The sequence below is a fragment of the Hemitrygon akajei genome, chromosome 12 (genome assembly GCF_048418815.1).
Source record: "Hemitrygon akajei chromosome 12, sHemAka1.3, whole genome shotgun sequence".
NCBI lineage: Eukaryota > Metazoa > Chordata > Chondrichthyes > Myliobatiformes > Dasyatidae > Hemitrygon > Hemitrygon akajei.
This window is the reverse complement of record NC_133135.1, coordinates 68,331,160-68,467,504: the sequence shown is the minus strand read 5'-3', so window position 1 is coordinate 68,467,504 and position 136,345 is coordinate 68,331,160. Positions and strand designations below refer to the sequence as shown.

The 136,345-nt window shown below is 41.7% G+C and overlaps 2 protein-coding genes across 2 annotated transcripts; one reads left to right on the top strand and one right to left on the bottom strand.

Annotated features, from left to right (window-relative positions):
• Positions 1–39,556: 39,556 nt before the first annotated feature.
• extl2 (exostosin-like glycosyltransferase 2) lies at positions 39,557–46,044 on the bottom strand. Its single transcript, XM_073063388.1, has 4 exons — positions 45,875–46,044; positions 43,870–44,282; positions 41,982–42,052; positions 39,557–40,667 (listed from the first exon to the last, which is right to left on the bottom strand). The coding sequence occupies exons 1-4, from the start codon at positions 45,895–45,897 to the stop codon at positions 40,176–40,178; spliced, it is 999 nt and encodes a 332-aa protein (XP_072919489.1). The 5' UTR covers positions 45,898–46,044; the 3' UTR covers positions 39,557–40,175.
• A 13,005-nt stretch (positions 46,045–59,049) lies between these two features.
• On the top strand, positions 59,050–134,884 carry slc30a7 (solute carrier family 30 member 7). The gene is made up of 11 exons (XM_073063387.1): positions 59,050–59,217; positions 59,416–59,517; positions 82,201–82,314; positions 84,500–84,587; positions 100,032–100,158; positions 102,582–102,752; positions 104,983–105,039; positions 105,542–105,677; positions 129,729–129,819; positions 129,909–130,058; positions 132,273–134,884. Exons 1-11 carry the CDS (start codon positions 59,138–59,140, stop codon positions 132,318–132,320), a joined length of 1,164 nt encoding a protein of 387 aa, XP_072919488.1. The 5' UTR covers positions 59,050–59,137; the 3' UTR covers positions 132,321–134,884.
• Positions 134,885–136,345: the final 1,461 nt, after the last annotated feature.

Genomic DNA, 136,345 nt, shown 5'->3' with positions numbered 1-136,345 from the left:
GGAGAAATGCTAGAAATCCCGTGACAGCGTTTAATAGCGAAAGCCGGTGGAGGCTCGTGTGCGTCCTCCCTTTGCCTGGGGTGGCGAGCTCACCACGGAAGACCGGTTTAGCTAAAGGAGAGGCCACAAGTGAACAGCCAAGACAACGAGACTCCTGACGGATCGAAATCATAAAGGAAAGCCGGCAAGTTTTTCTCCAAATCTCTCTCTCTCTCCAACAATTGCAACACAGTGGTCCCCAACGGCTGCAGCCTGCATGCACTGAGTGAACTTTATATTTCCATCGGACAATACATTATCCCCTAGACAACGATAGAGCTTATTTCTTATTGATTATTATTATACCCGCACTTTTAGATTTAGTATTGATGACGTATATTATCTGTATATTTGCATTGATTTTTGTGTATTTTTACTAATAAATACTGTTAAAAATAGTATCATCAGACTTCAACGGACATCTCCATCTTTGCTGGTAAGTGATCCAGTAACAGGGTTCGTAACAACACACACATTTTTTCTATATTATCATGTATTGCATTGTACTGCTGCTGCTAAGTCAACAAATTTCAAATTTCACTGCATATACCAGTGGTATTAAAACTGATTTTGACTCTGCGTAGTCCAGTTCCAGTATATTTTATTTATAATGTTTTCAATCCAAAAAGGATTGTTCTAGAATTCTGGTTGCTTGTTTTTAAAAGTGAGTAGCTGAAAACCTGTGAGTATGCATGTACTACTGATTGTCTGATTTTGCTTGTTTTAATAAACTGCATAACCTTCTTAAGAGCTCTTTCTCATGACATTCTTTGAGATTTGATGGTCTACGATTGACCTAAAATCACGGTAGTGTTAATCTATTGTTTCAGTCAAAGCACTTACCATAAATGTGATTCAACCTTTTGTTTTGAGTTGAGATTTGCATTTTCTATTATTAAATTTAATATTTGTAGAGCAAATAACAGGCACTTTGGAGCTACAGCTAAAAATAAACTATACTGGCTCCATAATTTCTGTGGAAATTGACATCTTGAAGAAACTGGTCATTAACAAATAGACAGAAATGACTGGCTTTAAAACTGTCATCACCTAAAACAAGTTACTATCACATCTAGGTCAAACACCACTGAAGATGGGGAACTACTAATAATAAAGAGTAAAATGAAAAAAATAATAGAAGTGGCGATTCCAGAATGTAATTTGTTCTTTAAATTTGAAATATAATAGAATGGAAACATTTGAGGATAGTTTCAAGCATGGTATGTTTATTTAGGCTTGTTACATCATTTTAATTTCAATACTGAAGCTTCTTCCCAAGATCACCAGACTGAATAATACAAAATTAGGGGTCAGGGTGCTTAGGATGGAGATCAGAAGGAACTTATAGCTGTTTTCTCAATCTTTGTAATTTCTACTTTAGCTAGTTTTGTGGAGGTTGATTCTTTGAATATATTCAAGGTTGAGTTAGGTGCATTTTGTACTATACAAGAGTGCAATGTTCATGGGGGATGGTCAGTAAAGTGCTTTTGAGGCCACCATTAAATCTTATTGATAATGGAGCCAAGAGACATGGGGTCAACTTGTATTTCTTACATTCTTAGAAAAAAGAAAAAGGTTGTGATTTAGTAGTTTTTTAAGTGAGACAAAGACTGCAATACATTGAATCAAAATGTGTCCATCTCCACTATAGAGGAAGTTCTGCCTCTACTACTGTGAGTGGAATGTGACTCCTATTGTTAGGTTGGTTCAATGTAATGACCATGGATATGTGATATATTGATAAGACCTGTCAGTTCTCGAGATGAGGCTTGGAGAGGCGAGTAAATGCAGAAGATTGTAACAGCGGAACAGTGAGTTGCTGGTCTCTGCTCTCGTTGTTGCAAGAGTGACCCATGCTGGAGAGAAAGTCTGTCTGAGATACCAAAGTGCTGGTTTGTGGAGTGTAGTTTGATGGAGTCTTGGTCTTTCTGCTGTTGCTTGCATATGTTAGTGGGGGGGGGGGGGGGGAGGAGAATGTCGGTGCTTCTTCTCGTGTGAGTGGGGAGGGATGCTTTTTTTCTGCTGCTTCTTATGTGAGGGGAGGAGGGTCTTTAGAGTTTCAATATTTCTATTGCTCTATGGGGTTACTTTGTTTTCATGGCTGTCTGTGAGAGGATGAATTTCAGGTTGTGTACTGGATACATACACTCAGATATTAAATGTACTTTGAAACATCACTTAAGAGTATAATAAATAGGAGAGGAGTAGGCCATCTGGCCTGTTGAGCCTGCTCCACCATTCAATAAGATCATGGTTGATCTGGTAATGGACTCATCTCCACCTCCCTGCCTTTTCCCCATAACCCTTTCTTCCTGTACTATGCAAAAATCTATCCAATCTTGCCTTAAATATATTTACTGAGGTAGCCTCCGCTGCTTCATTGGACAGAGAATTCCACAGATTCACCACTCTCTGAGAAAAGCAGTTTCTCCTCATCTCCGTCCTAAATCTACTCCCCAAATCTTGAGGCTATGTTGCCTAGTTCTAGTCTCACCTACCAGTGGAAATAACTTTCCTGCCTTTAGCTTAGCTATCCCTTTCATAATTTTATGTTTCTATAAGATCTCCTCTCATTCTTCTGAATTCCAGCGAGTACAGTCCCAGGCAACTCAATCTCTCCTCATAGCCTAACCCATATATGTCAAACTCAAGGCCCGCAGGCCAAATCCGGCCCGCGGTGGAATTATCTTTGGCCCGCGAGATAATATCTAATTACTATTAAAGCTGGCCCCAGTAATCGAAGCGCCTATGGCGTATGATATGGCTAATGCTGAGTTTATTCAGGTACCAGGTTTTCAGGGTTTTTAGTGTTTATTCGGCAGTCTTCTTCATAAGAAATGGAATTTGTAAAGTGAAACACTTTGTAGTTATAGCAGAAACTGAGACACATGAGAGCAGGCTGAAAAAACGGAGGCAACGAAAGCTGCGTTCGCACGCGTCCGACTGATCCGGCCCGCATGAAGCTGCATTTTGCTCAATCCGGCCCGTGACCTAAAATGAGTTTGACACCCCTGGCCTAACCCCTCATCTCCGGAATCAACCTGGTGAACCTCCTCTGCACTGCCTCCAAAGCCAGTATATCCTTCCAGAGCTGCACGCAGTACTCCAGATGTGGCCTCACCTGTACAGTTGCAGCATAATCTCCCTGCTCTTAAATTCAATCTATCTAGCAATGAAGACCAACTTTCCATTTGCCTTCTTGATAGCCTGCTGCATCTGCAAACCAACCTTTTCTGATTCATGCACAAGCACTCCCAAGATCCTCTGCACAGCAGCATGCTGCAATTTTTTACCATTTAAATAATAATCTGCTCTTCCATTTTTTTCTTCAACAATGTGGATGACCTCATATTTGCCAACATTGTCTTCCATCTGCCAGACCCTTGCCCACTCACTTAACCTATCTATATCTCTCTGGAGCTCTCCTTATCTTCTGAACAATTTGTTTTTCCACTCAATTTAGTATCATCAGCAAACTTGGATACACTATACTCAGCCCTTCTTCCAGATTGTTAATGTATATCATGAACAGTTGCAGGCCCAGCACTGATCCCTGCGGCACACCATTCACCACTGATTGCCAACCAGAGTAACACCTATATATCCCAACTTTCTGCTTTTTATTATTTAACCAATCCTCTATCCATGCTAATATATCACCCTGACTCTATGCATCCTGATCTGATGAATAAAGCTTTTATGTGGCACCTTATCAAACGCCTTCTGAAAATCCAAGTAACATCCATCTGTTCCCCTCTATCCACTGCGCTCGTTATATCCATAAAGAACTTCAGTACATTTGTCAAACAGGTCCTGCGTTGGCTGAATTTGTGCTGTGATGGATCTATTTCTTTCCAGATACCTTGCTATTTCTTCTTTAATGATAGCTTCAAGCATTTTTCCAACCACAGGTGTTAATTTAACAGCCTATAGTTACCTGCCATTTGCCTATATCTTTTTTGAATAGTGGCCTGACGTTTGCCATCTTCCAATCTGCCAGGACTGCCCAGAGTCCAGAGAATTTTGGTAAATCATTAACAAAGCCTCTACTATAACTTCTGCCATTTCTTTCAGTACCCTGGGATGCATTCCATCAGGACCAGGGGACTTGTCTATCTTCAGGCCCACAAGTTTGCTCAGCACTACCTCTTCAGTAATAGCTATTGTATCCAGGACCTCACCTCCCATCGCATCCATATCATCTCTCTTTGGCATGTTAGATGTATCCTCCACCACAAGGACTGACACAAAATTGTCATTCAATATCGCTGCCATTTCCTCATTACCCAATATCAATTCCCCCTTCTTGTCCTCCAAGGGATCTATTTTCACTTTAGCCACCTTTTTCCACTTTATATAATTATAAAAACTTCTACTATCCATTTTTATATTTTGTGCTAGTTTAGTTTCACAATCTATCTTCACTTTCTTTATTACTCACTTAGTGGTTCTTTGTTGCTTTTTAAAGTTTTCCCAATCTTCCAGTTTCCCACTACTCTTGGTGACTTTGTATGCATGAGCTTTTAGTTTGATGCTTTCTTTTATTTTATTAGTTATCCAAGGCCAACTCTCCCCACCCTTACTGTCCTTGCTAATTTCATTGAAAAATCTCTTTGAAAGTCTTCCACTGTTCCTCAACCGTCCCACCATATAGCCGGTGTTCCCAGTCTGCACCAACCAAACTTCCCTCATCTCATTAAAGTCTCCATTGTTTAGGCATGATACACTAGTTTTAGATCGAACTATTGCGTCCTCCATTTGTATGAGAAACTCAATCATACAGTGATCACTCTTTCCAAGAGGATCCCGAACTACAAGATCACTAATTTTACCTGTTTCGTTGCACAGGACCAGATCTAAAATAGCACATTTCCTTGTAGGTTCAGTAACATGCTGTTCAAGTATGTCATCACAGATGCATTCTATGAAGTCCTCCTCAAGACTGTCTCAAACCGGCTTAATTAACCCAATCTATGTGCAAGTTAAAATCCCCCATGATAACTGCTGTTCCATTCTTACGTGCCTCAGATATTTCTCGGTTTATTGCCTGTGCCACTGTAATGTTATTATTCAGTGGGCAAGAAACAACTTCCACTTGTGATTTATTTTTCCCCTTTACTATTCCTAATCTCTACCCAGATGGATTAAACATTCTGCTCCTTGGATCTTATATCATCCCTTACTATCACCCTGATCTCATTTTTAATTAAGAACACTACCCCACCTCCCTTACCTCCCTGCCTATCCTTCCGTATTACCTGATATCCTTGGATATTTAATTTCCAATGCTCTCCACTCTGCAACCACGTCTCTGTAATGGCCTCTAAATTATACCCCCTTGTACTGATTTGTGCCACGAGTCACTGACCTTGTTTAGAAAACTATGGACATTCATTTCAAGTGCCCTTCCACTCATTGTGCTTTTAAAATCTTGTGATAATTTACTCTTTTGCAATTGACTTTTCTTCACTCCAGTCTTACTTTTCTTTTTTTCAGCTTTTGCTTTTACTTTATCTTTATCCACACTTCTCTTTTTTACTTTATCCATACTTCTCCAATCTGTTGAACCCAACCCCCTACTATTTAGTTTAAAGCCCTATCCACAGCCCTAGTTATGCAATTCATTAGGATCCAGGTGCCCTCACGGTTCAGTGGAGCCCGTCCCATTGGTACAGCTCCTTCCTTCCCCAATACTAGTGCCAATTTCCCATGAATTCAAACCCACTTCTTCCACACCAATCCTTGAGCCACGCATTTAACTCTCTAATCTTCCTGACCCTATGCCAATTTGCACTTAGCTCAGTTAGTAATCCAGAGATTACCGGTACTTCCTTTTTAGTTTTGCTTTTTGATTTAGTCCCTAGCTGTTCAAATTCCCTCAGCAGAACCTCTTTCCTTATTCTACCTATGTCATTGGTTCGCACATGGACCACAACAACTGGAACTTTCTCCTCCCACAGCAAATTCCTCTGCAGGTTAGATAAGATGTCCTGAACCCAGGCAACATGGCCTTCGGGACACTCTATCCTCACGACAGAGAACTCTGTCTATACTCCTGACTATACTATCCCAATTACCACTACATTTTTCTTCTTTCCCCCCTCTTGATTGGCTCCCTGAACTACGGTGCCACAGTTAAGTTGCTCATCCTTCCTACGGCCCCCACTCTCATCCACACAGGCAGCAAGAATCTCAGACCTGTTGGACAAACTCAAGGCCAGAGGCTCCTCCAGCACCGTCTCTTGGATCCCACTACCCACCTCACTCGCCTGGACCACAGACCGGATTTGAGGCTGCTGATCTAATGGGTGTGACTGCCTCCTGAAACAGAGAATCTGGGTAACTCTCCCCCCCACCCCGATGTGCCGCAGTGTTTGAATCTCAGATTCCAGGTCATCAACCTTGAGCTTGAGTCCCTCGAGTGGCAAACACTTGCTGCTGATGTGGTCACCAGGAACCACAATGGGGTCCACCAGCTCCCACATCATGCAGCTACATCACCTGCTCCTGTATCATCCCTACTTAATTTGATTAGCTATAATTTAGCAACTTTTTATTCAACCACTACAACAGCCTTGCCTACTTATGTGTACCTCCTCACCAAATCCTCAAGTTCCCACTCCTACACTGGTCCTCTCACACAATGGCCACTCCACTTTGAGTCTGCTTTACTTTTACTTGCTCCTGCTAATGAATTGCGAATCGAATGGTCTGCAGCTAACGTGTCAAGCCCCGCAACATGCTCCTTTTTAAAAATTTCTTCTCCCCACCTTGTGCGAGGCTGTTTCTGTCTCTGTGAATCAATTGGTCCGCTGCTAATGCGCTGAGCCCCGTGAAATGCTCCTTTTTTAAACTCTTCTCCCCGACCTGTGCAAGACTCACTCTCTCTCTCTCTGCAAATTGATTGGTCAGCCATTCATGCGAAACTTTGAAGAATAGAATGTTAATCTGGAAAGGTGGATGTAAATGTAATCATGTGTTTACTTGTATGTAAAGAGACCAATTACTAGCCTGGTGCTGAGCAGATTGGTACTTAAAGGACATCAATTGTGTTTGAGACATCAAGACTATAATTACTCATTTAGCAGGCCCCCGCCATTGAGGTTGGGGATCTGTATTTCCTCAGCACGGAGGCTGACGATACTTCATAGCATGGTGGGTATTGTTTGGGATGCCAGAAGGAACTGTATACTTATTTAGTAATCCTTCAAAGATAGTATCTTTGTTAATGCAGTTGTCCTCGTAATTTCAAATTGATCACTTTTTGTTGCAAACCACACCGAGTCCAGCATTTTTTGATGTAATAGATGTTTGCTCAAAACAAGCAGAGGACACAAGGAAGACCTGTGAGAGAATTTCTGGACTCTATTTGCCTTTTGTAAAGTCACAACACTAGAGTGTTACCTTCAAAAAGTTTTATATTGCATGCTACGTTCAGCCCACACAGGGAAATTGAAGATGTTGCATTTTTAAGATTTATAAGTTTGTACAGAAACCAGAATTACAAAACTTCGCAGTATTTACTGTAAAATTTGAGGCAGTTAGAAAGGTGAATTGTGCAACCAATAGGTAAATAACAAGAAATTTTAATCCCCAAAGATATTGTATTCCATATACCGGTAACTTGCCATAGAATCCAGTATTCCATAACCTTTTACAGATGCCGCCTCATGCTGGCGCCTACAGACAATGCTCCCGAAGTCGACATCTTCTGGATCGACCATGAAACCATATATTTCACTTCTTTCTGTCTTTTACATTTGTTTTTCATCTTGAATGTGATTCTGGAACTGCGGAAGCCTGTGATTTGCTGTTTAGAGATAGTTAGAGTGTTTCACTGCTCTACAGTCTCCGAGAGGATTCTGGGAGGCAGAGGCAGCATGCATGAACCTTGTGGTGAGAAGGTCATGAACTAGGCACAAGCTGATGTTCAACCCCATTTTGCTGATTAAAGCTTCCATTGTTTGCTGATTTAAAACAACAAGGGAGATTGAAACAACAAGGCAAGTGTGGAAGGTGAGCACTGGCTGCCTGCCTTTTGATCGCTGGTCGGATCACCCTGCTGCCAGAGAGGAGAAACCATCTTTTGATTGCTGGTGGGATCGCCCTGCTGCCAGAGAGGAGAAACAGCCTTTTACTCGCTGGTGGGAATCGCTCTGCTACCAGAGAGGGGAGAAACCGCCTTTTGATCGCTGGTGGGATTGTTCTGCTACCAGAGGGGAGAAACCACCTTTTGATCACTGGTGGATCACTCTGCTGCCGGAGAGGAGAAACCGCCTTTTGATCGCTGGTGGGATCACTCTGCTGCCGGACAGGATAAACCACCTTTTACTCACTGGTGGGAATCGCTCTGCTACCAGAGAGGGGAGAAACCGCCTTTTGATCGCTGGTGGGATTGTTCTGCTACCAGAGAGGGGAGAAACCACCTTTTGATCGCTGGTGGATCACTCTGCTGCCAGACAGGATAAACCACCTTTTGCTCACTGGTGGGATTGCATGGCTGCTAGAGAGAGAAGCTACCACTGCACCTGGTGAACGTTACCCAGATTTTTTACATTTTGGATATGGATTTGGACCATGGGCTTTCTTGGGTCTTATAGTTATTATATTTTGTGCTTTTTGTCAGATCTTTCTCATTTCTTTGTGTGGGGAGGGAATTTGGTGGTTGATGTGCAAGTTCTGTTTCTGCTCATTTCTTGTGCAGGAAGGAAGGATTTGGAGGTTGATGATCACGCTGCTGTTCTTTTCTTTCTTGGTTTCATGGCTATCTGGAGAAGAAGAATTTCAGAGTTGTATGCTTTGATAATAAATGAACTTTTGGATCTACTTCAGCATCTTACAGAGGTAGACTACTGAGTGGGATCATTGCTGCCGAGATGACTAAGACCTTTGTGCTGACTTTGGGCTTCAAACACTTTTCTTCCGATGAGCAGAGGCTGTGTTTGTTCCTAAAAGGCAATGAAGTACTTCACCACGGAGTTTTTGCCTTCAGTGAGAGCTGGTTCCTGAGATATGTGCTTTATCCATGCTTTCTACATTTGCTATCTGGACTGTTATGAACGTACCACAGCTCTGAGGGGCCAAAGGGTGCGGGACCAGCCCCCTCCTTCCAGAGAATCGCAAGATCGCTATTAATTCGGGTCTTGGACCCAGGAAATGAGAGACAATGCAACGGATTTGACCATTGTTCTTAGAGGCACCTGTGTGAATTGCAACTCTATAGTACGTGCCAGCTATCAGGGACATGGACACCCTCGGGCAATGTGGGGTGGGGATTGTATCACCCTACCTTGATTGACATTTTCAAATCTGCCAGACATGATAAAAAGGAGACTGCAGGAGGCAGTACTCCAGCGATGCACCAGACGGAGACACCATCGCTCATCGCTCCCATAAGGACGGGAAGCTGTTCGGGAGCCACGTGTGATTCGGTTCCCCCAGCTTGGGACACGCGTGGCTGATAACCCCGAAAAGGATTCCGAACTGACAACGGGGAACTCACATTTCCGATTCAACGCTTTGAGTCCAAAAGGCTGGCAAGTTTATTTTCTCTCTCCAATCCGTGAACACCCAGCGGTCCCTCAAATGGCTAAAAGCCTTCATGAACTGGCAAGACTTTTATATTTCCACCGGACAATAGTTTTACCCCTAGACAAATGATAGAGCTACTTCTTATTGTTGATTACTACTATACCCGCGCTTTAGATTGAGTATTGACAACGTATATTATCTGAATGTTTGTATTAACCTTACTTTTGTGCCCCTTTATAAATAAAAACGTTTAAAAATAGTACCATCAGACTTCAGCGGACCTCTCTATCTTTGCTGGTAAGTGACCCAGTTACGGGGTTCGTAACAGGACTTTTATTGCTAGAGGGGAGTGTTGTTTACAGATGATCTTTGTTTTACAGATGTTGAATTCATGGCACTTCCACTTATGGGGTTCAGTAAATGATTATTTTTTAAAATTTGTATTTGCACATTGTCTGATTGTCTTGTGCACATTGGTTGTTTGTTGATATTGTGCTGGCCTTTCATTGATTGTATTGTGTTTCTTTGTACTTACTGTGAATACCCACAAGAAAATTTATTCTCATGGTTGTATATGGTGACGTGTGTACTTTGATAATAAATTTCTTTTGACCATTTAAACTTTAAGTGGATAGTGACACATACTGAATTGTATTTAATATTCTCAGAGTCCATTACACAAAATCGCCACTTCTGAAATGCCCATATTGTGTGAGGGATGACATGTAAGGTTCTTCTGTTGGTGAACAACTTACTGGAAGATGCAAGATAAATTATTGTTAGAACTTCTGCCTTCTCTGAGTTCTACAATGAAAATAATGAAGTAAAACAATGGCTTATGGTTGATGAGTGTTGTACCTGCTCCAATGAATAATCACCCCCTATATGCCGCAGGAACAGAAGCTGGATTTGTTACATGTGTTGAGTAACATGCACGCAATACAAAATCAGTGAAACTGTAATGCAGTTACTACGTGCAAATTGTTATCTTTGTGCAGTTGGATGGAACACCAGATGAAAGCTGAACATAATGGTAAGAAAGTAGTTCTTAGCAAATTTCTTAACAAATGTAGATCATTAGATAAGAAGAGAGGCTCATGGTAACGTATTAAAACTAATTTGTTCCATTTTGATTGCAATTTCCCTTTCCTGCCCATTTTAAAAAAATTATTTGCTGCTTTCTGGTTGGCTCTGAAATGCCTTATCTCCTTTCACATCCTTTCAGCAATATGATCATTGGAAGATATTTTTTTCTGATACTTCCATCAAAGAAGAACATTCATAATTAAAGAACTAGTTTAAGATCATACTATGGTTCAATGAATCAAATAGCAAAGGGACCATTACAGCAACAGGGAACCAAATTCTAATTGGAAGTTGCTTAATCAACAAAAAACAGTGAGGCAGACATCCTGTTCTTTCGGAAACTATTTTGTTCTGTAAACCGGGGAAGGCAGAGTTACTGCCAACCCGAAACTTTGTCCACTGAAATCAATCAACTGTATTTCAATATCAAAACAGGAACAGGATTCTGTTCCAGAAAACTGTCAGCTTTACAACAATCATTTTCCATCATTACAAGATAACTGTAGACAATAAGGTTAATTTAATAAAATTTCAGCTGTCCTCAATGTTAAGTACCCAGTATAGATTTTTACAACAGATTGTGGTCCAAATGTTAACTATGTAGTATCTAAGAAGGTCTCAACCTTACAGAAACTGTTAAGTGATTTCAAGTGATTGATTGTGGCAGTTCAATATGGCTATTTTGTTTATTTTTAACTTTCAGATTTGGTGCTACTGTGCAGCCACAAGCATGGTACATATATGCATTTCTGGAACTTATCTCCAGCATTTAAAAGGTCTACCTGTATATCGTGGAGGAGGTGGGGTTGGTACAGAGTTAGTACACTTCAATGATGGTTTCAAAGGTTGTGCTTTGATCTAATGACACTTCCTAGGAGGAGCCAGTAAAAGTAGGAAATTGCATTTCATCCAGGTTTGGTTGTTCCTCACAATAATTATAAATTTGGTTAAATGCTATTTCAAATAGTGTTATGGCTGCTCTTCTCCTGAACAATATATTAAGCAAGAATAGATACAATTCCCAGTGCCAGCTGTAATAAATGTTACTGACTGCTATACTTTTTTTGGGATTGATCACTGGAAGAGAGTTAGACCTTAAAATAACTTTCTCCGTGAAGGCCACAAAAACTTGTCATGGGAAAGAGGGCAAGTGTGGGGGGAGTGATACAAAGCAAACATCTGCATTGTCACTCTCACACTCAGCTGTTTGCCTGATGGCTTCCCCTATCATCAAGGAGGTGCTGGATGATCAATGCAGCAACAGAGAGTGATGTCCAATTTGTATAACAGGACTGCAACAACTTGGTGGGACAAGCAGCAATGAAGTTTAATATATTTTCAGTATTGGAATATCAAGCTAACAGATGCTACATGCAAAATATTAGGTTCATAATGGAGGATGTTTTAACTTGTATCTTTTTGCCAATCTCACCTGGCTTTGCTCATTTTAAAGAATGTTTCACTAAGCTGAAAATAATTTGTACTGAAGACAATTGTATATTAGGCCCCCTAGTACAGGATACAAAATGTAGGAATGGTTTTAATGGCCGATTTTATCTTTCATATAGGTTAGTGAAAACACATCAGTCTGCTGATAAAACACACCAAATTTCTTGCACGTGTTTCGGATAGTCTTCCCTCAAAAGCATTTCTGGGAACCAACTAAAGGATGGGCCACATCAGTTTTAAGAATGATTAATGTGTCAGATTTAGTTCATTGCTTAAGATTTATTATTATGTTAAATAGTGGCCATGATATGACTGAGTTCGATGCTGCGTTTGAAAGGAAGAAATCTGAAACAGTTAAATATCTACTGTTGCGATAGATTTGGTTAGAGTCAATATTTCTAACTCAATTCCAAATAAAAGTGATCAACTTAAGCCACTGACTCTTGCTTCTCACTTCATTGATGCTAATTTTGAATCAAGGATGGGGACTAACCATATAATCAACATAAATTAACAATGATGAACAAACTATTGGCACAAAATATCAAATTCCCAAATCTAGGTGTTTTCCATTTCAATGTTTTAAAGGAGTAGCAGAGATTATTGTACGTATTTTATTGAAAGGACAGGCAAAGCGGGTGACGTGGCTCTGCTGGTAATAAATGAAATCAAAACCTTAGAAAGATGTGACAGGATCAAAAGATGTAGACTTATTGTGAGTAAAGTTTAAAAAGCTGCAAGAGTAAAAGGACCCTGATGGGAGTTATATACAGGCCTCTGAACAAGAGCCAGGATATGGGCTACAAATTACAATGACAGATAGAAAATGTTATGACAGTCATGAGGGACTTCAATATGCAGGTAGATTAAAGAAAAGCAGATTGGTGTTGATCTTGGATCCCAAGAGGGAGAATTTGTACAATGCCTATGAGATGGCTTTTAGAGCAGCTCATGGTTGAGCCCACTAAGAGAACAGCTATTCTGAATTGGGTGCTGTGTAATGAGTCGGATTTGTTTAGTGAACTTAAGGTATAGGAACCCATAGGAGGGAGTGATCATAATATGATAGAATCCACCCTGCAATTTAAGAGTGAGAAGCTGAAGTCTAATGTATCAGTGCAATATTACAGTGGAATAAAGGGAATTAGAGGCAAGAGAGGATTTGGTCAAAGTTGATTGGAAGGCACAGGATAGATACATACTAAAGAAGTATTCTAAAGGCAGGATTACACAACCATTGCTGACAAGGGAAGTCAAAGCCAACATAAAAGCAAAAGAGAAGGCATATAATAGAGCAAAAATAGTTGGAAGTTAGAGGATTGGGAAGCTTTTTAAAAACCAACAGTAGGCAACTAAAAAGCTGTAAGGAGAGAAAGATTAAATATTATGATAAGCTAGCCAATAATATCAAAGAAGATACCAACATTTTTTTCCAGCTATATAAAGAGTAAAAGAGAGCTGAGAGATATTGGACCACTGGAAATGATGCTGAAGTAGTAGTTATGGAGGACAAGGAAATGTCAGGCAAACTGAATAAGTATTTTGTATCAGTCTTCACTGTGGAAGACACTAGCAATATGCTGGAAGTTTGAAGGCATCAGTGGGGAGAAGATTGTGCAATTACTATTACTGAGAGAAGGTGCTTGGGAAGCTGAAAGATCTGAAGGTAAATAAATCACCTGGACCAGATTGACTACAACCCAAAGTTCTGAAAATGGTAAATGAAGAGATTGTGAATGCATTAGTAATGATCTTTCAAGAATCACTAGATTTTGGCATTGTTCCAGAGAACTGGAAAATTCCAAAGGTCACTCCACTCTTCAAAAAGGGAGGCAGAAGAAAGGAAATTATAGGCCAGTTAGTCTGTCCTCAGTGGTTCGGAAGATGTTAAAGTTGATTGTTAAGGATGAAGTTTCAAGATACTTGGAAGCACATGATTAAAATAGCCAAAGCCAGTATGGTTTCCTTAAGGGGAAATCTTGCCCAACAAATCTGTGGGAATTCTTTGTGGAAATAACAAGAAGGCGAGAAAAGGGATGTTGTGTACTTGGATTTTCAGAAAGCCTTTGACAAGGTGCCACACATGAGGCTGCTTAATAAGTTATGAGCCTATGCTATTACAGGAAAGATAGCATGGATAGAGCTTTGGCTGATTGGCAGGAGTCAAAGAGTAGAAACTTAGGGAGCTTTTTCTGATTGGCTACCAGTGGTCAATGTTGGGACCACTTTTTATGCTATACATCAATGATTTGGATGATGGAATTCAATTTTTTTTGGCTAAGCTAGTGAGTGATACAAAGAAAGCTGGATGGGGCAGGTAGAAGCAAAGGAGGGAATTAGATTTGGAGAATGAGCAAAGAAGTGGCTGATGTAATATATTGTCAGAAAGTGTATGGTCATGCATTTTGATAGAAAGAATAAAATGTAGACTATTTTCTAAATGGAGAAAATTCAAAAATCTGAGGTGCAAAGGAACTTGGGAGTCCTTGTTCCAGTTTCCCTAAAGGTTAACTCACAGGATGGGTCCTCACTTGAAGTATTGTGAGCAGTTTTGAGCCTTTTATCTAAGAAAGGATGCGCTGACATTGGAGAGGGTTCAAAGGAGATTCACAAAAATGATTCCGGGGATGAAAGGCTTATCATATGAGGAGTATTTGATTTGACAGAGGAATGGGGTACAGAGTGGATGCATGGTGAGGGGCAATGGGGGGGGGGTGTGGTGGGGGAAAAGTCAAACATATAAGAAAAATTAAGTCAATCCACTAGGCAGAGCAGACATGCATATGGGAAAAAAATCAAGTATAAATCTGCTAAGGAATGTTGTATTTTTTTAAAAGTCAAATCCAGGTAGGATTTTTGCAGTAAAAGATAAGGCCCTGGGAGTGCTGTAGTACAGAGGGATCTTGGAGTACGAGCACATAGTTCACTGACAGTAGTCACTGGTAAACAGTGTGGTGAAGAAGGCTTCTGGCACGTTGGCCTTCATAAGACAAGGCATTGAGTATAAAAGTGTGGATGTACCGGATGCTGGCGAGGCCGCACTTGGAATATCACATTCTGTTTTAATCACTCTGCTATAGGACTTGGGTGATTGAGTTATAGGAAGTGTTTGGACAGGCTATGACTTACTTTGTTCATCTAGGAGAATGAGAGGTGACCTTATGGAAGAGTATAAAATCATGCAGGGAAAAGAGAAGGTGAATGCACTTGATCACTTTCTCAGAGTTTGTGAATCAAGAACAAGCGAGCACTGGTTTAAGATAACACACACAAAATGCTGGTGGAACACAGCAGGCCAGGCAGCATCTGTAAGGAGAAGCACTGTCAACATTTTGGGCCGAGACCATTCATCAGGACTAACTGAAAGGAAAAAGAGGGGGCGAGGGAAAGATGTGCTTGGCTCCCCTTCTTCCATCAACTCTGCTCTCAAATGCATCTCTCCCATTTCCCGCACATCTGCCCTCACCCCATCCACCCGCCACCCCACTCGGGATAGGGTTCCCCTTGTCCTCACCTACCACCCCACCAGCCTCCAGGTCCAAAGTATAATTCTCCGTAACTTCCGCCACCTCCAACGGGATCCCACCACCAAGCACATCTTTCCCTCCCCCCCTTCAGCTTTCCGCAGGGATTGCTCCCTATGCGACTCCCTTGTCCACTCGTCCCCCCCATCCCTTCCCACCGATCTCCCTCCTGGCACTTATCCTTGTAAGTGGAACAAGTGCTACACCTGCCCTTACACTTCCTCCCTCACCACCATTCAGGGCCCCAGACAGTCCTTCCAGGTGAGGCGGCACTTCACCTGTGAGTCGGCTGGTGTGGTATACTGCGTTCAGTGCTCCCGGTGTGGCCTTTTATATATTGGTGAGACCCGACGCAGACTGGGAAACCGTTTTACTGAACACCTACGCTCGGTCCGCCAGAGAAAGCAGGATCTCCCAGTGGCCACACATTTTAATTCCACATCCCATTCCCTTTCTGATATGTCTATCCATGGCCTCCTCTACTGTCAAGATGAAGCCACACTCAGGTTGGAGGAACAACATCTTATATACCGGCTGGGTAGCCTCCAACTTGATGGCATGAACATTGACTTCTCTAACTTCCGTTAATGCCCCTCTTCTCCTTCTTACCCCATCCCTGACATATTTAGTTGTTTGTTTTTTTTTCCTCTCTCTGCCCATCACTCTGCCTTGTATCTATCTCCCTCTGGTGCTCCCCTCCCCCTTTCTTTCTCCCGAGGCCTCCTGTCCCATGATCCTTTCCCTTCTCCGGCTCTGTATCACTTTCACCAATCACCTTTCCAGCTCTTAGCTTCATCCCACCCCCTCCGGTCTTCTCCTATCATTTCGCATTTCCCCCTCCCCCCACTACATTCAAATCTCTTATTATCTTTCCTTTCAGTTAGTCCTGACGAAGGGTCTCAGCCCAAAACGTTGACAGTGCTTCTCCTTATAGATGCTGCCTGGCCTGCTGTGTTCCACCAGCACTTTGTGTGTGTTGTTTGAATTTCCAGCATCTGCAGATTTCCTCGTGTTTATTGGTTTAAGATGAAAGGAAAGAGATTTAATAAAAATTTCAGGGGCAACTTTTTTGTGTATAAAAAGGGTGATATCATTGTGCAGCAAACTGCCAAAGGAAGTGGTTGAGAAGTACAATAACAAATTTAAAAGACAGTTGGACAGGTATATGGATTGGAAATGCTTAGAAGATTATGGCCAAATACTGGGAAGATAGACCATCTTGGTTGGGGCATTTTGATCAGTTTGGAGCAACTGGCCAGCAGGGCCTAGTTCCATTTCCTTCACTATATGACTCTAAATCAGTGGTTCCCAAAGTGGGCAATATCGTTCCATTGGGGGTAGTGGGAGCGACAAAATTAAAGAGAGTGGTAGGAGGACTACATGGTAACAAGGACGACAGCTGAGGGATTACAGGCTTAATTTAAGAAATTGATTACTTATTAAAATCCTTTGATCGTTGGTGCCTAATAATTTATTACAATCATCACATAATGACCTCATCACTTGCTAACCCACCATTCTTTTAGACTTTGCTCAAAGCACATTATATTTGTTGAAAAGCAATGTGACATTTTGTATCTGTCATATCTTGAGAAATCTGAAGTAAGAAATAATGTTATTTCTGGGCCTGGTTGTGCATTACTGCCATTCACTATTGTAGTACATTGTTAGCTGGCATGATTCCCATCCTCTAATCATGCAGTTACACAATTCTTGTGAATTAAGTTATGGCTTTCAATGGGTAGAGCTCAGAATTGAATAGTCTTGACCGCATTTCTCTAGCTCATGGCCCAACCGAGATATCGCTCTGGTCTTTATGTACCTTCAAGCAGAGGGTCAGGTTTTGCCTGAGCTATGATGATGCCATAACCATCCCCTTTATTGATTGCAGCATGAGGTTTGACTTAAGCAATAGATGATTGACAGATTGACATAATGACAAAAGTAGAAGCAGACCATATGAAAAATAAGTGTAGACTGTACAGTGTGACATATGTGAAAGATGGATTTATACCAGCACCAAGCAACCAAGAGCAGCCAATGTGTCTGTTGTGTGTGTGTGTGTGTGTTTTCTCCAATTGAGGCAATGAAACCATCCAGGCTCCTTGAACATTTGAAGAGAATACAATCTGATAAAGCAAACAGGAACTTGGCTTATTTTCAGTCACTTTGTGAAAACTGTTAGAATTGAAAAACACTTTAAAATGTGTGTCAGCACTTCACAACAAAACAGTGATAGTTTGCATGCTTCATACAACATTTCATTGTTCATTGCTAAATCTGGAGAGCCCCACACAATTGGAGCAGAACTGATTCTGCCAGCAGTAAGGGAGGTTCTGAGTACAGTTTTACATAAGTCACCAGACCAAATCATTAAAGCGACTGCACTCAGCCACAATTCTGTTCAAAGATGAATCAATGAAATGTCTGAGAATGTGGAAGACACATTGCGCAACATACTTAGGACATCCTTCATGAGGCTGAACCCACAGAGACTGGCTGGAGTGTTCACTGATATCTTTAACCTCTCGCTTTGACAGTCTAAGGTACTCACCTGCTTCAAGCAGACTTCAATTATACCAGTGCCTAAGAAAAACGTTGGAGCCTGTCTCAATGACTATCAACCCGAAGCACTTGCATCCAGTGTAATGAAGTGCTTTGAGAGGTTGGTGACGAAGCATATCAACTCTCCTGCCTGTGAAGCGACTTGGATCTGTTCCAATTTGCTTACCATCACAACAAGGCAACAGCATGCAACCCTAGAACATCTGGATAGCAAACATGCATATAGCAGCATGTTCTTCATTGATCATAGCTCGGCATTCAATGCTATCATCCCCTAAAAACTAATCTATAACTTCAACACCTTGGCCTCAATATCTCCTTGTGCAACATATTCTCAATTTCCTCACTTGCAGACCTCAATCAGTTCGGATTGGCAAATAACATCTCCTCCAAAATCTCCATCAGTGCAGATGCACCACAAGGCTCCATGCTTAGCCCCCCACTCTACTCACTTTATACTTATGACTGCGAGGCTAAACACAGCTCTACTGCCACATTTAAATTTGCTTACAACACCTCTGTCGTTGGCCAAGTCTAAGATGGTGACGAATTAGCATGTAGGGGGGAGACTGAAAATCTGGCTAAGTGGTACCACAGCAACAACCTCTCACTCAATGTCAGCAATAACAAAGTGATGATTATTGACTTCAGGAGAAGGAAATTGAAAGTTCTATGAGACAGTCCTTATCGGGGAATCAGAAGTGGAGAGGGTCAGCAACTCTAAATTCCTCAGTGTTATCATTTCAGAAGATCTGTCCTGGGCCCAGCATGTAAGTTCAATTACGAAGAAAACACATTAGCACCTTAGAAGCATGTTTACTTCCTTAGAAGTTTGCGAAGATTTAGCATACCACCTAAAACTCTGACTAACTTTCTATAGATGTGTGGTGGAGAGTATATTAATTGGTTGCATCACGGCCTGGAATGGAAACGCTTCAGGTTGGGACCTGTCATCTGGACTGAAAGATAGGGGGAAGTGACCGGAATACAAACAGAGAGAAGGGTTGGAGAAGGAAGAGGTGGAAGTGGGAATCATGCCAGATATGGGAAGGTGATGTGAAAGTGACAAAGGGCTGAAGGTGATGGAATAAAGGGAAGGTGAGGCCAGGGCAGTCTGGAGTAATCAGTCTAGTTGTGAATCTTGGGCAAGTTTCTGTGATATTACATAACTTAATGGTGGTTGTAAATTATTCTAGCTGTCTGTTCTTGGCTGTAGAAGATCTGCATGTTTTAGAATTTCAGTGAAGCAGTATTCATTGTAAAGAACTGGGATTTTTTTTCCTGCATGATATTGGTGATTCCATGAGTGTAATAAAATACAACAGAGATTTAAAACCTGCTGTTAATTTCTGTTAGCACAGTTACGATTCTTCTAGTCACTTTGAGTCAATTCATTATCACTCACTCACTCAGCGAGGTTGAAGCAGCTACTACTGCAGAATCTGCCACTTTCACCAGAGGAAGAGAGACCTGAAACTACTTAGGACGCAAGAGTTGCCTACATGGCTCCTCCCCACATCATCACTCAGGCAGATCAACACCTAACCCTCTGTGTTGCCAACACCTGTGGAGATCCCTGGCAAATCCAAGTTGGTGGGTGTATGGAACCTCTCTGACAACTCATTGTCCCTGCTAAGTTTTACACATTTCAACGAGTCAAACCTAATTTGCACTAGTAACTAGTGAGTTGAGGAGATGGAACATTTTGTTTAAGTTCTGTCCAGGGTTTCTCAAAAGTACTGCTGATTTTATTTCTAGTATTGAAATATTTGTACTTTCTATACAAGTTCTATACCTTCAGATATGTAAGTCAGATGTGCTTAACAATAGGAATTTGCAGGGTGTTAGGTAAAAGAGGTCTTGCAGACTTTGATGTCGGCAACTCCAGGGTTCTGCTTCATGAAAACGTTTTCATTGGAGATCCCTTGTGGCTCTACACCAGGACCCAGGCATGCTGTTTACAGTAAAAGTTTTCCTTACTAGTATTTCTCAGGGTGTGTCACTTCAAATGTTCAGGGTAAGTTTGTGGACAGCAGGATGACTGCATGTCTATTTTATGTTTGGTTATGTCTATTTGTTAAACGGATCTGCCATAATTCAATCCAATTTCTGTTCTTTCTTCATATGTGGCCAGTTCAAATTCATTAGAAGGTCCAAAAGTTCAAGTTTCAGAGCCTTCTACGGAGGTTTGTGCTACTCCTTGGAACTTGCTGTTTCTTCACTGTAACCTGCGGTACAATGCTTCCCTCTAGTGGACTTCTCCAATTTGTACCTAAGGGAATTTGCAGATGCTGGAGGAACTCAATGAGTCAGGCAGCATTTATGAAAAGGAATAAACAGTTGACAGTTTGGCGGGGAGGAGTCTCAGCCTGAAATGTCAAAATGTTTATTTTTTTCCCCCAATGGGTATTGCATGACCTGACGAGTTCCTCCATAGATCAGTTGGAAAGCTGGGCAGAGCAATGCCAAATAGAATATAATCCTGATAAACATGAGGTGATACATTTTACAAAGGCAAACAAGGTTAGGACAAACTCAGACTGACAGGACCCAAGGAGCTTTTGATAACAATAATACTGGGGTACAAGTCAGTAGATCCCTTAAAGTGGTAACACAGTTGGGTAAACTGTTGAGTAAGGCATGTGGGCTGCCTGCCTTCATTGGCCTTGACATAGAAAACAAGAACTGACTGTGGACTTCAGAAAGGGTAAGACGAGGGAACGCACACCAGTTCTTAACCTGCAGAGTGTTGTAAAGTTAGTCAGCTCCGTCATGGGCATTAGCCTCCATAGAAGCCAAGGCATCTTCAAGGAGCGATGCCTCAAAAAGGCAGTGTCCATCATTAAGGACCCACATCACCCAGGGCATGCCTTGTCCTCATCAGGAAGGAGGTACAGAAGAAGTCAGTAGCACACAAACAGCGATTCAGGGACAGCTTCTTCCCCTCTGCCATCTGATTTCTGAATGGACAATGAACATATGAACACTCCTTCACTACTTTTTTATTTCTATTTTTGCACTAATTTATCTATGTAATATACTTACTGCATTTAAAATCTATCATGTATTGCATTGTACTGATGTCACAAAGACAACAAATTTCATGACATATGCCGGTGATATTAAACCTGATTCTGAGAGCTGGGGCATCATATTACACCGGGTTAGGCTATATTTGAATTATATAGTCCTGATATAGAAAGGATGTGATTGCTGGAGCGGGTGCAGAGGATACAAATCAGAATTACAGTTTTAAGGAGAGATGGAATGGAGTGGGCGGAGATGGCTCCCTTGGAACCTCTGATCATAACCATACATATTTCTCAAAGGTTTGTTGAATTACTGCTGCTGCCTTACTGTAAATACCTGTACAGGTAAATCTGACCTCCCTTGTACTGTTTGCTCACCTGCTACAACTCCACCTCATAGCATCTACTTGTCCAGTCTGATCTCCACTGTGTAGTTCACACTCATTCTCTAACATCACTGACTTCAGTGTCCTGATCGAGCACTGGCTTCTTGCGTTGATATTGCAAGATGAGCAAATTTATTAACTATCTTAATTCTTCCACAAACTCCCGCTCAACAAGAACTGATGTCCAGCTCATGATTCAAAGTCATGCAATTTTCTACTTCACTCATTGAATTTAAGCAAATAATAAATTTAAATGTAGTGAAGGATGTTGTGTCTCTGCTCATTGTGCTCTAATCACTGACCTCAATTTTTAGAATTGTACAACACAGATACAGACCCTTACAACACCCCCCATCCATGTTGACCATGATGTCTACACTAATCCCATTTGTCTGCATTAGGCTTATATCCCTCTACCTTTTTTTCTTCCAAACACCTGTTCAAATGCTTTTAACATTGTAATAGTCCAGCAGCCTGTTCTGTGTGGAAAAACTTACCCTCAGATCTCCTTTAAAATTCTCCCCTCTCACCTTAATATTCTGCCCTCTGGTTCTCGACTCTCTTGCCCTGGGATAAGGGCTATCTACACTGTCTATACCTCTCATAATGTTGTAAATCAGAATCAGATTTAATATCACCAGCATATGTCATGAAATTTGTTTACGGCAGCAGAACAATGAAATACATAATAAATATAGAGAAAAAAACTGAGTTACATTAAGTATATACTGTACATGTCTATTAAATACTTATGTTAAAACAAAAGTAGTGAAGTAGTGTTCATGACTTCATTGTCCATTTAGGAATCGGATGTCAGAGGGAAAGAAGTTGTTCCCGACTCGCTGAGTATGTGCTTTCAGGCTTCTGCACTTCCTTCCCAACATGAAGGGGGCATGTTCTGGGTGGTGGGGATCCTTAATGATGAACACCGCCTTCCTAAGAAGGTGTCTTGGATACTATGGAGGCTGCTACCCATGATAAAACTGACTCATTTAGCAAGCTTCTGCAACTTATTCCTATCTTGTGCATTTGCCCCTCCCCCCATACCAGGCGGTGATGCAACCAGTCAGAATGCTCTCCACGGTACATTGTGTTTTATTTGACAAACCAAATCTCCTCAAGCTCCTAAGGTCACTCTCAGCCTCCGAGGCTTCAATGGGAATAATTCCAGCCTATCCTATCTCTCCTTGTAATCACAGGTCTTCACTCTAGACAACATCCTACTGAAGCACTTCTGCAGTTTAATGCTTACCTTTAATTGCTGCCATGTTGTAGCCATAAATGTACACAATACTTCCAATGTAGTCTAACCAATGCTTTCTACAGCTGTAACATAGCATTGCAGCTCCTGTATTCAGTACCTCACACCATGAAGGCAAGCATACCAAATGCCCTTTTCACCACCCTACCCACCTGTGGCACTACTTGCAATCAGCTACTGATATACACTCAAGGTACCTTTGTACGTCAAAAGGTGCCTTCTATTTACTCTACATCTCTAATCAGAATTTCACTTCCTAATTCGCATTTCCTCACACTTGTCTTGACTTAAATCCAATTATCTCTTGTTGTCACATTGGAACAACCTTTTTTGTTCTCTACAAAGTTTTGTGTTGCCTGAAAACCTACCAATCAGACCACAGTGTGCTGATTGAGCACTGGCCGTGTGTTGATGTTGAAAGATGTAAAAGTAATTTATAACAATAAAAAAGTACACACCATTTGATTTAGATTTCTAGTCAGAAAAGAACCCATTCATCATTGCCCTTTGCCCTCCATCTCCAAGCAAGCCAATTTTGGATCCAGTTTGCCAGATTCAATGCTTGTTTTCATTGGCTGAGACTTCAATATCTTTATCAGCCGCAGCTGAGGAACTAGAAAACTGGAAGATAGCCGATGTTATTAACCTTAAAAAGGTCCACGTGGAAAAGCCTGAAAACTATGGCTGCATTATGCCATAATTTTCTGAACCAACCTACCATGTTTGACTGTCCCAAAAGCTTTACAGAAATTCAGGGAAACAGTGTCTACTGCACCACTTTTATTAATTATTTTAGTCATTTCCTAAAAAGATGATCACATTTTAGATATGATCTTTCCCACACAAAAACGTACCTACCACTGATGCAAGGCCCACCACTCTATAGTGTCCAGGCTTAACCCTGCAACCCTTTTTGAGTAAGGAAACAATAGCAATCCTCCAGTCTTTTGGTTTCTCACCCATGGCTAACAAGAACCTGCAAGAGCCTCATTATCTTCTCCCTTATTTCCGTTAGTATCCCAGGACAGATTTAGTCAGGGTAGGACATTTATCCACTGTAACATACTCCAATATTTCCAACACTTACTCCTTCCAGACACAGACAACTGAATGATAAGTATTTTTCGAGGTACATTCAGATCGGAGATCAGATTTTCTTAGATATCATCTGCCTACGTTGAGAATACCTGCGGTGACATTTGTTATCCTACTGAATTACTGAACCCATGAGCATTGTAACTCTGTCCTCAGCTACTTCATTGTGCGCCCCAATATGAAAACTGAAAATGCTGGAAATATTTCAGCCTGTCAGGCATCAACTATAGAGAAGCCATTAATGCTGAATCTTTCTAGCAGTTTTTATTTCAGATTCCCAATATCTGCAGCTTTTTTAAAAATTCACAGAGTTTGATAAATCATCATGTCATGACACGGACTTGTACCATAAACATCCAGCTGAATCTGTTTTCAGTACAGTAATTGTTAGCCCCTACTTCACCAGTGCAGGTCAACCACCTTGAATATGGCAATTACGGTAGTCATTCAGTTCCACTAATAGCTTGCTCATAACTTTCACCAGCCTAATTTCCTGTGTTGCTGCACCAACCTGTCGTCACTGTTTTGGCAGTGCTATTAGCTGTTGGCACAGTCTTCAAAAGAAGCAAGTTGTTTCTCTGTTATTCAGCATTTATTTTTATAATCTGATCTCATCTAGCCCAAGTCATGTTTTCATTGAATAAAGGAAGTGCTTCTCATGGTGTAAAGTCCAAGCACTAGACATTATTTTTACAAGATAAGGTGGAAATTCTGAAAAAACTCAACTACGGTGTGTCTGTGAGAAGTATACGCAACTTGCATAACATTGGCTCTTCCACAGTTCATGATATAAAAAAACAATTAGAAAAGTTGCTCTTGTTCTTTGCCGTCAGCGAATCAAAAACACCAGATGTGCGTAAGGTAAACAATGAAAGGTGGGAGATGTTCACAACGAGATAAAGTGGTTTAAATACACATCAGCGAAGCTGTAGAACTGGTGAAAGAACAAGCGAAATTATTTCATGAAGAATTAGGGCTGGATTATGAGTATGATTACAGTGAAGGGTGGCTTCAGCGTTTCAAACAGTGACGTGGCATAAAATTTCCTGCAGCGTGTGGTGGAAAAACTGGCAGTAGACAAGGAAGCAGATGCTGGGTTTGTTGATGAGTTCAACAAGTTAATTTCTGATGAAAATTTAACTTCCGATGAAAATTTAACTTCCGAGCAGGTCAACCGTGTGGACAAAATTGCTTTATGTTAACCACCTGTGATTCAACAAAATCACTAATCTGGCACTGCACAGGTCCCAATTGTTCCAGATTTGTGGTGGTCAGCCTGTACTCAAATACTTTAGACACATCACTGAGCTCCCCAGAGATATCACCACAAGATATGGCTCAGCTTTGCAGACTGATCCCAGGGATTTTCAGTTCACTGTATGGACCAGATAGCAGTATCCAGAAAAGGAAGAAGTGATGATGTTTGTTTCATAATAAACTCATCATGTTACTTGAATGTAATGGGCTTGTCTCATTCCTGATCCCCACCTAGAAAACCTGTCAGTGAAGTGCCAAATGTTCCATCTACTGAGTGAGTTTTCTGCCAACATCCTGACTGCATTCTACATCCCACCTCAGGCAGATGTCAATAAGGAACCAAGCACCATGATAACAACCATGAAATCAGCATAGCCCAATGCCTTCATCATCATTACTAGGGACTTAAAGTGAACAGGCTTTAAATCTCTGCCTAATAGGAATTAACATGCCATCTTCAACACAAGAGAATCAATCACACTCACTCACTGCTAGACCACCATCAGGAATATTTTCTGCCCTTTGGTACATTCAACCACCCAGCTTTGCTTCTTCCTGTGTACAGGCTGACAGAAAAGAGCACAGCACCAATGGAGTGTACATTGGTCAAGGGAGGCAGAAGTGTGAATATAGGACTGCTTTGAATTAGTGGACAGGGCCATGTTCAAAGTAGACGTAAATAATATGCCACATTTGTCACAGATTACATAAACAGCTGTGTGAACAAGTGTGCACACTCAAAGACATCGAGTCTTAACCCTATCAGAACCCCTGGGTGAACCAGGAGACTCATAATTTGTTCAAAGGCAGTTATGTGCTGTTTAGGACGGGCAATCTAGTGTTTAGGACATCCAATTCAGGATCATACCATGTCCTGGTACAACCTCTGGAAGGCCATTGTGAGCGTGAAAAGACAACCCAGACTGAACTGGAGTCGCAGATGGACACTCAATACTTCTGGCTTGGGCACCATCACTTCTTACAAATGAAAATGGATGGCATTAGTGTCAATGACACATCACTTCTAGATGAGCTCAATGCATGTACCAATGGGGAATAACAACACTCCTACACAAGCATGTTTTTCTATAATATGCGCATCAGACAAACACAAACCACAACTAGCAACACACGTAAATGATGTTAGGCAGTCAAAACAACTGACAGGCGCAAAGGTAAAGGTAAATGCTTTGACTAGATGGCGTTGGTGCTCAGTGGGCCAGCGGTTCATTAACAATGAGCTACCAACTTCCGTTCTGTTTGTTGTTACAATTTGTAACAGTGTTGTGACTTGAAACACTGACAATGCAAATATGTTGAAGCTCTAAAATGTTTCAAAGTAAAAGTTATGGTACATTTCTAATTTTAAAATTTATGCATTATAATTAATACATAATTAATTATAGAATGAATGAAACAAATTTCAACATTCTATTAGTATAATTTTAAAATTACTTTAACATTATATAAAATTCTATCGGCACAGCAACAGAAGGTATGAGCATGGGAGCATTATCAGTTACTGCGTGGCCATGCACCCTAGAGCAAACAGTGGTTCAGACCAAACATGTGGAAGAAATGCGATCTAAATGACTTTGACTGTGGAATGATTGTTAGTGTCAGACGGGATGGTTTGAGTATCTCAGAAACTGCTAACCTCCTGGGATTTTCATGAACAACAGTCTCTAGGGTTTACAGAGAATGGTGTGAAAAACAAAAAATATTCAGTGAGCAGCAGTTCTATGGATGAAAATGCCTTGTTAATCAGTGCGGTCAGAAGAATGGCCAGACTGGTTCAAGCTGACAGGAAGGCAAAAGTAACTCAAATAATCATGTGTTACAACAGTGGTGTAAGAGTAGAGCATCTCTGAATGCACAACATGTCAAACCTTGAAATAGATGGGCTACAGCAGAAGACTATGAACACTTCATCTGGCACAGAAGCTCCTAATAAAGTGTAGATGCATTAAAGATGTTTCAGCACCTCCACTTCCACTGAAGCTTAAAATCTGACGGCACCAAATGCTCTAAACTTTTACAGATGCACCATTACAAAGTACAAACTGGTTGCATCATGGCCTGGAACAACAATTCCAAAACAGAGGACTGCAAGAGTTTGCAGATGCCAACAGACATAGCCTAGTCCATCACGGTTCAACAACTGAATGGTTGAAGGGAGGTAGCTGTTCTTCATCCTGAAGGTGTGGGACTTCAGGCTTCTGTACCTCCTGCCTGATGGTAGATGAGAAAAAATGGTATGGCCCAGATATTGGGATCTTTGATGCCTTCTTGAGGCAGTGCCTCCTTTAGATACTACTAGTGGTGGGGTGGGATGTGCCCATGATGTACTGGGCAAAGTCCATTATTCTCTACAGCTTCTTACATTCCTGCACATTCAGATTGCCATGCAAGTGGATAATGGTGACTCAATTATTTCTACAAGGGCTTCTGCAAATTCTTCTCTAGCCTCCAACAAACTCCAAGGATGCATTGAGTCAGGCCCTGTTATTTATCCAACCTAATTTTCTCCAAAACATTACAACTTCTTTCCCTTATCCCTTTAGCAAGCATGAATTTCTCTTTAAAGGATTAAAAACAGCACTGTTGATCTCTAAGGGGACCTAGTCTCTCCCTAATCACCCCTTTACTCTTAGATACAGTTGCAAGAAAAGGTTAGTGAACTATTTGCAACTATCTAGTTTTCTGTATTAATTACTCATAAAATGTGGTCTGATCTTCATCTAAGTCTCAATAATAGACAAACACAATCTGCCTAAACTAATTACACATGAACAATTGTACTTTTTGTGCCTTTATTGAACATATTGCTTAATCACTCAGAGTCCAGGCTGAAAAAGCCCTTGTATTTAATAACCAGTAGGACCTCTATTAGCAATAATCTCCACAAAACGTTTCCTGTAGCTGCTGATCAGACTTGCACAATGCCAAGGAGGAATTTTAGACCATTCCTCCACACAAGACTGTTTCAGTTCATCAGTATTTCTGGGATACCTTGCATGAACAGCCCTCTTCAGATCATGCCACAGCATCTCAATTGGGTTAAGGTCTGGACTCTGTCTTGGCCATTCCAAAACATGAATTTTCTTCTTTTTACACCATTTTATTGTTGATTTACTCTGTCTTTCGGTTCATTGTCTTGTTGCATTATCCAAATACTATTAAGCTTTAGGTGGTGGACCACTACTCTGATATTCTCTCGTAAAATGTCCTGATACAATTTTGAATTCATTGTTTCCTCAATGATAGCAAGCTGTCCAGGTGCTGAGGCAGCAAAGCAGCCCCAAAGCATGATCCTCCTTCCACCATGCTTCACAGTTGGGATGACGTGTTGGTGTGCAGTACCCTTTTCCTCCAAAAGTTTCTTCTAAAAAGTTCAACTTTTGCCTTTTCTGTCCACAGAACATTGTCCCAGAAGCGTTGTGGAACATCCAGGCGGTCTTAGGCAAACCTGAAACGTGTAACAATGGTTTTTTTCTGGAGAGCAGTTGTTTCCTCCGTTGTATCCTTCCATGAACACCATTCTTGTTCCGTGTTTTTCTTATAGTGGACACATGAACAGAGACATGAACAAGTTCTAGATTTCTACAGGTCTTTTGCAGTTACCGTTGGGTTCTTTTTCACCTCCTTCAGCACTGCATGTTGTGCTCTTGCTGTGAGCTATGATGACACTCAACAGCAGCTGCTTTGAGCTCATCTGCGCAAACAGCTTAATTTCTACCTTCGATTCTCTTTTTCTTTTTCAGGGTGGGCGGGGTTCTGTTGAAAACCCTGACCTGGAGTTCAGTTCACACTCAAACTTCAGTTCTTTGTGGTGGTGGAACCCAGGGCTGGGGGCTCATGACTGGCCACTTTTTGGAATCCCAAGGATGTGGCCCAGAAGACAAGCACACCTTCAGGGTTCCGAGGTTTAGCATCCCTGCGGATGGGCTGACTCTATACCGGTGCCACTGACTGAAGTGTTGTGGGAGAAAGTGGAACATTGGGAGCAGCGGATTAGGTGTTGGAGGCTCTATATTTGTGAATTGCTCGCTCTCTCTCTCTCTCTCTCTCTCTCATGGAGTTTGTTGCTGATTCTCAGAATAAGAAAGCAATGCAACTGACTTTATCATTGCAAATCACCGAGTTGTTTTGTTATGTCTCCCTTCTCACTGAGACGGTGGATACCTCTTTTTCCCTTTGTTAAGAAGAGAGGGAGCCTGTGGTATGTCGAATTTTCAGGTGAACGATTAGCTTTTGTTGTACTGCAGATTATGGACTTTATTGGAGGCTTTGCTATTGCATACTTGTGGGGGGTAGAGGGTTTGAAGCTTTTTTGCGTAAGTGGGTGGGGTGGTGGAGGATCGTTGCTTTGCTGCTGCTTGTGTGTGTGAGGGGGAGAGTAGGGGGCTTTGGGGGTTCTATCATTCTTACTGTCACATATTCTTCGGGCACTCTTCTGTTTTCGTGGATGCCTGTGAAGAACAAACAATTTCAGGATGTATATTGCAAACATTTCTCTGATATTAAATGGAACTATTTAATTATTGATCTTTGCTGGAAGTTCACTCCTCCATTTGTAGTCAATTTCTCTTACTGTGGACTTTTGAACACTTGGGTCTTTAGAAATGCTTTTGTAGCCTTTTCCAGCTTCATGCATCTCTACAGTTCTTCTTCTAAAGTCCACTGAAAGTTGTTTTGATCAAGGTGTGGTGCACATAAATAGATCTTTCTTGAGAAGAGTAGACTCTATCAATTACCTATGTGTGTCTTTTTTTTTTAAATAGGGTAGGGCGCTTCTACAACCCACACTTCCAATCTCATCTCACTGATAGGAACACCTTTTGTCGAAGGCATTACCCCGGAGGTTCACATACTTTTTTGAACCTAGACTGTGGTTATTTAAATGGTGTACTCAGTACTGATGAGAAGTTTGTATGTTATTAGTTTAGGCAGATTGTGTTTGTCTATTATTGTGATGAAGATCAGACCACACTTCAGGAGGAATGAATGCAGAAAACCAGGTAATTGTAAATGGTTCACCAACTTTTTCTTGCAACTGTATATTAGTAGAACCACTTGGGATTTTCCCTAATCTTATCTGCTAGATCATCTCATGCCTTCCTGATTACCCTCTTAAGAAGTCTTAATCTTTGTAAAGTCACAGAAAAATTCACTTGTCCTAGACTTCCTAAACCCAATAAATACTTCATTCTTTTTCTTAAGCAGAGCCTCAATATCTCTTGCCAGCCAAGTTTCCCTAAACTTGCCAGGTTTACCTCTCACCCTAAGAAAACTATGCTACTCTTAGACTCTCGATAGCATACTCTTAAAAAGCTTCCTAATTGCCATTCCTTCCTTTCCTTTCAAATAGGCTCACACAATCAACCTGTTTGATCTTGCCTAATTCTCCCAAAATCAGCCCTGCTCCAGTCTAGGACTTATCCTTGTCCCATCTTTTTCCATCACATCTTAAATCTAGTAGAATGATGTAAAATTTATGGATGGCACAGTAACATTAGCGGTTAGTGTAACACAATTACAGCACCAACAACCGGGATTCAGTGCCACAGCTGTCTGTAAGGAGTTTGCACATTCTCCTTGTGACCATGTGGATTTCCTCCAGATGCTTGAGTTTCCTCTCACATCCCAAAGACGTACAGGTTAATAGGTTAATTGATCATGTGGGTGTAATTGGGTAGGGAATTGGGTTCATTGGGGCAGAAAGACCTGTCACTGCACTGTATCTAGAATTACTGTAAATAAGTGAAACGGTCACTTGAGCCGAAGTGCTCTCTGTCTGCCATTGCTTTGTTCCCCAAGAGGAGGTTCAGTATTGCACTCTCCTGAACAGGGCCTTCTATATACTGACTCAGGAATCCTTTCGTAAACACATTTCACAAATTCCATCTCATCCATGCTCTTACCACTCTGGGGAGATTAAAATATCCAATTAAATGAGAAGTAATGTTGCAGCTATATAGGACCCTGGTCAGACCCTACTTGGAGTACTGTGCTCAGTTCTGGTCACCGCACTACAGGAAGGATGTGAAAGCAATAGAAAGGGTGCAGAGGAGATTTACAAGGATGTTTCCTGGATTGGGGAGCATGCCTTATGAGAATAGGTTGATTAACTCAGCCTTTTCTTCTTGGAGTGATGGAGGATGAGAGGTGACCTGATAGAGGTGTATGAGATGATGAGAGGCAATGATCGTGTGGATAGTCAGAGGCTTTTTCTCAGGGCAGAAATGGTTGCCACAAGACGACACAGGTTTAAGGTGCTGGGGAGTACGTACAGAGGAGATATCAGGGTTAAGTTTTTTTACTCAGTGAGTGGTGAGTGCGTGGAATGGGCTGCCGGCAACAGTGGTGGAGGCAGATATGATAGGGTCTTTTAAGAGACTTTTGGATAGGTACATGGAGCTTAGAAAAATAGAAGGCTATAGGTAAGCCCAGTAATTTCTAAAGTAGGGACATGTTCAGGCACAACTTTGTGGGTGAAGGGCTTGTATTGTGCTGTAAGTTTTCTATGTTTCTAAAACAACTCTACTATTCTTACAACTATGAGGAAATTTACTGCACACCTGTTCCTCAAGTTTCCTATATTATATAACACAGCCCCACTATAGAGTGACCCTCCCCTTCTTGATTCTAAGCTCTAGCTATATGCCAATCCCCAAATAATGTCATCTCTAAGGTCTGCTATATGTTCTCTGTTATCACAAAGGCTATACCCTCTCCTCACTTACCTGGTGCCTTTGTCAAGTCTGTAGTATCTGTATCCTGGAACACTAAGCTGTCAGTCCTGCTCTTCTCCCAGCCATGTTTCTGTTATGGCTGTATCATCCTGGTCCTCAGAGCCAATTCCATGCTGAGTTTGTCCACCTTACCTGTTAAATCTTCCACATTAAATCAAATGCAGTTTAACTAAGTATTCTATTTCCTCCCTCTGCTGTGACCCTGGCTTGTTCTTGCTCACTGCTGCCTTTCTCCATCTCAGAACCACCCCCCTCCCCTGGCAATGTGGTAGCACTAGAAACCTTGATTAGCAGGAATTATGGCAGATGAACAAAGTTCAGTCAACTGAGGAAAATTAGAAAGGTGAATAGTTACAGGAGCAGAATTACACAATTTAGGAATACAGCAGATGAATAAATGGGCAGTGATAATGGAATGATTACAAAGAGGAACAATCAGAAGGCCAGGTCTGGAAGAGCACTCATATCAGAAAGGATTCTGGGGGAAGAGTACATTAGAGACAAAGGAGTAGCAAAAAAAAAAGTAGAGATCTAAAAGCCATTTGAAATCACTGCACAATAATACTTAGCCAAGATTAAATAAATTAACACATGGATGAAAGTGAAGCACAAGTGTCCAAAGACTCTACCAATGACTGGAATAAAGCAGCAACAGTTTCAAACCATTTCCTGTAACTACCAAAAGAAATTCTTAAGTTTTCCTATGCCAGGACCCAAAAACAATGGCTCAGCATCTTCCCACAACCCATCCAATGTGAAACTATATAAGGTTTGGCAATTCCGTTGCTGGAAAGATGGGAAAACAGTGGACTATGAAGGTTAAAAAAAACATGGAAAACGTGAATGTTAGGACTAAAGAATCTTTGGTATCCGGATCACAGTACAGTATTTGGAGTCTTGCACACTGATACATGCACATACACACACAATTTCCTGATCTTCCTTCTCAGTTGCTCTTCTATCCTTTCCTGGCTTTTCTGAGCCCTTCCCCAACTTCCCCACCTCAATTACACTTAATTCTCAAGTCCCCATCAAACCATGACCCACTGAAGTGTACTCTTTAAAATATGTGTGTTTTGCCATTCTCATTTTCCCAAAACTTTGCTTCTTCTCTGACCTTGCACTAAGAATTAGTCTCCTTGCCCTTAGCTGCTGTCTCTCACAGTAAACCCTTTCCCTAATAATCTCCTTTGCATTGTATCTCCGTCTCCCCCTCCACGAGTCAGTGCTTCTTTCCCTCCTGCGCTCTCTCTAGCCATGACCACAACAGTGATCATCTCAGACTCCAGATGTCGGCAGTCCCGCTGGTAATACCCCACTGTAGCATAACCTGCCCCCACAGATCCCACAGGAACTATATTGCCCAAGGCCTGATTCCCACCCAATCAGGACATGTTAGAAGCTCCAGCTACCCATCCAATACCATTGTGTATTAACACGGCAGGGCCATCCAGTATGCTTTGAGGAAGTGGTGACAGGGACAAGTAAACTGGCCACAGTGACACCTGAAGGACGAACCCACCACCCTGAGAGCCAAAAAGTGCCTAGGATACACTATGAAAGTGATTGCAATCCATTTTCAGTCACTACCCACAGTTAACAAAATACACGTCCATTTATTAACCTCTCTATTTTACTAAACAAGTCCAAACCATTCACACTCACTGTCAGTATTCTGTAAGGGTCGCTGATAAGCAGAAATTTAACTGAACTAGACACATAAATACGGTGTCCCTGTCATAAAGTTCGGGACTGGCTATTCCAAAATGATTCACATCTTGATTCCCCCAAAACTTTTGCACCTTCAGCAGGATAGAAATCATAAATAGATCGTTTGCACTTGACTGGATAAGGTTAGCTCAACAAGATGTACAATCTAAGCAAGAGTACTTTATTGTCATCTCCATCCAGTATCATAAACCTTTACTTCTTCCATCAGTTAACCGTCAGGAATGGCACCTTCAACCAGAGAAAGGTACTTTGCCCGTGGCTGGAGGTGGTGGGGGGGGGGGGGGGGGGTGGTAAGACTCCAAGCCAAATTAAAGTGCTGAGGAATGAGACACCCCTCTACCCAGCATCTTGTTAACAAATGTACAGTCACAGAACAAGACTGAAAACTTATGGGCAAGCTTCCTGTATCTGAAGGAAATGAGGAATTGCTGCATTCTGTGTTTTATGGAAACATGGCTCACTCTGAACACACTGGGATTCAGCGAAACACAAAATGGACCGGACTGCTGATTTGGAGAAAGCAAAAGGTGGGGGTCTGTGTGACATGATAAACTCTTTGTGGTGCTCAGATGTAGCGGTCTTGTCACACTCCTGGTGCCCCAATCTGGAACATCTAACAATTAAGCACTGACTGTTCTACTTACCAAGAGAGTTCTCCTCTGTGATCCTGACGGCAGCTCACATACTGCCAAAAGCCAGCATAAATCAGGCATTCAAGATATTGAATGCTGTCATCACCAAACAAATAGCCTACCCGACACAATTCAAATCATAGTCGGGGATTTCTATCAGGCTTGTTTGAAGAAATCTCCACTCAATTATCATCATCATATAACCTGTAGCACCAAGGGTCCCAACACATGAGATCGCTGCTATACTATGATAAGGAATGCCTACCATTCCATGCCCAAACTATATTTTGGGAAATCTGATCACTTGGCTGTTCTTCTGCTACCAGCATACAGGCAGAGGCTAAAGAGCAAGGCTCCAGAGATAAAGACAGGAGGCAGAGGAGCCAATACAGGATTGTTCTGATCAGTGGACTGGGCCATGTTCAAGGACTCACCAGAGGATCTGAGTGAATATACCACAGACATTATAAAAGCAGTCATATAGATAAATGTCTCCCCACAAAATAAGTGGCATTCAGGTCTGGGAACCAAGTAAGATAAAATACCATAATATATAGTGGTATAATTAGGCAATTCAACCCATCAAGTATGTTCCACCATTTCATCATGACTGATCTATTTTCCCTCAGTCCCAATCTCTTGCCTTCACTCTGCATCCCCTCGTTCCCTGACTAATCACCGCATCTCCTCGTTCCCTGACTAATCACCGCATCCCCTCGTTCCCTGACTAATCACTGCATCCCCTCGTTCCGACTAATCACCACATCCCCTCGTTCCCTGACTAATCACCGCATCCCCTCGTTCCGACTAATCACCACATCCCCTCGTTCCCTGACTAATCACCACATCCCCTCGTGCCCTGACTAATCTAGAATCTGCATGTGGCAACGAATTCCACAGATTCAACACTGTCTGGCTAAATAAATTCCTCATCTCTGTTCTAAAAGGACGCCCCTCTATTCTAATGCTATGTCCCCTTGTCTTAGACTCGATCACCATAGGAAACATCTTTTCCATGTCCTCTATCGAAGCCTTTGAACATTCAATAGATTTCAATTAGATAACCCCTCAGTCTTCTAAATTTCAGTGAATTCAGGCCCAGAGCCATCAAACTGTCTTCATATGACAAGCCTTTCAATCCTGAAATCATTTTCATGAACCACCTTCGAACCTGCTCCAATGTCAACACATCCTTTCTTATATTAGGGGACAAAAACCACTTACAATATACCGAGTGAAGCCACACCAGTGCTTTATAAAGCCTCAACATTACGTCCTGACTTTTATATTGCAGTGGTCTTGAAATTAATGCTAACATCACATTTGCCTTCCTCACCACAGACTCAACCTGCAAGTTAGCCTTTAGGGAATTCTGCACAAGGACTCCCAAGTTCCTTTTTACCTCCGATTTTTAAATTTTCTCTCCACGTAGTAAATAGTCAACCCTTTTCATTTCTTCTACCATACAATTCCCAACATTGTAATCCATCTCCCACTTCTCTGTCCATTCTCCTAATCTGTTGAAGTCCTTCTGTAGCCTCCCTACTTCCTCAAAATAACCTGCCCTTCCACATATCTTCATATTGTCCACAAACTGTACAACAAAGCCATAATTTCCATCATCCAAGTCATTGACAAAGAACCAGTCCTAACACAGATCCCTATGGAACACCAATAGTCACCAGCAGCCAACCAGAAAAAAACTCCCTTTATTTCCACTCTTTGCCTCCTGCATCAGCCACTGCTTTATTTATACTAGTATCTTCCCTGTAATACCATGGGCTCTTATATTGTTAAGCAGCCTCATGTGTGGCACCTTGTCAAAGGCTTTCTGAAAGTTCAAGCACACAACATCCGATTCTCTTTTTCTATCCTGCTTGTTAATTCTTTAAAGAATTCCAACAGATTTGTCAGGCAAGATTTTCCCTTGAAGAAACCATGCTGACTATAGCCTATTTTAACATATGCCTCCAGGCACCATCACACCAGTTCCCACTCCACTGCAAATTAGTTTAAACCCTCCCATTTAAACTAACGCAGGAGGTCCAGGTACAATCTCTGGAAAGTAATCTCATGAGCAAAGTGGCAATTGTGGACTACACTTGAATCACTGAAGGATGCTCGACAAAATGAATGCTATTACTTCTTACAAAGTGAAAACAAGTGACATAAGTGAAACAAGGCTTTGCTCCCAGATGAGTTCAACAGCTTCTACGCTTGCTTTGACAGTCAAAACATGGATGAATCACAGCCCCCGATGACCCTGTGATTTTAGTCTCTGAGGCTGACATGAGAGCATCCGTCAGGAGGGTAATCCCACGGAAAGTATCTGGCCTAAGTGGGGTACTTGGCCGAGTACTAAAGACCTGGGCTGATCAACTGGCTGCAGTGTCCACCGATATCTTCAACTTCTGGATTCAGCAATCTGAGGTATGCATTTGCTTCAAGCAGGATTCAACAATTCAGCTGCCCAAGGAGGACATGGTAACCTGCCTCAAAGACCATCACTTATACTGTTGCCCAAGGAGAAACATGGTAACCTGCCTCAATGACTATCATCCAGTAGCACCTGCATCCACTGTGATGAAGTGTTTTGAGAGGTTGGTGAGGAAACATATCAACTCTTGCCTGGGAAGTGACTGGCATCACTTCAATTTGCCTAGCAGCACAACAGGTCAACAGTAAATGCCATTTCATTGGCTCTTCACTCAACCTGAAACATCTGAACAGCAAAGATGCATATATCAGGATGCTCTTTATCGATTACAGCTCAACATTCAATACTATCATCCTCTCAAAACTAATCAACAAACGTCAAGACCTTGGCTTCAATATCTCCTTGTGCAATTGGATCTTCGATTTCCTCACTTGCAAAACCCAGTCAGTTTGGATTAGCAGCATCTCCTCCACAATCTTCATTAGCATAAGCGTAAAAGGCTGTGAGCTTAGCTCCCTGGTCTATTCACTTTATACTGATGACTGTGAGGCTCATTGCTCCAATGCCATTGCTGATGATGCCACTGTCATTGGCCGAATCAAAGATGGTGTTGAATCAGCATATAGGAGGGAGATGGAAAATCTGGCTGAGTCATGCCACCACAACCACCTCTCACTCAATGTCAGCAATGCCAAAGAGTTGATTGGTGTCTTCAAGAGGAGGAAACCAGAGGTCCACGAGCCAGTCCACATGAGGGGAACAGAGGTGAAGAGGGTCAGCAACTTTAAATTCCTCCGTGTTATTATTTCAGAGTCTGTCCTAGGCCCAGCATGCAGGTGCAATTATAAAGAAAGCAAAGCAGTGCCTCTACTGCCGTAGAAGTTTGCTAAGGTTTGTAAAGACACCTAAAACTTTGACAAAGTTCGATAGATATCTGGTGGAATGTGTATTGATTGGTTGCACTATGGCCCAGTATGGAAACACCAATGCCCTTGAATAGAAATCCTAAAAAAAAATAGTGGATACAGCCCATTGCGAAGGTAAAACCCTCCCCACCATTGAGCACATCTACACAGAGCATTATCACAGAAGACCTACCAGCCAGGTCATGCTGTCTTCTTGGTGCTGCCATCAGGAAGGAAGTACAAGAGCCTCAGGACCCACAGCACCACCAGCTTCAGAAACAGTTATTACCCCTCAACCATCAGACTCTAGAGCCAGTGAGGATAACTTCACTCAATTGCACTCCCCCATCACTGAACAGTTCCCACAACCTGTGGACTCTCTTTCAAGGTTTTTTCATCTCACCTTCTTGATACTTATTGCTTATTTATGTCTATTAAGGTAATTGTGTATCAAGCAGTAGTAAATCAAGGCAAATGGACTTGCTGTTTTGTCTAGAAGATGTTTTGCCACTCATCCAAGAGGCTTCTTCAGTTCTGATCCATGGTGGATAGTTTTCCAGTTTGTAAACTCTGAGTTGTTTAAAGGTATAACAACCACATGAGGGTTGTTAAGAGTCGTAGTGGTAATGAGAGGGTCATTAGTCTTACCTTTGCATGAACGGAGGTGTGACCTGTTGTGGAGACACCAGGGAGAGATGTCAGGACTGCACTGGTAAGTAGCTGATAGATGGTGTCATTACCCCACCCTCTTTGTTCAGGCAACACACACAAAATGCTGGAGGAACTCAGCAGGCCAGGCAGCATCGATGGAAAAAAGTACAGTTGACATTTTAGCCCGAAACCCTTCAGTCCAGCCAAAGGGTTTCGGCCTGAAATGTCGACTGTACTTTTTTCTACAGATGCTGCCTGGCCTGCTGAGTTCCTCCAGCATTTTGTGTGCGTTGCTTGGATTTCCAGCATCTGCAGATTTCTTCTTGTTTCCCTCTGTTCAGGGATGGGTTTTCCAGTTTGACAAGGATGGCTTCTTCAACCCCTCTTTCAAACCACCTGTCCTCCCTGTCCAAAATGTACACATTGTTATCAAAGGACCTCTTATTACCTCTACAACTCTTAATGACCCTCATGTGATTGCCTCTCAGATGAATGCCGAAACACCTTCTAGACAACGCAGCAAGTCCAATTGCCTTGATTTACTACTGGTTGACATTCATTTATTATTATTCCTTTTCTTTCTTTTGTATTTGCACACTTTGTTATCTATTGCACATTGTCTGTTTGTCCATTCTGTTGGGTGTGGTCTTTCATTGATTCTATTATGTTTCCTGGATTTACTGAGTATGCCTGGAAGAAAACGAACCTCAAGGTTGTGTATGGTGAACTACATGGTCTTTGATAATAAATTTACTTTGAACTTGCATACATACCATTTGAAGTATTCACTACAGATATTCACACAGTTTTTCTGTAAGAGCACCTCCCAGAACTGTGACCACTGCTATCCAGGATAAGGGCTTTATTTGCATGGGAATACTACCACCTACAGTTCTTTTCTGGGATCCCTTGGTAGATTTATCAAGGAAAAGAAATACACACTAATAGAAGGACTACATGAAGATTGTTAGATTTTACCAATAAAGTGAAATTGTTCTTAGCTTTTTCAAAGTTGCACCACAACAGCACTGACAGCCAATGACTAAGGAAAACAGTTAGAAGACTTCAGGACTGATAAAGGGGAAAAGAAATCATTGAGAATAATTTCAAAACAGAATTCCTTTTTCTAAACAATATGGAGGCAACAGATATGAGAAATGGAGCATAGGATAGGGTGAATGAGGACAGAGTGAAAGTGGAAAAATAGAAAGAGAGAAGATATATACCTGCATTATGCAAGATTTATTAATTCACTAAATGTATACTCATGATAGTGTCCTGAGAATATATAATGTTCAAATCAACAATATTACATTTTTTAAAAATTACAAGACACAAGTGAAATAAAGCAGATCCAAAGAAGCAGAGCAATTACACATATAACCATTCAAAGTATTTCAACAATGGGTAGAACAGTCCATCAATGATTGGTAAAGATGCTATTACTGTAGTAATACAAAATTGGCTGCTCCACGCGCTAACTGCAATAGCTGTTTTAAACTCCATAAGACCATGACTGCCTCAGACAGAAAGGATAAAGATAGTTGTTAAAATAGCAAAATGCTCACAATTAAAGCATCTGCAGGACAGTTACAGGTAGGCTTATAGTAGTTGTAAAATCTACAGAGTAACACAATACAGCATCTGCCCCAATAATGTCACCTGCACATTAAATGTGGAAACAAAATATTCACTCCTAGTGCATCTCTCTCCACTGGACAAGCAGAGGAAAAGCATCATTGCTTTCAAAAATCAGAGGCCAATGTTTGTGTCCTTTCTCCACCGCGCTGCATAATATTTGTAATCACAACTGATGCACTAGCAGTTGTTCAAAACTATGCTTCAGCTTTTTTCTTTGTGATTTGCATAGTTAGGAAACCCAAACTGTGAGATCATGATATTGGAATATTTCAAAGGCATGCTGCCATAGATAGCAGCCAGCTGATTCAAACACCATGATCGTTGGAGCAGATGCTCTGCACGGTGCCACATCCCACTGAAACCACTATTGGAATCTTTCTCCAGATTCCTCATGTCCACTGGCTTCACAAACACTCCGGATGGCTTCCCAGTGTACTTTGCAACTATGAAGTTCATGGCAATATCATCACAATTTTGTGTTTTGTCTATTAAATTGTGGACAGCTGGGAGCTGGACTTTAAATTTCTCAAGATAACCAGCATGGAAAAATGCAGCTCCAATTAGCACCATGGAATAGTAGTCACCAATTCTACCTGCTGCATTCTGGAGCTCAAAACTGCCATAACTATAAACTCCTGAAGAAGTTGTGACGTGCTTTCGAGGAACAAAGCCCACTATTTGATCTGGAAATTGCTGAAAAACAAAAAAAATAATGCTGAGTAAAAAAAAAATACTCCAAGAACATGCTTTTTAAAATTACTCACACAAAAAGTAACTGCCATCACAGCTAATCTGGTTTAAATTTCAATCAAATACTTCTTAATATTTTATATATATTGATGAGGTTTCTTCTTAACCACCAGCTTCCCAAAGTTAACAATTCAGTATGATCTAATCTTTCATTAATGAACCCCTCCTCTACAGCTGTTGTTGCATTTTCCCCTGTACCCAGCCATGTAGAGAATGAGGAAATTGTTGTGGAAATAAAAGTGAAGGAGTTATACAGATATTTTGCAACATTCTTTAGGTTAGACGATAGTAAAACAATAGAGAGTAATTAAATATCTTCATCTTTTGAGAAATAAATTGATGAGGTTAAGAACTGAAATACTCAGAATCTGAATGTTGCGCCTTGGCAGATGATAGACGCAGAGGTTATGATCTTACAAAAACCCTCTGATCTTACAAAAGTACCATAGGACTGGAAAACCTAGCTAAATACCTGTACTTGAAAAGTATGAAGACAAAAAGTGGATGACTTCAGGGTAGTTAGCCCAAAGGTCATAGTTTTGGACATTTTCAAGGGGCCATATAACAATCTTCTGCATTGCTAAAATTCTCTCAGAATCAGAATCAGGTATATTATCACCAGCATGAGACATGAAATTTGTTAATGTGGGCACTGGGGAGAATCATCCCTCTTGTGCTTCTTGATCTTGTCACTCGAGATTCAGTGTCATGCAACTCTGCCACTTTGATCTCTGGGATTTTAGAAGATCCTTATGGGATGTCAAAGAGTAATATTTACCTGAAAATCTCTATAAACTGAAATTGATTGTGGGAATTTTTTTAAAATCTCAGTACAATAACCTTTTAGTGATAAACTAAAGGTCCTTCGATCATTAAAATTTTTCGAGTGAATGTTCAATAATCTGATATTTAAAATTAACTCCATAAAAATGTAAGAGTTAACAGAGTTACAGTGAGAATGTAAATTATCCTTAGTTATTACACTAATGTTACTTATTGAGAGAGTGCAAATATTAAAGACTTTTGTTAGCTTATCCCAATTTATTATGAAGATATCGTTTCCTGTGTGATTGGATCTTCTATGAATGTTATCAGGTTTCAACTTTTTAACAGAAGCACAAATTGGAGATAGGTTCAGTACAATATGTTTGCAAGCTAATTCGAAAAAAAAAATTAAAAGATACTTATTTGATATCTTAACACATTCTGCACTTTAAGCAAGTTATCCTCCAAATCAGGAAATATTTAAAAACATACCTGCCACACAGAAAAGGCGAAATCAAGGTCGTAGGCACTAATTAAAATATCGTCATCAACCATCAAAACACCTGTCAGCAAGAACAAAAAGTTAGTGCTTTAGTAACATGGACATCAGAGAATTCTCAACATGCCTCAAAGATTAAACAGAAACCAAGAATTAAAAAAAACAAACAAGAGAAAATCTGCAGATACTGGAAATCCAAAAAGCTCTGGATTACTTCCCACTCCAATTTTATTCATTTTGTAGATAGTCATCCCTGTCCACTGACTACCCCTCGCCCACCCGCATTATTTTTGTATTGCTGTGTTGAACTTATTTTCACAGCCAGTTTAATGGTTTCATATGATGGCAGGTTATGCTCAGACTCCAATGGTTTTGGGTGAAGATTTTCTTTTCAGCATACTGCTAACTGCCTACTTAAATGTCAACTCAGATTTTAACACTGCATCACAATGAAGTTTTTGAATCAAGTAATTCTAATCATAATCTTGAACAATAAATTAGGAGACATTGAAACATTTCTGAAAAGAAAACAAGAAAATAGGAGCAAAAGTAGGCCACCAGATCTCTCAGGTCTGCATCATCATTCAGTATGATTTAGGCTGATCTAACATATTGTAGGTTTCAACTCCTCCTCTGTCACTGTAGCCCTCAATTTTTTGGAAAAGTATCTATCTTCACTTTAAATACTTCTATTGAGCTAGAATCCACAACTCTCGGGGGGGGGGGGTTCTACTACCTTCTTGAGAAGAAATTTCTACCTACTTTGGTTTTAAATAACTGTCTCCTTATACTGAATCTATGTCCCATCATTTGAAACTCATGCAAATATGTCAACATTCCACTCATGCCCAGAGGATCTGATGCTGCAATAGGATTACTCCTCTTTCTTCTAACCTCCTAATATGTAACCTATTTAGCGTTTTTTGTTAGGGCATTGCTCTCATACCAGGAATTAGCACGGTGAATCTGATTTTGGACTGCCTCAAGTGATGTAACATCCTTTCTTATGTTGTTCCTCTCCGAGCCTTGTGGTGCATTGGGTGGCAACCTTGCTGTTTCTTCAGCATTTTTGTTTGGTGTTTTTTTTTTTTACGAGGCCGAGTTGCTAGCTTGACGCTCAGCCCATTACGGCTGGAAAGCGTGTAAGGAGCCGGTCGGATTCCAACCCGGGACCACTCGCCTCCAAGTCCAGTGCTACAGCACCGGCCAGATTATCCTTTCTTATGCAAGGGGACAAAATGGCACGGACTCACCAACACCCTGCACAACTGCAACAAACCCGTCACTATTTTTAAACTCCAACTTCATGCAATAAAGACCAGTATGCCATTTGCATCCTTAACAACTTGTAGCACCTGCTAACATTTTGTGATTCACAAACAATATGTAGATCCCTCTGTACTTCTCTAATTTGTAATCATTTCCCTATTTAGATGAAAATCTCCCTTTTGGTTCCTATTACTAAGTACATTTCCTCAGACTTCCCCACATTAAACTTCATCTGCCAAGTTTCTGCTTACTCACTACTGAATCAGCTATCATTAAATTGTCTTCATCACAACTTGCCACTCTTCCTATCTCTAGATGAAAAACAGCACCACTCCAGAAACTAAACCACTCAAAGCAGATCTAAACTGTGACTGAGGACAAGAAACACAGCACCTTTAAATAAAAGGGAAGGACCAACTCATGCAAAATATTAGCTGGACACTTGGCGCTGAATGTTTTTCAAGGCTGTTCTTTCCCCATTGAAGGATGGTTTAATTACACAATTGCTGTAAAAATTGTATTTCAAACAATTTCAGAGATAAAACATTAAATAAAAGGTGATATAAAGATAAGTCAGATAGGAATAAGATTAACATTACAATAGTTATTTACCTTTGGTTTCCAGTTCAGGAAACGGCTCCAGTCGATTTCGCATTCTATTCACCATCTGCTCCTTAAAAATAACTGGGATAGGATGTGGCCCCAGTGAATCCCATAAATCCGTTGGAGGTTTTATTCCAACGCTGTTCCAAACGACAATGATCTTATGCAGGTTTGGAATGGCCTGATAATGATTCAGCAGTTTAAGAAGCAGGTCCGTCCTGTTGTAAGTCTGCATCACGATGGTGAATGAATTACGAGTGTCGATTCTGTGCACGTCCTGCTCTCTACGGACCACAGTAGCTCCACTTTCCACAACTTTGGGCAATAAGGTGGTCAAGACAGCTCCCACAATAAGAACGATTAGAACAGCCATCACTAAATACGAGGGTAGAGTCCCACCACCAAACAACCGTCTTGTGAATCTGTGAATGCCAAACAGTTTTTGAGTAAAATACTGAAAACAATTCTGATTCACAAAACCCCTCTTCCAGATTCCAAATGAACTTAGCTGAGACAGATCTCCTCCAATTCTATTAAAAGGTCTAATGAATAAGCTAAACATTAAAAAAAGTTTTAAAGTATTTGACTAGCAGAGTGTTGCAGCAGTTAATGCAATGCTATTACAGCGACAACCACCTGCCACTGTCTGTAAGAAGTTAGTACATTCTCCCAGTGACTGCGTGGGATTTCTCCCGGTGCTCCGGTTTCCTTCCACATTCCCGACCTACGGTTTAGTAGGTTAATCAGTCACGCGGGTCTAAATGGGCAGCCAGGGCTCACTGGGCCAGAAGGGCCTGTTACAGTGCTGTATCTCTAAATAATTTTTTTTGGTAACATCTGAAATAAGAAGGAATTTTTATTGTCTTGCAAGGCCTATAATTATACCCATCTGATTTAGGCACATACTGCATTAAGGCGAGTTTTATTTCCTATATCGACCTAGATAGTATGGCCAAAGTTGTCCAAACTGGATGGCATGAGGACATGATTGGCAAATCAAACCCATTATTATTCTCACTTTCCTTACTTGGAATGGACAATTCCTTCTTTATGCACATTCCATGTTATTTCTGTTTTTTTTTCATAAAGACACAAAGCACCTAAGTTGCTTGTCATTTTCTTTTAACAAAGCTGTTTATTTTTAAAAAACTGACAAGTATCAAGATTGCTAACATGTAATTCCAGAATTGTATCCACCTGTCAGTTTCCCATGTCTAGATAATTTAATTCTATAGCAAACACGTCAGCAATTTTTACTCATCCCACTTCCGAAGAGTTCCAGCCTTTGAAACATTAACCATGTCTTTCTGCATTTCGCTTTTTTTAAATTTCAGATTTCCATCATATTGTTTTACCCAGTAATGAAAGAGGAGCCGGGGCCAAGAACAGTATTCAAACCAAGTTCAGTTAGCTTAAGGTCGGAACATGCTATGACCTCGTTTTTCAAAATGCCCTAGCACTTTAGGAACTGCAGAAGAGCTTTCAGAGCAAGTTTCCATAGAAACGCTGCTTGGAAATCAAGGGGTAGCTAGCTTGTCTGCATTGGGATGCATTTACATCACAAGAACACTGTTCAATTTGCGAAAGCGGCGAAAACGCATAAGGATGACATATGGACTGAAAATAATAGCGTACTCATTGCAGTGAATGAATCAAAGGGAAGAGGAATGCTGTACATAGAAAATAAAGCGTCTCGTTGACCAGAAGAGTGCGTGGTAGTAACTAGTGATCCCAAAGCACCACTGCGGAGCTGCAATAAACATCCCAGATTTCGGCTTTTCCTGCCAGCCCATATATTTAGGCCTCAACATCGGAGCCCGCGTCGCTGATCTCCCAATCCGAGGAAACGGACAGTGCAGTCCCAAAACAGGGACAAGGGGGCGAGGAGCGTGGGGAAGGAAAGAGAATAGCTCGCCACCTACAACCGCACACGCCCACCTCCTTCAGACTGAACAACCAGGATAGCATATTTATAATCAGTGCAGATCCACTCCTCGCGGTCGCCAGAACCCACCTCATCACACAGCGGCTCCACATCTACAACCACTATCGTAACTCGCACCTGAGCCTGCAGAACGCATGCGCGGCCAGACGCCCGCCCCGGGCTCATTGCCTCTGTCAATCACTTTTAATCCCATTTACAGATTTCTCGCTACAAGAGAAAAGAAAAACTTCATTTCACACTTGCATCCAATTAAAGACACTATGAGGTCACCGCTGGTAACAATACTATTTCAAGTTATAGCTTTGTTTTTTTTTATTTTATGGGCAAGTTTCTGCATCCCTCTTAGTTTTGATTGATTGCTTCGGGGTACCAGCTCCTTAGTATTTCTGGTCCACAGACCTCACATAAGAAAGGAAAATTTTCTCTGCATTTGCTGCTTTAAAAGATCCCACTGATGACTGGCCTGACTGTGGTGAACTAGATATACCCGTCTGACTGCTCCTGTGGCTCCTCCCACAGACCCCTGCTGACTGCTCCTGTGGCTCCTCCCACAGACCCCCCCCCCGCTGACTGCTCCTGTGGCTCCTCCCACAGACCCCTGCTGACTGCTCCTGTGGCTCCTCCCACAGACCCCCTGCTGACTGCTCCTGTGGCTCCTCCCACAGACCCCCTGCTGACTGCTCCTGTGACTCCTCCCACAGACCCCTGCTGACTGCTCCTGTGGCTCCTCCCACAGACCCCTGCTGACTGCTCCTGTGGCTCCTCTCACAGACCCCCTGCTGACTGCTCCTGTGGCTCCTCCCACAGACCCCTGCTGACTGCTCCTGTGGCTCCTCCCACAGACGCCTGCTGACTGCTCCTGTGGCTCCTCCCACAGACCCCTGCTGACTGCTCCTGTGGCTCCTCCCACAGACCCCTGCTGACTGCTCCTGTGGCTCCTCCCACAGACCCCTGCTGACTGCTCCTGTGGCTCCTCCCACAGACCCCCTGCTGACTGCTCCTGTGGCTCCTCCCACAGACCCCCTGCTGACTGCTCCTGTGACTCCTCCCACAGACCCCTGCTGACTGCTCCTGTGGCTCCTCCCACAGACCCCTGCTGACTGCTCCTGTGGCTCCTCCCACAGACCCCTGCTGACTGCTCCTGTGGCTCCTCCCACAGACCCCCTGCTGACTGCTCCTGTGGCTCCTCCCACAGACCCCTGCTGACTGCTCCTGTGGCTCCTCCCACAGACCCCCTGCTGACTGCTCCTGTGGCTCCTCCCACAGACCCCCTGCTGACTGCTCCTGTGGCTCCTCCCACAGACCCCTGCTGACTGCTCCTGTGGCTCCTCCCACAGACCCTCACTGACTGCTCCTGTGACTCCTCCCACAGACCCTGCTGACTGCTCCTGTGGCTCCTCCCACAGACCCCTGCTGACTGCTCCTGTGGCTCCTCCCACAGACCCCTGCTGACTGCTCCTGTGGCTCCTCCCACAGACCCCCTGCTGACTGCTCCTGTGGCTCCTCCCACAGACCCCTGCCGACTGCTCCTGTGACTCCTCCCACTGACCCCTGCTGACTGCTTCTGTGGCTCCTCCCACAGACCCCTGCTGACTGCTCCTGTGGCTCCTCCCACAGACCCCTGCCGACTGCTCCTGTGACTCCTCCCACTGACCCCTGCTGACTGCTTCTGTGGCTCCTCCCACAGACCCCCGCTGACTGCTCCTGTGGCTCCTCCCACAGACCCCCCGCAGACTGCTCCTGTGGCTCCTCCCACAGACCCCTGCTGACTGCTCCTGTGGCTCCTCCCACAGACCCCTGCTGACTGCTCCTGTGGCTCCTCCCACAGACCCCCGCTGACTGCTCCTGTGGCTCCTCCCACAGACCCCTGCTGACTGCTCCTGTGGCTCCTCCCACAGACCCCTGCTGACTGCTCCTGTGGCTCCTCCCACAGACCCCTGCTGACTGCTCCTGTGGCTCCTCCCACAGACCCCTGCTGACTGCTCCTGTGGCTCCTCCCACAGACCCCTGCTGACTGCTCCTGTGGCTCCTCCCACAGACCCCCCGCTGACTGTTCCTGTGGCTCCTCCCACAGACCCCCCGCTGACTGTTCCTGTGGCTCCTCCCACAGACCCCTGCTGACTGTTCCTGTGGCTCCTCCCACAGACCCCTGCTGACTGCTCCTGTGGCTCCTCCCACAGACCCCCCCCCGCTGACTGCTCCTGTGGCTCCTCCCACAGACCCCTGCTGACTGTTCCTGTGGCTCCTCCCACAGACCCCTGCTGACTGTTCCTGTGGCTCCTCCCACAGACCCCCCCCCCGCTGACTGTTCCTGTGGCTCCTCCCACAGACCCCTGCTGACTGTTCCTGTGGCTCCTCCCACAGACCCCTGCTGACTGTTCCTGTGGCTCCTCCCACAGACCCCTGCTGACTGTTCCTGTGGCTCCTCCCACAGACCCCTGCTGACTGTTCCTGTGGCTCCTCCCACAGACCCCCCCCCCGCTGACTGTTCCTGTGGCTCCTCCCACAGACCCCTGCTGACTGTTCCTGTGGCTCCTCCCACAGACCCCTGCTGACTGTTCCTGTGGCTCCTCCCACAGACCCCTGCTGACTGCTCCTGTGGCTCCTCCCACAGACCCCTGCTGACTGCTCCTGTGGCTCCTCCCACAGACCCCCGCTGACTGCTCCTGTGGCTCCTCCCACAGACCCCCTGCTGACTGCTCCTGTGGCTCCTCCCACAGACCCCTGCTGACTGCTCCTGTGGCTCCTCCCACAGACCCCCGCTGACTGCTCCTGTGGCTCCTCCCACAGACCCCTGCTGACTGCTCCTGTGGCTCCTCCCACAGACCCCCGCTGACTGCTCCTGTGGCTCCTCCCACAGACCCCTGCTGACTGCTCCTGTGGCTCCTCCCACAGACCCCCCCCCCCCGCTGACTGCTCCTGTGGCTCCTCCCACAGACCCCCCCCCCCCCCGCTGACTGCTCCTGTGGCTCCTCCCACAGACCCCTGCTGACTGCTCCTGTGGCTCCGCCCACAGACCCTGCTGACTGCTCCTGTGGCTCCTCCCACAGACCCCTGCTGACTGCTCCTGTGGCTCCTCCCACAGACCCCCTGCTGACTGCTCCTGTGGCTCCTCCCACAGACCCCCTGCTGACTCCTCCCACAGACCCCCTGCTGACTGCTCCTGTGGCTCCTCCCACAGACCCCTGCTGACTGCTGCTGTGGCTCCTCCCACAGACCCCTGCTGACTGCTCCTGTGGCTCCTCCCACAGACCCCCCCCCCCCGCTGACTGCTCCTGTGGCTCCTCCCACAGACCCCTGCTGACTGCTCCTGTGGCTCCTCCCACAGACCCCCTGCTGACTGCTCCTGTGGCTCCTCCCACAGACCCCCGCTGACTGCTCCTGTGGCTCCTCCCACAGACCCCCGCTGACTGCTCCTGTGGCTCCTCCCACAGACCCCCCCCCCCCGCTGACTGCTCCTGTGGCTCCTCCCACAGACCCCCCGCTGACTGCTCCTGTGGCTCCTCCCACAGACCCCTGCTGACTGCTCCTGTGGCCCCCCCACAGACCCCTGCTGACTCCTCCTGTGGCTCCTCCCACAGACCCCCCGCTGACTGCTCCTGTGGCTCCTCCCACAGACCCCTGCTGACTGCTCCTGTGGCTCCTCCCACAGACCCCTGCTGACTGCTCCTGTGGCTCCTCCCACAGACCCCCTGCTGACTGCTCCTGTGGCTCCTCCCACAGACCCCTGCCGACTGCTCCTGTGACTCCTCCCACTGACCCCTGCTGACTGCTTCTGTGGCTCCTCCCACAGACCCCTGCTGACTGCTCCTGTGGCTCCTCCCACAGACCCCCGCTGACTGCTCCTGTGGCTCCTCCCACAGACCCCTGCTGACTGCTCCTGTGGCTCCTCCCACAGACCCCCCCCCCCCCCGCTGACTGCTCCTGTGGCTCCTCCCACAGACCCCCCCCCCCCGCTGACTGCTCCTGTGGCTCCTCCCACAGACCCCTGCTGACTGCTCCTGTGGCTCCTCCCACAGACCCCTGCTGACTGCTCCTGTGACTCCTCCCACAGACCCCTGCTGACTGCTCCTGTGGCTCCTCCCACAGACCCCCCGCTGACTGCTCCTGTGGCTCCTCCCACAGACCCCCCGCTGACTGCTCCTGTGGCTCCTCCCACAGACCCCCTGCTGACTGCTCCTGTGGCTCCTCCCACAGACCCCTGCTGAATGCTCCTGTGACTCCTCCCACAGACCCCTGCTGACTGCTCCTGTGGCCCCCCCACAGACCCCTGCTGACTGCTCCTGTGGCTCCTCCCACAGACCCCTGCTGACTGCTCCTGTGGCTCCTCCCACAGACCCCTGCTGACTGCTCCTGTGGCTCCTCCCACAGACCCCTGCTGACTGCTCCTGTGGCTCCTCCCACAGACCCTGCTGACTGCTCCTGTGGCTCCTCCCACAGACCCCCCGCTGACTGCTCCTGTGGCTCCTCCCACAGACCCCCGCTGACTGCTCCTGTGGCTCCTCCCACAGACCCCCCGCTGACTGCTCCTGTGGCTCCTCCCACAGACCCCCTGCTGACTGCTCCTGTGGCTCCTCCCACAGACCCCCGCTGACTGCTCCTGTGACTCCTCCCACAGACCCCCTGCTGACTGCTCCTGTGGCTCCTCCCACAGACCCCCGCTGACTGCTCCTGTGACTCCTCCCACAGACCCCCGCTGACTGCTCCTGTGGCTCCTCCCACAGACCCCCGCTGACTGCTCCTGTGACTCCTCCCACAGACCCCCGCTGACTGCTCCTGTGGCTCCTCCCACAGACCCCCTGCTGACTGCTCCTGTGGCTCCTCCCACAGACCCTGCTGACTGCTCCTGTGGCCCCTCCCACAGACCCTGCTGACTGCTCCTGTGACTCCTCCCACTGACCCCCCCCCCCGCTGACTGCTCCTGTGGCTCCTCCCACAGACCCCTGCTGACTGCTCCTGTGGCTCCTCCCACAGACCCCTGCTGACTGCTCCTGTGACTCCTCCCACAGACCCCCGCTGACTGCTCCTGTGGCTCCTCCCACAGACCCCCGCTGACTGCTCCTGTGACTCCTCCCACAGACCCCCGCTGACTGCTCCTGTGGCTCCTCCCACAGACCCCTGCTGACTCCTCCCACAGACCCCTGCTGACTGCTCCTGTGGCTCCTCCCACAGACCCCCTGCTGACTCCTCCCACAGACCCCCTGCTGACTGCTCCTGTGGCTCCTCCCACAGACCCCCTGCTGACTGCTCCTGTGGCTCCTCCCACAGACCCCCGCTGACTGCTCCTGTGGCTCCTCCCACAGACCCCTGCTGACTCCTCCCACAGACCCCTGCTGACTGCTCCTGTGGCTCCTCCCACAGACCCCCTGCTGACTCCTCCCACAGACCCCCTGCTGACTGCTCCTGTGGCTCCTCCCACAGACCCCCGCTGACTGCTCCTGTGGCTCCTCCCACAGACCCCTGCTGACTGCTCCTGTGGCTCCTCCCACAGACCCCTGCTGACTGCTCCTGTGGCTCCTCCCACAGACCCCCTGCTGACTGCTCCTGTGGCCCCTCCCACAGACCCCTGCTGACTGCTCCTGTGGCTCCTCCCACAGACCACCTGCTGACTGCTCCTGTGGCTCCTCCCACAGACCCCTGCTGACTGCTCCTGTGGCTCCTCCCACAGACACCCTGCTGACTGCTCCTGTGGTTCCTCCCACAGACCCCCTGCTGACTGCTCCTGTGGCTCCTCCCACAGACCCCCTGCTGACTGCTCCTGTGGCTCCTCCCACAGACCCCTGCTGACTGCTCCTGTGGCTCCTCCCACAGACCCCTGCTGACTGCTCCTGTGGCTCCTCCCACAGACCCCTGCTGACTGCTCCTGTGGCTCCTCCCACAGACCCCTGCTGACTGCTCCTGTGGCTCCTCCCCCCCGCTGACTGCTCCTGTGGCTCCTCCCACAGACCCCTGCTGACTGCTCCTGTGGCTCCTCCCACAGACCCCTGCTGACTGCTCCTGTGGCTCCTCCCACAGACCCCTGCTGACTGCTCCTGTGGCTCCTCCCCCCCGCTGACTGCTCCTGTGGCTCCTCCCACTGTCCCCTGCTGACTGCTCCTGTGGCTCCTCCCACAGACCCCTGCTGACTGCTCCTGTGGCTCCGCCCACAGACCCCTGCTGACTGCTCCTGTGGCTCCTCCCACAGACCCCTGCTGACTGCTCCTGTGGCTCCTCCCACAGACCCCTGCTGACTGCTCCTGTGGCTCCTCCCACAGACCCCCCGCTGACTGCTCCTGTGGCTCCTCCCACTGACCTCCCGCTGACTGCTCCTGTGGCTCCTCCCACTGACCTCCCGCTGACTGCTCCTGTGGCTCCTCCCACAGACCCCTGTATAAAGGCGACTGTGGGCTGCTGCTCTCCCTCATTTTCCCCAGGATGTAGTGTTGTTTATTCTTCCAGTCAATAAAAGCCAATATCTCACTTCCTAAGTCTCAGCGTGAGTTATTGATGGTGCATCACTCACCCAAAGTATTAACTGTTTATTTCCCTCTACAGATGCTGCCTGACCTGCTGAGTTTCTCCATCCTTTTGTATGTGCGACTGTTCCAGTTTGCATGGATGTTGCTTAGCCTGTTGAGTTTTCCCAACATTGTTTGTCATGACTTCAGATTTCCAGTAGATGCAAAAGCTTGCCATTATGGTTATCTATTTGATATCTGTCTGATCAATGAATGAGTCAAAAGTGTCAGTTGGTTAAGATGTCCATGAGAGCAAAGTTGAAACTAAATTTATTATCAAAATACCTTCATGTCACCACTTACAACCCTGAGATTTGTTTTCCTGTGGCATATACAGCAAATCCAATGCAATACAATAGAATCAATGAGAGACCACACCCAACAGGACTGACAAACAACCAATGTACAAAAGACAACAAACTATGCAAATACAAAAGAAAAATATAATAATACTCCCCAATGCCATTAGGCTTTACAATTCTACCGCCAGGACTTAAGAACTTTTAAAAAGCTATTATTAATGCTTTTTGAGATAGTGATTTAGATGCATATCATATTCTTTACTGAGTTAAGTATTGTATGTAATTAGTTTTGCTACAACAAGTGTATGGGACATTGGAAAAAAGTTGAATTTCCCCATGGGGATGAATAAAGTATCTATCTATCTATCTATCTATCTATCTATCTAATAATAATAATAATAATAAATATCTATCAAGAACATGAGATGAAGAGCCCTTGAAAGTGAGTCCAGAGGTTGTGGGAACTGTTCAGTGATGGGGTGAGTGAAGTTGCCCCCACAGGTTCAAGAGCCTGATGGTTGAGTGGTAATAACTGTTTCTGAACCTAGTTGTGTGAGTCCTGAGGCTCCTGTACCCCCTTCCGGATGGTGGTAGCAAGAAGAGAGCATGATTTTAGTGGTGGGGGTCCTTGATGCTGCTTTTCTCCAACAGTGCTACATGTAGGTGTACTCAATGGTGGGGAGAGTTTTACCCATATTGGACTAGACTGAATCCACTACTTTTTGTAGGATTTTCTGTTCAAGGGCATTGGTGTTTCCATACCAGGCTGTGATGCAGTCAGTCAATATAGATGGGGTGAAGTTTGTTAGGTGTGTTCAGGAAGGCTTCCTGATGCAATATGTAGATAAGCCAACAAGAGGAGTGGCTGTACTTGATCTGGTATTGGGAAATGAACCGGGTCAGGTGTCAGATCTCTCGGTGGGAGAGCATTTTGGAGGTAGTGACCACAACTCTATCTCCTGCACCTTTGCGCTGGAGAGGGATAGGAGCAGACAATTTGAGAAAACATTCGATTGGGGTAGGAGGAAATATGATACTATTAGGCCAGAACTTGGGAGCAGATGTTCTGAGGGAAATGTACAGAAGAAATGTGGCAAATGTTCAGAGGGTATCTGCGTGGAGTTTTGCATAGGTATGTTCCATTGAGGCAGGGAAAGGATGGTAGAGTTAAAGAACCATGGTGTACAAAGTATGCAGAAAATCTAGTTAAGAACAAAAGAAAAGCTTACAAAAGGTTCAAGAAACTAGGTACTGTTAGAGCTCTAGAAATTACAAGGTTGCTAGGAAGGAGCTTAAGAATGGAATTAGAAGAGCCAGAAAGGGCCATGAGAAGGCCTTGGTGAGAAGGATTAAGGAAAACCCCAAGGAATTCTACATGTATGTGAAGAGCAAGAGGATGAGCCATGTGAGAATAGGACCAATCAGGTGCGATAGTGGAAATGCATGCATGGAGTCAGACGAGGTAGCAGAAGTACTTAATGAATACTTTGCTTCAGTATTCACCAGGACAAAAGACCTTTGCAATTGTGGGAGTGACTTACAGTGGACTGAAATCGTTGAGCATATAGACATTAAGAAAGAGGATGTGCTGGAGCTTTTGAAAAACATTAAGTTAGATAAGTCACGGGGACCGGATGAGATATACCCCAGGCTACTGTGGGAAGCAAGGGAGGTTTTTGCTGAGCCTTTTGTGATGATCCTTGCATCATCAATAGGGATGGGAGAAGTGCCAGAGGATTGGAGGGTTGCAAATATTTTTCCCTTGTTCAAGAAAGGGAGTAGAGATAACCCAGGAAATAATAGACCAGTGAGTCAGTGGTGGGCAAGTTGTTGGAGAAGACCTTGAGAGGCAGGATTTATCAGCATTTGGCGAGACATAATCTGATTAGGGATAGTCAGCATGGCTTTGGTAAGGGCAGGTCATGCCTTATGAGCCTGATTGAATTATTTGAGGATTATTTGAGGACACATTGATGATTGATGAAGATAGAGCGGTGGATGTAGTGTATATGCATTTCAGCAAGGCATTTGATAAGGTTCCCCATACCAGGCTCCTTTAGAAAGTAAGGAAGCATGGGATCGAAGGAGACCTTGCTTTGTGGATCCAGAATTGGCTTGCCCACAGAAGGCAAAGAGTGGTTGTAGACGATTCATATTCTGCATGGAGATTGGTGACCAGTGGTGTTCTGCAGGGATCTGTTCTGGGACCCCTCCCCTCCTCTTTGTGATTTATATAAATTACCTGGATGAAGAACTAGAAGGGTGGGTTAGTAAGTTTGCTGATGACACAAAGGTTGGGGGTGTTGTGGATAATCTGGAGGATTGTCAGAGGTTAAAGCAGGACATCAATAGGATGCAGAACTGGGCTGAGAAGTGGTAGATGGAGTTCAACCCAGGTAAGTGTGAAGTGGTTCATTTTGGTAGGTCAAATTTGAAGACAAAATATAATATTAATGGTAAGACTTTTGGCAGTGTGGAGGATCTGAGAGATCCTAGGGTCCATGTCGATAGGACACTCAAAGCTGTTGCACAGGTTGACAGTGTTGTTAAGAGGGTGTATGGTGTGTTGGCATTCATCAACCATGGATTGAGTTCAAGAACTGTGAAGTAATGTTACAGCTATATAAGACCCTGGTCAGAACCCACTTGGAGTACTGTGTTCAGTTCTGGTCACCTCACTGTAGGAAGGATGTGGATATTGTAGAGAGAGTGCAGAGGAGATTTACAAGGATGTTGCCTGGATTGGAGGGAGTACCTTATAAGAACAGGTTGAGTGTACTTGGCCTTGGAGCAACAGAGGATGAGAGGTGACCTGACTGAGGTGTATAAGATGATGAGGGGCATTGATCATGTGGATAGACAGAGCCTTTTTCCCAGAGATGAAATGGCTAACATGAGGAGGCATAGTTTTAAGGTGCTTGGAAATAGGTACTGAGGGGATGCCAGGCATACGTTTTTCACACAGAGAGTGATGGGTGTGTGGAATGCACTGCTGGGGGCAGTGGTGGAACTGGATACAATAGGGTCTTCTAAGAGCCTCTTAGATAATTACATGGAGCTTAGAAACATAGAGAGCTACGCACTAGGGAAATTCTAGGCAGTTTCTAAAGTAGGTTACATGGTCAGCACAACATTGTGGGCTGAAGGGCCTGTAATGTGCTGTAAATTTCTATGTGCTATGTAATATACTCTCCACCAAACACCTATAGTGGTTGTCAAAGTTTTAGGTGTCATGCCGAATCTCCACAGATTTCAAATGAAACAGACATGGTTTAAGGCACTGATGTGCTTTCTTCATAATTACATTTGTTGGACTCAAAACAGACCCTCTGAAATTACATCACCGAGGAATTTAAAGCTGCTGACTCTCTCCATCTCTGCTCCTCTGATGAAGACTGGCTCATAGACCTCCAATTTCCTCCTCCTAAAATCAATTACCATCTCCTTGGTCTTGCTGACACTGAGTTGAATGTTATCATGGCACCACTCAACCAGATTTTCAATCTCTCTCTTATATGTTGATTCACCATCACCTTTGATGTGGCCAACAACAGTGGTGCCCTCTGCATACTTAAATATGGCATTGGAACTGTGCATAGCCTCACAGTCATAAGTATAAAGGGGATTACAGTGGCATGAGAGAGGAGTTGGCCAGAATTGATTGGAAGGGAACACTGGCAGGGACGATGGCAGAGCAGCAATGGCTGGAATTTCTGGAAGCAATTTTGAAGGCACAGGATATATACATCCCAGACAGGAAGAAGTGTTCGAAAGGAAAGATGATACAACGATGGCTAACAAGAGAAGTCAAAGCCAACACAAAAGCCAAAGAGAGGGCATATAATAGAGCAAAAATTAGTGGGAAGTTAGAGGATTGGGAAACTTTTATAAACCAATGGAAGACAACTAAAAAAGTCATTAAGAAGGAAAAGTAAGCTAGTCAATAATATTAAAGAGAATACCAAAAGTTTTTTCAGAGATATAAAGTATAACATCCACTCTATATCCGAGTGGATATCGGACAGCTGGAAAATGATGCTGGAGAAGTAGTAATGTGGGACACTAAAATGGTGGACGAACAGAATAAGTACTTTGCATCATCTTCATGGTGGAAGACACTGGAAGTATAATGGAAGTTCAAGGTGGCAAGGGTCATGAATTGAGTGAGGTTACCATAACTAGAGAAAAGATTCTTGGGAAACTGAAAGGTCTGAAGGTAGATAAATCACTTGGACCAGATGGTGTACACTGCAGGGTTCTGAAAGAGATGGCTGAAGAGATCATGGAGGCATTAGTAAAGATCTTTCAAGAATCACTAGATTCTGGAATGGTTCCAGAAGACTGGAAATTGCAAATGTCACTCGACTCTTCAAGAAGGGAGAGAGGCAGAAAAAAAGAAACTATGGGCCAGTTAGTCTGAACTCAGTGGTTGGGAAGATGTTGGTTGATTATTAAGGCTCAGTTCTCAGAGTACTTGGAGACTGTTGATAAAATGGGCCATAGCCAGCATGATTTCCTCAAAGGGAAATCTTGCCTAACAAATCTGTTGGAATTCTTTGAAAAAATAACAAGTAGGATAGACAATGGAGAATTGGTTGATGTTATGTATTTGGATTTTCAGAAGGCCTGTGACAAGGTGCCACACATAGAACCATAGAACACTACAGCACAGTACAGGCCCTTCAGCCCTCCATGTTGTGCCGACCCATATAATCCTTTAAAAAAGTACTAAACCCACACTACCCCATAACCCTCCATTTTTCTTTCATCCATGTGCCTGTCCAAGAGGCTCTTAAATACCCCTAATGTTTTAGCCTCCACCACCATCCCTGGCAAGTCATTCCAGGCACTCACAACCCTCTGTGTAAAAAACTTACCCCTGATTTCTCCCCTAAACATCCTTCCCTTAATTTTGTACCTTTGCCCTCTGGTATTTGCTATTGGTGCCCTGGGAAACAGGTACTGACTATCCACCCTACCTATGCCTCTCATAATCTTGTAGACTTCTATCAAGTCCCCTCTCATTCTTCTACGCTCCAAAGAGAAAAGTCCCAGCTCTGCTAACCTTGCTTCATATGACTTGTTCTCTAATCCAGGCAACATCCTGGTAAATCTCTTCTGCACCTTCTCCATAGCTTCCACATCCTTCCTATAATGAAGTGACCAGAATTGAACACAATACTCTAAGTGCGGTCTCACCAGAGATTTGTAGAGTTGCAACATGACCTCTCTACTCTTGAACTCAATCCCCCTGTTAATGAAGCCTAGCAACTCATTGGCCTTCTTAACTACCCTATCAACCTGTGCAGCGACCTTGAGGATTTGAACCCCAAGGTCCCTTTGTTCATCCACACTCTTAAGTAACTGACCATTAATCCTGTACTCAGTCTTCTGGTTTGTCCTTCCAAAATGCATCACCTCACACTTGTCCAGATTGAACTCCATCTACCATTTTTCTGCCCAACTTTGCAGCCTGTCTATATCCTCTTGTAACCTTCAAGCACCTACAGCTCCATCCACAATTCCTCCAATCTTTGTGTCATCTGCAAACTTACTCACCCATCCTTCCACCTCTACATCCAGGTCATTTATAAAATGAATTATAACTTGAGGCTGCTTAAAAAGTTACATGCCATGGTATTACAGGATAGATTCTAGCACGGATAAAGCAGTGGCTGATTGGCAGAAGGTAAAAATTTGGAATAGAGGGAGCCTTTTTGGGCTGGCTGCCAGGGACTCGTAGTGTTGAAACTGATTCTTTTTACGTTATATGACAATGATTTGGATAATGGAATTGATGGCTTTGTTGCAAAGTTTGCAGATGATATGAAGATAGGCAGAGGGGCAAGTATTTTTGAGGAAGTAGTGAGGCTACAAAAGGACTTCGACAGTTTTGGGAAATGGGCAAAGCAATGGCAGATAGAATACAGTGTTGGAAAGTGTACGGTCATTCACTTTGGTAGAAGAAATGAAAGGGTTGAATATTTTCGAAATGGAGAGAAAATACAAAAAACTGAGGTGAAAAGGGACTTGGGAGTCCTTGTGCAGGATTCCCTAAAGATAATTTGCAAGTTGAGTCTGAAGTGAGGAAGACAAATGTCAGGAGAACGCTTCTCCCATTTCGTACCTTGCAAATATCAGTGAAAATTACGAGGGGTATTGATAGGGTAATTGCAAACAGGTTTTTCCCACAGAGTTTGGGTGAGACAATTAGAGGTCATGGGTTAAGGGTAAAAGGTGAAGTTTAAGAACTTCACTCAGGGGTTTGTGGAACGAGCTGTCAGCGCAAGTGGCGCATGCGAGCTCAATGTGTAAGAGAAGTTTGGATGATGCCTATGGTGCGGGTCTGGGCCGAATAGACTGTGCTTTTCTGTGGTGTCGGATTCGGCGGGAGGGGCTGGCACGGCGCTGCCGCTCGCGCTTGCGCCTTGGATGCCGTCGGCTGGAGGCCGTTCCACTGGGCGACCGGAAGTTGCGGCGAGTGCCTTGGAGGTGCAGTTGCCGTGGAGCGGCGACTGTGTCCTGCGAGCAGCATGTTACCCCTCTCCATAAAGGACGATGAATATAAGCCGCCACGGTTCAATCTGCTCCGCAAGGTGTCGGGCTGGTTCAGGTAGATTGGGGGGGGGGGGGGGAGGGAATGGGATGGACGGGACGCGGCTGGACTGAAGGGGGCTGGATGTGTATTGGGCTCCAGCGATGGGCCCTGGGTCCGGGACGGGGAACCGAGACTGGAGTCTTACAGCTGGAACATGGGGATGGGTGTAAGGATCGGACTGTCTGCCAAACTCGCATGTTTTTCTTTTCTCAGGTCCATTTTGTCGGATTCCACATCTCGAAACCTCTTCTTCTTCCTCATGCTCAACCTCTCCTTTGCCTTCGTAGAGCTGCTGTATGGGATCTGGAGCAACAGGTGAGTGGAGGGAGTGCGGGAAGGACAACCTCCGTTGCAATGCCACGTTGCTCTCTCTAAGAGGAAGTACGTTACTCGCAGACAGGAATTACAGGAACCCTGGATTGAGCCAGGTTCTTCATATTTTCCCATTTCTGTCAATTATTTTAACAAATGTACTGACCTCCTCCCATAGATGCTGTCTGGCCTGCTGAGTTCTGCCAGCATTTTGTGTTTTTTATGCCCTTCATAAATAATTTTATAGGTGACACAGCTGATGGTGTAGTTGGTAATGAAGCAGAAGGTAGCTGATTTGGAATGTATTGATGGACTGATCACAGAATTGGGGGGAAAAAAACTAAGGAGTGAGTGTATGTAAACTGTAGGATTCTAAGAGTGCAGAGGATGAGGGTTCCTAGGGAGACTATGATCTGAGATCTTTAGGTAGTGTGGCAAGTAGATGTTAAGCAGACGTAATGTAGTATTCATTTTTGGCTGGGTTATAGAGGAAATGTGACAGCTGTATAAAGCAATGGTTAGGCCACAGACAGAATGCTGAGTAGTGCTGGTCACCACACCAAAGAGGATATGAGAGGATGCAGAAGTGATGAGAACAAAATGCAAGTACTGGAAATCAGTAAGGTTGTTGCCATTTATGGAGAAGTTTGGTTATGAGGAAAGATTGGCCAGTCTTTGGAAGTTGGAGGCTGTAGGAGAAATGTGTAAAATTTGTTAACGAAGTCCTACCGTAGTTCCTGTTAGAGAGGTTATTAACTAGGAAACAGTTGATAACCTCTGTTGTTTTTATTTTTCTTACTCAAAGTTAGTAGTTAAGAATTCATTCCCTGAGTGATTGAGACAGAAATCCTTGTGGATGTTAAGTTGATAATTTGATTTTGACAGGGATGGGCATAATGGACCAAATAGCTGCAGATTTATCTGAAACAGTCTGGTTATTAGACTTGGCAAGCACCAAGACATTAAATATGTATTTCTTCTGTACATAATTCTACAGATGTTTAAATGGAGGTTTGATGTATACGTGAGAAAGAAAGTGATGGGTGAAGTCAGGGTATATTCTGGTCTCAAAGCTGTTCAGCTGTTCTCCTGAACCTTTCTTCTGCATTGTACTCTATATGTAATGGAAAGTTTTCCTTGATGGTTCATGGTATTTGCACCTTAATGCCCAAATAATCTGTTGGCTTACTGTTAATTGGAAAATATAATCAAACTGGTATGTCAGTTTATTTGTGGTGTGATTATTTTTATGCAGTCTGTTTTTGTTGTGAATTTGCCAACTTGAAGTAGTCACCACCTATGTAATTATGGCAGCTAACCAGGAGAGGAAAGGACATGTAAACAAAAAATTAGATACATCTGATCTAAGTTGTGTGTTGGTTAGTTCATCAAGATAAATCAAGACTCTTTAATGGGATCTGTTATTTCCATATGTGATAGATGTATTCCTGATTTAAATCACAATAAGTTTAACCAAAACACGGCTGTTATACCACGTCCGTTCATGGATGGTAATACAGGTGGAGTGTCCAAGAACATCAGTCCTCAGTAATGGTTGAGCCTAGTACGGTGGGTTACGGAGGATCTGATTTATGCAAATATGATTTCATGTAAAGCTTTCTCACAAGTTTTAAATTTTCATAATAGTAATAAAATGTTTTTCTGCATTCATTAAGAACTGAATATATATTCCATTAGTTTAATTATGAGTAGTGTTAGGATGAAGTCTCAATGGAAGAATTTAAGACGACTGCACGGCAATATGATACAGATGAGTAAAGAGACATTTCTGACTCTTAGAAAATTCAGATTATAGAGAGTCCTCAGGAACAGAACTATTGCATAGGCTGTAAATCATCTATATTGTGGGAGGAGATCAGATAACCCAGAGGAAACCCATGTGGTCACAGATAGAAAGAACAAACTCGTTTTGTACTTTCTCCCAAATATTGGTGTCAAAATAAAGCTTAAACATTTTAAAATATCTTTAGCCACTGGATACAAGAAAAGTTTTGAGGCCAGGTAACATCTTACTGTAGTACTAGAGACACAAAAGCCAGCAGATGCTGGAATCTGGAACAGTACATAAAATGCTGGAGAAATTTGGCAGGTCGGGTAGCATCTATAGTTGCAAGAAAAAGTTTGTGAAACCTTTCCAATTACCTGGTTTTCTGCATGAATTATAAAATGTGGTCCGATCTTCATCTATATCACAATGATGGACAACACAACCTGCCTAAACTAATAACACAAAAAATTGTACTTTTTCATATCTTTATTGAACACATTGTTTAATCTTTCACAATCCAGGCTGAAAAAATATGTGAACCCTTGTACTTAATAACCTCCACCAAATGTTTCCTGTAGCTGCTGAGCAGACTTGCACATTGTTGAGGAGGAATTTTAGACCATTCCTCCATACAAAGCTATTTTAGTTCATCAATATTTCTGGGATACCTTGTAGGAACAGTCCTATTCAGGACATGCCACTGCATCTCAAATAGGTTAAAGGTCTGGACTCTTACTTGGCCATTTCAAACCACAAATTTACTTTTTAAACTATTCTGTTATTGATTTGCTCTTGTGTTTTGGATCATTGCTTTGTTGCATCATCCAATTTTTATTAAGCTTCAGGTGACAGACAGCTACCCTGACATTCTCCTGTAAAATGTCTTGATACAATTTTGAATTCATTGTACAAAACAGCCCCAAACCATGAAGCTCTTTCCACCATGCTTGACAGTTGGATTGCGGTTTTAAGTGTTGCTGTGCAGTGATCTTTTCCTCCAAACATATCCGTGTGCATTTCTGCCAAAAAGTTCAACTTTTGTATCAGTTGTCCACAGAACATTGTCCCAGAAGTGTTGTGGAACATCCAGATGGTCTTTTGCAGACTTTTTTTCTCCAGTCCTGATGAAGGGACTCAGCCCAAAATGTCAGCTGTATTCTTTTCCTTAGATGCTGCCTGGCCTGCTGAGTTCCTCCACCATTCTGTGTGTGTGACATGCAGCTATGATTTTTTTTGGAGAGCAGTGGTTTCCTCTGTGGTGTCCTTCCACGAACACCATTCTTGTTCAGTTTCTTCGAGTGGACACATGAACAGATGTTAGCAAGTTCTAGAGATTTCTGCAGGTTTTTTGCTGTTACCCTTGGGTTCTTTTTCACCTCCTTCAGCATTGCACGTTGTGCTCTTGGTGTGATCTTTGCAGGGAAACCACTCCTAGGGAGAGTAGCAGCAGTACTGAATTTTCTCCATTTATAGACAATTTCTCTTACTGTGGACTGATGAACATTCAGGTCTTTAGAAATGCCTTTGTAGCCTTTTCCAGCTTCATGTATCTCTACAATTTTTCTTCTAAGGTCCACTGAAAGTTGTTTTGATCGAGGCATAGTGCACATAAGCAGATCTTTCTTGAAGAGCAGGCTCTGACGGTAACCTTACTTTGTGCGTCTTTCTTATAGGGCAGGGCACCTCTACAACCCTCACCTCCAATCTCATCTCGTTGATTGAAACACCTGACTCCCAATTGGCTTTTGTAGAAGGCATTACCACAGATGTTCACATATTTTTTGACCCTATCCTATGATTGTTTAAATGGTGTACTCTGTATTGATGAGAAGAAGCACAGCTGTTTGTGTGGTATTAGTTTAGGCAGATTTTGTTTGTCTGATATTGTGACTCAGATGAAGATCAGACCACATTTTATGAGTAAAGCAGAAAACCAGGTAATTGCAAAGGGTTCACAAACTTTTTCTTGTACCTGTATGGAGGGAGATAGACAGTCAATGAGCCACTGAGTTCCTCCAGAATTTATGTTAAATGTAGTACGGAAGTCTTTGTTCCTGAACTAACCATATTTCCAGCCAAGCTGTTTCCATGTCATCACTGTACCAATAAACCAATAAAAAAATGCCTGCATTTGTTAGTCCACAAAAAGCAGGATAAATCCAAACTTTGCTGGTTTGGTTCTCAGTCACAGGCAAATGGGAGTTGTCATCAATAGCATTGTCAAGCAGAAATCATCAATACCTGCATAGCTGAAACTGTCCGTTGTCACTGACTAAATGTTGGAGAAGCTTCGAGTCAAGTCACTTTTTATTGTCATTTCGACCATAACTGCTGATACAGTACACAGTAAAACTTCTCAACACATCCACAATGTGTGAGGCTGGCCACTTTGTAGCTGCATCCACTACTATCAAGAAATTTGTGTTCATGGCTATACCCATATGAATCCTCTGCTAGGACAATGCAAGCCATTCCCAGGGATGGAGAAGCACTGCTCTTGGCATCTTTATGACATGTTGTCAATCCAAATGGTGCATGGCAAGCTGCTCGATCTGCTGATCTACCCCAGGCCATCAGACAGCTTCAAGCCAACACTTCCATTTCGGCCATGCCTAGATGTAACTCCTCTAACACTTTAGCTCTCAGCTTGGATGATACAACAACTCTCAATCCCCAGATAAGGCAACCCCTGTCAAGGGAAATTCATCCTGGCACTGGTATAAATGGTGGAACTGGATTTTGTGCTGCACATTCCAGCCAATTTGGGTGGCCATGACAGTGAGGGGGTCTTTTCTGGTTTCCCTTTGGATCATCTCAGCCATAATAGGGAGAATTTTGAATTCCATCAGGGAGTATATGTTAAGAGGAGTGTTCTCTTGTAAATTTTTCAGTTATTTTCTTTTCCATGGGTAAACAGGACAATCCATCGGCTTTTCCATGATAAATTATCCTCTTGAATTCGATCTTGTGATTGTGTCCTTCAAGAAACAGAGCTCATCTCTGCATTTGTGCTGCTGCTGTTCATGGGGAATATCCTTCTGTGAACTGAAAATGGACACTAGTGGTTGATGATTAGTAACAAGGGTAAACTCTTGCATACAAGTACTGGTTGAATCATTTTACACCCCAAACTAGATTCAAGGGCTCTCGGTCAATCTGTATGTAATTTTTCTCTGCTGCAGTAAGCGGAGGTGATGCAAAGGCTATGGTACATTTATTTCCATCACTCTTAATGTGACATGACTGTACGTGCAGTATGCCATAAGACAAGGCGTTACAGGCAAACTTCGCTGGCCGATGTGGATCATAATGTATGAGTTCTGTGTCTGACTTCACCATTTCTTTACATTTTTGAAAGCCATCTCTCACTGCTGTATTCGTTGCCATTTCTTCCCAATATTCAGTAATGAGATCGGGGTGGAGAACAGTAGCCAGGTTTGGCAGGAACTTGTTATAGTAATTGACAAATCCTAAAATGGACAGTAACTGACACATCCTTTGGTGTTGGGGCATCCACTACTGTTTGAATTTTCTCAGTGCACTTGCGTTATCTTTTTGTGCCAATGATGTGATGCATAGTTTAAAGAAATCACGCTTGTGTTGTGCTCCGAGCCCATAATCTTCTAATCTTTTAAACACTGAGATTTCAGAGCACTTCCTTGTTGTCCTCACTGGTAATATCCAATAACAAGTACCTGGACAGCTTTACAACACCTTGTCTGTAGCTTTCTGCCAGAGTGTAGGTGCAACTGCTACTCCAAAAATTAGTCTATTATAGTGATAAAACCCTTTGAGAAACACTTAGGACTTGTTCCATCTCCATCTGTAGGTAGGCCTCAGCTAAGTCCACTTTGCTGAGGTGTTTCCCTCCAGAAATGTTTGCTAAGATGTCCTCGATCCTAGGAAGAAGGTATTGATCTACTTTCAGTACTGGGTTGATGGTGATCTTAAAATCACCACAGGTCCTGACAGATCCATTATTCTTGGCTGCTGGGACCACTGGCATTGTCTATGGGCCGTCACTCAGCCTCCATGCAATCTAGCTCAATGGCTAATCCCATCCTTGGCAGTTGCATCATTCAAGACCTTTATTAATTCACTTCCAGTTGACTTTATTGCAGGGGTTGTGGCATGCAAATAGTGGGTGGATTTCTAATCAAGTTGTAGTTGTCTCAACCAATCACAACCCCACAATCTCTCCTGTTTTTGCCACATACTAGCTCAGTGTGGCTTGTTATGAATGCCATTCCCACAGGAATGATCTTTTCTCCAGTATAAGATCTTAGATATCCACAGGCTTTGGTTCAGAAACTTTGAAATGCAGTTCAAACTCATTGTGTGGAATGACTGAAACAGTTTGCTTAGAAGTTTAACTGCTTCAACCAAAACAGCCAAAATGAAATTTGCAGGTAATGTGCAAGTAATGCAGGAATACTTAGAATTGTAACCTTTGTTCAGATTTCTTCAGTGGAAGAAATTCCCACCAACTGCACTTAGTAACACTGGCACTCACTTTTCATTGGCTAATTCAATTATAAGGCTATAAGACATAGCAGAATTAGGCCATTTGGCCCATTGAGTCTGCTCTGGCATTCAATCATGGCTGATCCTTCCCCCCCCCCCCAGCCCCACTCCCTGGCCTTCCCCCTGTAACCTTTGATGCCATGTCCAATTAAGAACCTATCAATCTCCACTTTAAATATACCCAATGACCTGGCCTCCACAGCTGCCTGTGGTAACAAATTCCATAAATTTACCACACTCTGGCTAAAGAAATTTCACTGCATTTCTGTTGTAAATGGATACCCCTCTATCCTGAGGCTGTGCCCTCTTGTCCTAGACTCCCCCCACTATGGGAAATGTCCTTTCCGGTGTCTAGGCCTTTCAATGTTTAAAAGGTTTCAGTGAGATCCCACCTTATCCTAAATTCTAGCGAGTACAGACTCAAGAGTCATCAAATGTTCCTCATATGATAGCCCTTTCATTCCCAGAATCATCCTTGTGAACTTCCACTGAATTGTTTCCAATGCCAGCACATCTTTTCTTGGATAAGGAGCCCAAAACCGTTCATAATACTCAAGGTGAGCCTCACCAGTGCCTTATAAAGCTTCAGCATCACATCCCTGCTCTTACATTCCGGACTTCTTGAAATAAGTGTTAACATTGCATTTGCTTTCCTCACCACTGACCCAACCTACAAGCTAACCTTTAGGATGTTCTGCTCAAGGAGTCCCAAGTCTCTTTGCATCTCAAGTTTTAGGATTTTCTCCCCATTTAGAAAATAGTCTGCACATTTATTTCTACTAGTAAAGTGTATGTCCATGCATTTTCCAGCATTGTATTTTATTTGCCACTTTCTTGCCTATTCTCCTAACCTAAGTCCTTCTGCAGCCTTCCTTTTCACTCAACACTACCTGGCCCTCCACAAATCTTCATATCATTTGCAAACTTGGCAACAAAGCCATCTATCCATCATCTAAATCGTTGTACCGCATAAAAAGCAGTCCCAACACCAACCTGTGGAACACCACTAGTCAGTGGTAGCCAACCTAAAAAGGATCCTTTTATTCCAACTCACTGCCTCCTACCAATCAGGCAATGCTCTAACCATGCTAGTAACTTTCTTGTAATACCATTGGCTCTTAACTTGGTAAGCAGCCTCATGTGGCATCTTGTCAAAGGCCTTCTGAAAGTCCAAATATACAACACCCACTGCATCCCCTTTATCTTACTTGTAGTCTCCTCTGTTACGAACCCCGTAACTGGGTCACTTACCAGCAAAGATAGAGAGGTCCGTTGAAGTCTGATGGTACTATTTTTAACAGTATTTATTGGTAAAAATACACAAAAATAATATCAATGCAAACATACAGATAATATACGTTGTCAATACTAACTCTAAAAGTGCGGGTATAATAATAATCAATAAGAAATAAGCTCTATCGTTGTCTAGGGGCTAATGTATTGTCCGATGGAAATATAAAAGTCACTCAAGTTCATTCAAGCTGCAGTCTTTGGTTGGAGTCAAAAGACAGATTTTTAGAACTTGCCAGCTTTTCCTTTTTATGATGTCGATCCTTCCAGAGTTCCGTGGGTGTTGGTTTCTCCTTTTAGCTAAAGCCGTTCTTCCGTGGTAAGGCCCCCAATCCCGGCAAAGGGAAAGGACGCACGCGAGCCTCCCACCGGCTGACTCTACCAAATGCTGTCACGGGACTTCCAGCGTCTCTCCTGGTGCGTCTAAAGGGGTTGTTCCCCAGACCCTCTTTTATCCTTACTCACGGGGTCTCAGATGTCAATCAGGTTGGGATGATGCAATCCCTCAACCAGCCCACTCTGGTCATTCCCTGAGGGCTTCAATGAATAGTACAGTACTCAATACACAATTCCGTCTCCAAGAGACAATGGCCGGTATCCGTGGCTTTGTCTCGCTGAGGGCAGGACACACATTCCAAGCCCATGAGGATTCTCTCTCATTTCCTGGGTCCCCAGACCTGAATTAATAGCGATCTTGCGATTCTCAAAAAGGAGGGGGATACTTTGTACCCTTCGGCCCCTCAGAGTTGTGGCACGTTCGTAACACCTCAAAGAATTCGTCATGCATGATCTTCCCTTAAGGAAACCATGCTGACTTTGTCCTATCTTGACCTGTGTCACCAAGTTCTCAATAACCTCATCCTTAACAATGAACTATAACATTTTCCCAACTATTGAGGTCAGGCTAACTGGTCTATAAATTCCTTTCTGCTGTCTTCCTCCTTAAAGAGTGGAGTGACATTTGCAATTCCAGTCCTCTGGAGCCACACCAGAATCCAAAGATCATTATTGACTGCTTCTTTCAACGGATGCTGCCCAACTTGCTGAGTTCATCCAGCTTTTTTGTACGTCTTGATTTGACCACAGCATCTGCAGTGCACTTTGTGTTAAAGATCATTACTAATGCCTCCACAAAATCTACTGCTACCTCTTTCAGAACCTGAGGGTGCTGTTCATCTGCTCTGGGTGATTTGTGTACCTTTTAGGTCTTACAGCTTTTTGAGCATCTTCATCCTTATAGTAGTAACTGCACTCACTTTTCTTCCCTTACACCCTTCAATACCTGGCACATTGCTTGTGTCTTCCACAGTGAAGCTGATGCAAAATACTCATTTGGTTCATCTCCCACTTTCTTGACCCCTGTTGTTATTTCTCTGCCCTCATTTTCCAGAGATCCTATATCCACTCTAATCTCTTACATTTTTTATATACTTGAAAACTTTTATTATTGACTTTGATATTGTTTGCTAGCTTGTTTTCGTATTTCATATTTTCCCTCCTAATGATTCTTTTATTTGTTCTCTGTAGGTTTTTAAAAGTTTCCCAATCCTCTCTTCCTGCTAATTTTTGCTTTGTTGTATACCCTCCCCTTTGTTTTTATATTAGCTTTGACTTCCCTTGTCAGCCACTGTTGTACTACTTTGCCATTTAAATATTTCTTCGTTTACATCTATCCTGGACCTTCCCCATTTTTCCCAGAAACTTATGCCATTCCTGCTTTGCTGTCATCCCTGTCAGCATCTCCTTCCAATTTACTGTAGCCAACTCTTCTTTAATACTGCTGTTATTTCCTTTACTCCACTGAAATACTGCTACGTCAGACTTTACTTTCTCCCCATCAAATTTCAAGTTGAACTCAAATCATATGTGATCATTGGCTCCTAAGGGTTCCTTTATCTTAAGCTCCCTAATCGTCTCCGGTTCATTACATAATACTCAATCCAGTATAGCTGATCTCCTAATAGGTTCAACGACAAACCTCTCTTAAAAAGCCGTCTTGTAGGCATTCAACAAATTCACTCTCTTGGGATTCATTACCAACCTGATTTTCCCAATCTACCTGCATGTTAAAATCTCTATGACTTCAAGATAATACTCAATTCGTTAATCTGTCACCCAGTTATCTTTTGGACAATCAAATTGCACAATCCTTCCAATGCAGCCAGCCATTTCTGCTTCTTTAATATATGATTATTATTATTATTTGGTATTAATAATAATAATTACTGTTTATGAACCATGAATTTCATCCATTTTCTGCTATTTTTGTTAAACTGGATTTTCTTTCTCTTCCCAATTCTGACGGACAAAAACATGCTGTGCTTTTTAAAAAAAAAACTTGTATATTTTGCTACGCTTCGACAGGTAGGTAGTCATTTTGGGTTCCTTTTAAAACCTGCTTGATGCCACTGTGATGTTTTGTAACTTCAGAAATTAATTGACAGAAAAACATGGGAAACTGGGAAAATGTGTATTCTTCATTTTCTCTTTAGTGAGGCATGCAAGTACCGTAAATTCCGGTGTATAAGCTGAGAATTTGGCCCTAAATTTTGGTCCTAAAATTAGGGGGTTGGCTTATACACAGGGTGCCAACTTTGGAGAAACGAATACATGGAAGACAGGTTGTATTTATTGGCTGTTTTTGAGTCAATTTCATTCCACTGTCGTCGCAAGAATTCTTTGAATGATTTGTTTAAGCTCACATCTAGTGGCTAGAGCACGGAGATCAAACAAGCCACCGGGGGTGACTGCAATGTCTGTATTTTCAGCTTTCAATGCTGCTTTTGTCTCACCTGACAAGTGTGCTTTGAAGACGTCCCAGACAAGTAGTGACTTTTATTTCCTGAAACCTTCGGGACGTCGACACCACACCTCTTTAACCCACTTCAAGCAATCCGCTTCATCCATCCAGCAGCATCCTTGAATGTAAACAACACCCTGCGGGAATTTTCTGAGCAATCTTTGTCTTTTGTCTCAACACAAGATCACGTCTATTCATAAATCGGGTGCACCAACTTTGCGTAGCTTTGAAATTTTCGCTGACCCCACGGTGTTTTTCGGCCCATTTCAATGCTTGAACTCGAATCATTTCTCTGGTAACAATCTATCTGGTCGATTGCTGGTGATTCACCCACTCTAAAACCTTTTCTTCCAGTTCTGGCCACTGGCATGTTTTCCTGCGGTTTGCACATTTAGTCTATGGCATTTCCCTCAGCATGTCCTCTGCCTTTCTCCACTCTCTCACTTGTTTCTCATTTACACTAAACTTCTTAGCAGCTGCAGAATTATTCATTCCTTTAGCAAAATCAACAACCTTCAGCTTGAAGCCAGCATTATATCGCATTTGTTTTAATCTTTTGTACATGGCGGTCGCAAACTCAATACTGAGTAGACGTACTGATCCCGCCACCCTGTGTTAACAAGATTACGATGGGCACTAAATGGTTTCGCGAGGGTTACAATTCTGAGGATTCTTTACCATTGGAGACCTAATCCAAAATTTCCCTCCCTGATTTATTTATTGAGAATTCGCTTATAACGCTCTACAATGTGTAGGCCTGTTTTTTTTTTAGCAGGTACTAGTTCTCAAAATTTCCCGGTTCTGGATCCGGCAAAGCTGAGTATGTGAGTATCTGAGTATCCGGCATGTGAGATCTAGTGATCTTTTCTGGTTAAATCAAAAACCTCTACAAAAGGGATTGGCTTGTACATGAAAATGTCACTTTTTCAACCTTGAAAATGGGGTGGGGGGGGGGGGTCGGCTTATACTCCGGAATATACTGTATGATGTGGTGGTGTAATGACTTATGCCATTCACAAACTTTTACATAATTCCTTACAGGTTATATGTAAACAACAAAGAATGTTTAATCAAACAAATTTGCAATATTACTCAAATATTACTGAAGTGTTAAATATACAATTAAGGCATGTTATCCTGTTTTTCTTGGATCCCAGGTGATAATGGTCTTCTTAAAGCAAAATAGAACCACAGCTTGCAGCAGGGATATGTCTGCAAATACCCTTGCCTGCTGATCAGCATAGAATCTAAAGACATAGCCAGGGGCACCATCTAGGCTCAGTGTTTTCCATACATTCACTCTGTGAAAGACTGATCTTGTGTCTGTGATGGTGACTGTCGATGCAGGTGAACTGGAGACTGTCAGGGTGGGTGGTGACATACTCATTCACTTCTGTTCAAATTGTGTGTGGAGTGTTGTAAGTTCATCAGAAAGGGATGAGCGATGCTGTCTGACTTTGTTTTGTAACCTGTTATGGTATGGTTAGACTGAGACTTGATTTTGTGCTGGTATTGTCTCTTAGCATCTTTGATTGCTTTCTGGGGGTCAGTCTTTGATTTCTTATAAAGGTCAGTGTCACCTGATTTGAATACTGTGTACCTAGACTTAAGAAGTGAAGTCTAGGTCTACAGGTTCATTCATAGTTTCCAGTTTGGAAACACCTAGATTGTCCATATTGGTACACAGTTGTCAAAACATTTGTTGATAATAGTAGTGACATACTCATTTAGACTGGTAGCTGAGTATTTGAACATGGACCAGTTTATTGGCACAAAATATTCATTTCGAATCTGATTTGTTTCCTCAGGTTAGCACTGCATGACTTTATATTCTGAATTCTCCCATTTCAGCAGAGAGTAGGAACACCGTCTGGTGGTCCGCTTCACTAATGTAGGGATGAGGGATGGTTCAGTAAACATCTTTTATGGTTGTATATGATTGTTTCAGGGTATTTGGACTCCTGGATATTCCAAGTTGAGTGAGCAAGAGCTTGCCAGAACCTTCAAGTCTGTGTATCATGAGGAGTTGATTAAGAAGTCCCTCCACCTCCATTTTTGCCCAAGGATAAGGTACAGTCTATGTGGGGAATTGAGAAGCCCCCGGGTTGAATGACACTATCAAAGGAAGTGGGTGTAAGGCACATCTCAGTGAGTAAGCACACAACAGATCCTCATTTAATTATTGAATGGCAGCAAATATAAATCTTGGCACCCATGTCTAGTTTAAATAAAGTAAAATAAAAACAAATCTCTTGAAAGCTTTGTAAAATCAGTTTGGATAAATCTGGTACATTTTTGAAAATTAAAAATGTGCGATTATCTGACTTCTTTCATGACCTCTAAGAACTTTAAGTATTTTACTTCCAGAAATACTTCTGATATGTAATGTTGTAATTGTTGAAGGCAATGTAATTTGCATTCAGCAAGGGCTGTCAAAGAATATATGAGGTATTAAGGTTCTTTGATAATTGAAGAAAAATGTTAGCGTTGTTCTTTGAAACACTGCCTTTAGCTCTTTATATCCTCTTGAAAGTGGTTGTGGTGTTGTTTTAATGTCCAAGTTTGACGGAACCAGAGTGCAAGAACAGATAGTGGAGAGGTTGTGGAAACAGATGTTGTTCGGACTTCAATGTCAGGAATCAAATGGTTAAGCTTGGTGGGACTAATATGCTGAGTTGTGTATGTTTCAATGCAAGAAGTAGGAAAGGCAGATGAGTCAAGGCATGAACCAATACAAGGCATTATTGAAACTTGCAGGAGGAGCAGGACTGGCAGTTCAGTATTCCAGTGTTCCATTGTTTTAGATGTGATAGAGCAGGAGGGATTAAAGGGGGATTTGTCACGTTACAAGTCAGGTAAAATGTCATGGCAGTAATCAGTCAGGACAGACTGGAGAACTCATCTAGTGAGGCTATATGGGTGGAACTGAGGAACAAGAAAGATATGAGCGTGTTTGTTTAGACTGGGTTGGGCTTGAGCCTAAAATCATCTGAGTAAAAATGTGAAAAACTGAGTAGGTGATAACAAAATCAACGAAGACCTTTCCCTTTTAAAAGGAGTGATTTTCAAGGCCTTTGGATAACTAAAATACCTTGTATCAATAAGGAATTTTTAATACATAGTTGCTATTGCAACCCAATTAGCCCTTGTTGACTTCTTCCACCTGAATTCTTTTGGATTTGACATTCATTACTCAAGAATTCTGTTCTCATCCATTTAATATTAATACTGTCTGATGAACAAACCTTCTGATAATCAACTTATCAGTTAAGATGGTCCCTCCCAAGGCCTGTGGGAGCTAATTCCTTTCCTGTTATTTTTCTTAACCACCAAGCATTGTGTGGACATGAGAAGTTGGGAGAATTACTGCTGATTCCCAGTTATGGAGGAGAATGCCTCTATGAATAAGACAAAATCACAGATACCTGCAGAATTACTTCTGGGGCGCCAACTTCATGGACTACCCTCACGGCAGCTCTCATTGAAAACGATGGAAAACATCAAATATTCTCGTTTTAGCCTGCTATGTCTGAGAGCCATAACTGCACCAATGATGTATACAATCTGTGATGAAGTTCTAATGCAATTAAACAATCTATTTCTGCTTAAAACCAGCAGAAATAGACTGGACTCTGGCCGGCACACAACCCCTTTAAGACACTGCTGGTGTCAAGGTGCTCGTCTGATGGCAGATTTAAAGAGACGAGATTTTCGACTCCTGATACCAACTGTCTTACTGGGGTAAATGTGCTGTTTCTGGTAAATAAAATTGACGATCTCAGTGCTAGGATGCTGTATCAGAGGAACGTTAGGAATGTGTGCATCCTTTACTGTATGGAGTCTTGGTTAACCCTTTCCATGCTGGACGCAGCAATTCAAATAGATGGTTTCACGATATATCGTCAAGACAGGTCAGTCGAGTCTCTCAAAAGCAGAGGTGGAGGTGTATGCCTCATGATCCAACTCCTCACAGTGTTCTAATGTATCAGTGATGTCCCAGTATTGTTCACTGGACCTGGAATACCTTTCAATTAAGTGCTGGCCATTTTACCTGCCATGAGAGATTACAGTGATCTTTTTGGTCATGGTGTACATTCTATCTCAGGCTAATGTCAAGCAGGCTCTAGACAAACAGAGCAATATAATCACCAGGCATGAAGTAGCACATCCTGATGCCTTCCCCAGCATTTTGCGGGAGATTTTATCCAGGCCACTTGATCAAGTCACTAAATAATTATTATCAACAAATCACCTGGAGTACCAGAGAAAGTAACACACTGGACCACTGTTACACTAAGTTCAAGAGTGCCTACGGTGCTATCTCACGCCCAGCCCACACTTTGGTAAGTCTAATTACCTAGCTGTACTTGTACTCGCTGAGTATAGGCAGAGACTGAAGACTTGCAGCGCCATTAGTGAGGACCAAGAAGGTATGGCCTAGAGAGGCACAGGAATGGTTACAGGACTGCTTTGAATCACTGGACTGGACTGTGTTCAGGGAGTCATTTTTGAGTCTGGATGAGTATGCCAGAGTTATCACCAACTTCATTCAAACCTGTGTGGATGAGTGTTGCAATAAAAAGTTACTGTGCATTCCCAAACCAAAAGCCATGAATGAACCAGGAGGTTCGTAATCTGCTGAGGGCTAGATATGTGGCATATAAGTCTAGTGATCCAGGTCTGTATAAGTAAACCAGGTATGACTTGCTATTTCAAGAGCCAGGGAGCAATTCCAAGTGAGGTTTGGAGGTGATATTGGATGCAGTCAATTCTGGCAGGGTTTGCAGGCCATTGCTTCCTACAAAGCAAAACCCAACATCATTAATGATGCGCTGCTTCACTACCAGATGAGATCAACGCCTTTTATGCTTGCTTTGAAAGGGAGAATAAAACCACAGCTGTGAGGATCCCTGCAGCATCCGATGACCCTGTGATCTCTGTCTCGGAGGCTGGTGTCAGGCAGTCTTTCAAGAGGGTGAACCCTCACAAAGCAGATGGAATACCTGGTAATGCTCCGAAAACCTGTGCCAACCAACTGGTGAGAGTATTCAAAGACATTTTCTATCTCTCACTGCTACAGTCAGAAGATCCCATCTGCTTCAAAAGGGCAACGATTATACCAAAAAGAGCAGTGTGAGCTGCCTCAGCAACTATTGTCCAGTAGTGCACTCCTCTATGGTGATGAAGTGCTTTGAGTAGTTGGTCATGGCCAGAATCAACTCTTGCCTCAGCAAGGACCTGGACCGACTGCAAATTGCCAACCATCACAATAGGTCTACGGCAGATATGACCTCAAACGCTCTCCATGCAGCTTAGGTAACCTTAACAGTGCAAATACCTATGTCAGAATGCTGTTTATTGACTATAGCTCAGCAGTTAACACCATCATTCCTACAGTCCTGATCGGAAAGCTCCAGAACCTAGACCTCTACAACTGGATCCTTGACTTCCTAACTGGAAGACTGCAATTTGCACGAATTGGAAATAACATCCCCACCTTGTTGACATTTAACACTGATGATCCATAGGGTTGTGTGCTTAAGCCTACTGCTCTACCCTGTCTACGCCCATGCTTGTATGGCTAGGCATAGCTCAAACAGCATCTATAAATTTGCTGATGATACAACTGTTGTGTCAGAATTTCAGATGGTGACGAAAGGGCATATAGAAGTGAGATATACCAGTTAGTTGAGTGATATTGCAGCAACAACCTTGCACTCAATGTCAGCAAGACCAAAGAGCTGATTGTGACTTCAGGATGGGTAAGACAAGGGAACACAAACCAATCCTCCTAGAGGGATCAGAAGTGGAAAGGTGAGCAATTTCAAATTCCTGGGACAAAATCTCTGAGGACCTAACCTGGATGCAACATATTGCTGCAGTTATAAAGAAGGCAAGACAGTGGCTACAGCACATTAGGAGTTTTGAGATTTGGTTTTGTCACCTAAAACACTCAAATTTCTACAAATGTACCACGGAGAGCATTCTGACTGGCTGCGTCATCTTCTGATATGGGGCGGTGGGGGGGTGGGGTGGGGAGGGCTTTAGCACAAGATCAAAATAAGTTGCAGAAACTTGTAAAATTAGTCAGCTCTATCATGGGTGCCAGCCTTCATAGTATCCAAGACATCTTCAAGGAGCGGTGCCTTAGGAAAGCGATGTCCATCATTAAGGATTCCCACTATCCAGGACATGCCCTCTTCACAGTGTTACCATCAGGAAGGAGGTACAGAAACCTGAAGGCACGCACTCAGAGATTCAGGAACAGCTTTTTTTCCCCTCTGCCATCCGATTCCTAAATGGACATTGAACCCAATAACACTATCTCACTACTTTGTTTTTATTTGTTATTTTGCACTACTTATTTTAAGTAATAGACATGTATATACTGAAATATGTATACTCAGTTTTTTTCACTATATTTATTTAACATGCATTTGATTGTGTTGCTGCTGTAAAGTTACATCTCACAACATATGCCAGTGATATTAAATCTGATTCTGAAATAGTTTTGAATTAAATGATACAGCTGTTTCTTAACATGGGTAACTATGGAAGGAAGAGGCTGCTATAGAATTGGCCTTTCTTCTACTTCTGCTCAATTCTCTGGTCTTTTCATTTACAAATTGTATGATGTCATTATTAGAAAGCAACTTTATTTCCTGCTGCTTAGTATTTTCTTCACCACCATTTTCACCTCTGTTTAGTTGCTGCACAATTTCTGTTAAGCCTGTTGCTGAAATTTGGTTCCATTCTACCACTATAACCACTTCAAAAATATTTTGATCCAAGGCTTGATCTGGGTTATTAGTTTTGCTGTACTAAATACTCTGGACATTTAAGATTAATATTGTTCTTCAAAAAAAATTTCAAATAATTCTGCTCACTTAAATGCTTTTCTTAAAAGCAGTCCACATTAATAATCCGTTTACATGCATGTAATCGATAGATTTATTTGCGTGAGTACATTTGACAATGTTTACTAATCTCTGGATGTGAAAGATTATTGTGGAGGAGGTGCATTATCCATCAGAAAAGTTTGCTTCTTAGGGTTCTTTAATGGACTTTATTCTTGGGCAACTGTTCACTTTCTGCATCAGGAGAATGGGTATAGTTGTTGGTGGTTAGTCATCTCGGCCCATTGCCTGATTGGCAATGTGGCATCATTCTTTCGCTTTATCACAGGTTTTCCTTCCATCAGAATTGTGTATACTCACTGATAATTGCACAGTCCATGCTATACAGCAAAGATTAGGCAATACTTTGGCATGGATCGTAAGTGGAAGTAATATTTTTTTGCCACAGTAGTTCCAGACAATTACCACCACCCTTCTCCCTCCCTCCAACCTTCAAGAGAAAGTCTTGCAGCTTTCCCTTGATAATCAGTGGCATTACAGTGCATGAGCCCTCTGTGATCAGCATCTTCGATCACTATTGATCAGAAACAGCATTGGGTCAGCCACATAAACATTATGTGTGCAAGAGCAGATCAGTCTGGGCATCTTGCAGAGATTGACTCATCTCATCTCACACTGAAGATTTCTGAATGGGCAATGACCCATGAACACTACCTGAGTAGTTTTCCCTCTTTTTGCACTACTTAATTAATTTTTAAAAATATACTTAATTGTAATTTATAGTTTTTATTATGTATTGCAATGTACTGTTGCTGCAAAACAACACGACGTGCCAGTGATATTAAACCTGATTCTGATAAAGCCTTTCTTTTGTGTACAAGTTTTAAAAGTCAGTAGTCATTTGAAATGCACACCACTTGGCTGGTGTGTAGTTCCAACAACACTTAACAAGCTACCGTAGATTCCGGACTACAGAGCGCACCTGATTAAAAGCCGCTGGCTCTAATTTTAGAAATAAAATCAATTTTTTAATTGTAAAGGCCGCACCGGATTTTAGGCCGCACCGCTACTTTTAAATATACATACGTATCGGTAACACAAATTACGTTGCATATACTTTTTTACTGAACAGCACGAACAACATTCCAATATCTCCTAGCGACTGGTAAAAATATATATACGGCAGCCTACCAGGAAAAGTTAATTGATCGCCTTTAACTTAAAAGCAGCGTTTTTGCTCGGGTCTGACGCGCTTGCGTAACGCGATCGGGTCTAATCGGGTCTGACGCGCTTGCGTAACGCGATCGGGTCTAATCGGGTCTGACGCGCTTGCGTAACGCGATCGGGTCTAATCGGGTCTGACGCGCTCGGGTCTTGCTTTTCTTCGAGTATTTTCCATGTTGATGAGGGTGAGTACAAATGACTGATTTACAATAATTTAATTGTGAAAGTGCGCTTGATTTATCGTACAATTTCATTGGACCTCTGTGAACTACTCATCAATTTTATTGGTCTACTGTTACGAGGCAAAATGTTTACGAGGCGGCATGAAAAAAAACCATGTATTAGCCGCTCTGGATTAAAGGCCGCAGTGTTCAAAGCTGTTCAAAATGTGGGGGAAAAGTAGCGGCTTATAATCCGGAATCTACGGTAGTCACCATTTTAGATGCAGCACCTGTTTGGTTAGTATTAATCAATCACCCTTTTCAATGATTCCTTCCACCACAGTGGCTTCAGTGCAGACTGTCTACTAGGTACACCTCAGTTCTTTGCCTAAATGACTCACAGAACCTCCCAAGCTCAAACTCACTTTCGATTTATTGCCATTATTCTTATCAGTGTTATTACGCCATCTCCCCCTTTTTTTCTCTATGCTTTCTAAATGTTATGTCTTGCAACCAATTTCAGTAACCATTCCTCACTGATCGTTGCTAAGTCTGGTTCCTTCCCATGCATGATTGCCAGTAACTCTTATTTCACTATTAACACTTGATACATGAACAGTTAAACTAATTTTTAATTGCACCTCCTCTTAAATAAGTCAATGATTTTCTGGGTGTCTCTTCCATAACCCATCTGTTATGATACCATCATTATTCCACTTTTAATGCTTCAACTATGATTGCTTCTTACTTGTTTATGCTTAGGCTGTTTGGATTTTTTTGAATTCTTGAAAGCATTAAACTTTGTTGTGCCTCTGTTTACCTTTTTTGTAGGATGTTTATTCCATTCCATCAGTACAGATGTTTCCTCAGACTCATGTTTTCCACACCTGTCCTTCAACTGCATGTTAATTGTTCACTAACCCCTATACCAATTGCATGTCTTTTGAGAAATTAAGTGTACAGTCGGCCCTCCTTATGCACAGGGGATTGGTTCTGGGACCCCCCGCAGATACCAAAAAACATGGATGCTCAAGTCAGTGGACTTTAGGAGCCGGCGGAGCTCCGGACCTTATTTAACTTTTCTCAGTGCGGTGGACTTTAGGACCAGGTGGAGCACCAGAGCTTTTTTAACCTGTCTTGGTGCGGTGGATTTTAGTACCCGGTGGAACTTGGGATCTGCCACCCACAGTATTTCTTTCTTTCTTTTAAATTTTTTTTATTAGTTTTTCTATACATTTTACAAATTTAAAAAAACCCCAAATCACAATGAGGAACATTAGTACAGTGCAAAATTAAGCATACAATGACAATATGCTACAAAGGAAGAGAATTTAACAAAAAAGCACCTAAATTGAAGACAAGTAAACTTAGTATCCTCCCCAAGCCCCACAACACAAAAAAAACTCCAGACCAACCACAACACAATATAGAGAATATAAATCAGGACAATCAAACTCCCAGACTGAATACACTTAGCAACAGAGGATAATAATGCCTACTACCAGGAAAAAAAAGGGGAGCTGAAAGCAAGGGACCGAAAAGAAAAAAAACCCTAGTCAAGAGGAAGGTTATGAAAGTACTCGATAAAAGGTCCCCAGACCTTATGGAACTTTAGATCCGAATTAAGAACTGAATAATGAATTTTTTCGAGGTCCAAGCAGGCCATAATGTCGTTAAGCCATTGAGCATGAGTGAGCGGGGCAACATCTCTCCATCTAAGGAGGATCAAGCGTCCAGCCAGGAGAGAGGCAAAGGATAATATTCGGCATTTGGTCAGACTCAGACGTAAATCTGTCTCGCCCCAGAAACCGAACAAAGCAATTAAGGGGTTTGGTTCTAGGTGCTGATTCAGAATATACGATAACGTAGTGAAGACATCTTTCCAAAATTTCTTCAAGCTAGGACAGAACCAGTACATATGAATGAGAGAGGCCTCGCCCCTCTTGCATTTATCACAGAGCGTACTAATGTTAGGGTAGAATCGAGATAGCTTAGATTTAGACATATGGGCTCTATGAACAATCTTAAACTGTAAAAGGCAATGGCGAGCACAAAGAGAGGTTGAGTTAACCGATTTGAGAATCAAGTCCCAGCTCTCATCAGATAAGGAGGTATTTAAATCCACCCACAGTATTTCTGTTCCGGAAAACAATCACGATTGAAAATAAAGTGGAAATAATAAAGCGATCGGAAAGAGGTGAAACGCCATCGGTCATTAGAAAAGCGTTAGGCTACAGTCGGGATAAAGTGAGAATAATGAAGCATGTGAAGGCCCTGCCCCAACGAAAGCTACAATTATGTATTTCAATAATTAAACCATTACTAATATGTTACTTAAGTGTTTTATATACATAGAAAGGTAAAATATATACCATATACTAAGACAAACGTTTGACTAACTGACGTTAAATAATACCAGATGTACCTGTTCCGACTTGGAGAACTTCTGTTTTTTTTTTCGATTCCCGATCTGCGGTAACCTATGCACATCCTCCCATATACTTTAAATCATCTCTAGATTACTTATAATACCGGATACAATGTAAATGTTTAGGGGGGGAAAAAGTCTACATGCTCAAACAACAAGTGCTGGAGAGAAAACTTCTGGGTTTTCCCGATACACGGTTGGTTGAATCCGTGCGTGCGGAATCTGTGGATATGGAGGGCTGACTGTATATTCCGTAATTACTGAGTCCTTCCTCAATGCCAGATCTTTATTTTACCTCTCTTCCAATACCCAGTAATTCAGAGTGTGTTTTCCCTGGGTGCTCCGGTTTCCTCCCACAGTCCAAAGACTTGCCAAGTAGGTAAATTGTCCTGTGATTAGGTTATGGTTAAATCAGGGTTCTAGGGTGTTGTTGGAGGGCGTGACTTGAAAGTCTGGTAGGGTCTATTTTGAGCTGTACCTTTTAAATAATTTTTTAAAAATTATATTTATTTATCCTGTAGTGACATTGAGTCGAGATTAGATTGTACATTTGACCAGGGCTGATTCATAGGACATTCCTCTCAGCCTTTCATAAATCCCTGGTATATGGTTCTTCAACAGTGATTTTTGCCAAATTCAGTCATTTATTCGTTTATTTATTGGAGATATGCCCTTCCAGCCCAAAGTGTTGCACCATCCAGCAACCCACCTATTTAACAGGACAGCCTAATCACAGGGCAGTTTAAAATGACTGATTAACCTACTAATCGCTAAGTCCTTGGACTGTAGGAGGAAACTGGAGCACCCAGGGAAAAACCACATAGATCAACAAACTCTGCGCTTTCCACTGCAGTGTGACTGTTCTGAGCATCTATGCAGTAATTCCTCCATTTCCCTTGTTGCAGTTTATTACCTTTCACTTTAGCTCGCTATTTCTTAAGTAGGAGCGATGTACAATGCAAATTTAACATGGTATATTATTGTTTTCCGGACCTACTTTAAACCATTGTCTGAATTTAAACAAAACTAATGTGTTACTGTTGATAAAGCAGCAAATTAGGGATTTGATTGGTTTGTGAGAAAGAATAAACTGCAGAGTAACAAGGAAATCAGGAGAGGCAGAATGGAACAGTTGTGAGGATGAATCTCTGGCTGGAGGCTAGTGAATATGTGGAATTCATTGCCTTAGACAGCTCTGAAGACCAATTTATTGTGTGTAGTTAAAGTGGAGGTTGATAGGTTCTTGATTAGTAAAGGTGTCAAAGGTTACAAGGAGAATGGGGTTGAGATTGTAAGTTAGCCTTGATGGAATGGTGAAGCTGTCTCAATGGGCCAAGTGGTCTAATTCTGCTGGTGTGTCTTGTAATCTATGGAATTGTTCAGTTTGGAGCCAGTATGGACTCTAAAGTGCTTAATGCTCCCTCTTGGGCCGTGTGTGTCAGCATTAAAAATATTAATAATGCATTCAGTAGCACCTCTCATGCTATTCAGACTCCAGACTTGGCTGATGGAGAGAAATTACAATTCTGTAAAAGTGGCAGTTACAAAAAACACAGAAGATTGAATTTTCTGGAGTTCTGTTGCAAATGTGACTCTTGTGTGTTGTGCTTTAGTTTAGGTCTCATTTCGGACTCATTCCATATGTTCTTTGACTGCACTGCTCTTCTGGCTGGATTGGCAGCATCCGTGATTTCTAGATGGAGATCAAATGATACCTTTTCCTACGGGTAAGAACAAGAGTGCTTATTGATATTTAATTATGTAGCTGTACACAAATATTGTTTAACACTTGTGTGTTTTTTAAAGCTTTATTTGAAATAATTAGATTTTAGGGCGTTTCTTGCACTAGTGGAATAAACAATCTATACAAGAGTTTGGTCTGATTCCCTTGGAAGGGTTTAAGTTCCCTTTTATCACCACAAGCTCAGGGGTAAACTTTTTTTCTTTATTTCTGTTGTAAGTATCACAACTCCATTTCAACATGGAACTCTTTCATAACTCAGTGATAGAGCGTTGTTCATTTAATTTTGATAAGTTCCCTCCAGCCTAAAATGATGTAATACTGGTTTCAATTTTCACAAAACTTAAGAGAACTCAGTTATTATTGTGTTTATGGATGGGGGTAATATATTAGTATGGTTAGAGAACTGGTTAACAGACAGAAAATAGAACAAATGGGTTATTTTCTGATTGGCAAACAAAAGATAGGTGAGTAATAAAATGTGTGGACAGTTTAAAAAGGCCTCGTAAGGGAATTAGATTGTAAAGTTAGTGGTAAAATAAAAAGCAGATGGGATATGGTGTGAAAACTGTAAAGATACCCAATTAGGCAGGGAAGTAAATGGAAAATCAGAATTCCAGGAAGACCTGGGTATCTTTTTATGTGTGTAACACTTACCCAAAAGGCTGGTATATGTCTAGGGGAAAAGGAGATCCAACCACTCACCAACCCCGCCTCCCGTACACGCAGGTGCTGTGAGAATCGAGTTTATGCCTCGCACCGCTCGCCGTATCAACTTCACACCAAATACCGTTATGAAATACCCTTTATAGAATTTACTAACATTAATTAAAGAAGTATTAGGCAATACAATAAATATATATATATATACAAGAAAAGAAAAAAACAAAAGGCGCCAACATCAAAGTTCAGTCAGTGTAGTGCACATCGTAGGAGCTCAATCAACGAATCATCCGACAGCCACGTTGTCACACCTGGGACCACCCCGGTGGTCTTACGAGCCGTCCAGCGCCCATCCACCTTCCTCGTCTGTCTCTCCTCCCGACTCTCCTCACACTCCAAGTCCGCGCAACCCCTCCCCCAAGTTCCCAGCCTCACAAAACACAATAATATTCCCCATTGATTAACAAATGAATACAATTACCATATCAGCCATTCTAAAGCAAAACAACGGCAAGAGAAACATTTAACAGACAAAGAAGCATTCCTACTCATAACAAACCAAAGAAGCCCTTTTTAGTAATATACACATGTGAATTTCAGAAAGATAATGTGGGGGGTGGGGATGGTGTCCAGCTACAGTCTCTTTCCTTAAGTAGGAGTGCCCTGGAACTTTAGAACAAGAGAACTGCAGCCAGATTTGTGTTTATTTGAAAAAAAACAAAAATACACACACACACGCACACACACACCACCCCTCCCCCCCCCCCCCCCCCGTCCAAGAGGGCTACGCGTGGAGTGCACTGTTGGTCTACAAGACTATCTCGGATATAGGGATTGTCACAGCAGAAAATCAGTAGACTCTGTCTAAGTTCCTCAAGTTTGAAGGATGATCTGGTCTATTAGAAGCTTGGTAGATGTTTCTCCTGCATGACCTTTCTAAGGTTATCCCCAGTTCCTGAGTAAAAGGGGTGTCATTTAGAACTGAGTTCTGGAGAAATTATTTCAAGTAATTGACTGGAATTCTCTGCCTCTTATAAGGGGCTTGGGATGATGAACCATTGAGTATATTCCACATCAGTGTTAATTATCTTTGTATACTAAGAGAATCTAAAGATATTGCTGGAGAGATGAATTTAAAGTGGTTTAGCATAAGTCTAACATCTTAACTTGGGTTTCATAGTAATGCCATTATTTATTTCTTTTGCTAATGTAATGTATTCAGATTTTGGATCAAGAAATGCTTAAATTTTGAAGACAAAATGAATTATAAATAAATTAAAATGCAACTAAGTTTTTACTATATTGAACATGACAATGCAAATGATGTCTAGACAACATGGGGGAGGGAAAGTTACTAAATAAGGAATTCTCAGACAAGCATTTGGTTTGTCTTGATTATGCTATTATTTGTATCAACCTTAACCAACTTTTGAGAAAATGTAACATTTCATGCTCCTGGTCAAGAGGTGGAAGGTGTTACACAGTGCGTATTTTGTTTCCTTTGGCAGATATGTCCGTGCAGAAGTTTTGGCTGGATTTGTGAATGGATTGTTTCTGATCTTCACAGCTTTCTTCATTTTTTCAGAAGGAATAGAGGTTGGTTAGTGAAAATATGGTTATGTTCGAGCTGCAGAAATTTGCTCTCAGTTGATTACTTTTTGGGCCTTGCAAGGGATAATTGGCAGTCAAATCTTGACTCTATTTCTAAAATCTTTTTGGTTTTATTTGCAATCTGCAATTCTTTTATTTGCATGTTGATTGTTCTGTTTTCCTAGATTTATGAAACAATGTTACATTGTGTTCTCGCTATCACCTCTAAAGCAAGGGAGGGGTCTGTGGATCCAAGTTGGCATCCTCTGCTCTAAAGAGGGGATGTATTTTTGGGGGTGTATGTAACATAAAGATATAGATTTGATTTTATCTAGACTTTTGGACTTGAGGGTTATTTTCAGACCTGAGCAGAAGACCACGAGCTGAAATTGTTGTCAGCATTTCTGTTCAAGTGACTCAATAGCTTATGCAAGCAGTTGGCTATGTTCAATGATGGCAGTTTTGCACAAAATTGTACTGTGCATTAGAAACCTGTTGGAATATGAGGCAGATATTAAACAGCACATATCTCTACCACTTTGTAAAGAGTTTGAGATGTCCACCTTCTTGGTAGATGCCTCCAAATTTGCAGTTGTTCCTGTTTGTTCCAGCTCTTCTACCAACTCTCCTCCAGTAACTTTCTATTGCTAGTGTTTTCTGCACCAATACCACCTCAGCAAATCTTTCTTTTCAAGACCAGACTTCGATGGTAGGCAATCATAGAGAATTGGTTAATTATACTGTGTTCAGTGCTGTGAGAATAGTGTGCAGTAAAATATCGAGAGCCTTTACAAAACGCTAATCCAATTGTTGTCGTTGGCAAGTTTATGCCTTGTGTTATCTCCAGTAGCGTCTCCCATTTTCGCTTCTACTTACCCTATCCTGAAAACTTTGTATTTCTAATGAAATATCTGCTCCCTGTGATAGTTAATTATTTTTGTGTAGCTTCAACTACTCAGTGGGTGAGCTACTTGATTGATGGAGTAACCTTTGTCAAGTCTAATCATGCTACCAGTGTCGTGGTTTTTCGTGCTTTTCAAATGACCAGGAGACGCAGAAAATTCTTCAAGAAGGGTTAAACTTTAATTTGCAAAACAAAGCTGAGACAGTCATTGAACTGGTCGCTGACTGCCTCCCGATTATCGGACCCAGCCGCTTTTTAAAGCAAACCTGGTTTAGCTGCATTAACATATCCAAGCGGTGCATATCACAGTACATCCGTTACTATTTACTATATAGTTTTAATTACACAGCAGACAACTTGTCTCCTACATAGCTCTAGTTACACAGCCGACATGTTCAAAGCAAAATATCCCTACATATTGTCTCTACATTGCTTTAGTTACACAGCCGACAAGTTCAAAGCAAAATATCCCTGAGCTACTTTTCATTAACACATATTGTCTCTACATTCAATTGGATACCTGATTAGCATATATTAACACATCATTGTCTTTTAGCATTTCACACAGTTTTGGTTACACAGCAACTTCACAGCTGGCGACCGCTCCCAGCCACCTCTCCCTAGCATATACCAACACACCATAGTTTTTAGCATTAAGTTTTATACTCCATAAAATTCATATTCTCCAATATATCCCCCCTTTGAGACCCCTCCGGGTCTCACACTTACACAGAGAGAAGACTAAGAGTCTGCGCACAAAAGCCCCAATAAACGCAAGCGTATTCCCAATCTCGGGTGAAACTAAAATTTCCTGCGCCGAAACCTCAAAGTATTCTCTCCCTGTTACCCTGGGCCGTTGAGCCAAAAACCTGTCCCTTTGTACCTGAGACAGGGAAAAAGACTCAAAAGCCCTTACAATCTACTCCCACACTGTCGTTTTGCTCCTGTTCATCCTGCAGGTGTTGTAGGCTGTAATGTTACGTATTCAGGCAACAATAATTATAGATGAGTTAGACGAAGGGTTTTTATAACAAATAACACGTTTATTAAACACTGAAACAAACCCCCTCAAAAGTAAACAAACCCAAACAATGATCCGAGCTCAGCTGCTCAAACAGTCCTTAATAGCGTTGCAGTCCCAAACAGTCTTTAAAGCAGTATTGAAAAAAAAAGAGTTCTTTAAAGCGATATGCCGACAGTTCAAAACCTCACGGTACTTTTAAAAGGAGAGACTTTTTAAAGCGATGTAAATTCTCTTCCACGTCGATGTCCTTCGATTCCCAGCGTCGAACTCCCACGTCGAATTTTATTAAATATAACAGCTTAAAGTGACTGACCTTCCTTCCACAATATTCTCAATCTCCCGCTTTTTCCAGCGGAGACTATCATGAGAATAGTAAACGAAATCCTTCCGAATGAGGATCACACAAGGTCGAAGTCAATCCATCGAAAATCGATTTTCCTCGATCTCCATTTTCCAAACTTCACTCTCCCTTAGCAAAGAAACCGTTGGCTCTGACCTTTTAAACTTTAGGCATTATATAAAACTTCATTTTTAACTAAACTGCGTCATCACATTAAATCACACAGTGATATGAAGTCATCTTGGCAAATCCAGCCACGAACTGCCCCACCTGACAGGGTGGGTCTCCCTTTTATACCCTGTAGAAAAAACCTGTCACATGACCTCTACTGGCGGGAAAATGACATCACTCCACCATTACCTCATGTCCAGTATAACTTCAACCCCAGTCACGTGACAAGGGTACCACTGTCACGTGTCACGGGTACGTAATAGTAACGATACATTTTTGGTGTTTCTGTCTCCACTACGCCAGCTTCGGCAATCGTCACGAGCTTCGGAAATTGTTTGGTTGCAGCACGCACTACAAGAGATTTGAGACAAGGAAGAAAACAGCACAGCACAAGCACACAGCTCAACAATACAATACTGACAGTTATTGCTACTTTAGTCATCCATGCTCCCCATCCTCCGAGTCTACTTTCTAACCAATCAAAGAACTGATGTCCGAACCCTGCATTTTGTTTGACCTCCGTCCGCAGATTCCTTAACTTATCCATTGCTCTGGTGAAAGACCCTTCTGGGCTAGTATTGTTCGGTATGAAAGTGCAGCATTGTTCTCCAAACATTACACACACACCCCCTTTCTCTGCCAAAAGCCAATCCAGTACCTGTCTGTTTTGCCATGCCACCCTGCTAGTCGCATCCAGCTGTTGCCCTAAGACCTCCAGTGCATCATTGGTGTAGTTGATGAACCTCTGTTGATTGTAGTATATATAGTTTATCCATTCAACAGTTTTGCTTACCCCTCTCACAGGTATGATAGCTTCCCAGTGAGCATCTCATGCGGTGTCAGGCATGTTATTCGATTAGTTTGCATGCAGTAACTCATCACTGCTAACGGTAAAGCATTGACTCAATTAAGTTTAGTATCTGCACAAATTTTGTTTAATTTGCCTTTCAGGGTTTCATTAATTCTCTCCACCATGCCCTGCGACTGAGGGTGGTATACACATCCAAACCTTTGCTTTATCCTCAGCGCCTGTAGTACCAGTTTGACCACTTTCTGGATAAAAGCTGAACCATTGTCTGAACTAACTTCTGTAGGTATTCCAAACCTGGGGATTACTTCATTTGTCAGGAATTTTACCACTGTCTCTATCATGTCTACGTAATCGATCACTAAATGTTCAAATGGTCCTTCAGGTACAGGAATGTGGCCTATTGGGGTTGTAATTCCCTTCCGAACATTATTTTGTGCGCATACCTCGCACTGTGATAAGACGAAGTCCACTGAAGCCTGTAAATAAAGGTGACCAAAAACCATCCTTCTTTATTTCCCTTATCACTTCCCCCTTTGCACAATGGTCCATCCCATGCGCTTCTGAAATCAGAATCGTCAGTAGAGGGGTGGGCGCTACCAACAAACCGTCTTCCGTGCTCCACAAGCCTTCCGGGTTCTGCTTGGCCCCGCTTTTTCTCCACATTGTCTGTTCTGCCAAAGTTGCCTTACCTTGTATGTCAATTAGGTCCTCCACGTCAGGTTCTGGAGTCAGGCTTACCTGGGGGGCAATGACAGCTGATGTACACCCAGACGCTTTTCTAGCTGCCTCGTCTGCAGCTTGATTTCCCTTTGTTATTACATCGTTTCCCTTTTTATGTGCCTGGCATTTTACTATAGCCAATGCTTTAGGTTTCATTATGGCTTTTATTAAATCTAGAATTTGCTGACAATGTTGTATGGGATCTCCAAAACTTTTTTTTAAAAACCTCTCTGCGTCCACACTGCCCCGAACAAATGGCATACTCCATGAGCATATGCCGAGTCAGTATAGATGTCTACTTTCTTACCTTCCATCATTTCACACGCAGCTGTCAAAGCTTTGAGTTCTGCTAGTTGGGCGGAACACGGTTGGGGACAGGACTCCATCCTAATAATCTGATAGCTCGACTGATCCTGCTGCACCACTGAGAATCCTGCGTGATTTCCATCATAATCCCTATAACAAGAGCCATCTACGAACAGAACCTTTTTATCCATCTCCTCTAGTGGTTCTGACCGTAAATCTGCTCTCAATTTGGCAAATGCCATCGTCTTCCCTACACAATCATGGAGTTCTCCATCATAGTCTAAAGGGATAAAATCGGCTATATTACTGGTAGTGCATCTCTGTATAGTTATGTCAGGAAATGTCAATAGCATCTGATACGCTGCTATCCTGGCTGGCGTCAGCACAAATTTCCCTCTTTCCAGCAATTCTGCTACTTTGTGGTGCTGACTGCAATTCCTGCTTAATAGTACTGAAAGCTATCTCCGCCTCTCCATTCCACTGTAAGCCGTTCTTTAAATTAGTATGTCCTGCTACTTTCATTATCTTTCTTAAAGGTGCCACAATCTCAGCTTATTCTCCTATCCAATCTGAGCTGTACCCTGCCATTCCCAAAAATGTCATCATCTGCCCTACAGTCTGGGGTTTTGGGGCCTTAGCTATTGCCTCAATCTGATCTGGTGCTATCGCCTTCACTCCCTTGGATATTACCCTGCCTAAGTACTCCACTTGCTGCGTGCAGAATTGCAGTTTCTTTTTGGATACTTTATGTCCTCCGTGCGCTAGCTTCTCTAACAGAGTTACAGTGTCCTGCTTACACTGTTCCTCGCTGTGGGAGCAAATCAACAGGTCATTCACATGTTGTAACAATGTACTTTCCAATGGCGTGCCCTCTAGGTCTGCCTTCAATACCTGATTAAAAATGTGTGGTGAATGTTTAAATCCTTGCGGCATTCTGGTATAGGTATATTGAGCACCTCTGTAGGTAAATGCAAACAAATCCTAAGCACTCCTATTTTAAGCAACTCCTGCACTGTCGACGCTATTCCTTCTTTATTTTCTGGTCTTAGATGGTATTGTGGTCTCCTGGGTGGAATCGCCCCCCTTTTCAGCTTTATTTCCACCGGACTAGCTGTTTTTATTTTCCCTACGTCCGCATCATGCTGTGACCACAGAATAGACGGCAACTCATCTAACCCCTTATCTTTCTGCTGGCCTCTTCCCTTTCCCAGCACGGGCATGTGTGGTTGGGGAGTTATTTCGACCTCTCTCACTGTCCCTACCATATCTACACTTACCATTATTTTAATACAATTGTTGTCTTCTGATATCCACACCTCTGGCGTGATTTTCCTCCACACTGTTACGGTTTCAGCACTCTTAACTAAAGGTCCTAAGTCTTTAGACTGATATCCCTTATTTATCAACAACGTTACGTGGGGCGCAGCCTCCGGTATCCTGTACCATTTTTCTAAAAAGGTGTTCCACTTAACTTGTAAAGCTGCCCCTTGCTTTCCAATTATCACAGCCTCCCCTTCCAGGTGCTGCTGGGTACATACCTCTAGGCGCCATCTCTCCTCTAACTCCCTGTTCTGAGTCTCATCAAAAATCACTGTACAATGTAGCTCAGATTTGGGCACTACAGCCCTAGGTAATACAGCCTGCACGCCCTTTTTCCATTTTTCCCAGGTTTCCTGAATCTGATCTGCAATGTCTCCCATCCAAAAGGCATTAGCCTTCTTGTCTTCTTGCACTATCAATTGAGCCCCTGCTCTTTTCACACTCAGCCCATTTCTGGTGCATTCTAATTTTAATTCCAGTTTCAACAAGGCATCTCTGCCTAACAAATTCATCGGAGTTCCTTTAAGTACTAGCACTGGCAAAACAATTTCTTTACTTCCCATTCTCAACCGCACTGGAGCCGTGCACTGTGTTAACTGTGTTTTCCCGAGAACCCTACCGTCTTAATAAACTGTACTGACATGGGAAGGTGAAGGACATACTGTGGCTGGCTGATTACATTCCCAGCACAATCTCCCTACCTCTCTTTCCCACTGTCTTCTCACTGGTCTCCTTTGCCCATAGCTCCTCTGTCCCCCTCCTTGGGACTTCCAGTCCTGTCTGGGCTGTTTGAATTTAGTTTGTTCCTGATAGAACATTTGCGGGGATGCTCCCTCAAAGTTAATTATTGGCATGGGGTTTTCCAGCCCTTGTCTTACAGTATGATCGGCCCCTCCATATAGCAGTGTTTTGTCCAGTTCGGTGGCTGTACTCGAACCGGTGGTTGTTGGCAGCATCTTTTTATTTTTCTCTTTTTCCTTCTTTTTGAGTTCTTCGAGCTGCATTTGTGTTAACTTTCTTTGCACCTCTTCCTGCTGCTCAGCCAACCTTTGTTTGTCTTTCCGGTATTTCTCAACGGCATGGACTACGTGGTCTCTAAATTCTTGTGGGGTCTTTAACGTTAGCCCAACCACCTCCTCCAGTTTGGATTTTACTTGTGGCGGCATTGCATCCAAAATGCTATGTCGGAACAGTGAGGTCATGAATAAGCTGTTCTCCACCTCATGCTCAGTCTCCAGTCTCCACCTTTTCAACTGGTTTTCTACGTAGGCTGCTGGGTTTTCAGCGTCTCCCAGTGGATCCCCTTTTAAGGCTTTGGGGTCTACTTTGGGTGGATAAAGCTTTCTGAGGGCCTGCCATACCCTCTGCCTCACTCTGTCAAACCAGTCTCCATCAGTTCTTGGGTCGTTCGAGTTTACTATGCCAGCCATTTCCATTAGTTCGTTAAATTTGGAGGTTCCCATCAACCTTATCAACAGTGCCTTCAAATCTCCCATAGCCAATAATCGTCCTGCTGTTTCTTCCTCAAAGGCTCTAATCCATTTCCCTGCTCCTTCATGTAAATTGGGCAGAGTGTTTTTCAGCCCTTCTAGGTCCTGGGATCCCCAAGGGATATACTGCACTTGTCCTGATCCTTTAACTAACAACGGCATCATTCTTCCTCCTCCTTCCCACCTGCCCTGGCTTTCCTCCTCCCCTGACTCCCCAACTGTCTCTGGGTATGTCTTTACTGCCTCCCACACAAATGTCTCCGGGGTTCTGCTCTTCCCTCGGTCTCCCTGTGGAGTCCTTCCTTTCTGTCTTGATTCAATACCTGGTTGGCCCCTTGAATATTTTTCACATCTCTCCTGGTAATCCCATTTTTGTAATTTACCTGACTCTCTTTCTACTTCCGCAAGCCGCTCCCCTACTGCCTCCTTCTGTCCTTCTGGGCTTCTGCCCCCTACCTCTTCCCCATAAATTCTAGCATCCTCTCTCTCTCCACTTAACTCTTGCTCCTCCAGTGAGTCACCTTCTCTAGTCTGTTTATTTCTATGGTATAATCGATACTCCTCATATTCCTTCGCCTCCCTCAAGTATTTCATCCGTTCAATCTGTTCTTGCATTTCTCTCTGTACCTGTTCTATCTTTATCTTTTCTGCCTGTATCTCCTGCCATATCGCCACTTTTTCCTTCTCATATTGTTTTTTCTCCTCCTCATTATCCCAAACCTGTACTTCTCCCTGCATGTTCACTGTTCCTGTTAGCAGGGGGCACTGCTTAGGGGTTCCTTCCTCATTATAGGGAGGGGGGGTTTTCTGTTTCTTTCGCATCCAGGTATGGAGCTGAAGCCAGCTTCTCACTGTACCTTTCTCTCTCTCTCTCTCTCTCTCTCTCTTTAACAGGCTGTTTCTCCAGCACCTCTGTGTCTTTCTCACTTGCAATCAATATTCTACCTGTCCTCCTCAGCCTTTCTCCCTCCGTTCTAAAGAGTTTTAGCACTTCCATTTCTTGTTCTCTTTTTGCTCCCTTTTCTTAGATTTATCTTTTGATTTGTACTTTTTAGTTAGTTCCTCCATTTCTTCGCACAAACTTACATCAAATGTTCCTTCTTTTGGCCACTTTGTGACCAGGTTTTTGGTTCTTTTTTCCCATTTTTCTGAAGTTTTTGTGATCTCATTTTGAAAAAATGGGAATTTTTTGCTCAGAATCTCTACTGCTGTTCCTTTACCTGTCATGTTATTCTCTCTTGTTAATGTATTTCAGAGATTCACAGTTTGTTTACTGGATAATATTATTTACTCTAATTCTACACCTATTCTAACACCTCGCCTGAGCAGACCCTTCTCTCTTAAGGCGGTAACCGCGAGGACTTTTTCCCTAATTCTATTCTAACACCTCGCCCGAGCAGACCCTTCTTCTCTTAAGGCGGTAACCGCGAGGACTTTTCCCCTAATTCTATTCTAACACCTCGCCCGAGCAGACCCTTCTTCTCTTAAGGCGGTAACCGCGAGGACTTTTTCCCTAATTCTATTCTAACACCTCGCCCGAGCAGACCCTTCTTCTCTTAAGGCGGTAACCGCGAGACTTTTTCCCTAATTCTATTCTAACACTTCGCCCGAGCAGACCCTTCTTCTCTTAAGGCGGTAACCGCGAGACTTTTTCCCTAACTCTATTCTAACACTTCGCCCGAGCAGACCCTTCTTCTCTTAAGGCGGTAACCGCGAGGACTTTCTTCCTAATTCTATTCTAACACCTCGCCCGAGCAGACCCTTCTTCTCTTAAGGCGGTAACTGCGAGGACTTTTTCTTAACGTATTAACTTATTTGTACTTACCCTCACTGCAGTGTTCTTGAGCAATCCTCTGAGCCTCCTCCATTAACCCCCAATTCTGCCAGATTCTTTGGACCGGAGAGACCCTTTGGCAGCGGTTCCACACTTCCGAGACTCCAAGACCTCCTCAAAGCCAACAGAATTCTTAGTCCAAATTGTCGCAAAAAGCGCTTTCCTTTTGTTTTGGGTGCACCCTTAATTCTGTTATCCTTGTGGGAGTCCCTAGAGGACTGGGAAGCGTTCCCAATCTGCCGTTTCCCTTCCGCGGGTCTCTGCCCGATCCTGTTCGTGACGCCAATTATGTCGTGGTTTTTCGTGCTTTTCAAATGACCAGGAGACGCAGAAAATTCTTCAAGAAGGGTTAAACTTTAATTTGCAAAACAAAGCTGAGACAGTCATTGAGCTGGTTGCTGACTGCCTCCCGATTATCGGACCCAGCCGCTTTTTAAAGCAAACCTGGTTTAGCTGCATTAACATATCCAAGCGGTGCATATCACAGTACATCCGTTACTATTTACTATATAGTTTTAATTACACAGCAGACAACTTGTCTCCTACATAGCTCTAGTTACACAGCCGACATGTTCAAAGCAAAATATCCCTACATATTATCTCTACATTGCTTTAGTTACACAGCCGACAAGTTCAAAGCAAAATATCCCTGAGCTACTTTTCATTAACACATATTGTCTCTACATTCAATTGGATACCTGATTAGCATATATTAACACATTATTGTCTTTTAGCATTTCACACAGTTTTGGTTACACAGCAACTTCACAGCTGGCGACCGCTCCCAGCCACCTCTCCCTAGCATATACCAACACACCATAGTTTTTAGCATTAAGTTTTATACTCCATAAAGTTTTATACTCCATAATATTCATATTCTCCAATACCAGCAGATCTTGGTGTGAATAATAATTAAGCAAAAACCATAGTTTGGCTCTACCTTATTTCCACTTTTGACAGTTTAATATGACAAAGTACTAGACAAACAGTCTGCCTAAACTAATAACACACAAACCATTGTATTACTCATCAATACTGAGTAAACTATTTAAATAATCTGTCAAAAAAAAGTATGTGAACCTCTGGGGTAATGCCTATACAAAAGCTATTCGGAGTCAGCTGTTCCAATCAGTGAGATTAAATTAGAGGTGTCGGTTGTGGAGGTGCCCTGTCCTATTTTTTTAAAAAGGCACACAAAGTCAGGTTACTGACAGAGCCTGCTCTTCTCAAAGATCTGTTTATGTGCACCATGTCCTGATCAAAACAACTTCCAGTGGACCTTTAGAAAAATTGTAGAGATGCATGAAGCTGGAAAAGGCTACAAAAGCATTTCTAAAGACCTGTTTGGAGGAAAAAGGACACTGCACACCAACACCAAAATCTCATCCTAACTATGAAGCATGGTGGAAGGAGTATCATAGTTTGGGGCTATTTTGCTGCCTCAGAGCCTGGACAGCTTGTTGAGGGAACAATGAATTCAAAATGGTATCAAGACATTTTATAGAAGAATGTTAGAGTAGCGGTCTGTCACCGAAAGCTTAATAGAAGTTGGGTAATACAAGATAATCCGAGACACAACAATAAATCGACAACAGAGTGGTTTAAAAAGAAGAAAATTCATGTTTTGGAATGGCCATGTCAGAATCCAGACCTTAACCTAATTGCTTTGGCATGACCTGAAAAGGGCTGTTCATGCAAGGTATCCCAGAAATGTTAATGAACTGAAACAGTTTTGTAGGGAGGAATGGTCTAAAATTCCTGTTTGCCATTATACAAGTTTGATCAGCAGCTACAGCTGGAGGTTATTCCTCCTACAGGAGGTTTTACAAGTTATTAAATGCAAGGGTTCACATACTACTTCCAGCCTGGATGCTGAATGACTAAACAATGTGTTAAATAAAGGCATGAGAAGTACAATTGTTTGTGTGTTATTAGTTTAGGCAGATTGTGTTTGTTTATTATTGTGACTTAGATGATGATAAGACCACATTTTATGAGTAATGAATGCAGAAAACCAAATAATTGCAAAGGGTTCACAAACTTTTTCTTGCAAATGTATATACTGATTCATCACCACCTTTGATTATGCAAATGACAGCAGTGTCATTAACAAATGTAAATATTACATTGGAGCTATGCTTAGGCTCACAATCATAAGTGTAAGCAAGTAGAGCTTGGGGCTAAGCACACAGGGTTTTGGTGCAGCTAATAGATATTGCGGAGGAGATATTGCCAATCTGAACTGACTTGGGTTTGCAAGTAAGGAGATCGAGGATCCGATTACATGAGGAGGTATTGAGGCCTAAGTCTTGAAGCTTATTGATTAGTTTTGAGGGGATGATGGTATTGAATGCTGAGCTGTAATCAATGAAGAGCATCTGAGGTATGCATCTTCACTGTCCAGATGTTCCAGAGTAATGTTATCTGCTGTTGACCTGTTGTGACAGTAAGCATATTGGAGCAGATCCAATTTGCTTCTCAGGCAGAAGTTGATGTCTTTCGTCACCAGCCTCACAAAGCATTTCACACAGTGGATGTATTGCCTATTGGACAAATAGTCATTGAAGCAGGTTACCACATTCTTTTTAGGTACCGGTATAATTGAAACCTCCCTGAAGTTGTTGGGTACCTCAGACTGCCAAAACGAGAGCTTAAAGATACCAGCCTGTTGATCAGTAAAGGTCTTTAGTAATCGGCCAGGTGCCCCATTTGAGCTGAATGCTTTCCGTGGGTTCACCCTCCTGAAGGATGCTCCCACGTCAGCCTCAGACTGAAATCACAGGGTCATTGAGGACTGTGAAGATGCCTCCATGTTTTGACGATCAAAGCATGCATAAAAATCATTGAGCTCATCTTGGAGTGAAATCTGGTTGTCATCTATGTTGCTTGGTCTCATTTTTTATGAGGGTAACCTCTTTAACCTCCTTTATTTAGGGTAAAGGATAATATGTATGGAATCAATCCTTGTAGCAACTATTTAAAACTGTAATTACAGTAAGGGAGGACAGTTTAATAACTGGCAATGTTGCCACAGTGCCAAAAGAAGTGGCCATTTAAAAATTTGGCTGCATTTTTGTCTTTTCACTTAAATGTTTTTCATTGGAGAAATATAAAGTTTATAAATTATACAGGTGCCATGGTATTGTAGCGCCTGGTGCAATGCTGTTACATCTTGGGGTGTCCCGGAGTTCAGTTCACCATTTTGCAAGGAGTCTCTGTACATCCTCCCACAGCACAAAGATGTACTGGGTAGGTTAATTGGTCTTTGTAAATTGTCCTGTGATGACGATGTTAGGGTTTGTTGCGGGATTGCTGGGGCGGCATGACTCAAAGGGCCTACTCCACACTGTAACACTAAATAAAATAAAACGAATACTGTTCAGTCTGTTGTAACGTGGAGGGAGGTGTTTGGATTACCTACATGTATCAGATCTATGCTTGGTCAATACCTTTCTCCCATCTTTCAAACGTGCATCCATTTACAGAGATGTACCTGGAGTTATTGTTCTTTCTGGTTTTGTAGCTTATTGTTACAAATGAGAGGTCCCCAACTGTTGTCCTCAAAAGCTGGTATATTTTTTAAATGACAAGGAATTTGTAACTGTAGAAGAGCAATTAAAGGTCAGGTTCAGAAGTTGTTATAGACTACTGAGCGTATACAAAATCTAATTTTAAGGGCTATTGGAATGTTGGCTTTTTATCCCAAAGTGATTGGAATGCAAGGGGGTGGGTGCCATTTGTAGTTTTGCATTTAGTTCTAGCAATATGCATAGGCTTAATTTGTTATTTGGAGAGAGCAGCACAGATTCCCAGAATGATTTTTGGGCTTAATGGTTAAATTGAGAACCAGCCTTGCAATCTTTTTTCAAGGTAAGATATTAAATCATGACTTGATTCTGGTATTTACAATCGATGGGCAAACCAGAGGGTGAAACTTCGGAAAATCTGCAGCAAGGGAATACAAGCTTAAATTTTTGAATTCAGCCATTCAATTGGACTATATATAAAGAATTGTGGAAATCTGGTGCTCTCTTCTACCAAAACCTATTAATACTAAGTCAGCTGAACGTTTCAAAGTAAGATTTTCTTGTTAGGCAACGATGATTGAATCAAGATGGATAGATGGAGTTAGGATGCAAAGCAGGTATGATTAAAGAATGCCAAAACAGACTGCTACCATGCTTACACCTGTATTTAATTAATTTGTTGATCAATGCTCTGTTTTTGCTTACATCTTGTCCACATCCATTTTTTAATTTACTGTTTGAAATATTGATGATGTCATTCAGGTTACTTCAAAATCCCTGTTAAAAGAAAACACACCTGAAAATTTTTCTTTAAATCTATTTAAAAATAGATTGATAAATTATGCCCAGAATTATGTGCCAGATTTGTAATTACTACATCTACAGTTGCACAAGTGACAAGACTACCTCTGGTTGCTATAGATTTTGGTCCATCTTGTCCCTATTCTTGTGTTTTTTTTCAGCATGTTGTGCTATAAAAGCTAGAATCCCATCTGTTTTATTTAACTATGTAGTTGTTGGTTGTTATTCCCATTTAGTGCATGATGGGTGATGGACCAGCCTTGTATCATTTTGGAAATATTAACTTTGTTCCTAACAGATATCACTTTCAATATGGTTGTGAAACCTTGTTGATTGCTTAATAACTGACTAATAAAATGTGTTGATTATCTCTTCTGTAGTCTTTTTGAATGTTGGTACAGATTGAGCACCCTTTATTCGAAATGCTTAAGGCCAGAAGTATTTTGGATTTTAATCTATATAATGAGATACCTTGGGGATGAAACCCAAGTCTAAACACAAATTCCTTTTGCATTACATATGCAGCTTATACATATACCCTGAAGGTTGTTTTGTGCATGAAACAATAATGCGTACATTGAACCATCAGAAAGGTAAGCTATCACTGCCTCAGCTGCCCAGGGTAGACAGTCATTGGCTGTTTGGCATCACCTTCATTTCTGATCTGAATTTATGTGCTACCTGTAAGCAGTCTTTGTCCTACACTTGTTCATCACATTTATATACGGATGCAGCCGTTCAGTGTGTTTGATTTTCATCAGTGGGAATATTGGCAAACTCATCAAATCTCTGCTGCTTTAAAATCAACAGATGCTTTATCAACACAAATATTTAAAAATGTAATGTCGTGCCTTTTCTTAAATTTCTGCAACCAGCTTGCTGAATATTCACAATTGCCTTCAGTTTTCAGTTTGTCGTGATAGATCTTTGCTTGTTTTGTGATCAGCATACCATTAAAAGACATATGTTCACTCTGTTCATGAATCCACTTTTTGAATACATGATCGAAATCTTCATTTTTCTGCCTTGTGCAGTGTTTTTCTATTTTTCGTTAGCTTCTGTTATCTTCTTTCAGCATAGAACTTTTAACAGTTTGCCCTTCTGTTTCTTCAGGTTGTAGATGGTGGTTGTTCCAGCACCATTCTCTGTCAGATGCTTCATAGTTAAACCACTGTCCAGTTTTTCCAACCATTTAACTTTCTGTATTATAGATAAATATAACTGCTTCCTCTTTTTATTTTCACTATTACCCATAGGGGTAACTGCAGACCTTGGCATTTTCAACAATATCTTCACAACATAAAGCAGAGAATAAGCACAAAACACATGGGCAATGCACTGAGTAATGCATGAAGATCTGGCTATGATGGCTGTTGAGAACTAACTGGATCCAACACGTGCCACCACAGGGTATGGGAGGTCACTCATCAGATCTGTATGTGGTGTGCAGAAACCTGCATGTTGCCTGGGACCCTTCCCGGTACCTTCTGAAATTTTCCATTTGTGGTATCATGTTAGTGTTCAAAATTTCAGATTTTGGGAGCTTTTCAGATTTTGGATTTCGGATATATGGTGTTCAACCTGTAATTTTGTTTCCATGTAATCTGGGGGCTTCCATTGTATAATTGGCAAAAACTTGGTTATAAAATAAAATGATTCCAGCAGAAAGTTTAAGATCTTTGCCATATAAAGAAATAATTATGACTAGGAAATTATTCTTCAAAATATATGGTTTATTTTTGAATTGTAGGAGAATAAGACATAATAACTCTGGAAAAGACAACTACTTCTTTGTATATAGTCACAAACAAGAGAAAACTTACAGATGCGATCTTTTCCATAGATGCTGCCTGACCTGCTGATTTCCTCCAGCATTTTGTGTGTGTGTGTGTTGCTCAGATTTCCATCATCTGTAGATTTTCTGTTGTCTGTGATTGAATTACTACATTGTGAAGTCTCTTCCAGGGATGCCTATCCTGAAGAGGTTTAAAATCTTAGTATATAAAATGACTTCACTTTTGGGGAGAGTAAAAGATCATTTACATTTGACTACTTTTTATATTCAAGCTAAGTCCTGTGTAGCAGTGTGCTAGAGATCGGGAGCTGTTATTACCATTTGGTGGGATGTGCCATTTCTCATGCTGCTTCTACTTGTGAGATGCATCAAACTTTAGTTCTCTTTCATCTCCAATTATTTTTCAGAGAGCTTTGGAACCCCCTGAAGTGCATCATGAACGGTTGCTGTCTGTATCTGTGCTTGGGTTTCTGGTGAATTTGGTTGGCATTTTTGTATTTAAACATGGTGGCCATGGACATTCGCATGACGGTGGTAAGGGACAGTTCTATAAACCTGGAACTATTGGAGTTGTTAGGCAGAATAATACCGATATCATAGAAAGGCTTAGACAGTGAAACACTGATATGGGAAATTACTTTCCATCCACAGCTGCTTTTTGTTATTACATGCAATGTTTCTAACCACTAACATATGTCCTGATTTACTAAGGTGTTTGATTTTTCTTTTGTAATTCGTCACACTGAGTGAGGAAAAATTGATCAGAATTAGCAAATTAGAGATAATGTCTGCAACTCTTACTTGACTTCTTTTCAAATGAATTGGGCTAGTGACAAAACTCTTTTTACATCATTGTCATTTCACTTCCTATCTGACACTTAACATGCTGTTAACCGCAGCAATACAGAAGAAGCAATACATATCTACCAGAAGTTCCATACCAACAATAAACTAAAAGTCCCTCCAACCTGCACCTCGAGGGAGAAAAATGACATTCTACTTCCTTCACCCAATGAATGACATTGCACTTCATTCCACTAACAACTCTTTCCATGCTTAAGTTATATTTTATTTAATGCCCAGGATTCTAAACAGTAATTTTCAGATCTAAGCATTGAGCCATTTTGAGTTACAGTTGCAGTTCCCAAAATAACTTCAGAAAAGGAAATTTACATTTTTAAAAAAATGCTTATTTCTTATTTAAAATTGAAGTATAATTGAAGTATAAATCTCAAGAATAAATTGTTGGGAGATGTTAAGTACTTTTTCTATTTGAATAGCAGCATTATTAAATGGGAAGAAGCTGTTATTTTTTGGATACCCAAACTACAAAGTTTAATGTGCAGATTTAGGCAAAACAATATTTTGGCTTTCATGATAAGTGATTGGAGTCAATGGGTAGATGTTGCTGTTGTTGTGCAGGGTTTGATGATACCATACCTGGAGCACTTGTACAGTTTTGGTCTCTGTATTTAAATTTAACCTTAGAAACTGTATTCAAGTTTCACCAGATTGATTTTGGGGAGGAGGCGAGATATTTGATTAGGATGGGTGTATAATTCCCTGGAATTCAGAAAAAAGAGAGGCTATCTCATTGAGTTAGCATTCTTGACCAAGGTCCACACTTTATTTTTGGATAAGCAGAGGGTAAAAGTTAGAATATTGCTTAATTTCTCTATTTGAATTTTTACACTGATAGAACCATAGAACATTACAGCACAGAAACAAGCCTTTTGGCCCTTCTTGGCTGTACCAAACCATTTTTCTGCCTAGTCCCACTGACCTGGACCTGGACCATATCCCTCCATACACCTCTCATCCATTTTTCTTAAATGTTAAAAGTGAGCCTGCATTTACCACTTCATCTGACAGCTCATTCTACACTCCCACCAAGCCTCCCCCCCCCCCCAATGTTCCCTTTAAACTTTTTCCCCTTCACCCTTAACCCATGTTCTCTGGTTTTTTTTCTCCCCAGCCTCAGTGGAAAAAGCTTGCATGCATTCACTCTACCTATATATACCCATCATAATTTTATATACCTCTATCTGTGCTCCAGGGAATAAAGTCCTAACCTATTCAACCTTTCTCTGTAACTCAGTTTCTCAAGTCCCGGCAACATCCTTGGAAACCTTCTTTGCACTCTTTCAACCTTATTAATATCCTTCCTGTAGTTCGGTGACCAAAACTGCACACAATACCCCAAATTTGGCCTCACCATAACATTCGAACTCTTGTACTCAATACTTTGATTTATAAAGGCCATTGTACCAAAAGCTCTCTTTACTTCCCTATCTACCTGTGACACCACTTTTAGGGAATTTTGTATCTGTATTCCCAGATCCCTTTGTTCTACTGCACTCCTCAGTGCCCTACCATTTACCTTGTATGTTCTACCTTGGTTTTTCCTTCCAAAGTGTAATACCTCACACTTGTCTATATTAAACTCCATCTGCCATTTTTCAGCCCATTTTTCCAGCTGGTCCAAATCCCTCTGCAAGCTTTGAAAACCTTCCACTATACCGATAGATTTCTGAATCTTGCTAACTTTTTGGCAGATGCTCAGTTATCAATAGACTTTTGGACTGTTTGAGATTGGGAGTAGTTACAAATACACAGTGGCTATCAGAATCAGGTTTTAAAATAGAAAGTGCAAAAGGAGAGATAAAAATTAATGAGGTAGTGTTTCTGGGTTCATTGTCCATTCAGAAATCTGATTGCAGAGGGGTAGAGGCTGTTCATGAAACATTGAGATTGTGTCTTCAGGCTCCTGTATTTCCTTGATGGTAGCAATGTCAAGAGGACATGTCGTATTGAATGACACTGTGGTATGGCATGCTATTCCCATTCCGTACGTTAAAACAGTTAATGATGACATTGTACATTCGTGTTTAAGTTTGTTTATCAAATTCAAAGGTGTGCTTTTTTTTTCTCTATAAACATCATTTTTGTTGCATTAGGTCATGGCCATAGTCATTCACTCTTCAATGGAGGAATTCATGGGCTGAATCATGGACATAGTCATGGTGGACACAGCCACAGCCATAATTATGAGCATCGATCTATGCATTCCCATGAGCATGGACATTCCCATGAGCATGGACATTCCCATGCTCAGGAACACTGCCATGGTGAGTTATGTCTTTCAAGTCTCCAAGGATCTAAAGTTACCTTTGCTAAAATATAGAAAATCAGTATATTTCCTAATTTTTGTATATTCATTTTTCTCCAGTTATGTATTGTACTAGACTCTTCATTAAAATTATTAAATGTCTTGATATGGGTTCTTGCTTTGTTAGATGTGGTTACTGTCAAAAATTCATTCCAACAAATAATTCCTTTTGTTTCATCATCCTCCAGACAATGACTGACTAACATGTTCACAGGTCATACAGAAATCGCGGGAAGATTTGATTCAACTCTCCAAGAGTGAATAGCTGAATCAAATCTACCCATGTTATACTGATGCCTCTTTAGCTCTTTTTTCTTTAATCCACCTATCTAGTCTATTATTGAATGCTGACATATTGCTATCTCAGCTAGGAAGCCTGAAAGTGAGGTCTATCATCTGAAGAATTACATTGTCCCTTCCTTAAACTTATTCTTATGAATTTGCAATAAATATTTATCTTAAATCATTTTCCTGTGCTCTCTCCCACCCTTCCATAATGTAATATAATTTTGCTATATTTTCATATTTTTCATTTGATCTGGAATGTGCTTCCTGGCCCATCAGCCTGTGCCACTTCTCAGCCTTCTCCTTTCAACCCCATTCCTCCAGTTATTTCCCTAAAATCTATTATTTTGCAGTCCATCAGCTCCATTATTTCCCTGTTGCCCACCTGTGCTAGAGGGCTAATGTTCACCCACCAGCATGTCTTTCAGAAGTAGGAGGAAACCAAAGTACCTGGAAGTAAACCTCATTGCCACAGGGAGACTGTATTCAAGGTCAAGATAAAGCTCGAGTCCCTGGAGCTCAGTTTTACTGCATAATCCTGCTATGTAAATTACTGCATAATGATACGGTGTATTTGTACTTTTCTCCAAACAAGCCAACATTCTAATAAATCTGTATTTTACTCTTCTTGAAACCTGTTTCTTTCCTTTGTTAGGAAGAATATTGTACCTGAACTCTGCATTCTGGTTGAGATTTTGAGTTAATTAAACAATGTTTTGGAAAATTTTGTAAACAGAATTGAGTAAACACAGATAATTATTCAGATAAATTATCTAATGTTTGGCATCCATTGTGTGAGTGTTGGGGAACTGCTGCATCTTGTGCTCTGATGCTGTACTCCACAAGGTGTCATCAAACATTGTTTGCAAAAGCCCAGTGAAGGACATTGACACACTTGAGCTTTCCATGTGTTTGAGAGAATTGTGAGCTTAGTGGAATGGTAATATAGTCCATGAGGTTCAAATGTCAAAGTGGTTTAGATTTTCATTTTTAACAGGCCACTGAATTTTATGAAATGTTAATTGATATGGAACTATTAGCATTGAAAGCCTAGTTATATGCAAGCAATGCAGTTTGACTGAGGTATTGGTAAGTTGGGTGATGTGAGCTAATCATAACTTAGTGCCTTAAGCAGAAATGGAAGTAATTGTATTTTAAGTACTATGTTTGGAATATTTTGTTGGAAGAGCTAAGTGGTATGTGATTTGTAGACAGCGATTTCGAGCATATTTTAAATAGTAATTCTGTGCAAGTTTGAAGGTTAGATCGATCATTCTCATTGTCTATTTTTAATATGAGAGAAATGCGTAAATGAACCATGCAGTTCTATTCTGTTAAACTCAAGGAATAAAGCGTCTCAACTTGGATGCAACTTTGGCTTGCTTGTCAGTTTACACAAAAGCAGCAGCAGCCTCGTGCTTAGCTTTCCTGTTGGTGGCGCTTTGGTCAAGTTAGAGGTTTCATACTATGTGGAAATGTAATTGAATTTGTATCCATATCGTGGTGAGGTATCAACAGAGTGAATTGGGATCATTACCTTTTGAGGTGTATCTTCAGCCTAATATTTTGCCCCTTTCACTGTTAAATTCATTATTTGCTTATGCCTGCTATGTGATCAGTTATGGGCAATGCTGATTGCCTGTCTCTTGCACTCACCCTTTTCCCCTGCCCCCACATCCCCTCATAAACTCACAATCACTTGTTTTGTTGAATTATCTAATTACTGACATTCCTGTTAACCATTGTCTTGGGAAGCTATTGACCAGGTTAAGTGCATTGATGTTTATAAGTGTTGGTGACATCTAGAACTCTTAAGTTATGTAACTACAGCAGCTCATTAGCAATTTTCTTTTAATGTATGTAACAGATTTTACAATTATAAGTTGTGTTTTTTTTCTGTACAGAAGACCATCAATGTGATACACTTCAAGCAAAAGGGCCCAATAGGCAGATTTTAGAAGGTTTGTGAATTATAAGATTAGCTTTATTTTTCACATGTATGTGAAAACATACAATGGAATGTGTCATTTGCGTCAATGACCATCAGAGTCGAGGAATTGCTGGGGACAGCCTTCAAGTGTTGCTGTGCTTCCAGTTCCAAAACAGCCTGCCCACAACTTACTAAACCTTCCTAACCCATTCTACTTTGGAATGTGGGAGGAAACCCACGCAGTCACAGGGAGAACGTACAAACTCCTTACAGACAGCGGCACAATTGAAACCAGGTTGCTGATGCTGAAAACTGCTAGGGTGCTATGCTCCTGTACCACTTCATTTTGTATAAAGTTGTCACAGATTCTTCATTATACCTTTAGCCAAAAAGATCGTAAGTAATCTAAAATGGTTTTTAAACCAATTGGTCCTTCTCTAAATATAGAAGAAACTCAGTGAATTTTTAAATATATAAATCAAAAATGATATTTCATGAAAACATAAGAATTTCTTCCACTCTTGTCATTATAGGAGTCTTTCTGCATATTGTAGCAGACACTCTTGGCAGTGTAGGTGTTATAATATCTGCCCTTCTGATGCAGAACTATGGCCTTATGATAGCAGATCCTATCTGCTCCATGTTGATTTCTTTCCTTATAGGAATAAGGTAAGTTATTTGGGGTTTCTGTATTATTAATTTGTTGTTAAGTTTTTGGCCTACATAATATGCAAATGTTGACTATAATTTAAAGCATTGTTGTTGCTGAACTTTTACTAAGATGGTATTAACAATAATTGTGTTTTAAGTTACTATATAAGAGAATAAGCCACCATGTTGATGCACTTGGACAACACCTGACATCCTTTTCTCATCCTTGCACCCATAGAATGGTTACAGAGTTCATTTGCTCTGTGGGTCTGTGCTGCTTCCACAAAAGAACAGTGCAGTTATAGTTCCACTACCTATCCTCAATCTATAACCTACCAAATTCTTTCAGATACTCACCGAGGTCCACTTTGAATGTTCTCTTAATACTTAAGGCCTTGTGGTTACAATTTCCTAAATGTTCTCCCACTGAAAGGGCACCTGGCAGTCTCATTTCCCAGTATAAGGTCCAGTGTGACTCTTCCTCTGGTTGACTATCCATATACTGCTTTAAGAAACTCTCTTGGATGCACCTTACAAATTCTACCTTGTCTAACCCTTTTGCAATAAGAAGATCCTGGCTTATATTAGGGAAGCTGAGATCACCCACCATGACACCGCTGTTTGTTTTTGCACTTTTTCCTAACCTGACTGCATATTTATTCCTCGATGTCCAGGTGGCTGTTGGGGGGTGTTTATAGTATAATCACATAAGAGTGATTGTACCCTTCTTATCTTTGAATTCTATACATATAGCCTCAGTGGATGAGCTCTGTGTTATATCCCTTCTGAGTACAGCTGTGATATTCATCTTTTCCCTTCTCTCTATTTCTTTTAAAACATCAATATCCTGAAACAGGCTGTTTTAATAGCCTGCCATTTGTAATGCTTCTTTTACCTCTTCTACTTACTCTCTTGGTCATTCGGAAAGTTCTGACTCTGATTTCCCTAGGCAAGAGAATTTGCCTAGACTGCAGTTGAAACATCTCCACCTTAAAAGCTTCCCTCCGAGTGTCCAATTACAGTTTTGCCAACCATCCAACTTAGCCAGGGTAGATCTGATTCAATCTCGTTTCAATGGTCCTTCGAATAATCTTACCTGGGAGTGTTCCATATCCTTTTTGCATTGCTGAGCTAAACATGATATTTTTGCTGTCTCCTGTATGTTCCCCATTGATAACCTGCGCATTTGGCTTTGTTCACTTCCCAGAACCAAGTCCAGCAATGCCTTTCTTGTTGGGACAAAAACATGCTGATTAAATCAGCTGTCCTGGGGAATTCAGAAATTCCTCCCAGCTCTTTGCCCCTTTGCTATTCCAGTCTATATTTTTCCCCCTACATTTATAATGTAGCCTATAGGATAGTATGGTTAGTGTAATTGCACCTTGAATGTTTCAGGATATTGTCTCTCCAGCACTACAATATTTTTCGTAATCATTACTGCCACTCTTCTCCCTGTCTTCCTTTTCTTTCCTGAATACTCTGTACTAATTAAGTCAGTTCCCCTGCACTACCTGATTGTTTATTTTTGTCTGAATGGCAATTGCCTATTCTCTTTTTGCCTTCACTTTCTTGTGATGCAGGGTGAGCGGCAACCATAGTGATTGAGCTTTTCTGCTGACAATAACTTCCTGCACCTGTAGTTGTCCAGGATGTGAGAAACATCCTGGAGTTCCCAAGTGACACAGGATGTGAATTCCATGAGTCTGAGTCACCTTGTCGTGGTTTTGTTTATTAAATTTCTTCACTTAGATTTTTTAAAAAGCACTTAAAGAGCTATTACTATTGAATTAGTAACTTCCTCTTTTTTTAAATTCCTGTGCAATTTTTACAAAAGCTAGCTGGGAAGTTTGCCGCACCAAACCCCCCTCTCCCCCACTTCCACTGGGTCAGTTTCCTACAGTGGGTGAATGCTGCTCAGTTTCATTGTTCTTTCTAACAGTCAACATTTTTGTAGGTATTAGGCTTCCTAAAGTGATTTCATGTCTACTAGCTATACAACCCTTAGTCACTCAGCTCTTTCTAGCTTCATTGCTCACTATCTCTTCCACCCACCTCCCAAATGACCTTGGTTATTTTTATTTAATTTGGCAATAAAGTTGATAAATACATTTTGTACAAAGATCTTTGGAAAGTACATTAAAAGTAAATAGTAATTTACTTTTTCCCCTTAGTGTTGCCAGCTGCTGTCAAAGTATCACACGGTAATAAACATTTACACTGACAGTCAGCTCTCTACACTAGCACTTTTAAACCTACTACGGTATTTGGTTTCCATCATAAAGGAAATGTAATGATACACCTCAGCTACTAAAAGAAAAGGGAGATTTTGGCTCCACTTCAAATTTTTGTGTTCCAGACTTTGCCTAGTACCCATTTGCTAGGCACTGCTTTCTATTTATTGGCATCTTTAACCACTCGTAATGTAAGGAACCTCCCTAATTCTTCTGCACCATGTTGCTTTAGTATTCCAGTGCTTCCAGATTAGTGCAATAGAATTCCAGAGACTTCCCACTGGGTTTCAAGAGGCCCTAAGGCAGGTCATGCAACACTATCAAACCTGCACTATCCTGATGCAGGGTTTTGGCCCAAAACACTGACAATTTCTTTCCTCCCACAATTTGCTGCTTGACCAACTGAGTTCTTCCAGCAGATTTTATGTTACTACCAAACCTCTAAGCTATTTGCTGATGGTGTCATGGTGGGTTCCTCCTTCCAGCATTCCCAAATATCTGAATTACTATTTCTTGTACCTTAACAAGTTCTTCCTATTCCATTTGGTGCACTATTCCAATGGCTGAAATCTGCTACCATTACTGGTGGATACTGAAGGATAACCACCAAGTCCTTCCAGATTAATGTCAGAATGAACAAATCTTCCTACATAATTTTTCAGGTCACCTGCTTAGATTTTTAACCAATGATAGCATTTTTTTAACCTGTTCTTCCTCTAGCCAGTTAAATACTTGATCCAATTGAGTTTCTTGATTTACGTTGAATATTGTAGTTCATTTTTGTCATATTTATGTACATATAACTGTTATAAAATCTTCCACAAAATTTTGTATTTTATTTTACATTAAAAATGAATTAAGGCCAGCAGGGTAGTTCTATAGCCAGCAAACATTATTATTACTGCTGTTGGTTGATCATAGCTGAAAGATTAAGAATCAAAAAGTCAAAGAACTTTGAAGCAGCTTTTATTCAATTTGATTTTATATCTGTGTCGCCTTTTTTTGCAAATTACTTTTAACTAATTTCAGATCTATTAACACTGCATCCTTTCGCTGGGCTGTATTTGGCATCAGTTCTGTTCCTGCCATACTTTTAGCTTTGTTCATTTCCCAACTAAAGGGAATATTTTGATTATAATGATGAAGATGAGTGAGGGTGACGCGATATTCATTTAATTGGATGATTGTGGGATTGAATTTCATCCTCCTGATTTAAGCATTGTGTTGATTCTGAAGTGCTGCAGTTCCAGTGTGTTTGGTTAAGATTAAATTGAGGACCCACCTGTGATGTGGAGTAGCTGCATAAGATCCCACGAAACTTGGTCGGTAATACATGATGCCTCATCCAAAGGTTATCCATCAAATTGATTTATTATTAATTTTTCATTTGATATCTGAGGGTTCTTGTACAGAAGGAGATCGACTAGTAACTGCACTTAATAGTAGTTAATTGCCATAAAACATCTTGGGCTATGCTGGGGAAGTGAAAGAACTGGCACGTATGCAAAATTTGAACAAATGGAACTGGATTTCAGAAATTCTTCAGTTTTATTTTCCCTTGACTTAAATTTTGAGTTTCATTTATTATATACATGTACTGTATATTGCATAACAAGGGTTATTGGTGTCAGCATGACCAGCCTTTGTGTTAGAACTGTATAAATTGATCTCTTCTAATTTGGAAGAGCCAAATTCTACAACATGATTTCTTCATTCAGGGAGACTGATTTGCAGAAATCTAAGAAGTAAGTTAACGCAGAAGGTTGTATTCTACCATAATTTCAGTAGGGCAGCGTTGGGATTGAAATTGATGTACAGGCAGTCCCTGGGTTACGAATGAGTTCCGTTCCTGAGTCCGTATGTATAATACATCCGGTATTATTTAGCGTCCATTAGTCAAACGTTTGTCTTAATATATAGTATATATTTTACCTTTTTATGCATATGAAATGCTTAAAAAACGTATGTATTTCAATAATTAAACCATTGTGTTACTTAGTAATAATTGTAGCTTTCATCGGGGCAGGGCCTTTCGCATGCTCCATTATTCTCACTTTATCCTTTACCTGTATTCTTTAAAGTTGTTCTGATTGTTGACTGACTGTAGCCTAAAGCTTTTCCAATGACCGATGGCATTTCACCTCTTTCCAATCGCTTTATTTTCAATCACGATCATTTTCCGTTAACAGAACAGAAAACTACAAATTCTATGTTCTATTGCTGAACAGCAGTGAACCGTCTGATTGGCCTATCAAAGTTCTCTTTAGGAACTAGTTGACGATCAGCATTTCTGATCTGGCTATTGTTCACGATTGCGTTTAATAAAAAAAATACAGCAGCAGCCACGATGGGCGGGTCTTGTGCTTCTTCAGGTCCTAAAGTGCACCCGCACTGAGACAGGTTAAATGGGACAAGTGGGGGCAGTGCTGACTGGAAAAGGGGAGGTCAGGGTGAATCTTGCTAAGAAATATTTAAGCCAAATACAAAGTTACACAGTGTTAATGGCAACTACTTAAAATGGTGGATGGCGTCGTGATGCGACTTTAAATGGCGGAAGGCGTTCTCCTCCCTCCGTTCATAAGTACGAGTTGTCCGTAAGTCGGATGTTCATAACTCAGGGGCTGCCTGTACTCCCGTATTTTGGAGAAATACATTTTGTTACTGTATACTTTGTCTCACAGATATTGGATAATATGGTGAAAATTAGTTTTTTTTCCTCAATCTTTTCATTGCAGCTCTCGGGTCTCATTTAGTTTTACTTTTTTTTCTAAATTGAAGGAAAAATATTGAAAGTTCTAATGTGTTTCTGTTTATAATATGAATTTGTAGTGACACTGAGGTGCAGCTAGTAGTCTACAGAGCCAATGACTGACCTCGAGTGTTGTCTGAGTGAAATTGACACGTTCTCCCTGTGATTGTGTAGTTTGGGTCTTGGTGCGTCAGTTTCTTCCAATATCCTTAAGAAGTGGTTTGGTAGACTAATTGACCATGCAAGTGCTCTGACGTAGGTGAGTGGTAGAATCAGGGGCGAGTTAATAGAATAGGATTAATGTATAGGTGGTTATTAGTGGTCCAAAGGATCTGTCTCTGTGCTGTATATCTCTGTGAATTTGACTGATCAAATGCAATAAAACCCAGCAATGTAGCATCTTCAATGGTGTTGGACAGGCCGGTTCTATTTATTTAGAGACCCACACAGTAACAGGCCCTTCCGATCCAATGAGCCGATGGTTGCCCAATTATGCCCATGTGACTCAATGAGCCAAGTGGCCTAATTCTGTTCCTATATCTTAATGGTCTTAACTTACTGACTTGTACATCTTTGGAATGTGGGTGTGAACCAGGGCAACTGGAGGAAATGGAACTAGTTACAGGGAAACTGTACAAACTCTTTACAAACAGCGATGGAATTGAACCCAGGTCACTGGTGCTTGATAGCGGTATGTTAACCTCTAAGCTATCAACTGAACTATTGGATGTTACTCCTATTTGTACTCCAACATAGAGGCACAGAACACTACAAATGTTGGAATCTGGAACAGCAAGAAGCTCAACAAAGTTGGTGGTCAGGCAACATCTGTAGAGTGGAAATGGAGATTTGACATTTCGGGTTAAGACCCTTCATCTGGATTGACACTATCTCAACCCAAAGTGTTGACTGTCCATTTCCTCTCTACAATGCCTCTACCATTGAGTTCCTCCAGTAGTTAGAATTCTTCTATTTTTGTAGGTGTTCCCAGTGATATTGTGAGACTTGGTTGCAAGAGGCTCAGAGCTAGCAGGTTGTGATGATCTGGAATTCCATTTTTTAGACTTGATAGAGAAGAGAGATCAAAGTGGGAGAGGTGACATTACTAGTCAGGGAAAATGTCAGAAAGGGCAGACTGGAGAACTTGTCTACTGAAGTTATATGGGTGAAACTGAGGAATAAGAAAGGGATGACTGTTAATCGGATTATATTATAGACCACTCAATAGTTGGTGGGACTCAGAGGACCAGAGAAGCAGTTTCAGCGACAGGTTACTATCGATGCAATGCTCCTCAGACAGGATGAAGAGGTCAATACTCCCCAATGCCATTAGGCTTTACAATTCTACCGCCAGGACTTAAGAACTTTTTAAAAGCTATTATTAATGCTTTTTGAGATAGTGATTTAGATGCATATCATATTTTTTACTGAGTTAAGTATTGTATGTAATTAGTTTTGCTACAACAAGTGTATGGGACATTGGAAAAAAAGTTGAATTTCCCCATGGGGATGAATAAAGTATCTATCTATCTATCTATATTTGTAGGGAGATTGCAGACTGTTGTAAGAAACGTAAGGTTGTCATAGTAACACACAAAATGCTGGAGGAATTCAGCAGGCCAGGCAGCATCTAGGCAAAGAGTACAGTCGACATTTCCTAGATGCTGCCTGGCCTGCTCAGTTCCTCCAGCATTGCCAATGCTGGAAATCTGAGCTGCACACACACAGATTTTCTCTTGTTTGAGGCTGCCATAGTAGGTGATTTTAACTTTCCTCATATTTATTGAGACATGCTGTAAAAAGCTAGATGGGATCTGGATGAGCTTGTCAAATGTGTTCAGGAAGGTTTCCTTAATCAATACCAAAGAGGTTGCAAATAGAGGGAATGCAATACTCGATCTACTGTTCGAGAATGAGACGGTAGGTGACCGAAGTTTGCACAAGGGAACACTTTGCATCTAGTGACCATAATGCCATTAGTTTCAATATAACTATGGAAAAGGATAGGTCTGGTCTATGAATTAAGATTCCAAATTGGACAGAGGCAAATTTTGATGGTATCAGAAGGAATCTGGCCAGTTTAGATTGGGACAGGGTGTTTTCAGGCAAAGGTATACTTGATATGTGGAAAGCCTTCAAAGGTGAAATTTTGAGTACAGAGTTTGTATGTTCTTGTCAAAATAAAAGGCAAGGATAACAGGTTTAGGGAACCTTGGTTTTCAAGTGATATTAAGGCCCTGATTAAGAAGAAGTGGGTACATAGCAGGCATAGGCAGGAAGGAACAAATGAGGTACTTAAGTATAAGAAATGCAAGAGAACACTTAAGAAGGACATCAGGAGGGCTAAAAGAAAGCATCTGGTTGCTCTAGCAGACAAGGTGAAAGAGGATCCCAGGGGTTTCTACAGATATATTAAAAGCAAAAAGATTACAAGGGACAAAGTTGGTCCTCTTGAAGATCTGAATGATCATCTATACATGGAGCCAAAAGAGATGGGGGAGCTCCTAAGGAATTTTTTGCAGCTGTATTTTCTTGCAGACGGACAAAGAAGTGAAGCAAAACAGCAGTGAGGTATGGACTGTAGACAGATCACAGAGGAGGAAATGTTTGCTGTCTTGAGGCAAATTAAGGTGGATAAATCCCCAGGGCCTGACAAGGTGTGTTCCCTCAGACTTTGTGGAAAGCTAGTGCAGAAATTGCAGGGGCGCTAGGAGAGATTTAAAACATCCTTAGCAATGAGTGAGATGCTGGAGGATTCAAGAATAGTTAATGTTCTGTTGTTTAAGAAAGGCTGTAAAAGACAGGAAATTATTGTCCATTAAGGCCGACATCAGTAGTGGGTCAATTATTGGAAGCCGTTCTAAGGGATCAGATTTAAATATATGGGGACTGATTAAGGGTAGTCATCATGGCTTTGTGTGTGGTAGGTTATGCCTAACCAGTCTTGGAGTTTCTTGAGGAAGTTAGCAGAAAAGTTCATAAAGACAAGGCAGTGGATGTTGTTTACTTAGTCTTTAGCAAGATCATTGACAAGGTCCTGCTTGGCAGTTTGGTCAAGAAGGTTTAGTCGTTTGATATTCTGGATGAGGTAATACATTTGATTAGACATTGGCTTCACGGGAAAAGCTTCAGAGTGGAAGTAGATGGTTGCCTTTCTGACTGGAGGCCTGTTGCGCCTCAGGGATCAGTATTGGGTCTGTTGTTGCTTGTCATCTATATCAACGATCTGGATGAAATGGTGTAAACTGGATTAGGAAATTTGCAGATTACACCAAAATTGGGGTCGTAGTTGACAGCGAGGAAGACTATCAAAGCTTGCAGAGGGATCTGGACCAGCTGGAAAAATGGACTAAAAAATGGCAGATAGAATTTAATGTAGAAATTTGTGAGATGTTACACTTTGGGAGGGCAAACCAGGGTAAGACTTGCACAGTGTGCAGTGGAGCACTGATGAGAGCAGTAGAACAGAGGGATCTGGGAATACAGATTAATAATTCCTTGAAATTGGCGTCACAGGTAGATGGGGTCGTAAAGAGAACTTTTGGCACCTTGGCCTTCACAAATCAAAGTATTGAGTACAGGAGTTCATTTGTTAGGTTGAAGTTATATAAGATGTTGGTAAGGGCTAATTTGGAGTATTGTGTTTAGTTCTGGTCACCTACCTATAGAAAAGATATCAATAAGATTGAAGTAGTGTAGAGAAAATTTACAAGAATGTTACCAGATCTTGAGGACCTGAATTATAGGGAAAGGTTGAATAGCTTAGGACTTTATTCCCTATAACATAGGAGAATGAGGAGAGATTTGATAGAGATAAACAAAATTTATGAGGGGTATTGATAGGGTAAATAAGACATAGGAGCAGAATTGGATCATTCAGCCTATTGAGTCTGCTCTGCCTTTCCATCATGGCTGATCCTGGATCCCACTCAACCCCCTACATCTGCCTTCTCACCATAACCTTTGATGCCCTGACCAAACAGGAAACTATCAATTTTTGCTTTAATAGTTTGGCCTCCATTGTTGTCTGTGGCAGATCATTCCACAGATTCACTACTTCTTGTCAAAAAAAAACTCTTCTAGAGGGTCGCCCCTCAATTTCAACATTCAGTAGATTTCCCCCCCCCCCCACACATTCTTCTAAATTCCAGTGAGTACAGGCCCCAAGCTGCCAAACGCTCCTCATATGTTAACCCCCTTCATTCCTGGAATCATCCTCGTGAAGCCCCTCTGAACTCTCTCCAATGACAACACACCCTTTCTGGGGCCCCAAAACTGTTGACAATACTCCAAGTGTGGCTTGACTAGTATCTTATAAAGCCTCAGCATTATCTCCTTGTTTTTATATTCTATTCCCCTTGAAAAGAATGACAACATTGCATTTGCCACCTTTACCACAGGCTCAACCTGTAAATTAGCCTTCTGGGAGTCATGCATGAGGACTCCCAAGACCCTTTGCACCTCTAATGTTTGAATTTTCTCCCCATTTAGATAATAGTTTGCACTTTTTCCCTTTTACCAAAATGCATTATCATACATTCCCCAACACTGTATTACATCTGCGATTTTTTTTGTGTCTCTTCTTCCAATTTGTCCAAGTCAATTGCATTGCTTCCTCAACACTGCCTACCCCTCCACGTATCTTTGTATCATCTGCAGACTTTGCCACAAAGCTATCAGTTGTGTTATCTAAATCATTGACAAACAATGTGAAATACTGACCCCTGAGGAACAACACTAGTTACTGCAAGCGAGTTTTTTCCACAGGTTGGGTAAGACTAGAACTGGAGGCCATGGGTTAGGGTGAAAAGTGAGCTATTTAAGGGGAATATGAGGGGGATCATCTTCACTCAAGGTATTGAAGAGTGTCGAACAAGCTGCCGGCAGACGTAGTGGATTTAGTTTCAATTTCAACATTTAAGGAGAAACTTAGATAGGTACATGGATGGTAGGGGTATGGAGAGCTATGGTCTTGGGTGCAGGTTGACAGGACTAGGCCGATTAATAGTTTGGCATGGATAATGGGCCAAAGGACCTGTTTCTGTGCTGTAGTGTACTATGATTATGATATGAAAAATGTTCCAGTGAACTCAAATCAGTTTAGTGGGAGTGTGGGAAAAGGGGGCCTACTGAGTTTAGAGACAGCACAGGAAGCAGGGACCTGATGAGGCTTGATGGCACACAGGAAACCAAGTCAAGTGAGCCAGATGCCAAATCTATGAATTTCCAGAAAATGAAATAATGGATTATCTGTGTTTTATTGTAAATTTCTCAGTCTTCCACCCCTTCTCCACCCTTGCCCTCTCTCGCAAAGAATACTTTTTCTTCAGATAAAATTTATGATGTGAATCAACAAAAGTAATAATTCAGATGCTGCCCCCTCCCCTCTGGTCCTCTCAAGCAAAAAGATTATTCAGTTCATGACCAAGGCTTAATGAGAACTTTTATTCCCCACTTTTTTTTCAAAATTTATATGTATAAGTTTAGAAGATTGCTTATTTAAAATCAAAAATATTTTCTCCTAGTAATTATTCTGTTCAGAAGTAGACTGGCCAAATATGTCGTCTTTCCCTACTCCCAGCTGCAATTTTTGGCATGTATACCCCAAGCCAGTCCTTGAGTTCAGAAGGATGCGTTGAAAAGATAGATTACTTCCAGCTGTAACACATGCAGAGTTGTACATCCTTCCAGCTGTCTTCCATGTCCTTCCCTGTTCTTTGTGCTCAGGCTATTACGATGTAATGTACGGAGTTTTCCTTTAAATTACATAAGCTGTGCTAGATTTAAAGAGTTTCCATTTTAGAACAAGGCAGTATAGAGCTAACATGAAACTTTTGACTGAAGAGAAAAACAGTCAACTTGGATAGAAACAGTAATGGGAGATTGGATTAATGTAAAAATCAGATAGGGACAAAATGACTGTTGTTTGTATCAGTGACTATTATTTTGATGTTACTGCATAGTCGTAGTAGTTATTTTTCTTTGAACTGCTTTGCTTTTCACATACAAAAATGCTGTTCTCCATCAGGATTAATAACTGAAATATCTGATTTTTTAACTACCGTAGATTCCGGACTACAGAGCGCACCTGATTAAAAGCCGCTGGCTCTAATTTTAGAAATAAAATCAATTTTTTACTTGTACAAGCCGCACTGGATTTTAGGCCGCACCGGATTTTCGGCCGCAGGTGTCCCACGTTGTAATATGAGATATTTACACAGAAAGATATTACACGTGAGGATTTTTTAACTTTTAATTAAATCCATATGGTAACATAAACAAATACATATTGCAAATGCTTTTTTTCGAACCGTGCCTGTAACGCAGCTACTTTTAAATATACGTTGCGTATACTTCTTTACTGAACAACATTCCAATATCTCCCAACGACTGGTAAAAAATATATATACTGCAGCCTACCAGGAAAAGTTATTGATCGCCTTTAACTTAAAAGCAGCGTTTTCGCTCCGCCGCTCCCCCCCGCCGTCCCGTTTATCGCAAACCGGTATCCCACAAGACGCGGCGAAACCGGGTGTGACGTCATAGCATCCCGCGATGTAGTACAGAAAACAAATATAGTTAAAACAGTTCTAACTTTAACTAACAAATGAATTACTAAGCGAAAATATTATAAACTAAATAACTGCCATAAAGGCAGCACAATGCTTTTCTTCGAGTGTTTTCCATGTTGATGAGGGTGAGTACAAATGACTGATTTACAATAATTTAATTGTGAAAGTGCGCTTGATTTATCGTACAATTTCATTGGACCTCTGTGAACTACTCATCAATTTTATTGGTCTACTGTTATGAGGCAAAATGTTTTTGGCGGCCATGAAAAAAATCATGTATTAGCCGCACCGTATTAAAGGCCGCAGAGTTCAAAGCTGTTCAAAATGTGGGAAAAAAGTAGCGGCTTAAAATCCGGAATCTACGGTAGTTACAGATACTTAACTTTCAAAGATAAATTGAACTTTAATCCTCTTCTCTTGAGGGTTGGTCAAAATGATCAGCTTACCACCAAATAAGCTTTAAATTACAGTCAGATATTTTGTGTATTTCAAACATTAGATTTTGCGATAAGTTTTATTCAGGTTTGTACATTTTTATAAATTATTGGACTACTGTCTTGCACTTGCTAATTTTATTTAGCATTTTGCCAATTTTTGGCATTTTGTTTAATTACTACTTGTAATTCTTCATAGACACTTCAAATAAATTAAAGATATTAAGTGTCTTGTGCCTAGTAATGTGAACAAAACTGATAGTTTGTCAAGACATTTTCATCTAAACTTTATTTTTATTATAATCAAATAGAGAATGTCATTTTTGCTTATAAGAATCACATTATCCATTTCAGTCTTGTGAAAGCTCAAATTTGATGAATCATCTTGTACCTGTATTTATTGCAGTTACAACAAGAGCCTTCAGTTTTCTCTAAAATGCAAATTGTTACTTTTATTCTCTGGATGTATATATAATACACATCTGTGTGCCTACTAGGTACGTAAACTCAACATCCTTGTATTCAACTTTCAGATAAATTCTTCTTCCAGTTGGAGCTGGGATGCATTGCATCTGCAAATTGTCCGATATCTTTAGGTTGCAATGCACTGATACTTCAACTAACCACAAACCTATAAAGATCTTTTCATAAGTTGTGTTTACTATCATACTTCAGGTCCAACTTGCTAATCAGCTCTGTTCTTAATGACCTATATTAACTCCTAGTACCCACACCTTTTTTCAAAATTCTCTAGCACTTGTTTCATTATTGTTAGTGGGACTTTATCAGCTGTCATGTTTCCCTACATTGCAATAGTAACTGGCTGGACAGTAAGTGGCTTCAGGTTTGTTTGTTGTATCTTTTAGGATGTGCAGAGTTTATTTAAACTCAGCTTTTATTTTATTTCTTGCTCTTTTTGTAACATGGTTACTTGAGTTTAGGGTGTTCTACTCTGAACTCTTATACTCCCATCTTCCCTTTGTCTTCCCTTCATCCCACAATTGTGGCAGTATCTTCAGTTCTGCACACCCTGTGCTGTGTGGTTTCCTTCCTCACCTCCTCTGTCTCTTCAATTCCTTTTTAAAAGATCCACCTTAAAATCTACCTCATTTACTAAGCTTCTGAATATCTTTTTTGTCTTGTTATATATTATTTGGATCAAATGACTATAATTTTATTTTACTGAGCTGTGAAGAACTGATGTGGCACATTCTTAACTTGAAATATGTCTCCCAAGCAGCACACACAATGCTGGAGGAACTCAACAGGCCAGGCAGCGTCTATGGGGGAATAAAGTACAGTCGATGTTTCGGGCAGAGACCCTTCACCTGCTGACTTCCTCCTGCATTCAGTGTGTGTTGCTTGGATTTCCAGTATTTGCAGATTTTCTCTTGTATGCAATATCTAATCTTTGTGTGTACAGTATTCAAAATTTATAATATTTGAGCAGTCTTGGTTTTATGAAATAATTCAAAGGTGAAAAGTAAATATTAATTCAGAATTAAAATACTGGGAAACTTCTATTTCTACTTTTGTTATACATCTGTGATTGTTCTAAATGTTAGGCAGTTTCACATCTAGCTTTGTTCCTGATTTGTAATGAAACTTAGTTCCCCTGTAGCATTTTAAACTGTCTTTTAGCATTTTAGCATGTCTGGGAAAGTTGATCAATGTTCTGTCACATTGTTTACAAGTGGGCACATGGTGCTTGAGAAGAAACATGTTGGACATGTCCATCTGGTGATCTGATGTTCATTGTCACGTGAAGTAGATTGCAATAGTGGTGTTGGTAAACTTGCTCTTTTCTATATTTAATTCAAGAAAAGAATTTGTCCACCATTGAACAGTTTTGCCAAATAAACTTTCTGAACATAGAAGGCCAAGATCTTTTTCAGCGTGTTGGTGCAAAGGCTTACAAAATATCTGAAACAAAACCATTTCATTGACACAGCAATCCAAAAGGCTGGCATAGTAGGCTTCTCATGATGCCTTGAACATAACAGCATCATATGGCATCAAATCCAGACAGCTAAGAAAGAAGGAAAGGATCTGCATGTCTTGTTCCTCAACCTGGCCAACGCCTATGGATCAGTTCCTCATTCCCTGCTGTGGACTGCTTTTGAATTCTTTCAGGTGCCTGCAACAATAACAAATCTGGTAAAACACTACTTCCAGGATCAAACAACACACACAAAATGCTGGTGGAACACAGCAGGCCAGGCAGCATCTATAAGGAGAAGCACTGTCGACGTTTCGGGCCGAGAGCCTTCGTCAGGATTTCCAGGATCTGCAAATTTGTCTCACAACATCAGACTTCACCACAGCTTGGCAACCACTGGAAGTAGGCATCATGATGGGTTGCGGGAGGAAAACGGCTACAGTTTGGTCAAAGGTTACCACCAATACGAGCCTATATGGATGATATTACAATACTGATGACAACTGCCCCCTGCACCAAGAGACTTCTGCAAAAGCTTCATCAAAACATCACATGGGCGAGGATGAAGATCAAGCCCAGCAAGTGCAGAAGCATCTCCATTGTCAAAGGTCAAGTCACAGATCAAAGATTTCATATTGATGGAAACTTGTCCCAACTGTTTCAGAAATGCCAGTGAGGAGCTTGGGTCGGTGGTATGATGCTAAGCTCAAGGACACCGAGCAGTTTAAACAACTCAAAAAGGATACCATCACATACATAGCTCACGTCAACAAGACCTTGCTGCCAAGAAAACTCAAGCTGTGGTGCCTCCAGTTCAGCATACTCCCAAGACTCATGTAGCTTTTAACAGTGTATGAAATCCCCATCAACAAGGTGGAAAAGCTCAAGAGAGTGGACTACCACGATGCTTAAGTCCTGTTGGACTGTATGGAACGGCAAATTGGAATTACTAATTACAAGTCTTGTGGAAGAATACAAGTGCACCAAAGCAAGGTTGGTCATTACCCTCACTGAATCTGAAGATACTGTTATTCGAACAGCGGTCCCCCGTGTGGCAACGGGGAGGAAGTGGACCCCATCTGAAGCCATTCAGAGTGCTAGGTCTGCTCTTCACTTCAGGGATGTGGTTGGCCAAGTCCAACATGGGAGAGCTGGTGTCAGGCTCGTCCCAAAGGCTCCTCAATGGCACAAAGCAACATCAGTGCAGAAGAGATGGCTCATGGTGGAGGAGGTGAGGAGACAGGAGGAGGCAGAGCGACGTGCCAGAGCTGTTTCAATGGCCAAGCAGGGCCAATGGACTAATTGGTAGAGCCTAGAAAAGAGGAAACTCAGTTGGCGTGACATCTGGGAGATGGAGGGATCTCGGCTAAGTTTTGTCATCAGAGCCACTGCAGGTTGCTTGGGATTGGAAAATAGACGTGGACTTGGAGAAAAAGCTTGTGTTTCCCCCAAACGTTGCGGCTACAACACTCCGGCCAGACATAGTCCTGTGGTCCACAACAGCCAAGCTGGCATATGTTGTGGAATTGACAACATGGGAAGATGGTGTTGAAGAAGCTTATGAGAGGAAAAAGACCAAGTACTCTGAACTGGCAACTGAAGCTGCTCAGAATGGCTGGAAGACCAAGATTTTCCCTGTAGAAGTGGGATGCAGGGGATTCGTTGCTACATCTACAACCAGTCTATTGAAGAAGATGGGGGTGCCTCCCTCCAACAAGTGGTCAAGTCCTTGTCAAATGCAGCAGAAGAAAGCAGCAATTGGATTTGGATTAAAAGGAAAGACAACAACTGGGCTGCAAGATGAAGATAGGAGGGTACGGAACTGAGGGAGGTGTATCTGGGACGCCAGGTAGCACTGTTGAGCCCTCTGGAGATGTTGTGGGCTTGTCAACGAAACGTCAAAGAAGGAGGGTGCCCACCTGATGACCGCAATGACATAGCTACTTTCCTCGTCACCACTCCAAGCCTACTGCCAACATCGAGAGTGCCGACTTTTAGGGATTGAAACATCAAGTCCTAGTAGCTCAACTAAGTTCACTTGATAGAAGTTGTAAAGAATGGATGCCAATATTCCTCATCAAAGAGCTGACCTCAAAAACAAATTGCAGGAGGAAATCAGCAGGTCTGGCTCTATCCGAGGAAATGGATGGTTGACATTCTGGTTCATGACCCTGAGAATGGCAGAATAAGTAAGTGAGAGGATGGCTGATAGGTTATGTAGGCATAGGCAGGTGGTGAATGATGGGCCGATGGAGCAGGGGAGGGGATGTTTAGAGATTGATGGGTGGAAACAGGTTGGGAATAAACTGGGTAGTTGAAACCAAGTGGGAGAGGGCAGTGAAAGATAGAGACAGAAGCTGGAAGGTCCTAAGTGAAACTGGATATGGGAGATGTGGTCAGCAGGTGTAACCTGATGAGAAAGCTAAGCTGAGAAAAAATAAAGTTGTGTGTGTGTGTGCGTGCGTGGGTGATAGATGGACTATGTGGAACAGGGTAATGAATCTAGTTAACTGTTGGGGTTGGGTGGGGGGTGAAGAGGAGAACAAGCTTGAGAAAAAGAGAACCTAGGATGACTGGTAAGGGTAGGCAAAGCACACACGTTGTGGATTTCCTGAACTTGGCAAGTTCAGATGTTCATACCTTTAGGTTGTAGGCTAGCCAATTAATGTAATGTGATTTTTCTGCAACCTAATGGTATGAACAGTTGGATCTAGTCTACAACCCAGTGCTATGAAAGTAGAAAATTTATAGTTCATAAATCACTTTGCCTTCGTTCCAATTCCACTCCTATTGGCCCACCCTATGTTCCCTTTCTGCCTTTTGCACCTCTTCCTCCCAACCCACCCTACTACTTGGTTCCATCTGCCCCTCACTCACACACCCATTCACCTGGGTTTCTTTCTTGGTCTAACCTTTGCATTCAATCTGTCATCTGGTTCCATCTGCACATCATCTCTCCTTTACCTGATTTCATTTGTCACCTTCCAGTCATTGTCTTTACCCTCTCCTTTCTCCTTTCCTCCTCCCCACAGCCAGGTTCATCTGTCCATTTATTTTTCCCCTTGTGTTTCCACCAATCACCCACCAGACTATCTCTAAACTCTTCTCTCCCCGAACAACCAGTTCATTATCTCCCACCTAGCCTGGTTCCAGCTATCATTTACCAACTTGTTTCTCATCCCTTCCTCTCTCCTTATAGTGACTATCATCCCCTAAGCTCTGTATGGATGAAGGGTCTTGACCTGAACCATTCAGTGTAAGATACCTCCACAGATGTTGTTTGACCTGCTGAATTTCAGCAGCAGTTTCTTTTCCTTTTTCTCCCCTCCAGGTTCCAGCATCAGCACTCACTTGTATCTCAAACCCAGTGAGTTTGGACAAATTAATTTATACAGTGGTATAATAACGTGAACATTTTGGAGCAGCAAAATCAATCAGTAGCATGCAAATCAATCATGAGATGCCAGCCTGGCAGAACTGTAATATGTGGTTGTAACACCCATAAAATGCTGGAGGAACTCAGCAGCTCAGTCAGCATCCATAAAAAAAGAATAAACAGTCAATGTTTCTAGTTTCAGGAAGGGGCAAGTAACCAGAATAAGGTGGTGTGAAGAGAGAAAGGAGTACAAGCTAGAAGGTGATAGGTGAAGCTAGGTGGGTGGGGGGAGGAGGGAATGAAATGAGAAGCTGTGTGGTGATAATAGAAGAAGGAATCTGATAGAGAGTGGATCATAGGAGAAAGGGAAGGAGGAGGGGCACCAGGGGAGGTGATAGACAAATGAGAAGAGTAGAGGTAAGAAAGGTGCAAGAGTGGGGAATGGAGGAAAGAGGGAAGGTAGAAAATGATCAGAAATTAGAGAAATCAATGTTTATGCCATCAAGTTAGAGGCTAGCCAGAAGGAATATGAGGTGTTGATCCTCCAGCCTGAGAGTGCCCTCATTGTGGCAGTATAGGACGCCAAGTACTGACATATCAGAATGGGAATGAGGAATGGAATTAAAAAGGTTGGCCACTAGGAAATCTTGCTTGTTGCGGATGGAGTAGAAGAAGAATAGCCCTTAACTCGGCAGTTGAGTTATCAGGGCACCGTCGTGACGGTGTTTCTGTAGCAAGCTATTCCTGTTTTTACGAGGCCAAGTTGCTAGCTCAACACTCAACCTGACTTGGATTCGAACTCGGGAACCTTCACTCCGGAGTCCAGCACTGATATAATTGCACCACCAAGTGGGACTTGCTGATGGATTGAAAGTACTCAACAGAGCCCCCAGTATGTGCCGGGTCTTAACAATGTAGAAGGAGGTCCCATTAGGAGCACTGAATACAGTAGGCAATCCCAACAGACTTCACAGGTGAAGTATTACCTCACCTGGAAGGATTGTTTGGGGCCTGGAATGGAGGTAAGGGAGGAGTTAAATGGGCAGGTGTAGCACTTCCACTTGCAGGGATAAGTGCCAAGAAGGAGAGTAGTGGGGCAGGATCAATGGACAAGACAATGGAAACCTGGAGAGAGCAATCCCTGCGGAGAATGGAGGGGCAGGGGGTCTATGATGCAAGTAAAGATGTGTTCCTTTCCCAATCCTAGCAAACCACCTAATTGGATGGAGATACACATGATTTTATGTGTGAAAGAGCAAAAACAGGCAAAAGACAGAGCTAAGCAATTTCACAATCTGCAGTGCTGCCATATTAATTGTTAAAGAGAGTGATGGGGTTGTATGTAGGACCATTCACAACTGATCACAGTGCCCTGCGTGTGAATGCTTAAGGCAAGGCTGAAACCATCTTAAAGGGGAAGTGCTGAGTGATCCATCACCTGTTTCTTGTGTTGGAGAATCCCATGAACAGTCAATTTGACTTGTTTATCAGGAAACTGCTGATAAAGGCTATGTTACCAATCATATTCTTGCTCTAATACTGAAAACTTTCACTTGAACTGGCTCTGAATGTAGATAAGCTGCTTTGGTACATTTGTCACATGTGCAAAATGGCCCAGATATATAATCCACAAAACGGGGGGGGGGGGGGGAATCAGCGTGGCTACTCACAAGGCAGGCACTTACTTGCTCAATCCTGGAAGATGTCAGTACAGGTGCAGTCAAACAGTGCCTGTTTGTAACCTGTATTTTACTGTCATCTTCAGGTTACGTCTAAGCCACTCATTTCTACATAACACTGTAGTTGTAGTCTAAACATTGACTTAAGAACTGAATTACAGGTGAGATCAGATTGCCTGCCTTGACAGCAGGCACCATTTGACAGGAAGGTGCCTAGTAAAACTGAAGAAAGTGGGCATCAAAGGGAATAACGCTCCAATGCACCCAAAGCAAGTTAGCTGTATTATAGGTCAATAATCCTGACTCCAGGAGGTGTATGTTAGTCAGGGTAGTGTGGCTTAAATATAACATCTTTGGGTAATTCATTCTGGCAGTACATGAAGTATAAGAATAGTATATTTTTCATTAGTATTTCTGATCTCTGAAAAATGTATCATTTTTGATGTGCAAAATTCACTCAAAAGTATAAATTATGACTAATCCTACACTTTTACAATTCATATAATCTAATGATTCTAATGCAGAAGATGGCATTCTGTTCAATTTAACTGATCTGTTTTCATAAGCTACAGTCACTATGGTTGTCTTTTTGAGGTTTTCTTGTTATTCATACACAGGATGCGGATGTAGCTGTTGTCTAGAATTTGTATTCCAATTTATATTCAAAGGTGATTATAAGTTTGCCGTCTTGAGCTACCAACTATCCTTGTAGAGAAAATACTCTCATGGTCCTTTTATGATTAGTAGTCTGATTTTGTTGGTGTTAATAAGAAGTTCATGGATTTTGACTCGGCAGTAATGAAGGAATAGTGTAAAATTTCTAAGTCTAGATATTTAAAACATGGTGCACAATTGCGCGAATTAACATTATTAAGCACCAGCTACCTTTTGATTCTCCTGAGTTGCATATTTGGGGGAGTGGGATGCAATGAAAGAAACCCTGGCAAGTTGCCGCATTGCATTTTGTGGATGTCACAAGCCCATTGGCACAGGGCAACTGAAGTGGAAGGACTGAATGTTGGCAGATGCTTTGGCCTGGATGGTGTCTAATTTCTCAAGTGCAGCTGATTGCTGCACCAGGTAAACACCTTGTGTCTTGCAAATGATGGGGAGATTTTGGAGAGCAATGTGGTTAGTAACCGCACTCTTGTAATCTGATTATTTATTTGCCTGGTCCATGGTGACCATCAATCAGTCTGTTAATTGTTGAAAATTTGGTAATGATAAAACCATAGTGCATTGTAAATGGATAAGGCTGTAGGCTGGTATCTCTAAATCCTTGTCATCTCTATCTCAGAACCACCTAATAATGTCTAGCTCTCAGATCAAGCCTTTATACAGCTGTCCTTGTCAGTTGGTCTTTATTTTGTTTGCCAATCAGGCTGTGAAGCATCCGGTGATGTCTATTTTCCTAGATGTGATTGAATAATTGGGTAGTGTAAGGGAGTATCAGATTATTTTATGATGAGTTGACATAATTTGTAAGAAGTTTGGTTGCAAGTTTCATAATGCTGATATTGTTTAAACTTTGTAAAAGTGATCTTAATTAACTGCAAGTTTTTGGGGGAAGCTGTTTTATTGTAGCTGATGTACTCTAGGTTTTGAAGGAGCAAATTTTTGGGGGAAAAAGCAAGGTGCATTCCAAAAGACTTCTGTTGAAATTATAAGAAAATAGCAGTTTTTTATTTTGCATTTGGACTTGATTTTCTTGAGTCTGCTTGTTGAAGTTTTAAGTGTTCATTTTCACAGCATTTCCTTTGTGGTTTATTAGAGCCAACGCCTAGATTCTGAAAAAAATCTGTTTCTTCTCGCTTTCTATTATGGGTATTGCAGTTTAAAAGTAAATTCAATGATGATTTGCCTTTTGGGTAATTGAAACAGTAATTATTCCCAACCCTTTTTGTTGTGGAACTGAGTGGCTTGCGTTTCAGAGGCCATATAAGAATTTTAAGGCATATGGAATATGGAATTAATGCAAGCAATTGAGGTTAGTATAGATGCACATGATGGTTGACATGGACAGGGTGAGCTGAAGGGCCCTTTTCTGTGCTCTGCGGCTTTGCCTAATCCTCTGGAGTGAAATTAATTCAAACTAGATAAGTATGACAGATTTCCTTCCCTGAAGAACATTATAGTGTAGCATCATGATAATTCTGTGGTTTGTTTTCTCTCCCTATATTTTTGACTGAATTTAAATAGTACAACTCCAGCCTCTGATTATTAATTTAGTAATTTAAATGCTGATTATCCTCTGTGTTGAGATATTGTCAGATTCACTGTTTTCTCAGTCTTGGTGAATCTGAGAAACTAATGCAAAAAGAAGTTTTGTTTACCCTTTACTCTAGCAATGTATGTACCTCAGTAGGGACTTTATTAGAGACAGGAGGCAGATGGTAATGAGGCTACGCTCCAAGTTATCATTGACTTGTTTATTAAACCCGTTGAATGAATAGGCTTCACACCAAGTTTCTATAAGGCAAAATTCCTCTGCCAGCCTAAACACCCTTTACATAACACCGCATCCCAACAATAAATTTCATCAACTGGGTCTAGAAAACATCACTTTCAATATCTTGGGAATACAGAATTCCGTAACAGAAATCACCAATGCACTTGCACGGTTTTGTGGCCATTAAAATTAATACTTGGTTTGAGGTCATGGTCTCCTGATCTGTGATCCTCACCTTGCCGTATGGTTTTGAGGCATGGATTACTTGTGCCAGCATCACAAAATATGGGTGAGTTTTCACCAATACTATTGCAAAATCCTCCAATCTCATTGCTGGACAACGAAATTGATCTCGGTATTGTCTGCCAGGCCAACATCATCAGCATTGACAATTGTATTTACATTTGCTCCAGTTCGATATATCATTCACACTCATGACACCAGGCTCTTGAAATCAGTAAGGTTTGCAAGAGGACAGAGAAAATTATTCCAGTATGATCTGATAACATCCTCTTAAACCCATGCAAAGTTTTGGCTTGTGGCCACCCAAGATTTTTGGTCAAAGGTTTTGAGCAGGTGTTCCACTTTGATCATCTCCTTGTGTCACAACATCACTGAAGTTTGTCTTTATCCAATATTATCACCCTATAATGTGAATCAATAAAGATTATGGACCTAAGAAACATTCTCTAGCACTAGCTATGCCCAAGTTAAGCTTCCTAATATAGCTTCAACACTGATTTCTAATAGCAATGGAAACTTGTTCATGAATGGCCAGACTATATAAAAAGTTTGGACAAGCCTCCTACTCAGTATTGTCCTGTGATCAGCAAAGTGATAGAAAGGCAGTAGTGCAATCAAACAGCACTCTCACCTCATTACCTGTCATTGTTACTCAATTTAGAATCAGTCCTTGAATCTGATCTGGTGTATCTCTGAAATATACAGCAGCAGGTACTTAAAACGGGCCCAGAGAATCATCAGGGACTCAAGCCACCCCAACCACAAACTGTTTCAGCTGCTTCCATCTGGCAAACAGTACTACAGCATTGAAGCAACAACCAACAGGCTGCAGGGCAGCTTTCACCAGGCCATCAGATTGATCAATACACTTTGATCTGATTGCATATCTGATTGTACATTGTATCTAACTGTACATGCATGTATACAAAACAATTATGTATACAATCTTAATTAGTGTTGGGGGAGTATCCTCCCACATTTCACTCCTTTATTGCTTGTACATAGTGATGGAGATGCAACATAAAAATCTTTACTCCTTCATTGTGAGGTGGATGTAAGAAATAAAATTCTATTCTAAAACACAGGATTGTAATTTACATTTGAATGTTGGCATGATGAACTCTCTTCAGTACACTTTCACCACTGTCATACTGCAAAATTTAAGTTTGTCTGTGATCAGTGGGGATATTTTTCATTGAGTATTTAATAAAGCCATAGTACCAATTAACCAGTTGCAGGTATTAAGAGAATACAGTGTATGCTAATCATTGGAACATCTCCAAGACTACAACCAGGAACAATTATATTCAAAACACATGGAGCTATTTTAATTTAAAGCGAGCTGAGTTCCTTAGTTTCACTTGTTAAGTGGGCTACAGCAAACTAAAAGTGTAAGAAAGGTAATTTAATTATAATTACCAGAGTGAAATAAATGAGGGAAAAGTTTCAATACTAAATTATTAAGCAGGGTTTAACTGTGGCACAGCATATTTTAATTCATTTTCACAAAGTGAACATTAAGTAGATTTTGAGGATTTAATTTTTTTAATGTGGCAAGGACATTCATTCTGCACAGTAGAGGAATGTGGTTTATTTCCAATAATAGAAGTGATTATTATTGGTTACCTGAACCTTTTAAATTGTTTAATTGTATTGCTTAATTTTACTGTTTTTAAACCATTAAGAAGGATTACATGTTTCTTCTAAAAAAATTGTTACATTATCTTGAATACTCAAGTAATTTTGTTGTCTAGATGTGGCAGAAGTTATTGTTGCCCAAACTACAGCTAATTGGTAACCCATAATAGTTTTTCGGTCTTTCAGTTGAAAACAAGTGCAAAGTTGCTTTTTTCAGCTTAAAACACTTAAATTTTGCAGAAGAGGTGCAAATTTCAGGCAAGCAAATCTGTTATCTGTGTGGTAAACTGTACATGCAGCTCTAACATCTACCATCATTTGAATAATCTAGTAAGTCACACCCTGTATAAAATCTTCATAGTACTTTCATTCATCTACATTATAGGTATTTCTGAGGGAGTATTAACTGTTCAGAAAATAATGGCTTTCTGTAGGACATTTGTGACTTTGCATTACTTAATATTGTATAATTTAAACAAAAGCTTTGTAGTCTTTTCATGTCTTGTAGCCAGCAAACTGATGCAGTCATATGGTGAAGAAGCACTGCTCTGCTTGGAACAAAAAGTATTCATTCAGAAATTAGCCTCATCTGAAGCAATAAATATGAATCAGTACCTACTGCAAGATAGTATAGTGCTGATGTGGACAGTATCAATCTGTATTAAAAAGTGTATTGTGTAAGTTTAAAAACAGTATTTCTATAATCAATGTAGTATTCAGAAGGGAAAATCTTCTAATTGTGTTCTCTTTCCCTGGCAGCGTTGTTCCACTTTTAAAGCAATCCATTGGGATTTTAATGCAACGTACACCTCCTTCTTTGGATCACATATTGCCTCAGTGCTACCAGCGGGTGCGTACAATTAATTTTGTATTAAGTCTTAGAAAAATCCTCAGTACATCTAGTTCAACGAAACACTAAAATTTTCTATTTTTTTTTAGGTTCAACACTTGCAAGGTGTTTATAGTATAATTGATCCCCACTTCTGGACTTTATGTAGTGAAGTGTACATTGGAACAATAAAGCTTCTGGTAGCTCCTGATGCAGATGCAAGATGGATTTTGAGCCAAACACACAACATTTTCACTCAGGTATATCAAGAGAACATTTATTATTCTTGTTGGTATTATTCCTTTTATATAAATACAAAATTGCCATTGATCTTTTAAGAGCAGCTTCCTAGAAAGCACAAAATTGAAGGCAGTTTTACATATTTAAGAAATGCTTCTTGCAAGCATCTATAAGCAAAATTCTGTTATTTATGCATGTCAGCTTGTAACTTCTAAATATGAAAGAGTTCTGCCTATAGTGTGATATTCTGTATCCAATAAAATTAGATGTTGAGAAAGATACTATAGAATGAACCTGTTTGAATTTGATACACTAATAATGTATCATTATATAAACCAACATAACACCACTATTATTTCAGACTTAGCATCTTACTACTTAGTACCCATCTGTTTTACTTTAGTGTTTACTACAAAACAAAATCCTCTTGCTCGTTCTGTTATTTTGCAGTCTTTAATATAGAGGTGTGGTGCTTAGTAACTGTTGAGTTTACGGGTTGTCGAAATGGGCACAGTGTATAACAGTGGGATAGAAATAATTGCCTACTTCTCTTCAGTTTGGTGCTGTCATCTGTTTCTGCCTTCCTCGTGCAGTTTTTCATTATCCTCCTTTGTATCCATTGAAAGAATGTTGGTCGTTGTTTATTTTTGAACTTTTGTCACTCATTATTTGCATTTAAAAAATAACGGGTGGTGTGAAGCCTGCCACATCCCATTCTAATGTAATACTGCTATACACCATCAAGTCTATCACCTCAATTAATGAGGAAACCTAATGGATTTATTACTTTGAACCATTCAGTTATGACCTACTTAGTCTACACTTTACCCCACTACACTCCACCCCCACTTAAGCCTGTCTAACTCGGGATCTCATTCTGATGCTTGGACATGCCCAGCAATGGAAATATAACTTGTTATTGAACTAAACTCTACTCACCAATTTTTCATGTTGCTGCACTACTTGGTAGCCTTTAATGAATTATCTTGTAGAATGACTGATCTTGTAATTTCCTCAAAGGATAATTCAGTGCACTTCATTATATAGGACCTCCTGCTCTGCAGCAAGTGTACTGCCAAGATCACTACCTTGCCCTGCCTTTAAGGATTCTCCACTCAATCTAGTGTTTTTCATGTTTGAGCATGAATATAACTTTTCAACGCATGAGTTCAGTTTTCCAAGCTACATCTTAATAACATGATCAGCACCAATAGAAAAGCATGGGAACATAATTAAATGTTTCTGTTTCACAGGAGACCTTTGGCTGGCTAAAGACATGTCAGTTCTGAAAGGCATAATCTCATTAGTCTCATCCTCCCCACTCTTTGCTTGATTTACTGCAGCTTATTCTGTCATGTATGTCTGTCAGTTCCCTTTTTTGCTATTTATCTATGGCTAAGGGTTAATTTATTGTAGTCTGTTTACCCACCACACAAGTTTGGGATGTGGGAGGAAACTGGAACATGTAGAGAACCTGCAAATTCCACACCAACATATTGTATACTGTTCAACTTGAGTCCCTGGAGTAAAGAGACAGCAAGCACTAACTGCTGTGCCCCTATGCTTCTCATGCATTGTATTTTTCCCTAATATGGAAAGTGTTCTATGTGATTTGATTTCTCTTCCCTGGGTTCTGAAGTTATTTCTAATGGAGAAGTTGGTTCCAGCCTCCTGACCTCACTTGGCAGCCAGAAGTTCTTATTTATTGAGTTACAGCGTGGAATAGGCCCTTCCAGCTCTTTGAACCACCCAGCAATCCCCAATTTTAATCCTAGCTTAATCATGGGACAATTTACAGTGACCAATTAACCATACACCATACACTGTGGATCACCTGAAGGTAATCCACGCAGTCACAGGGAGATTGTACAACTCTTTACAGGCAGAGGAGGGAATTGAACCTTGGTCACGTGTACTTAAAAGCATTGTGCTGACTACTATGCTACTGGGCCATCCAGTTTTGTGCACTAGGAGCTGAATTTGTGACCTTGTCCATTTGATATATTCCCCAATACAGGTACAACTTGTCTTTGCCACTTTTAGCACTCAGGAAATTCAAGTATGCAGAATAATGTTGCAATAATGTGGAAAGCCATTCATATATTAAAATATAATTCTCCCCATTTAATTGAAGGACAGTTGGGAATTGATACTGAATTGGTGTTGGAGAGGAAACAGCACATTCCTACTTTAATGGATGAATAAACTTTCTTTTTGTTGCTTTTTGTTGGCAGGCAGGCGTAAGGCAGCTTTACGTACAGATTGATTTTGCAGCAATGTAAAGATGCCTGAATCATGTAGGTCTAAACTCCTGGTTATTGGATCTGGGAACAGATTTAACTGCTGGTTCGTCACTGGATTTGAAACACCACCAGCGTGCAGCAAACTTGAATGTGGTATTATTCATTTACATCGGTAGAAGGTCTCAAGTCAAGGAACGGTGAAATAATTAACATCATCTGCTATATGTGGAACAATCATTTTGTGATTAGACCTAAAGTGTCTTATTTCATCTTGACTGTTAAGGAATTGAAACTGAGTTGGTGTTCTGTTGTATGATGAACAATGTTGTATTATCCTGCATCCAATTTAACAGATGTGTTTCCCACAGTTCAGATTATCCCTGTTCATTTAAATATTTGTCATCTTGGCTGTCATTCTGCATTCTGTTTCTTTTAAAATTTCATTTGTTGTATGCTCACACATTGAATGATATGAACCATGTTTCTGAAGTGCCTTTTTATGGTGGCCAAGAAGTAATATTTGAAAGGCAGGTAGTGATTACTGGACCCATCAGAGCAAGTCTTATAATCATTGGTCAGTAGTGCACATCATGGTAATCAGCATGGTTTTGCTGGGTTTTAATAAGATTATTGTAGGGAGAGACAGGAGGTTAGGGAACTGATCCTTTCTGTCGTGGCACGCTGGTATCCAGTTCAATAGCTTATTCTTTTAAAGGTCCTTTGACATGTTTATTGTATTCTGCTGAACTATAAAGAAATTCCATTGCACCATGGAAACTTTGCACACTTGAGTTCACCCAGGAATGGACTGGGTGAAGTTGAACGGTCCAGCAGAGAATCCATGCAGAAGACAAGTAGCCAGATATAAGAAAACTGAATGTTTGTAAATTGTTAAGAGTTTTCTTTAAAACTTATACATTATCCTGACTTGCCTTTTGGTACTGTTTGTATCTGTTCTGATAGTGAAAAGGAATTTAAACCCTTATCTTAAATGTTCCAAGTGGTGCTTTTAAAAAAGTAAAGTACTGTGAATGCTAGAAATCTGAAATGTTCAGAGAAAAATTCTGGAAATTCTCAGCATATGAGGCAGTAGAGATTACTGGAAAGAGAAAACTGTAGTTGATTTTACACCAATGATCTTTTGTCATACTTGGTTTAAAAACTAGTGCCTCACATGTTGGTAGATTTCCAGATCCTTCTCTCAACTGTTCATAAATCGCTTACATAATGAAAAACACAATCAGTTTATAAATATAAAAGGGGGGGCTGGGGAAAAAGCTCCTGGCAGATTCAAACCTGGTTTGAATAAGCCTATCATGAATTGATCAGTTTAGCAATTGTTTTCACTGATGCTTGTGCTGGTTCAGTTAAATGAGCATTAGACATCGGTTTAAATATTTTCACATGAAAATAGTGACTTGATCATTTGAATTTTTGTCACTAAGCGGTTTGAAAAGAGAATATAATTCTGATTCAACTCGATGCTGAGTTTATTCAACAGGTGGTAATGAGGTTTAGCAGATGATTTGCCCTGTGGCAAATTAGGGTGAATTGGTCAGTTATTTTGCCCATGTGTCACTAGGGAGAAATAAATCAGATTTGTTCAGTGTTTGTGATAGGGATTGAAGAAAACAAAAATCAACAGTGTGTTTTTTAAATTGTCAAATTTTAATGTGTCTTAGCTGTTTAAACAGTTAAACAAAATGTACTTTTGTAAATTGAGGTCATCCAGCAATTAAGTTGTTTGTCGATTAAATTAGCTGCATAAGGAAAAAAGGAGTATAGCACAGTATCTTGCAGTGGATGCCAAACTGCATTATCCAAAGCAAATGTTTATAGCTTAGAAATCTTAGCATGATGTGTTTGCACACTCAAGGTGTAATCAGACCCTGTCTGTGAAGGATAAAACAGAGGTACTGCCTAGACTATCCTTTTTCCTACTCTGCCTCCAGAGGCTATTTCTAAAACAATTAAATGGTTTTCTGAAGTTTGGGTCTTTCTAAATTTGTATTGCTTAGTCTACATGCTACAAAAGGGTGTTAAATTTACAGCATTTCTGCACAAAATGTGTTAATAAGAAAGTTTATCTGATTTTCAAAAGAACAGTAAATACTTTTGTTTTAAAGCAGAAGTATTTATTTGTAAAGCATTACTACTCTTCTGTTTAAATGGAATAGTCACTCTATTAGCTATAATATGCATTGTTGCTAGTTCTGGGAACATTTTCGATCTTAAATCAAAGGATTCTTTGTTCTGTATCAAGCCTTTGCCTCTACCCAGAAATTAATTGAGCATAAGAGGGGAGAAAATGAGCAGCATCACTTTGAATATGGTTTCAGAATGTAGAGGTCTTTCTGAGATCCCATGTGTGAGTCCTGAGCTATTTGGTAGTTATTCTAGTTGATATATTTATCATTCTAGATAAATCTCTTGAAAATTATTTAAGAAGAGATTGACTACAGTATTTTTAATATTTTAAAACAATTGTAAACATCACCAAAGCAATTTGAAGTATGTACTACTCTAATAGTCTCTACAGTAAACTCTCATCAAAGAACTTGTCTGAAATGCAGCAATATGCATAATAAATATTTTGATAACTACGGTTTGTGAATAAGTTAATTTTAAATTTCCTGAAGGTATATGTTCCTGGGAATTTAATGCTATGGAACAGGTACAGTATTCCCTATTATTTTTCCCATGTTACAGACTTTTCAAATCTGAGAAGCATAGGAGAAGAGAGAGACTATGGTGTGCATATCCAAAAATCCCTGAAAACAATTGGGACTGGAGATGATTATCAAGGCAAGATTTTTTTTCCATTTAGCACCAGAGGTAGTCCATATAAACATAATTAGGTTTGATTTCCATAAAGGACCACAGCTCCAGTACTGTGTAGAATTCTGGTTGTCATATTTGAAAGTGTGCAGAAAAGACAAGAATCTTCCCAGAGCTGGAGGATCTTGACTTGGATGAGGGGATGGATAGGCTGTAGTTGTTTTCTTCAGTAAACAGATGGCTGAAGGGAAATTGAAATGGTGTGTAAAATTGATCAAAGTACATACTTGACATTCAGTGATCGCTTTTATTAGGTACTGGAGTGGAAACAGATTGTGGTTTTCTGCTGCTGTAGCTCATCCACTTCAAGGTTCAATGTGTTGTGCAGTCAGAGACATTCTTCTGTACACCATTGCTATAATAGAAATGAGAAAATCTGCAGATGCTGGAAATCCAAAGCAACACACACAGAATGCCGGAGGAACTCAGCAAGTCAGGCAACGCCTATGGAAAAGAGTAAACAGTTGACAATTTGGGCCAAGACCCTTCATTGGGACTGGAAAAAAAAGATGGTTGGGGGGGGGATAGGAGGAGTAAGTACAAGGTGATAGGTGAAACTAGGAGAGGAGGAGAGGTGAAGTAAAGAGCTGGGAAGTTGATTGGTGAAAGAGATAAAGGGCAGGGAGAAGGGGGAACCTGATATGAGAGGGTAGAAGACCATGGAAGAAAAGGAAGGGATGGAGCACCAGAGGGAGGTGATGAACAGGTAAAGAGATGTGAGAGAGAGAAATGGAAATGGGAATGGTTGGGGGGGGTGGGGTGCAGAGAACATTTACCAGAAGTTCAAGAAATCGATGTTCATGCCATCAGGTTGGAGATCACCCAGATGGAATATAAGGTGGTGGTCTTCCAGTCTGAGTGTGGCCTCCTCATAGCAGTAGAGGAGGCAATAGACTGACATATTGGAATAGGAAGTAGAATTGGAATGGGTGGTCACCGGGAGACCTTGCTTTTTCTGGCGGATGGAGCTAGTTGGTGCTCAGTGAAGATTGGAGACTGCTATGTCAGGTCTCACTGGTTTACGGGAGGCCAGACTGGGAGCACTGGATACAGTAGATGACCTCAACAGGCTCACAATGTTGTAATGTGTGGTTATTTGAGTTACTGTCGCCTTCCCATCAACTTGAACCAGTCTGGATATTCTCTGGTCTCTAATTAACAAGGCATTTTCACCCATAGAACTGCTCGCTGTATTTCTAAAATTGTTTTTCACACCATTCTCTGTA

Coding starts and splice junctions, on each gene's coding strand:
- extl2 (XM_073063388.1), bottom strand. CDS start 45,897: ATGTGGAGCCGCTGTGTGATGAG. Junction 44,283..45,874: donor TGGAGCCGCTGTGTGATGAG/GTGGGTTCTGGC, acceptor TGGCATTCACAG/ATTCACAAGACGGTTGTTTG. Junction 40,668..41,981: donor TCGCCTTTTCTGTGTGGCAG/GTATGTTTTTAA, acceptor TTTGTTTTTCAG/CAATTTCCAGATCAAATAGT.
- slc30a7 (XM_073063387.1), top strand. CDS start 59,138: ATGTTACCCCTCTCCATAAAGGACGATGAATATAAGCCGCCACGGTTC. Junction 59,518..82,200: donor TATGGGATCTGGAGCAACAG/GTGAGTGGAGGG, acceptor GTTGTGCTTTAG/TTTAGGTCTCATTTCGGACT. Junction 130,059..132,272: donor CACACAACATTTTCACTCAG/GTATATCAAGAG, acceptor TTTTGTTGGCAG/GCAGGCGTAAGGCAGCTTTA.